Genomic DNA, 142,996 nt, shown 5'->3' with positions numbered 1-142,996 from the left:
CCTGCCACCCCTGCTAACCACCTGGTAGTTCTCCTGATCTTCTGAGACTCACCTCAGCTGCCTCATTCCGTGAAGGCTTTCCTGCCCCTCACCTGCAGACCTGACAATGCCTTCCTTTCTGCTTCCCATTCTGTTTGGACATCACTCCCATGTCGTGGTCCTTACATTGTTTGGCACCCCCCTGGGTTTCCCGTCTTTCTTGTCAACTGGGCTGCGAACCCCTCAATGGCACAGTCACCTGCAGATCCCATTTTAGGAGGTCACCTACTGTCACTTGTCCTTCCTTAACAATCAGGTGCATTTTGAGGCAAGGGGACAAAGGAAAGATGGGAGTGTAGAGCCCTGCTATTCCGTTCCCCGCTCCCCCACCCCGATACACTGTGCTGTTACCTGGCCGATCCATTGGAGTAAGAAATGTAATTCAGCTGAATTCATCACGGGGCCCCTTGCTGTTGGCTTTAGGGTTGCCGTGAAAAGAGAGATGTAGTTTTCTACGTCGATCTGTTTTTTAAGTCTTTGCAGTTATTAGGCTAGAAGCTCTTTCAGCCTTCCTTCATGCTGAGTTAGAGGCAAGAGACGAGAAACCCAGAGAATCAGCTCCTCCTAAGGCCTTCACCCTATTTATTCACACCCACAGAGCCCTAAGTCCAAACCTTTAAAGGCCCAGCCATAAACTCACACAAACGCACCCTTTCTCCTCTGTGCTCTTGTTACGTCACCGCTTAGGCGACCATTGCTGTGAATTTGCCCATGTTCCTTGTCTGAGGGTTTCCAATATTCCATCCGTATTTCCTTTTTTATTCTTATTGCCAGGTAGGAGCAAGTGCGGCTATCTCCATTCCGCACAAAACCACCAGCCTGAAGCAGGACAAAGACCGCACTCCAGGGGAACGCAGATGGAAATCTAACGGGTCCCAAGTCAGCCATAAAACCCGAGTTTGGTGTCATGAGGTAGGACGGTACCAGGAGATGATGCTAAGTACGGACCCGATACAACAAAGAGGTACACAGTGTGTGCTCGGTATCTCCCATACCTTGGCAGTGACCCCACGTGGCTTGACTTTCCAGGAATGCCGCTCCGGTGCCAGTTACTGGTGAGCATTCAGGCCAGGCACAGGGTTGAATGCAGCTCTGGGAAACATGGCCCTGCCGTCCAGCACGCCCATGGCCTCACGCTCAGGCATGGCCTGCCCTTGTTTGGTAAGATAAAAGAAATGTATAACACGTTCTCCCTGACTTTCAGGGATGCCCAGGGCATTTTTCTAATAACAGCAGCAGCTTCTATTACGCTTTTATTCTTGATTAATCATTTCTCAATGTAGCCTTGTGGGCTTAAGGGCCAGTGAGGGGAGAAATTGGGCTGGGGGTGGGGGCAGGGGTGAGGGAGATTACTCCAGACAAGAGGCATTGCTGTAAACCTTGCAGCAAAATTATCTTTGTGAACTGAAAGGCACCTGAATTTTATCCAAGTGAAAAGCTGGCCAGTGACTATGATTTCAAATGATTGCTGTCTATACTTCCAATGTACGGGCACAAGAGTCTTTGGCTTTTGTTTGTTTGTTTGTTTGTTGCAATAACCTAGGGAACATATGCAAATTGAAGCGATTCTGGGTAGTCTGAAGTGAAAGCTCACTGAATAATTGGTCTAGAAGTACACAATGTGGTTGTAAGACCGTTATTTACCAGTAAACAGTACACAACATTGAGACAGACTTCAGGGGTGCAGGAAATATGTAGGTTAAATAATAAAAGAGCAAAAACCCTAAAAACAGCTAATGCTTGCTAGAAATCAAGGATTTTTTTTTTTTTTTTTGAGATAGGGAGAAGATATTAGGAAAAGTGGATTAACACTTTCCTTGTGGTTGTACACGGATAGCGTAGGGTCTACACTACAGAGCAGAGTTTCTCAGAGTGTGGTCTTGGGAAACTTTCTGTTATTTGCTTCTTTTAAGATGTCGCGCTGCCCTGTCCCTGGCTGTGGAGTCTGACATACGTCCCTGATCTGCTCAAAAGGCTCGATATCTAATTTCCACGTCTGCACCTTGCAGAAGCCAGTGGAAATTACACAGTGATGGATTATCCCACCCAAATCACATCTCATCTAGGGAAGATGTATTGAGAACACACGCTTTTCTTCTTTTAACACCTTTTCTTCAGACAACCTGACTCCCTCCCTGTAAGGGGGGGGGGGGAATCACAATGGAGACATGCCCCGTAGTCAAACTGTAGCTGTGGGGGGTGCTGGGGTGGGGAGAGAAGCAGGACAGCTGCAGTGGTAGGGTTTACTGGGTTACCCCTCAGGAGTCATCTGCCTGCACACACTTCACTGAGGGGATTCTGGAAGTGAGGTTCTTGGGGCACTCTACTATGAGATGCAACAATTGTCTGCAGCACACCTTGGAAGGTTCTAGAAGTACCTGCTGACATGGCAAATGTGGGGGACCACCTCATTGGACCTCCTCTCAATAGACCAACATGAACTCATTCCCCACTGCCAACCACCAATCCCTACCCCCTTGGAATGGAGAAGCCTCTCTACTTCCAAACACCTTGGTGCCATTGTCCTTGCTTCAGTCCCTACTAACCTAGACACAGGCAAAAGACAGGCCCCAGAGTGACGCTGCAAGATGGCGATCCATCGCGAGGCACCTATGAAAATCCGTGTTGTCCTGATGACCCAGTTCATGCCCTCGATATGCCCCTGCAAGCGGTAGGAGCTTTCTGAAGGACATTTTGGCCTTTATTTTTGTACCTCTGTGTAAGCTGTTCTCCTTTCTGACAACCTAGTGGAGTCACTTAGAGAGCTTTTAAAGAACACTTATGGCTGGGCCACACCCCCCCCCCCCCCCCCCCCGCCCTCCTACCCCAACCGATAAAATCAGATTCTCTGTTGGGAGCAAGGCAGGGGGGAAGCTGGCAACGGTGAGCTCCCCAGATGAGTTTAACGTGCAGCCCGGGGATGAGAACTGCCAGGTCAATGGCCATGGCTCTGGGAGAAGAGATAGGAGCGTGCCAACGTTTAGGCAAGTTTTCACTACTTTAAGGAGCCCTACTCTGTGCAGGTTGTATGCCTGGGTTCTGGAAATACATCAATACATAGAGCACAGGTGGCCTTGTAATTTAAAGAGGGATTCAGACAGATAAAGGATCGTGTCTGTGTTAGCTGGTTGTGCTATGAGGCGTGCTCAGGGGGCACAGTCCAGGGACCCCGCTCTCCAGGGGAGCTGTGAAAGTTTCCTGCAAGGGTTGAAGCCTGAGTGGCTTATAGTATGAGTGGGACCTTGGCAAATGGAGAGGGGGACGCAGGATATTTCAGCAGGAGAGAAGGACAGTGCGCAGGGGTGAAGCAGCATGATTTGTTAGGAGACTAGAATGTCGTCTCCAGGACAGCAGGGTGTTCGGGTATTCTCTGCTCGTTCTTGAGCGCCATCAGGAACATTACAAATATTAGTGGAATGAATGAATGAAAGAATGAACGAATGAATGAACACATGAGTGAACGAACGAATGAATGAACGAATGAACACAGGAGCATTGCCTTCTCAAGGGCACAGGGGATGCCAGGAGAAAAGGCTGGGGAGCAAACGGGATCCCTGATATGGATGGAATTCTGGGGCATGTGAATCACCCATAAGCCAGTTGTTCTCAACTGGACAGAGAATAAGGATCCAGGGGCACCTGGGTGGCTCAGGTGGTTAAGAGTCGGACTTTTGGTTTCGGCTCAGGTCATGATCTCACGGTTCTTGAGTTCGAGCCTGCACTGAGCCTGCTTGGGTCTCTCTCTCTCTCTCTCTCTCTCTCTCTCTCTCCTTCTCTCTCTGCCCCTCCCCACCCTCTCTTGCTCTTAAAAAAAATAAAAATAAAAAAGAGGAAGAATCCATATTTTACGAGAAAAAAATTCTCTCAGACCCTCACACAGTGGCAATAGTACTTTTAGGCACATTGAGAAAATGCATCTAGACTAAAAAGTTCCTACAAATTTCATGATTTTTAAAATGAATTTTGATTTTGACCACAACAGTTACGTGCAAGTAATACATTTCTCCCCAACATTGAAGTTTAAGAAATTTTGCCTTTATTTTTTGAAAACAAATCATGACTGAGCTCCTTCTAATAAAGGTAGATTAGAAAGTCTATCTCAGTCAATCATTTGGCATAAAATTTAGGAAGAACTCAGGGTCTACTGTGGCCCAGCTGGTGCAGGTACCCCCATCCGGGGAGTGAGATCAGCAGAGATGTGCCTCATGGTCCTTGTCTCCCTTCTTTGCAAACCTTGCCACAGAACCCCAAGACCAGGGTTTTGGGGACCCAGCACCCCCCAAACCCCCATAGCTATCACCCATCCATCCTAGGTCCTGAATGTTCTAAGACTAGGGTCTCTGTTACCCTTTTTTAAGTAAACTCAACACCCAATGTGAGCCAACCTGGCACCACCCTCTTGCCTTTTGAGTTGCAAATCTCCAGCCCTTTTCTCAGTCTGTTTGCTCCCTCTCTGTCCCATGTCCCCTCCCCACAACCCCATCAAAAACCAACAAACAGCACAGACCAGTTTCTCTGCATTCTTCTTTCTCACGGAGCACTCAATGGCTCATTCGGAAGCTTGGGCAGTTCAGAGTCTAGGAATTTGTCTACCTTTTCTGGGGTTGGAAGGATTCGGTCTTTCAGTGCCCAGAAGTGGATACCGGGCTTTTCGTGAAAATATTTGCTAACATTCACCCAGCATGCTGTCCACATTCTGAAGGCATTTCATCCTTACCCGCACCCAGTGGAGGCCCTGTGATGTCCCCAGTCTTCCGGAGAGGGGTAGAGAGGTTAAGGGAAACTGTGGCAAAATCAGTAGAATTTGCTGGAAAACTGGATTAAGGGATGAAGGAAAATGAAGATAATCCAGGGTGACTCACAGATGCTGCTTCAGTCAAAGGAGATGCCATTAATGAGCTGGGGATCCAGGGGAAGACTCTTGATTAAACCAGACCCAGCCAAAGGAGCCCTGGTGTCATCCCCACCCCGCTGCCCTGCCCCTGTGGCCCTGGGAGGCTCTGGCAGGAAGTGCTAGTGTGTTCACACGAGGCCTTCCCCTGCAGCCCCCTGGTCCGGTGCTCTCTGGTAAGACCCTCCCCGGGTTCCTCAGACCCCCTCTTGTGGAGGGACCCCAGTGGCTGGAGCTTTGCTATGTTCTTGGTCAGACAATGGAGGCTGTTCCTCTTGCCAGCCCTGCAGGCCACGCTTGTCCCAGGAGCACCGGCCTCGTAGGAAAGCCGCGGCTTCCTCCCGCCCTCTGACCCCTGGGCACAGGCCTGCTCTGGAGTAGGCCCCACCGGCCCCCGCGCTTCCCCAGACCCCTGGAAGACCTCTTGGGGCAGACTTTTACCAAAGCACGAATCATCTGGTGCGAATAGGTGACTGGGAGGAGGGGTGGGGAGACAGGCCGAGGCCCTGGGGAGGCAGGGGCGGACCCCACAGCTGGGGGGAGGGAGGCCAGGGGTGGGTGGTGGTAACATCGACAACAAACACTCGCTGCCACTCCCACTGGGTTGATCTTTCGGAGGAGAGGCAGAGGCCCCAGGCGGGAGGAGGCTTTGATGGAAGGAAGCTGGAGGAAGGAACCCAGGCACCCCTTAACCCCTACTTGGACTGGAGGCCTCCCAGGAGCGGTGGAGGGAGCCCGGGACACTTCCCAGCTCGCGCGCAAAAGACGTTGGCTTCATCCTCTCTCATTTAGTCTCTGCTGCTGCCCGGGTGCCCTGGGCCTAGTGACACCGCCCGCAGCCACGTCGGCCCCCGCGGTGAGCTCAGAGGCCACGCAGGAACAGCTGGACGCGAGGTGACGCCCCCCGGGACCCGGCCCTGCTCCTCAGTTGGGTGGGGGGCCCAGCGCCTCCCCCCCCCAGGCCTCCGCCTACGTGCCCCCGTCTTCCCGCTAACCCTGTGCCCTTGCCATCTTCTTGGCTTGCCTCTCAGCAACCTTCTGGGCATCCATGAGACCAAGAGGGGCCATTCTCTGGGGGGGGGGGGGGCGGGGGAAGGGGAGGCGCTGACCGCCCATCCCCCCACCCCCCAACTTGGCTGCTGCTTCTCTGTTCCCCGCCGTTTACTCCACACACAGGATCCGAGCGATCATCTGAAGCCCATTTCAGGGTCTGCCACTACTTCCCTCCCCAGCGAGTTTAGACTGAAGGCCACACACCTTGGGGCCCCCAGCCTGCACCAGCTGGCGCACCGCTGACTCACCCTCCTCTTCCTTCCAGCACCATCGGCCCGCTGGCGTTCCCGGAACCACTTCAGGTCTGCCCTCTTGCCTCAGGTCCTTTGCACCGGCCATCCCCTCCCTTTCCCCGGAATCCTCACCATCCGTATGCCCTCTTGCCTCAGGTCCTTTGCACCGGCCATCCCCTCCCTTTCCCCGGAATCCTCACCATCCGTATTCCAGGTTTCGGCTTAAATGTCACCTCCTCAGAAAGGCCTTCCGTGTCTGTCTGTCTGTCTGTCTGTCTAAAAGAGGTTCTCAGAATTGTGCCATCATAGCACTCGGCATGAGTATTCATGGCTCTCTCTCCTTCATCTACCTAAGCTCTGCCCACCTCCTTGCTGGATTGTGGGCATGGTGAGGACAGGACAGCACAGACAGATTCACTCTGGGTCTTTGTGACTTCCATATATATGTTTTTTGGCCTGGGCCCAAATCCAAATATTTTCCAAATTGAAGGAAACTGGGCTTCCTGGTGGAATTAGCTGCAAGGAGGAAGGCTTTAATACTTGAGTACTTCTGAGAGAGCCTCTGGAGTAAGCCCAAAGCAAGCCCTAGGCCAAGACTCAAGGGCACCTCCTTGATGTTGCGAGTGACGTAAGGCCTGACCAGGGCCAGGCTGGAGAGAACAGACTGGGCCCAAGGGACGGCTCCTGCCTCTGTATTTCCTTCTGTCTCTGATTCTCCTCCTTCCTGGCAGCCTGGGCCACCTCGCGAGGCTGGCACAGGGCTTCCGGCCTTCTCCAGACCTGCGGCCTGGGCGCTGGTAAGGGCCTCCTGACCTCGTGGATTTCACTGCCCCTTCCTGCACTGTTTGTGGTGAATCTTTACCAGCAAAGGCAGGGTTGCTGGGAGTGAGAAGGGCACTCCACATAGGTTATTACAACAAACAAACAAAGAACCACACAAGATAGGAATGCTCCCTCCAAACCTCGAGACTGTGGCCTGGGGTTGGTTGGGGGGGGGGGGGTGGGCAGGGCTCACAGGCTTAGCTTAGTGCTCTCAAGAGACCTCAGGATTCTGGCAGCTTGGGTCCCAGGCCCCCCTTCACGTCGCCAGGCATAACAAGCCTTGGGTTTAAACTCTGCAAACCCTGGAGAACGGCCTTCGTGCATTTTCCTCACGATCTCCCCAGTTTGGAGAAAGTAACACCAGCACCTTGATCGTGAACAGCCAAAGCCCCAAAGCGAAGATCGCCCTGATCTCCCTGCTAACTGAAAAGCCTCCTCATGGCTCCTCACGCAGTCTCACAGGGCTTCCTCGTGGGGTTTGGAGCAGTTTAGTCTTGCTCCCCGGCCCAGGAGGACGCTGGGCGGGGGGCAGGCCGTGGAAACGTGCTGCCAGACGCCCATGGAAAAGAGTATTTGCTCAGTGACCCTGGGACCCAGGGGCCAGGGGGGTCAGTGATCACACCACACCATCTCAAAACGATTTCCCTGGGGTTTACTCAAGTCCATTGTTGGGAGGTACACAAGGGAAGGAGGAGAAAGAGGGGCTCCAGTTCTGCTGGGAGAGGGAGATGGACCCCGCCCCCTCCACACACACACCTCCATCCATCCCATTGGCCGGTGGCACCGGAAGCTCTTACACATCAGATACTCAGGGACCGGAGCCCCCTTCCCGGCTCCACCTCAGAAGGTCAGTACTTCCCGTCCTGTTCCAGCCCCGCTCGCGACCCTTCTCCTCAGCCGAGTCCATGAGCCCTAGACACAGGGGGGAAGGGGACAGCGTTGGGCCTCGGTCTATCCCTCACGCACCTTTTCTCTCCGTCACCACTCTACGAGTGCCGCCTCCCTCTGGCCCCCGTACTCTGGCTCTTCCTGGCCTCCCTGACACCCAGCTTCGTATCCAGATCCTCACCGGGCCAGCCCTTTTGCATTCTCTCACCAAAGCACAATGGCTCTCCTCTCTGCTTCTGCTTGCTGCTAGGAAAGAAGCTTGATCATCAGTTCCACCCCCTTCTTTCTCTCCAGGGCTTAGGGCAGACACGACCTAAAGCACTTTCTGCCAGGGTGTTTTGAGTGATGACAGAGAATTCCTAAAGGGACACTGCCCACACCTGTACCCGGGTGTTGATTTTGTTTGTCCTCTAGGGCCTGTCACGCAATTCAGATTTCAGTATAAGTAGCTTGCCATATTTGGGGACATTTTCCTAGGGTTATTACTGTCTCTCTGCCTAGATTTAAAAAACATTTTTTAAATGTTTATTTATTTATTTGGGGGGAGAGAGAGAGAGCACAAACACATTAGCTGGGGAGGGGCAGAGAGCAGGAGAGAGAGAATCCCAAGCAGGCTCCACGCTGTCAGCACAGAGCCTGATGCGAGGCTCAGACTCATGAACTGTGAGATCATGACCTGAGCTGAAATCGAGAGTCAGACACTTAACCGACTGAGCCACCCAGGCACACCTCTCTGTCTAGATTTTATTCTAAACCCACTTTGCCCTTAGCTAACACATTGGTTAACTGTCAGGAATGACTCTCTAATGTGCGTGAAGTCAGTAATGGAACACCCATGAATAAAGTCAGTAAGGCAACACCCGTAAAACACTTGGTGGTCTGAGTCGGGAAGACTGTAAAGAATCTAGTTCAGCTCCCACATCATATAGGGAAGAAAGCTGAGTTCAGAGGAGCGTGAACGTATAAAACAGGGATCCATTTATTCCTTCAGGAACACGTATTTATTCAATGTCTAATCCGGTGGCTGTGATAGAATTATAAACGATGAACCAGCTGTGGGTCTTGCTCTCCAGCAACTTAGGGTTTGATGTCTGAGGGAGAGAAGATTCTAATGAACATCGATTAGTAGACTGTGTGGTAGGAAGCTGCGAGCACCATGAAGATGCTAACAGGACTGTAATCAAGTCTAAAAATGAATAGGGAGAACTTCAAATGCCGTGAGTGGCCAAGAAGGGAAGAGCTGAGGGCAGATGGCGGTAGAAAGGGAATTTGTAGGTCTGCGTCAAACATCCACCCACAGCTAGAGGATGAAGCCAGTCCCATGCCCTGCCCTGTGCTTGGTTAGCGAAGGCTCACGAACTTGATTTAGCCCGTGTTTAGAAGGAGTGTACTGTGTGCCCTGTCATGACTAAGAGAGAGACCTGGAGGAGAGCTAAAAGGGTAAATGCACCGAATTGCCACCATGGGACTTTCCAGTTCAGCCTGACTCTAAAGAAGATAGCAACTTAAAAGACGGAAAAGGAAACTATCTTTGTTTCTTTTAATATCCTCTTGTTGTCCTTACGTCTTTATTACTATTTTCCAATTGTAAGTTGGGTTTTTCTACCAGCTTAATCATATTAATGCTTACAAAATGTGCCAGGTCAGTACACATCCTTTTTTAAAAAATGTTTATTTGTTTTTGAGAGAGAGAGAGGGAGAGAGAAAGAGGCAGAAAGAGAAAGAGACAGAGGATCCGAAGGGGGCTCTGTCCTGACAGCAGAGAGCCCCGGTGTGGGGCTCGAACTCCCGAACCATGAGATCATGACCTGAACCGAAGTCAGATGCTTAACCAACGGAGCCACCCAGGCACCCCAGTACATGTCACTTTTAAAGGCACAGCCCAGCTCTCAAAAGATGAAAATTGCATGGTACTTGGTGCTTCTCGGAGACTTGCTTGGATAATCTGGCAGAAAAAGGCCATCAGCAAGGAGCATTCACGACTCATTCCATTCTCGTCCCTGGCACTGCTGGGATGACAAAAGAAGTGGAAGCCACTTCTCTAAGGGACAGAAAATGTCCATGCTTGCAGCATGCAGAGGAAACTGACCCCTACGTACAAGAGAGCACGGTCTGCACCGTGCACGCACGTGCATGCACGCACACACACGCGAATCCTGAGAGCAGGGTTGTGTTCTGTTGCCTGACAGTTCTACACTTCACCCAGCTTCTCAGCCATCCTGGAAGCTTTTCCTCTGCCTCAGGCTGCCCAGCCACCTGACCCCACCTCCCATCCCTCCTCTGAGTCCTCCAGCTTTCTTTGATGACCTCTCTCTTCTGAACTTTCAATCTTCCTCATTAGCTCCTTTTCCACATCCTTTAAACATGCCAAAGACCCCCTACTCTGAGAAACCTTCTTCTCAAGTTACTGATCCGTCTCATGCCCTCTCTTTACAGCCAATGTCGTTTTTGAGAAGGCTACGTTCACTGTGCCCACTAGCCCCTCTGCTGCCTTGCCTCCACCCCTGCGTTTCACTTCTGCCGCGACCACCTCATTGAATGGCTCTCTCATACTCATGTTGCTCTTGGGATGTAGATGGCCTCCAAGTGTTGGTCTGGACATCCGCTATTCGCTTTCTTTTTTTTTTTTTTTTTTTTTTTTTTTTTTTAATTTTTTTTAACGTTTATTTATTCTTGAGACAGAGAGAGACAGAGCATGAACAGGGGAGGGGCAGAGAGAGAGGGAGACACAGAATCGGAAGCAGGCTCCAGGCTCTGAGCCATCAGCCCAGAGCCTGACGCGGGGCTCGAACCCACGGACCGCGAGATCGTGACCTGAGCTGAAGTTGGACGCTTAACCGACTGAGCCACCCAGGTGCCCCCGCTATTCGCTTTCTGTGGGTAATCCTCTGTACCTCTGGCTGACTCCCAGATGCAAGTTTCCAATCTTGACCCAAACCCTGGGGTACAGAGACTGTATTTCCAATGACTTCCCCCACAACAAGCCCCCCTGGCCATCCCTTGATAACCTTAAACTCAACATGCCCCAGATGGACTCATCCTCGTCCTCCTCAGGCCTCCCTCTTTCCCACTCTGTGTGACAATTTATGTCATCACCGTGCATCCATCTACCAGGCAGCCTTCGAGCTAGAAGCTCAGGATTCTTTCAGATGCCTTCTTCTCTGTCATGTTTCACATCTAACTGCTTCCTGATCATCTCTAAAATTGGTTCCCTCTTGTCATTCCATCCCAGATCCTCTAAGTCCAGCTCGCCCACCCACATACTTTGTCCTGGCTGGCCCCCAAATCTGTGAACGACAGAGATTTTAGGCAAGAGCCCAGCCCCCTCCTCATTGTTCTCAGTTCTCTGCTTCCTGATTCCTGCCCTGTGACCCCACTTGCTTTTCCATTTCCGGCCGCTTAGGCTTCATTGGTTTTAGATTTCCATGTAATTTCCCATTGTGATCCTCCACCTGGCTTATACTTCTGGTTTGAGTTTAAGGTCATACCCCTGTCTCTTGGAGGAACATCCTAGTCCATTCCTACTCTTGTGAACCCAACTGGCCAGGCCAGCCCCAAGGCTCCTACCTCTGCCTCCACAGTAATGTGATTATATATGTACCTGTTTCCCACACTGGACTTTAAGTTCCTTGAGGACAAGGACTTAATTTACCTGCCTTTGAATTCCATTTCAGGCACAGTGTAGGATTATTAAAATGGAAAGAGGGTAGCACACACGGGGAATGTTTAGAAAGGATTCATGGCAATACATGTCCTGTAGGAATACAGAGGGAGGGAGGGACTGTTGTGGACTGAATCAGTACAGGAAGCTGAACCCCAAACTGAACACAGATGTTGTAATTACATGCCCTAAAAACAGGAAAGTGTTGGTTACTCTGACGAAGCCTATCTTTTCATTCCTTCCAGTGCCCTGAATTCTTCACTTACTCTGTTACCTTTTCTTAACACAGCTGGGATGGCTACTGCCTAAAACACCAAGAAGAGCTGTCCAGGATGTCCTGAGAAGCATGGTGCAGCCAACATGAAGTCATGGGCCAACAACCTCTCTGTGTGTTAGGGCCAGGAGTTTGGGAGGCCCTCTTCTGTTTACTTGGACCAAGGGAACCTTGGAGCTCTCCTTGGCCCCAGAGTAGCTCCGGAATCAGAAGTGTTCATCATTCTTATGAGCACATATCCAGGGGGTGTTTGATCATGAGTTCTCCCTAGAGCCAACTCTCTAGCCAAGTGTGAACAGTCCTTGTATAATCCTGGCTGTTGCTCAAGGGCCCTGTTAGGTTTTTCCAAAGAAGTATCCTAGGGCTTCTCATTGGTTTCTCCATTTATTGCTTCCTGTCATGCTATCATGTGATTGGAATACCGCTGTCCTTAAGGCTGTGTCCCTTTGGTACCATGAGCTCAATTCTGTTCCCTGTCTTCCTGGCCTCAGCCCCAGCCAACCCTCTTGGCTGAGAGATCAGTGGAACTGTATTGCAGCATCTGCCTGAATTGTGGTTTCTCCTAAGATCTTCCTCTAGGCTGTTCATCACAAACACAAGATTTGTGTGTGCAGTTCACACTCCATTATTAGTTCTCTGGAGGGCACTATTTGGATCCACCTCATACTGAAGGAAAACCCAGCTCCTAAGAAGGATTTGGGCTGTGCTAGCAATATTTTCAGGATTAGTTTTGAGAGCCTGTCCCCTTTAATCTTTCCTCTCCTTTGGCCACTCACTCTTACCTCCTCGCCCTCCCAGATGTTCCAGAGTTACTGCCAGAGATGACTTACTATTCACTGTGAAGCTGTGCAAGCATGGAGAAACTTGGCCAATCTAACAAGGTGGTGCCCAAGAGAAAGCATGTCTTAACCCCTGACCCCCTCCAGCATAGGTGTCTCCCTTAGAAGATGCTTGTGTCCTCAGGATTTCACTGACTTCTTAAGCTTGCCACAGATATATTTTTAGCCCAGGCAACCCTATGGTTGCTCAATGGTCTTATTCATGGTCGGCTTGTAAGCTATCACAAAGACCTTCTTCTGGTTTCCTTGGTTCCTGGAAAGCCTTGGTGAACTCTGTGCAAAAGTAATTCGGTCATATCATAGCATATTAATATGCACGTTCAGACATACAGAACCAAAAATCCAAGTCATAATATGGTCACTCATCCTTTGGGATTTCCAAACCCAAATGAAGGCCCTGAGCCTCAGGGATACACAGAAAGAAACAATGGAATAAACAAATATACAAACAAATAAATAAAGGAAAATATTCTAAGATTCTAGAAAGCTGCTGTTTCTTTTACCTATGGAGGCACATCCATGTAAACGCCTTCTCTTCTTGCCTGATCCAACCTTGTCTCCAGCAACAGATAGATGGTAGATGGATAGACAGATCCAAGGGAAATAACTATCACTCTCCTTAAAGTAGTTCGTCACATTGTGAAGAAGAGACTTGTTTTACCACACATATAGAATGGCCTGGAATTTCTACCATCTATGTTGATAAAGTCACCAACTATCACCTCGTATAAATCATGGGATCCATCAGTCCCTTGGCAAATGTTTCCAAGTGTGATTTATATACAGTGTCATCAATGTGGCCTCAGGATTGCTGATATTTTTAAACCAATCCAGCCTTGGTCACCTTGAAGAATGCTTTTAATTTTTTTCCAGCTGTTGGGCTGTAGGGTCCATCCTGACCCTTCCTCTCCAGTCCCTGGGCTCTGAGCTGCCTGCTCGGTCTGGTTGGGACTGAGTACCATTGGGACAGGGTACCATTCATCATTCTGGTGTGGTGCAGGTCAGCTGACCCTTCACTCCCTCTTGCTTCCATGTTGTCTTCTAGTTTCAGAGAGGGGCTCCCCTGAGAATCAACCTTATGCCGTCTGCACATGGTGGGGCCTAGAAATCTTGACAAAGCACTTTCTATCAACCACCGCGAGGGAGGGCAAAAATAACAACAATAAATAGCACCTCTGAGTCAGCCATTAACCTCTGCTGATGCCACCTCCGTGTCCGCTGTCACATGTTAATGATGTCACCTGGAATCCCTGATGCTGCATTGCGTTGCTTAGCGTGCCTTCGGGTCAGACCTCAGTGCTCTGGATTTTTTGAATCTCTGGGTTGAGTTTGTCTTGGGAAACCTCCCCACCTCCTTGAGGCCCCAGGATGCAGCCCTGCAAGGGACTGTCTGCAAAGGTGAATGGGCTATTTCTCCAACCTGAGCCCCTCTCTTCCACCAGCCCTTGCGCTCGCTCTGCTAGAATTCTCAAGGCCTGTCGTGACGTTCTTCCCTGTCTGTGGCCTTGCCCTGGCCAGGGCCATGAGTGCGTGCCAGAGACTTGCCTGCAAGTGGTGGTGGCAAAGTCTTCCTCCCCACGTGGCCTGTCACTTTGGTGAGCTGAGGAGCACTGGCCAAACCAAACGGAGACCTCCTCTGCAGCTTCCGGTCAAAACCGCCACTCCATTCCAGAGTATAATTTCATTATTTAGCTTCTGGGCTTTCTCTGGCTCTAGAATCTATCTTGAAACATAAATGGAGAAAGGAACAGCCCCACGCCTCTCTGGAATGCCACGTACTTGTCAGCCTCCGGGTCGAGAGGTCCTCGAAACATTTCTCCACTCATTTTATTAATTATGTGTCATGCAGTATTTGGTCACCTAGTGTGAGCCTGGCCCCTGGGCACCCCCACTGGGGACGTACTACACTGGAAGATGCAGACACACCAGAGGGTGAGTGTCACTGTGGGAGCAGAGCATGGCGGTCCCCTGAGGAGGAGGGGGAGAACTTCTTCACAAAGGTGGTGACGTTCCATGGGGCTCTTCAAGCGGGACTCCGCGTTTAACAATGAGAGGTCGGTGGTTGTCCTGCCAGACGGAGGGTGGGTGGGCACAGGGCCCCGAGGGCTCTGACACACATCGGCAGGATGTGGAGGTCAGTGCGACCAACTCGCATCTGATGGGTTTGAGCAGCAGTGAGGGAATCTGAGGCCACCGTTAGGTCCTCATGTGCACACCAAGGAATTTAGACATTGTCCCAGGGATGACCGAGAGTCACTGAAGGTGTTGAAACAGAGCAGGGTATGAAGTGTGGTTCAGAGAGGCCAAGACAACGACAGGGAGACAAATCCTGATGGTCCTGGCCCGAGAGAGTGGGGAGACTGGCTTTGTGGGGACACAGAAGGGGACATTTCTGTGACAGGGTCAACCAAACCTAGACCCTTGCTGGGTATAGTGAGAGAAAATGACGAAAGTATTGGAATCACATGGAGGTTTTGAAGCTGAGAGACCGGAATCAGGAGGCAAGGCGGGACAAGGACGGGGGTGGGGCAAGGATGGGACGGAAGTCAGACCGGCGGCTTCTGGAACGTGAGGAAGGAGAGGCGGCGAGTATGGATGAGTCCTTCGTGAAGTTTAGTGGTGAGGAAAAGGGAGACTCTGAGCGCTAAAGGGTTTTTCTAAAATAGGGGAAAGAGCATTTTTGTGAGGAGAGGGGAAGATACGGTGGGGAAGGGGAGATTGTAGCGGGTAGCAGACCTGCCATTTATTGAGTGGGTCCTCGGAGTCGTCCTTGCAGTGTCATACTCTGAACACGCATATGGCATGTCAGCGTCACATCAACCTGGTGAGATCGTGCCCACTTTTCCAAACGAGGAAACCACCGACCGGGGGATTCCGGGGACTGGCTGAGCAGTGGAACAAGAGAGAATGGTGTGGTGGGGGGAGGTGCTTGAAGGCCGAGGAAGGTCTACCTTTTAGCTTTGGGACCTGGAGTTGTTCACCAGTTCTGGCTGGTGCCAAAGACCAGACACAAGGGATGGGGCTCGATGGTTCGTTCCCATGAGCCTTGTGGCTATCTAGAACGAGCCAGCTGCAGACGCCCTCCATGGGGGTGGCTGCAGGTGACGATAATGCAGAGCCTTCTCTCTCTGCTTTTCCTCTTCTCAGACCTCTCTGAACATCACAGTCTGAAGTCTGTGTTTCCCACAGAGCCTGGTGTGTGCCAGAAATACCCCGTGTGCCCGTTGCCTTTGCTTTTCGCCACCGTAGCTGGAAGAGTCCATTTTGCCTTCTGCCCGCCCGTCTTCGTGAAGCATTTATGAATTTCACAGGAGAGCTACAGCCCACATTTTGCCTCAAAGATTTCTTTGTTTTCTCCCAGTTACCAGGTTGAACCCTAAGCTGATGTTTAATTTATCTGTGGTAATGAGGGATGGGGAACAGCCTTGCGTAATTGAAGTCCGAAGATAAGCCAAGGCCCGTTTCACCCAGAATTCGTACATCCTTCCCCACCAAGTTTCTATGCCGGTGTTGCTAACAAATAGCAACCTGACTAATCTGAGTTTCACCAGTTCTTTATGTGGTGTGTCTTCCCTTGTGTCACTGGTTGTGATGAAGCCTTTCAGTCAGTCCCAGGCACCCGAGCTCACTTCCTGGGTCTTTCAAGATAAGGGTGTCTTGGGCTTGGGCGGCCATCTTACCAGAGGGCAGTAAATCAAAGCTCGTACCTCCTGCTCACATAGCTTTCTGCTGACGCCGGACAAATACACCTTCAGTCTACAAACAACTTCTAGTGGACTTACTGAATGAATAAATAAGTTTCTAAGCCATCTATAAATGAAATTTCTGGACAACTCATCCACTGTGAAAGACAATTACTATAAAGATTTCTGTGAAGATATGGGAGCCCACTACTCTCAATCTCCCTTCTATTTACGATTTGATAATCGAAGACCCGATAGTCCGATAGGTGAGATTTTTTTAGGGAAGATTAACCAAAACAAAGATGGAATTTATCTGGGATTACATATAAAATTGTATATATAAAAAATATAAAATTTTTAACACCTTCCCAAGTACAGAAGTACTATGATGTAGACTCACAGTGAATTTAAACTATCATATAGTCAATTCACATTATCCATAAGGAATATTAAGCCCAATCAGGATCAAAGACTTGCCTAAAGTCTTAGTTAAAGATTGTTCAGAACCAAGATCCATTCAGAGGATCTTAAATTTAAAAGAGGGCAAATTACAGGTGTACCTGGATGGCTCAGTAGGTAGGTTAAGCGTCTGACTCTTGGTTTGGCTCAGGTCATGATTTCAGGGTCGTGAAATAGAGCCCCATGTCAGGCTCTGTGCTGAGTGTGGGATTTTCTCTCTCCCTCTCTCCCTCCCCTCACTCTCGCATAAACTTAAAAAAAAAAAAATTTAAAGAGGGTTTATTACCGAAAAACCTAAAGGCAATTACTTGAAAGAGGTTTAGTGAGAACTTGTGGAAACTGACAAATCCTTGATTAATTTCCCTGAGTACCTCCATGGGGCCTTCTGGACTCCTCTCTCTGCTTCCAGGAGCCTCCTTTATGTCCTCTGAAGATTGGCTTTTCTGCTCTCCCCTGATCATCCCAAAAGACAGTTTCTTCCATGTCACCATGACCTTCCAGCTTGGATCCTCCAGCTGGGTAGGGATCTCCTTGACCCAGCTTGGATAGGATGCCCATCGCTGGCCCCTGACCCTGGTAAGGAGTGAGGTATCCCGCAAGGACCTGACAAAGGTTGATTCCCTAAGAGTGAGGTAGAGTTGGGAGAACACGAGTGGCCTCACTGGTGCCCCCAGGAAGGCTCACGCAGGTCAGAGCCTGACTGACCCCAGACCAACATTCAGTGGATGACCAGAAGGGTTGGGTGAACTCAGACACAACTGCCATTGAATGTAAGGGGTGTTCCAAAGGTGAGTGCGATCACAAGCAAGGAAGGGGGTGATAGCCTTGTTCGATCCCTCCCTGGCCGGGTGCCATCCAAAGGTGTACAGGTGACAGATTTTAAGAATAATCCAGGGACTCCTGGGTGGCTCAGTCGGTTAAGCATCCGACTTCGGCTCAGGTCATGATCTAGCGGTTCCTGAGTTCAAGCCCCACATTGGGGTCTGAGCTGACGGCTCAGAGCCTGGAGCCCGCTTCGGATTCTGTGTCTCCCTCTCTCTTTGCCCCTCCCCTCTTGCGCGCGCTCTCTCTCTCTCTCTCTCCCTCCCTCTCTTAAAAATAAATAAACATTAAAAAATAAAAAAAAAATAATCCTGAGTCAACTCAGAGCACAGCCAGGAAATGTGACAGTGTTGGTAAATGGCTCTAAAATTCTGTCACAGAAGAAATGACCGGAGGGACTTGGTACGTGTAGCCTGGAAGAAGGAAGATTTAAAAGTGATGCAATTCTTGGGGCGCCTGGATGGCGCAGTCGGTTAAGCGTCCGACTTCAGCCAGGTCACGATCTCGCGGTCCGTGAGTTCGAGCCCCGCGTCAGGCTCTGGGCTGATGGCTCGGAGCCTGGAGCCTGTTTCCGATTCTGTGTCTCCCTCTCTCTCTGCCCCTCCCCCGTTCATGGTCTGTCTCTCTCTGTCCCAAAAATAAATAAAAAACGTTGAAAAAAAAAATTAAAAAAAAAAAAAAAGTGATGCAATTCTTTTGTCCAAATATTTGAAGGGCTGGCTTCAGTTTTGAAAGTATTCTGTCTGTGTATGTTTGCAGAGGTCCAGAACTAGTACCGATGGGTAAAAATTAAAAGGAGGTGGACTTTGGCTTAAAATGAGGGTCAACATTCTTCCCAATAGAGTTTTCTAGAAATAGGCTGTCCTGTCATGCTCTAGAAGAGATGGGATGATCGCCTGTAAGAAAAACTGTAGAAGAGCTCCTAATGGGAATTAAGAGACGTGTAAAATTTATTCCAGTTCTGGAATTCTTTGACCCTGCTGCAGCCACATCCGGTTGGCTAGAATCATCGCTGTCACAGGAGCGAAGGCCACCGTGTGTGGTCAGTTGGATGGGAGGTATCAGCCGATGCCAAGTGGCCGCAACCCTGGGGAACGGCAGGTTGCCCTGCTCTCCCTTTGGATCCTTTCTATTCTGGGCCTTCTCAGATCTGTTTGCGACAAGCCTCCTCCTGCTGAGATGCTCTGAGGCATTCATGCCTCCCGACCACCCGCGGGGTCACCATCTGCAGAAGTGGCCAGGCGGGGATAGGGGGGTGTGCCGTTTGCCCCTGGAGTGCCCAAGATACGAAATCGACATCGAGGGGAGTGCTTCCGATGTGGCTCGTTTGCTTGTAGAGATCGGAAGCCCTTTCGGAGCAGCAGGTTTTAGAAAGAATAAGGGAAAAGTGTAAAGGGATGCATTTCAAGGATACAAATCGGTATGGCAGCCAACCAAGGAGAGCTGAGCACCAGGACTCAGGGAAGGCAGAGCTTCAAGACAGTGGGACCACCACAGCAAGAGGTGCCCCCGTCTACACTAGCACACGGCCGATGGTCCGACCGTGCCGCGGCTCTGCTCCTAGGGGCTTGAGGAAACGGACCCAGTCATCCAACACAGAGATAACCGGGGCCCCGAGCAACCCAGCACACTGTGCACTCAACCCGTCCCTCCTAAGGTGGAGTTCATACTTCTTTGGTTTGATCTCTCTCCTCCTCCTACGTGGTGCCTTTCTCTGCATATCTACGAAGTCATATTACTCCCCGTGGATTCCACCATCCCCAAATACTAGGTCAATGTGCCTGCTAGACCAGGTGCCCGTCCGTATACAATCCCAGAGAGTTGGGGCAAGGAGATTGACTATCTGGCCTCAATCACTCCTTCTAATTAACTCATTCGTTAGTACATTTAACACATAATTATCAAGGGCTTAATTATCAGAATAGCTCTCTGCGAGAAGCAAACAGGTATCATCTATGGTTTATATCCTCAGGCGGCTTGTACTCTATCTGGGAAAGCAAGACATACGCCCTTAAGCAAATAAATACAATTTCAGGTAATTCCTATGATCTCAGAACTGGGTGGGTTGAACCAGCCTTGTGCTGAAAGAAATGCTGTCCAACTAATTCAGCACGGCATGCCAGCTAAGTGAAACCCTGTGCCTTCATTCAGCACCGACAGAATCACTGTCTTTCTGCAGCACTTACCTGTAGAAACTCGGAAGTCTTCTGCAACTCATTACACTGAGTCCAAATCATCAACTTGCAGAATAAAGATCGAGCTCCAGAAGAGATAGTGTGCAATCTGGGTAACAGGTGCTGAGCAAGGACAGCCTCTTCTCAAGTTCTCCATGCTGCCTTCTGTTTCTAGGGAACGATCTTACCATCCTCGTCGGCTAGAACAGGACTCAATGTAAGATTGTCGAAGATCGTCATCGGCCACAGGACACGGAAGCTTCAAGACTGAACTTCGCCTAGACCCTCAGAACTATAGAAAAATGAAGCTCCTAGGTGGAATATTTTTTTTAAGTTTATTTATTTATTGAGAGAGAGAGTGCACGCACATGCATGAGTCAGGGAGAGGCAGAGAGAATCTCAAGCACTGTCAGCAAGGGGCCCGAGGAGGGGCTCGAACTCACAAACCGTGAGATCGTGTAGGTGGAATATTTTTAAATAAAAAAGTTACAGGTATATTTTTGTTGTTTCCATTGGTTTTTTTTATTTGTGTTTTTAGAAATGGGATTGCAAAAGGCACTTGTCTTGGCCCCTTGGAACAGAACTCTTGTGTCCCCACTCTTGCTTCCCATCCCCCTTTCCCCTGGTCTTGCTTGGCTGGCCAGCCAGCTCAACCACCATGCCTGGCCTCTGCCTTCTGCAAAGTGGCCACTTGCTAAGTGGCATCCTCCTCCCCCTACCCTCAGCTCGTAGTCAGCAAGCACTGGTTGAGGCTTGCTCTGAGCAGGGCTGAGGCTGAATGTCGTGGGGTATCCAAAAATAATAGCAACTCTACCCTCCAGGAGCTTGAGGGGGAGAAATATGACATACAGAACAGCTTTAACACAAGGCAAACTCATGCTGGAATTTGGATTGAAATTACACGAAACATATTGACTTGAGAATTGATCTCTTTCAAAGGAGAAAAAAGTAGGAGATCTAGATAAAAATGTGGCTGTTAGATATGAAGATACAATTCATACTAAAGGAAACCCAAATCCAAGGTAACAGTCACACGAGAAATAAAAGAAATAGCAATGAAGACAATGACGAGATCCCACATTTCATCCATCAGATTGGGAGAAAATACGAAATTGAATAATGCCAATTATTGTTGAAAGTTGAATAAATAGGAACTTTCTCTCTCTCTCTTTTTTTAAGATTTTATCTTTAAGCAATCTCTACACCCAACGTGGGGCTCGAACTCACAGCCCTGAGATCAAGCGTTGCATGCTTCACTGAATTAGCCAGCCAGACGTCTCAAGATAGAGAAACTTTCATGAAATGGGTGCAGACAATCCCGGGAAGAGTCTGGCAGCATTTATTGAGTCCCACAACTGGGCAAATAACCCAGATAAATTCTGATTATAATAGAATGTGTTCAAGGATATTTGTCCCAGTGTTATTTGTGGTAGTGATGAGTGCAGGCTATACAAGTTTCTAGCACAAGGAGGGTTGATGTGGGCATTTGACGTGGCAATCAGAATAATAAAATGGTGCACACTCAGCCTGGTTGGAGCTTAATAAGGTAGTACTGATTAACGACAGCAAGAAGCAAATTGGGATATATAGTGTAGTGTCATTTACATACATTCAAAACATGTTTACAAAATGACCACATCCCCAGCAGCCACAAAAGTGCCCAATACAAGGTAGGTTTTCCATAAGTTGTTATTTTGTTGTCATTATTAAATATATCTACTAGGTAGCACTATACATTTTTCAATGATACAAACAAAATGAGATCTATAATGACATTTATGTAAATTAAGGATACGTGAGCATAAACACAAAAAATCGCGTATTTTTAAGGGCATACACAAATCTAAAAACATATTTCAGGGCATGATTCTTGTGGATGTAGTCATTCAATATTAGAATGAAAGTCCCTGGAGTGAAACAAAATTAATTCATAAATCTCTGTTGTACCCAAGGTCAAATACCCTCAACAACAGCCACTATGTTCTCGTTTTATATTCACCAAGCAGCATTCTGAAGTCTGAGAGTTTCTCGGATACCTGGTTGACAGAAAAGGCAGAAGGAGGGCTTTCCCAAAAGCAACTATGTGAATATTCCATTTATTAGAAAGCGTCTGAGCAGCTCTGAGCAACATAAATTCATATATTGGCATCAGTCTCTTGTGGTCTGAGTTATGCAGATCAGTATCCCAAAGCTTAGATGTTTCCTGGTTCCTCTGTCTCCCTAAAGCAATGGTTAAATATAGATTTCGGTTCGATTTTGTGTGTTTATTTGGAAAGAATACTTCATAGGTAGTTCTGTGTACTTCTCAGTGCTCCACATCGGGGGCACATCATGTCTGCTGGAGGCATGGGGAGTGAAATGACATGATGTTTGGGATTCGGGGTAAAATATTTCAGCAAAGGAAATATAAATGTAGTGCTACAGAATCTTGATTGAATCTGTTGAGGCTTGTTGGTAGGCATGCGGGGGACTCATAGTATCCTATGTGTGTATGTGAAATTTTTAGAGACAGAGAGAGAGAGAGAGAGAGAGAGAGAGAGAGAGAGAGAGGAGTCCTCTTGCCTAATAAAATTGGCAATCTCCCACCTTCTGACTCCTCTTTTCTTATCCAGGCAGTTGCAATATTAGCTCATGCTTACCATTTTGGTGTTCACATTCCCTTCAATTCTTAACCCCAGAGATGGCTCTTACTTTCTTGGAAGTCAGATGATGACTAAAAGGATGTTCTAGGTTTTCAGCACTGCTAGGTATTTTGTAGCAGGAGACAGTTCAGATAATGTAATCTGCACCACCCCCCCCCCAATCTTTTTTGAAATGGAAGTTTTTATTTGTGCTTTCAAAATAGCTTTAATGGTTTTTCTAATATACAGGGAGACAGTCTATACAGTGGCTATCTTCTTATCAAATATCTTACAGATACATACTATAAATGAATGATAGTAACCCCTGTCCTAGAAAAAAAAAATCCAAGTACATTTCCTCCCTTAATAATCTTTATACAAACAGGCTAACACAGTGACTTTTTTTTTTTTTTTTTGGCATTACCTAGTATTTTGTTTTAATTTTACCTCAAGAGCAGTGAGTGTAAAGCACTTAGCTAAGGTCCTAAGACTGCATCATCTTCACCTGCATTGAGTCTAAAAGGTTACAAAGTATGATATCATTTTATCCTCAGCACAGCCATACAGCACAGCAGGTATTGCCATCATATATTTACAGATGGAAAGACCGAAGCCCACAGAGACAAGGGAAAGCAGCAAGACTCACCCACTAAATGCCAGGGCCAGGATTGGGGTCCTCAGTCTTCCACCACCCCACAGCATTTGTCCTCCAAAAAGCCAAGCTGTCTTCTCACAGTGATTATTAGTGTATTTATGTGCAGAGTCTAAAGCGGCTAAAAGAAAAAAAAATAAAAGGATACCAATAACTTCAAAACCCAAAAAGTGGAGTGGACCCTCCTGTTGTAGACCAAAACAATGAAAATAAAAGTCAGAGTAGGTGGTGAGAAGAATAAATCTGAAGGGAAAACATCACCTTCTCCAGGTTTAGGGTGACTGTGAGCTATCTATACCCTCTCTTATGTGTTTAGGAAAATATACTATAAATAACACACATCTTCAGACAAGGGCGCTCCTCTGCAGCTGACTGGCTGGTCTTTGCCTGCTCTGTCATTTTCAGCCAAACACATAAATCTGGGGTTGGGTAGATATTCATGGCTGGGTCAAAAAGACAGTTTTGGTATGAACTATTTATACTTAATTGGCCTCTGTGCTTGTCTGTGTAGTTTTGCCAAGCATTTTAATAGTTTCATTGAGTAATCTTTATTCTTTTCTGGGAAAAAAGCGATACAGGGTGGTGATGGGAGGAGCACAGGGCATGAAATGCCTCTGTCTTCCCTAAGACTTTGGACCCCCTTCCCATACTAGATGCAGAAAGAAGCCTTGACCTCTGACTTGCAAATAGTTGGGGCTATTTTCCTGGTAGTTCACCACTGTTATCCTTCACCTTTGGACTGTGATTTAAATTCCAGTTTGGTCCCTGCTTGGTAGATAATGAAAGCATTAGATTGGAGGGAAATTGTCAATTCCTGGTAGATAACAGGGTGAACATGGAGGTAACGTAGCTTCATTTGCAAACTGAGTTTTAAGTAGCTCATTTATTTGAATAATTCTTAGCCAGTACCTTCAAAGATCTTTATGTTTATCGTTAGAAAGTAAAATATAAGCTGTTCTCAAAGAAGTAAGTACAGGGGCACCTGGGTGGCTCAGTCGGATAAGCAGCTTACTCTTGATTTGGGCTCAGGTCATGATCTCACAGCTGGTGACTTTGAGGCCCGCGTCGGGCTCTGTGCTGTCGGCCTTGGGATTCTCTCTCTCTCCCCCTGTCTCTGCCCCTCCCACATCTCTCTCTGTCTCTCAAAATAAATAAGTAAATAAAACTTAAAGAAAAGAAAGTACAGGAAAATATGAAGAAAAAAATTAAAAGCCACCCACATGTCTACCTTTATTAAATATATTCCCTTGCTGCTTTTTCTATGGGTTTTTATTTCTCCTCAAAACTTGGGTTTTATTATATATAAATATAATAAAATTTATATGAAAATAAGTTTTACAGTTATAAAATAAATATAAAATTGTATGTAATTTTTAGGACTTGCTTTTTGTGTTATATAGCAGGCCTTTCCCCATTATTGCCATTCTCAGGGAACAGAAATCTTAAAAATCTTCACGCTATTCCAAAGTAAAGATGTGTCATAATTTACTGGACAAGACCCTTACTGTTCAACTTCTTTCATTTATTTTTGTATGTTAATAAAGTCACCATGTACATTTTACACTTGTGTCTTTGTCGACGGGTTGGATTACATCTTTACCACGATTTCCTAGAAGAGAAATCTAGAGCAGGAGAGGCACAATTTTGAGGTTCTCGGTATGTATTTGATTTTTTTTTTTTTTTCCAGAAACAGGTTACTGAGTTCCACTTCCACAGGTGGTGGACCAGAGGGCTTGGTTCTCTGGACCCTCCCATTCCCTGGTTCAATCCTTGCCTCTGCGGGAAGAGAAGAGGGGCCCCGAGCTCCATGGGCTCCAGGTCACGTGCCCGCCCACTCATAGCAGAGTAGAGGTGGGTCAACGCTCTGCCTGTTTCCACAGGAGCATTGGGGGTGGGGGGGATGGGGGGGCGCCTGGAGAACTCTAAGTGTTCTGGAAAGATCCTCCCCAGTCCCTTCCTCACCAGTCAGCCCTGCTGACCACAGGACCAACCACTCTTTTTTTTTTTTTTTTAAGTTTATTCATTTTTGAGAGTGTGCGTGCGAGCAGGGGCGGGGCAGAGAGGGAGAGAAAGAGAGAGTCCCAAGCAGGCTCCATGCTGCCAGCGCAGATCCTGACTCAGGGCTCGAACTCACAAACCGTGAGATCATGACCTGAGCTGAAGTCGGACACTCAACCTACGGAGCTCCCCAGGCGCCCCCCAGGGCCACTCTCATCCTAAACTCAGTTTCAGGAGGTGAAAGAGGGTATGCTCTTCTGATTTCTTCCAGCTCTCCCTCTCCTTCTAGGTGGAAATTCCTCTCCATTTCTGCCTGATCGTTTTGTGTGTCAAGATGAAGACAGCTACCAAAGCCCCCCAGATGAGTCCCCCTCCAGCAAAGCTTGGAAAGAGCAGAGGAAGGACAAGGAATTGCTGTCCAGGCGTCCCTCTTGCTTCTGTCCAGCATGTTTATCCACCCCCTTCACCAGGCTCTGGAAACTTCTCCAGGTAAGAGGTCCCGGTAAGAGGCCTCTCATTCTGCTGAGGAGGAAGAGGCTGAAAGACAGAAAACGAAACAAAACAAAACAAAACCCCACAAAGCTTCATCTCCTTCCACGACAGGAAGTTCAAGGTGAAGAAGGGAGAACAGACAGGGAGAGAACATGTAACGACATAATGAACGTGGGACAGAGTCGCCCTTACACATAACTCTTCCAAGGCTGCCGTCCAAACGGCAGGAAGTCAAGGGCAGCACTTCTGATCCCTAGATCTTTCTCTGGCACTCTCGTTCACAGCAAGTCGGTGTGTTATTCAAGGGCCTCGCTCCATACCAACCGCTTTAGGAATCAGATTTCTGGGATCCTTTAATTAAAGTATCGAGACACGGGGTTAAGATGCAAGACTTAGCAGAAATGTGGACTGCGCCCAGCACAGCCGGTGGTCTGTTTGGAACTAGTGAAGGCACAGGAGGGTCCTGTCCCGGCTTGCGGGCGTGGGGCTCCGGCTCTAACGTCTGGTTGGGGGCTTGGGGGACGGTGTCCGCTGGGCTGGAGAGCCTGAGTGGGAGCTCTGGGCCGAGCTCCTGGAGACTGAGCCCCACTGCCCTTGAGAAGTGTCTGTATGTGGATGCCTATGGAAATACCCCAGGCGCCCAGGGAGCAAGAGGGGGGCTGCCCGGCCTCAATCACGCAGTCCACCTGCCAGTTACTCGGCCCGTGTGTTCTCAGCCTCTGGATGGATGAGCTTTCCCAGGGCCCTCGCGGCTCCCAGGATTTACCCTGCGCACTTTTATTTCTCTGAATCCGCTAGGCCATCCTCAGGGCTCCTATGACTTGGATCGTATCGGTGACCCTGGAACTAAAAGCCCTAAGGTATCTTTTTAAAAGAGAACTATAGATTTGTATTTATATATTTTTATAACACACGCCGATATCTAAGCATGAATGTGAACCTACCTCCTATTGAAAGGCTTCCCGGCGGTAGAGAACCCACCACGCCCATATTCGGGGACCACCCTGCTCACATGCATATTAAGTCCAGGCTCCCGTGGTCTGTGGATAGTAATGAGTCGCCTCAACAGCAATGATCCAGATTTCACAGGCTCTGACCACCAACCCACCCCCCCGACACACACACCAACACACAGAAGACAGGATTTTCATCCCCTGTGCCACCCTCCAAGAATATCTGTGGGTCCCGAGAGGCGTCTCACGGGTGCTCGCCACAGCCCTGCCATTGTTCTGCTGACGCCCCACCAACCCCACTGATGATCCGGGTCTGTGCCCCCCACCCCCAAGAGAACATCCAAGTCGTCCCTGAGTGCCCTGACCCCCCACATTAGTGGAGGAAACAGCCCTCTCCTGCTGTGTGATTCCTCCTCCCTCAAAGCAGAACCCCTTCCCCCACCCCCCCGGACCCCATGCATCAACTCCTACAGCCCAGCCTGAAGACCTTCTCGCCTGGAGACTGAACACAGATTTTCAATGCGGAGCTACGGACAGTTCCGGAGACAAATACCGCCATGGCTTTCCCTTTCAGCTTCTCCCCCAGCTACCTGCCTTCCTCCCCCTTCGGCTGAAACTCCCTCCCAAATTCATGCCGCCCAAAGCCATGAGTCTGCCTGTCAGGTCTGGATCCTAGCTCATGTCCAGGTTAGGACCCAGGTGACATTCTTCCCTTCGGGCTAGTCAACAAGAAGTAGATGCAAAATTGAGTTGAGGAGCAGGAATACTCTCGGCAGCATCTCCCTTCCTTGAATTTTGGGACAGCTCCTTCTTCAGAGCTAAGTATTCAGGGACTATCACTGGGCTATCTCTTTAGTTCTGTTAAGTATGTGCGTGTCAACGAATCCAGAATATTGCATGGATACTCTGTGAAAATAAGCAGCAAAGAGGAGTCCATTCTGTTCTTCCAGTGATCAAGAGTCAGATGAGATCTTATTAAATTTAATCAGCCAGATGTGTCATGGAAAATGTTTTTAAATTAATGAAAGAGTTCTGTGGGCTCTCGGATTGGCCCATGCCCTTGGCAAGGGGAGGGGCCCCTCTCTAGACATGGCCCCAGGTTTCCTGGAGAGAGCCTGACCTCTGGCCTCTGATCTTGGCCCTCCCCTCATACCACCTGAGTGTTCCTGGGCAATTCGTGTCGCTTTTCTGAGCTTCTGTTTTCTCCCCCAGGAACCGAAAACCCTTGCTGGATTAGTGTAAGAATTGGAGATTTAATAGGCGCTCAGTAAATGGGAGCCCTTGGAGCTATTATTTAGTCTGGGAATATTTTGGGAAGAAGAACGAGACGAGCCATATGCTTATCAACAGCTCCACATCTGTCTTTGAAATATGACTCTCTCTGCTTCTCACACACATATGTCTGCACACACGTGCGTGGACACAGACACACACACGTGTGGAAAAGAGCATGGATTCTGGACCCGGGCTTCCAGGATTTGAGTCCTGGGACCTTATACCTTTTTCTCCTGTGACTTTGGTCACTTAATGGATGTGTTCGTCTCCTTCGTCTGTTACATGAAGGCTGTTGTAGTAGGCACGGGGATGAAATGAGCTAATATATTTAAACCATTAGAGCAATCGCCAGCACAGAGCAATGCCCAGCACATAAAAGAGCACACAGGCTATTATTATTATTACTGTTATTATTCATTATTCCCCTGGCAGGGGAGGGGGTCGAGGGGGGACTCTGACAGTGAGAAACCTGAATTTCAATTCTCATTTTCACCACTGACCTCTGTCCTGTAACCTCCTATACACTTCTTTTGTTTCATTTACACATCTGCTTTTCTTTCCAGAAGAGCTGGTTCAAGTGAGTCTGTTGGGCTCACCTCTTCTAGCCACAAAACAAACCATTTCCCAGAGAGATGATATGCAAACAGCACAGAAAGAGTCTCCTGGCTTCAGGTGGCCCTGGGGAAAGAGAGGACCCCCTCGGTCCCGGAGACCTGTCTATCAGCACAGTTAGCAAAGGAAGGGGGTCACTGCCTGGAGGGTGAATATCATCTCGGTCGACTCTGACGCCTTGGCAGAGTGTCCCCCATGAAGAGACCAAGGAAGGCTGCTTGACCAACGAAGACCAGCTGTCACCACAGGAAGGGTGGCTCTGACTGACCTTCTGTCCACCCAGTCTGTCAGCAATCCATTAGCAGTCCCGTAAGTGACCCTGGTCCTATTGAATCTCCACTTAACGGGGCTCTTGGGAGGATACGTGGATCAAGAATGACGGCTGCCCAGGCCAACTGGAAGGGCGAGAACTGTCATGGCAGCCAGGCAGCATGGTCGCTGAGTCACAAAATGGTGTGGAGGATGAGCCCCATGGGCACACAGGAGAAGATGCTGGGGCAAAGGAAGGGGCCATGTGGGGGCGAGAGGAAGAAAGACTGGTGGGCTAGGCCTCCCCTTACCTTTGGCTCGTCCTCGGAAGACCAGTCAAAGAAAGCAGGAAGAGAAGTCAGTTTCCTTTGACTTCCCTAAAGCAAGCGCTCCTCAGAAAAGAGAACAGTGAGCCTAGTTGGGGTGCGTAAACTATCTGATGTCCGTCCAGAGAGGTGTCTGTTAATGGGTGTAAAATGGAAAGATGAATCAATGGGACTGATTAATATTTATGAAGATCCAGCCTCGACGGAGTGAAAAAGACCCGTATATTGGACAAGAAGGGAAAGGGGGGATTTGTTCGGGTAAGGTTTCTGTTTTGATCACCGAGTAAGCTTATGGAGCAGGAATGTAGGATAGAAAAATAAAATCTGTATCTAGAAGTTATTAGCATTGTGCACAAAAGTTCTGTTGGTTCCTACTTTAAAAAAAAATTTTTTTTACATTTATTTATTTTTGAGAGACAGAGAGACAGAGCACAAGTGGGGAGGGGCAGAGAGAGAAGGAGACAGAATCCGAAGCAGGCTCCAGGCTCCGAGCTGTCAGTACAGAGCGCGACGCGGGGCTCAAACCCACAAATGGCGAGATCATAACCTTAGCCGAAGTTGGACGCTCAACCAACTGAGCCACCCAGGCGCCCCTGTTGGTTCCTACTTTTTGTGTGCCATTCCATCTGAAAAATCACTGTGATTTTGTAGAGGAAGTTGTGATGGAAAAGGCACTCTGAAGCAAGTTTCTTGTGAAAAGAAGCCAAGCTACTAAAACTATAGTTAAGAAATGTAAAAAGTTACCGATTTTACTCCTTCGGATGAAAAGAAATTTATAAGCAGGAGAGATATTATGGATAGAGGCAAGTTCTGACTACAGTAGTTCAGAGACAGGAACTCTAATTAGCCAGAGCAAGAGGCGACTGCTTCGGGAAATTTCTGAAAGGTTAAATAGGAAAGCTGAGGGTCAAAAGCATACCGTGATGAGAATAAATGCAGAAGACTGTTTGCAAGGAGCTACATTGCATAATCATCAAAGGAAGGACAAAGACAGAGAAGGAAACCTGAAGCCCCAAATAAATAACAGAACACAGACCATAAAAGACGCTGAATATAGGGGCGCCTGGGTGGCTCCGTCCGTTAAGCGCCCAACTCTTGATTTCGGCGCAGGTCATGATCTCAGGGTTTGTGAGTTTGAGCCCCACATCGGGTTCTGCCTGCTTGGGATTCTGTCTCCCTCTCTCTCTGCCCCTACCCTGCTTGTGCTCTCTCTCTCTCAAAATAAATGTTAAACAAACTTAAAAAAAAAAGACGCTGAATATAGCACACAGATACTCAGAAGGTACGGAAAGATAAGTCAGAAGCCAAAACTCAGTTACCATTATCATGCAAAGGAACAACATCACTCTTGGTAAAAACAAATGACTTAGCATGTGACCAATACTGCTTTTCTTAAGTACTGCAGAGAAAAGCCTGATAGTCACCCTCTATCAAGCCCTACAAGTAGGAGACCTAGAAATGGTTACTGACCACTGTTATCTCTCAAGGAGTTGAAGCAAACTGACCTTACACATTGGAGTTCGTTAGCACTCGCCAACACAGATTACAAAATATAGGGAGGAATTCTCCTCGGGACATTAAGCAATATTTGCAAATGTGTGCAGGTAAGTGTTGACTACCTGATCACTCTGACCAGGAAATGGTTCTCAGCAACGGTGTGATCTCTTTTTCAAAGTGGAAAACATGAATGTTATCGTCACCAGCTCATCGCGGGGAGGCACGGCGGAAGGGACCAGCGAAGACTGCAGCTCTTACGAGAAGAAATGGAAATCCAACTGACAACAAATATTCGTTGAGCACTACACTGTGCTAGGCACATGAGAACTAATACCTCCATGGCTGATAAAGCCTTTCGGAAGTAAGTCTTCAGTTAATCTGCCCGAGGTTAATTGAACTGGAGATCTCCTGATTTCTAGTTTTATGTCCTTCCTGTGTACTTTCTACATTTAGATGTTGGCATCATTCCTCCTTGGCTGAGTTACTCCAAGAACCTCTGCATTCTCGATCGTTAAAATGGAAATACGAATGCCTACCGCATACGGTTGTTGTAAGGATTCGGTGTGTAAAAAAAGCGAGACATGGTGCCGGGCACATAGCAGGTCCTCAGCCAATGTTGGTGTCTCTCCCTTTCCTTCACTGACGTCCAACTGTCCGCCACGGATAGCACCGCCAGGCGAGAATAACACGGAGCGATGTCCCAAGGTGAAACGAGGGGACCGGCCAGCCAGGGCTCTGGGGTCAGGCATGGGAGTCCTCTTGGGCTGGAGGGGTGTCGTGTGAGGCCTGGGAGACATAGGGACTTGGACAGAGCTTAGCGGAGGAATGAGATTTGCATGGGTGGAGAGATGGGCAAAAAATGAGCCAGTAGAGAGAACAAAGGCACCAAAGCAGGTGAACACAGCAGCTGTGTGCGAAGGACCCCGGTTGCTAACCAGTTTGCTAGGCAGCAGGCTAATAGTGAGGAGTGGAAGAAGGGCCAGGGGGTAGCTGAGGCTCTCCTGTGAGGAATTTCCATGCTCGAGGGTTTCAACTTGATCCTACAAGCGAAGGGGAGCCAGCGACGTTTTGTCAATTTGGAGCTCATCTATTAAGATAAATCTGGGGCCAGTGTGTAGAATGGACTGTCAGGGAAGAGGTCAAAAAACAGAGAAATTTTATATTTTATACACACACGCACACGCAGTCTTTTTCATTATAATATATATATATATATATATATATATATATATATATATATATATAAAATCTACTAATTCCATTTTGAATGGCTTGGACATTAATTTTGCTCTTGTAATCGATTATAGAGGCTTAAAATGGCTGTGTTTTTTGCTTTTGTGACATATTATGGTCATATCTAGAATTCATTTGCTGTTAAATCAAGAATAAAACTCTCAATTACATTGTTGTTCCTACGGTAAAGCATAATCTACTTTCAGGCTTTCCCTTTGCCATAAACTCTCCAGGAACGAAACTCGATAAAAAGCAGAGACTCATTGCCTACGATGGTAATTAAATCTCTGCTTGACAAGTAAAAGAGCGGGACGGTAGGGACAGGTCATTTGAGAGAAAGAGAAACAGACTTTAATATGTCAGCAAAGCATAGGGAAGTGGGACGCCCGTCATCTGTTTTGGGGATATGGGATTATGATATATATTTGAGACAAACCAAAATCCCATCAGTACCCAAATGATGGGATGAATTGTACTTTCAGAATGCAGGCTGGAAGGCCAAGATCAAGGTGTCAGCAACTTGATTTCTCCCAGGGCCTCACTCCTTAGCTTGTAGGGGACCATTCTCTCTCCATGTCCTCACATGGCCTTTCTTCCTTCAGGTCTCTTCCTCCTTCAATAGAGACACCAGTCCTATAGGATTAAGGTCCACCTTTATGACCTTTTTTAACTATAATTACCTCCTTAAGGACCCCCATCTACAAGTCACATGCTGGTTATGGTGGGGGGTGCGGGTCAGGACCGCAACATATGAATGGGGGGGGGGGCGTGGAGGAGGGGACACAATTCGGCCCATAACAGGCCTTCCAAGGAGTTAGGGCTGTGGCTAGGCTATCCACCCAGATGGAAATACAAAGGAGGCACGGCAGGGATCTGCTAGCTGTGGGGCCCAGTGCAGGTGGCGGGGGGGGGGGGGGGGGGGGACCCAGGAGCCCGACACCCAGCACTGGGCTCCCGCAGGTGTGACCGGCGTTCCTCCGAATCCCGGCTGCCGGCCTGGAGATGTTTTTAAGTGTCCCCAGTTTCTGGAAAGGGAACTGAGCGTTCCCTGCACCCCGGCTCCCTGTTGCCAAAAAGGCACGGGATGGAAAAACCCGCCTGGGCTGAGGACCGAGCGAGGGCGAGCGGGCTCTTGGGGCTCCGAGCCGATTTAGGTTGCGGTGGGTGGCTGTGGTGATTGGGCCTCTCCTTGTTGATCGGTATGACCTGGAGGTTGGCGTCGTTAAGGAGAGGTTTTTGTGATGACTTCAGAAAATTACTGTAAATAAGACGGTATTTCACTGTTTGTAATTTTATGCAGCTCATTAGATCACGGTCAGATGAAAACCTTGACATTTGGGGCAGGAAGCATGTGGCAAGTGGGGGCGGGTGGACTGCAGGCGGGGCTGCTGCCCCCCGAGAAAGTCATGCAAGGGTCTTACGGAAGGGAGACACGCAGAAGGATCTTTCGAAATCGATGCTGGTGACTTCCTCTTCCCGACAAAGTTCTCTCTACTCCTTAAACTCTGTCCTGCTGGTCGATGGAGGCAGGAACAGAGACATGGGGGGATGGGAGGGTGGACTCTTTAGGACACGTGGGAGACAGGCGTGCGGTGGCGGCAGTGTTCTGATTAGATCAGGCCAGGGGAACACGCTGTCCTTGCTCTGCTGTCCTTGCTCTGCGGCCCTTGGCCCTGGATGTCAGACGAACACAAAGCCTTGACACGTCTACAGCCAGGCTGCGCTGTTTGGGCAAAGCTCTGAGTGTTTTTCTGGATGGCTCAGGAAAAGGCAGAGAGTTTTTTATGGGTTGCTCTTACACTTGGCCCAAAAAAGCAGTCACCCAACACTGAACTGCAAAAAATGCAGACCTCTTGGTACCTCTTCTAAAAAAGAGCTTTGAAATGCATGCATATCTGTGCAACAAAATCCCACTGAAGATCTGTCCTGCATTGAAAAAGGGAGTATTGGAGCAGCAGCTAAGGGAATGGGCTTTCGGGTCAGGAGACCTAGGTTTAAATCCAGGCTCCGACGCATTCTCGCTGAGTGACCTTGAACAATGAGATACCCTCCCTGGGCATTAGGATAGCACCTACCACCTGGTAGTGTCGTGAGAAACACTCAAGCCACGGCTGGGGACAGTGACAGGCACGTGGGACAAAGAGAGCTCGTGGTCGTAATTACTGAACAGAGGCTCCTTTGGACGTTTCACCAGGGGTTAAGGGAGAGAGGAGACAGGGAGGGGGAAGGAGAGAGAGCGCGGCTCCGTATACCTACCTACTCGGCTGCATATACCTACCTAATCATGGTACCCAGCAGGGGAAGGGCTAAGTCGCTCTTAGGAAACATCACTGTAAACGCTATATGATATTAAACCTCTCTTCCGAGGGCTTAGTTGACAGGCCACACATTTATTTCCTCTCCGAGTAGAATATGTTACATTTCCCTTTCTCTGACACTCTAGGGTCTTGAAAAAGCCAGGAAACACCTTTACATGCCTTGGCCCAGATTCGCCTTCCTGTCCTCTTCATCTTGACAACTGTCCCCGGCCAGGAGTAACTGACCTGCCGGCCCCAGCCCCTCCGGGTGAGAACTGCCATCACCCGAAATCTTCCCTCTGCCCAGCAGGTGCCTCAAAGCTTCTGGGAGTTTAGACCTTAGAGCGAGGCAGTGAGGGGAAGCCTCTTTCTCCCAAGAGAAAACCAGTGAAGGGAGCCTTTGCATGTAAATATATATATAAATACAAACCTTCGCAGCAACCAGGATAAATTTAACGTGCAGAAAAATACACACACCAGGATGTTAAGTGCAGCGGGATGCAGGATTGTAAACATGGTTATGATTACAGTAATGTGAAAACCAAATAAAAACCGACAATGCATCGGCAGAAAAATTTCCAGAGTGTTAGCCGTGGTGGTGGTCTTTGGGAGGTCGGGGGGCGAGGTGGGGGGCAGGGGTAGTTTTCTCCTTCTTCTTCTCCTTCTCCTCCTCCTCCTCCTCCTTCTCCTTCTATAACAAAAAGAATTAATACGTCTATTCTAATGCCCCTTTCACCTGAGGCTCCATGCAGCACCCATGGCCAGGCGACCCACCATCCGGAGAGCTGTGGAGGGGCCTGTCCCTCTCTGTCATATTTCACTCTCCCCTTTTCAGTTCCGGCCTCTGTCTCCTCTCCAGCCACGTTCAGTCACATTCTGGCGGATGTTCTTTCCTCTTCGGATCTTCCTGCATTTCCCATTCTCCTCCTCCTTTGCCCTGTTTGGCTACCTCCTACGTTCTCACGCATCCTCCCTGCCACTCCCTTCGTTCTGGGTCCTTCCTCCAGTCCAGCGTCTCTCCCCTGCCCTCAGGATAAAGTTCCAGCTCCTTCTGGTGCCAAGAGGTTCCTTGCTTGCCCTTCCCCACCTTCCACCGGACCAGGCTTCAAGCCTCGTCCTTAGGCTCCAGAGCAACCTGTGAATATGTCTGCCACAGCACTTAGCACATTTTACCGAAATTATCTGTTTCTTATCCATCATATCGCCCAAACGGGAAAGGTCTCTAAGGGAAAAGACCATGTCTTAGTCATGGTTGAGCCACCAGTTCCAACCACAGTCCATGGCACATGATAGGTTCTCAATAAATACTGCCTCTCTTCCCAAAGCTTTTCCATGGCAGACCTCTGAATGCAGTCCAAACCTTTAGCCTGAGGAACATCCGTAGGCTGATTGGAACCTACCTTTGCTGTTTTATTTCCCACAGCCCCCCACCCCCACCCCCGCTCCTGCCCAGCCCCAAGACCCCCAGCACTGCCATGCTGAATATCCATTTCCTCCCAAGCCTACCTTGGCCATAGTCTATCCACTCTTTTTCTCATATAAGTGCCTCTCACTTCCCTAATTAGACTTACGTAAACCCCAAGCCACGGTCTGCAGGAAATTGGATCCCCCATGGTGTCATGTACATAAGAGCCTCTTGATGAGAGCTGTTGACTGGCTGCTGTTGGTCACTAGCTGGTGGGGAGGTCACTGGGCTGGGTGTGTCTGTTTTGGTTCCTGAGCTGTGGGTCCCTTTCTCACACAGTGTGCGCCTTGAGGGAGGGCCCTCGGACCTAAAAGGGAAAGGTTAGGTCACTCCAACCCTCCCCCGACTGCCCTGCCTCTGCTTCCTTATTTCCTGCCACAGGACAGCAGAGAGGCCCTGTCAACAACTGGCTGAACCACCAGGACCGGTAGGCGAAGGACCCCACACCCCGCAGCTAGCATCCTGGCTGGTCCCCAGAACCACCCAGCACTCCAGAGTTTGCTGAGTCTGTAGGTAAACTCTTATTGTGCAGGGGCGAAGCATTAAGAAAAAGAAAAGCAGGTTTGTTTTCTTTTTACTTATCAACTTCCAATAGCTCCCCTCTGAATGCTGTCCGGGGCAGTAGACTGGCATTCGAGAACTTACAGGTTTTGTATCCGTATCTGTCTTTCATCAATCAGACACGATCCAAAGCCACCCAGCCTGCACCTTTCACTCACTTAGCAAGAACCGGGAGGATTTTCACACACTGAATAAGTAGGTGAATTAATTAACTCAGTTGGGATTGTTGTGTATGTGACCTCACGTGTTCTTTAACAAAAGATGTCGGCATCCGGGAGTGGCTCTACCTCGTCCTGGTTTGCATCACAGGGGCTTTGGCTTGAGCCAACACGGAAGAATGTAGAGCACAGACCTCCTCAGCCCGGCGAGAACACAGGGCGACGTCACCGCCTCACCCCTTCTTGGTGTTTCTTCTCCCTCCATGGGTGTGACGTCAACAGGGGACCTCTGGCCTTGAAGAAGGGACTTGCCCTGTGGAAGAGGGGTTGGCTGAGGACTACTCAAAAAGGCATCCCCCTTTCCCCCCACCCCCAGTGAATTGAGGGGACCCAGGCTTGCATGGCTCGGGGGACCAGGAAGCACTGTAGCGAATAAGAGGATAAGACCCCTAGGGGAAGCACGGAGGGCAGTGGGTTCTCAGTGTTGGTTCTCCAACCTGGACCTTCAATTGTCCCCCATTGTATGCAGATCAGGGCGGGCTCCTCACCCACCACCGCAGGGCCTTCAGGTGTTCAAAACTGGGGCATGGCCTCTACTTAACTAGAAAGAGGCCTGGGCCGGTGACTCACGGGAACTCACCTGAGAATGTGCAGCTCTTTGGTCCCGGCCCAGATGGCCTGTCTCCCACGTACTGAGCCTTCTCCTCGTGTCTATTGAGACAGCCTCAAAGTCAAGGGACCGAAGAGAGCAAACTTGATTTTTTTTTTTAAGTTTATTTATTTATTTTGAGAGAGACAGAGACCACTCGAGTGGGGGGGGAGCAGAGAGAGAGGGAGACAGAGAATCCCAAGCAGGCTCCGCCCTGTCAAGGCTGTGGGCACAGAGCCCCTTGCGGGGCTCGAACCCACGAAACTGTGAGATCACGACTTGAGCTGAAACCAAGAGTCCGACGTGGAACCGACTGAGCCCCCCAGGCACCCCAGGGCAAACTAGAGTTTTAAAACCTGGACAGTGGTGAGCATGAGCCTCCTTGGGACGCGGTCTTCCTCCCTCGCTGGCTTCTCTCACCTCCAACCACCAATTTTTACCTTCTTGAACTGTTGAGGCTGTTTGTGACCTCCTGGGAGCAGCTTGTCCTCTGAACTTGTGCATTTGTGGTCTCCTTCCAGACTGCTGCAGCCTGTCCGTTCTTAATGGGAAAGAAGTCCTGGTGAGTGTCAGAAGCCCTCTGTGCCGTCCAGATGCTCACGTAAAGACGGCCGCCATGATGGGGGCGTTTCACCCATTGGTCAAGTGCCAACAGTATACAGGGCAGGACAGAGATTACATGGATTGCCCAGCGAACAGGCTGACCATCGACGTGCCCTCCGTGTCCCCGTGGGCACCCCCCACTCAAGTTGATATTTTAAAAGAAAATAAACACACCCAGACAACCATCTCCCATGCCTCTCCCCCTTCCCTTCCCTTCCCTCTGATAATGGAAGAAACCCTTTACCAAGTTGTTGGCTGTTGGCCAAAGGCCACAGATCCTAGCCCTACACCCAGGGGCTGGGCTCACCCTTGAGACTGGGTCAACTGGAGATCCCAGTTGTCGCCGGACCTCTCTTCACTTCTCAGCAACGCCTGTCACTGGATCCAGCTACATCCTGGCTCCCAAGTGGTTCTAGCTAGATTAGACCCAGTCTGAAGACAATTTGAGACTCTTGCCCAACAGCCTTTGGGAATCCTGAGCTTTTCCACTGGGAAAAGGGAGCTGCAGAAACCTGCCTCCCCCTGGGGCTCTGCCCAGCACCCGGCATCCTGCAGGGTTGCCTGGGCCCCTCCCAGCCCCGGTCTAACCCCAAGTGAGCTGGCATTGGCTGGTCGGTCTGGTCTCACCCGGAATCCTTGTTTGCCTTGGCCTCTGTCAAGGAGGCAGGGAGCCCGAGGAACCAGAGGGTTAAGCAACAGCTTCCCAAGGGCGAATTCCTGCCTGGCGTATCTGATTCCCGAGCCAAGCCTGGGTAGTTCTGTTTCTGCTGATTCCCCATCATGCTGCACACTGCGTGCTGGTTCTCTCCTCTTGCCCGGCTGCCCCCTCCCAGGAGAAGGAGCTCAGTCTGACTGCCACGGCCCAGATGTACATCTTGCATGGGTACGCTCCTGCCAACTGAATTCTCAGAATATAGTAGGGGCTACCCTTGGGGCCGTTCTGGAGTTCTGTTAGCCCTTCCTCCAAGCCCAGCTTAATCGACATGGACACGTGTTATTTACGATACCCCAAATAGGCAAGTGCTTGATATCAGGGTAGTTTAAATGTCAGAGGGGCAGGGCCTGGCATAACTCGTGAGGCTGGGACCTCCAAGGAGCAGATAAGAGCCTTCGTTGTCACTATGATGGCTTTGCCCAGTGTCACCCATCATTCTTCAGACCCTACACCCCCCCCCGCCGAGTGTTACAGGGTTGTATCTGATTATTTTTTTCACATGCTTAGAAATGTATGAAAGACAGAGTTTCTCGGCCCTTCTCTAGAGCAAAGCTAATGGCACAGGCTGCAGCAAGCAGCCGTTCTACCCCCATGAGCCAGGAGGTGGTAAGCTAAGGAAAGCCTGCTCCTATCCCCATTTTCACATGAGATTCTAGAACGTTCCGGGGACCACCCCTCTTAGTAAACCTGTCTCAGCATAATTGTTAACACCCCGTCCTGCTCTCAAAAGTGCCAGCTGGACGGTGGGTTCTATAGTCATCCCACGTTCCGAGGACGTCGCGTTCCTTCTAGCCCTGGTAAGGCTGGCAGAGCTGAGGGTGAGAAAGGGAAGTGACTCGTCCAGGCTCACGCAGTGAGTCAGTAGCTGAACAATTTCAGAGAATCCAGGAGCTTTGACTAAGGTGCCACTCACCCCTGACCCCGCCCTGCGAAGGGAGTTGAAGGGACAGAAATTGGTTGAAACCGCACACCAGGGCCAAGAGGTGAGTAAAAACGGTGAGGAGACCAGCAGCAGAAAACATCCAGAAGACAAAAGGAATCCCTCAAGATATGTTGGTTGCGAAGAGAATGCCCACATGCCCATGCAGCTAACCAGCTTTAGAAGACACCCAGGCGGTGGGTGCAAAATAATACCGTGCAATGAGCCGACCCAGCATAGTGGGGGCCCAGTAGCTGCCGGATGATGGGTGAACGGATGAGTTACAAGCCGCCCCAGGGAGAAGGGAAGCACGAAGGAGTCATTGCAGACAATCTGGGGAGACGGCAGGGAGGAAGCAGGACGCTCCCTGCTGCTGGCAGGTGGCACAGGGCCGTCCTGGCCAGTGTGTGCTCCGAAGGACCCCGGGGTTACCTGCAGCCCCACCGCGGGGGGCTGCTTAGCGAGGTGAGCGTTAAGCCGGCTTCTGGAAGAGGAAGTGTGACCAGGAGAAAGAGGCAGGACGGTGCTTGGCTGGAACCCAGCGTGAATGAGGGATGTGTGGGGACAGTGGGCAGACGGGCCTGCCTGGGGCAGAAGCGCTGGTGGGGAGTGGTGGGGGGAGTGCGGGGGGGCGGGGGAGGGAATTCAACAGAGATGGAAGAAAAGAAACAAAGAATGTCTGCCCAGCATCCTCATTTTTTTGGTTTTCTGGGAAAATGGTGAAACTCTTTCTTGCAAGCAGCGATTATAGAGGGTAGGAGTAGGAGCGAAACCACAGGGATTTTTTTTTTTTTTTTTTCAGGACCGAAAAAATGTTTTCCCCAAACTAAACAAAGTTAGATTGAGAAATTCAACATGGTACCTTAGGGACCGGGTAGCTCATTGCTACCCCGAGGCCCGCCTTCCCACAGGCGCCTGCTTCAGGCTCTAATGGCTGTCTGGGGAGGAGAAGGGGACACTTAAACTTTTCAAGATCCAGAGACACTTAGGGTTGTCTTTCGGCAGAGTCGTTTTTGTCCCCTCCTGGAATGGCACTGGAGCCCTCCTTGGTAGTACCCTTTGCAGGCCCTCAGCGGCACAGGTGAGTGTGCGTCCCGCCCCCCCCCCCCCCTTACCTGCCCTGTGACCAGCCTTTTCCTCAAAGGCAGCTGGGAGCCTGTGACTTCAGTGTGGTCCTCCCCATTCAGTGCCCTCAGGGCTGGTGGCTGCCTCGTTACCTAAAAGGTGATTTCCCTCTAGATGGGGATTAGCGTCATTAAAGAAAAAAAGGCATCCCCTAATTACAAGACTAAACTCTGCCTTCAAAGGGGGCTGGGGGGAGAGTGGTGCTGGGCCCTGGGTGGCCTTGCCCATACCAGTGTTTCCGTGATTTGATTCACTGAAACCATTCATTTGTACAACTGCCTATTTTTTATGTTTTTATTTTTTTAAGCGCTGATTTCTTCCTCAGTTTTCTTTTCTTTGCTTTTCTTTTTAATGTTTATCTATTTTTGAGGCAGAGAGAGAGCATGAGCAGGGGAGGGGCAGAGAGAGGGAGACACAGAAGCCGAAGCAGGCTCCAGGCTCTGAGCTGTCAGCACAGAGCCCGACGCGGGGCTCGAACTCATGAACCGCGAGATCATGACCTGAGCCGAAGGGGGACGCTCAACCGACTGAGCCACCCAGGCGCCCCTGTTTATTTATTTTTAACAAAAACGTAGGACCATTCAACCTTCTTTAGCAAATTGCAGTGATTTTTTTTTTTTTAAGTTTATTTATTTTGAAAGAGAGAGCAGCATGGACAAGAGAGGGGCAGAGAGAGAGAGAGAATCCCGAGCAGGCTCAGTGCTGTCAGCACATGGACCCCCCCACCCCACGCAGGCCTCGATCTCATGAACCAAGAGAGTGTGACCTGACCAGAAATCAAGAGTCGGACGCAGAGCCAACGGAGCCACCCAGGCGCCCCCAAGTTATAGTGAGTTTTGAGTGAATAAAAAAGTCAGTGGCCGCCCATCTCCCCCTGCCCCCCCATCAGAAACAATGTATTTGGTGATGGGAAACAGCACCCCCTCCCTCCGACTTAGGGGGAAAAAAAAACCCTGCAACTGCTCCGTAAATTCTTGCTCTCAGCCATCTGATTTTTGTTAACTGCTAGATCTAAATCTAGTCAGGTCTTGTGCCTGCAAACCCCTTTAATTAGCATGATATCTTAAATTGTTTTTCAATTGAGGTAGCAGCCCTTCTGGTTCTTATCTGGGAAGCTGGAGGCCCTGAGGCCACCTGCGGGGACCCACAGGGGTGAGATTTTCTCTGCGGGCTCTCCCCTCTCCCTTCTCGCCCAGGCCCCTGCTGTGGCCTGAGCAGCGAAGAAGCCTCAGATGGAAATCTGGGCCTTGTGCTGGGGAGGCCTCAGTGGGCCCAGCCTCCGCTGGAGAGAGGAGAGGGACAGGGATGTTTTGAGGGGCTTCCGCTCCTGCTCTGGGGCCTCTGAGTTGCCTTAGGGTGTGGGAAAACCCAGATCTTGCTTCTTCTGAAGTGCAGAGTGGGGACTGTCCCATCCTCAATGGGGGGGCGGGGGAGGCGGGGCTTCTCTGTCTCACACAAGGACCAGGGGCCGACCTGCAGTGTGGGAAGGAGGTGCCTGTCCCGAGCTCCCCAGGCAGCTGGCTTGGATCCCGGACCTTGGCAGTCACTGGTGCCAGTGTCTATGTCAGTGACCCAGCAGCTGTCTCTGTCTAGGTAGGTGAGGGCCCCATCCCAGCGCCAACCTCACTTTTTTCCAAGTAGCCCAAGATCAGCCAATTGGAAAGACATCTTCAGCTCAATCCCAGGCTCTGAAATATCAATGGAGGGCCAAAGTGAAGATCTCACCAGAGGCTTCCCCCTACCCTGCCCCACCAAGTCAAATGGGTTAATGCCACAGGGGCGGAGGGCCTCGCACCTTCTTAAAGTCGGGGCCGTGTCCACATAAAGTCCTACAGTTGTTCACCTGCACGGAGACAAATGATTTATTTCACATTCCATTTTGCGCGTTGCTAGCTTTTCCCGAACGGGGTCCATCCAGAACGCTCCGTGAAAGCAACTCACCGTGGCTCGGCCTAGCGCGCTGACCCAAAACAGGGTCAACGATGTTCTCCGCAAGGCCCGGGGTGGGGGGCCGGGGGAACAGGGTGGGGTGGCTCAGCTCCGTCCCCAAGGTGGGGCACGCATCTCCCTCCAGTGAGAAGGCCGACAGGAGGACCACTGCCAGGCTTCTCAATTTTCTCTCCCAACGCCACAAGTCACATCTGCTTTAATTCTTGGTCACTGTCACCATCTGCGCAGAGGGGTCGGTGGGGGTGGGTGGGTTAGGTAAAAGGTAGCAAGAGCCCCTGGAAAGGGGTGTGAAGAGAAATTCTTCCGCAAATGGTGTAGGAACCGTTCGGAAATGGCTGGCCATTTGGAAAAAGAAGTTAAGCTTACCTTACTCTTTGGTCCCAATACATTTCTTGTAGGTAAAACTCAAAGATAACATTTGAAATCCTAAGATTTGTTGATCTTTGTTGATCATTTGTTGATCATGTCTGCACAGCAAGTCCCTTCTGGCGAGGAAGTCACAGATGTAAAAACCATAAATTCCATACTACCAGAGCATATCTACTTTTGTATGACAAAGCCACCTTTAAAAACAGGGAAAAGATTTGCAACATATACTAGAAACACGGGGCTAATTTCCTTAAATCACAAAGATCTAGTACAGGGGCTCCAGGGTGACTCAGTCAGTTGAGTGTCAGACTTTGGCTCAGTGAGTTGAGTGTCAGACTTTGGCTCAGTCAGTTGAGTGTCAGACTTTGGCTCAGGTCATGATCCCACGGTTCGTGGGCTGGAGCCCCGCGTCAGGCTCTGTGCTGACAGCTCAGATTCCCATTCTGTGTCTTCCTCTCTCTCTGCCCTTCTCCCACCCGTGCTCTCTCTCTCTCTCTCTCTCTCTCTCCGAAATAAATAAATGTTAAAAATTAAAAACAAAACCAAAAGGCAAAACAAAGCACTCGTACAAATCAATAGACAAAACGCAGAATAACCCAATACAAACATTGGGCAAAGAATATAAATTGAGCAGTTTATAAGAGACGTAATACGAATGTCCAACAAGCACTTTCACTTGAAATTGAAGACACACATCCAGGTGGTAACTGGATGTCGCTTGTCGTCCGACTGGCAAAGAAGGTAAAGTCTGTAATAATTACTGCCTGTGAAGATACGTGGAGAAACAGGTATTTGCAAACATTGCAATGAGGACCGTCAACTCGAGGTCATTTGCCAATATTAAGAGTCTTCTAAGAGCAGTTTAGCAACATCAATCATAATTTTCAATGTACACAACTCTTGATCCAGGAATTCCGTTGCCTGAATTTAGCCCACAACTACAGCGGCAAAATCGTACCATGACACGTCGTGTTGTTCAGAATGTCAAAAACGCTGGGATCCACTGAGACTGGTTAGCAAATAGAACTCTCTAGGGCACCTGAGTGGTTCAGTTGGTTGAGCGTTCAATTCTTGACTTCAGCTCGGGTCATGATCTCCTGTTCGTGGAATCGTGAAACCTGCTTGGGATTCTCTCTCCTTCTGCCCCTCCCCTGCTCGTGCTCTCACAAATAAAATAAAATAAAATAGAATAAGAAAATAGAACCCTGTGAAGCAGTTTCTAGAAAAAGGTTCAAAGTTTATTGGTGGATCTTGATTCAGGGGATCATTGATTTGTTGTTGTTGTTGTTGTTGTTGTTGTTGTTGTTTTTAATAAGCAGAGAATGAAAGCCAGGCTCTGGACAAGATATTAGCAATATCTGGCAAAGTTCCCCCCCCCTTTTATTTACTGTTTATTTATTTATTTTTTTTTGTATTTTACTTTTGAGAGAGAGAGAGATAGAAGACGAGTGGGGGAGGGGGGAGAGAGAGGGAAACAGAATTCCAAACAAGCTCCGCACTCAATTATCTGACAGTTTTTAAATGGTGTGCCTCATTAGCAAAACCTTTGGAGCACATTCCCCAACGTATTTGTTGATGTATTTATAAATATTTATGAGTACACATAAACAGTTTCAAAAGTAGCATAAAATGAGTAGATTAAAACACAGAAATCTAAGCTCTAATATTTTTTCTGCCTTCCCCTCTCCCGCATTGTTTTCGAGATGCTGTTAGCTGTGTGTACTTGTTCCACAGTAGAGAGAAGAGGAGTGTATCCCTGTGGCGATTTAAAAACGTGTATACAGGGGCGCCTGGGTGGCTCAGTTGGTTAATCGTCCAACTTCGGTTCAGGTCATGATCTCGTGGTTCATGGGTTCGAGGCCCGCATCGGGCTGTGTGCTGACCGCTCGGAGCCTGGACCCTGCTTCCGATTCTGTGTCTCCCTCTCTCTCTGCCCCTCCCCTGCTCATGCTCTGTCCCTCTCTCCCTCTCTCTCAAAAAGAAATAGGCATTAACAATTTTTTTTTTACAAATGTGTATACACGTTCTTTGACACAATTTCCGCCCAAAGGTGAGGTCTATATGCCTCGTCCCCTTGGAACCAGGCAGATGTTTGCGATTGTTCTGACCAACATGCTTTGGCAGAAATGACATGTGATTCCAACTCCACGTTATGAAATGTGACACTTGTTCCTGAAGCCTTCGGCCGCTAAGTGAGCAGTCAGGCTGCCCTGAGATCACCGTGCTATGAGGACGCCCAAGCCAGCATGGGAGGGAGGGAGTTGCCGTCCTGTCCCCGGTGGCCCTGGCCTCTGTCCGGCTGCGACTGCAAAGCCTTACGAAGCCGACCACACAGCCGAGCCCTTCCCACCTTCCTGACCCTCAGAAATCTCTGCATTTTGGAGTAATTGCCACACAGCCATAAGTAACCGGAAGAATCGTGACCCTAACTTTTCACACGTGGCTGTACGTATGTGCGTGCTGTGCGTGCACGCACTCTCTATAAAATTGTGGAAATTCCATCATGCATGCACACTTGCTGTATTCTGCATAATTGTGAAGGGGTAGAGCAGAAACCGCTGGGAGTGATCATTTTGGGGGTGGTGGGATGGGAGGCAGGGAGGTCATCTCTGCCAGAGGGTCACCGGCCATGTTCTACCATTGTTTGCATGCTGTATCATTTTTTCCCCCTGAAATCTTTCAAAAACGTTACCTGGCTTTGGAGGAGACATATTCACCTGTCCAAAGTCTGTGCACGTGAGGATTCTGCACGATACCAACTCTGACTGGACAACAGCAGCTACATGCTTAACATGATCCGAGGCTGACCCTAGTCATTGATTGTGAAGACTCTGAGGTCGGTCCACATCCTGGCTCCACCGTTTCCTGTCCTCTCTGAACCTCGGTTTCCTCGTCTGTAAAGTGCAAATCATCCCAGCACCTGCCCATATTCACCACCCACTGCTGCATAACAAATTACCCCGGAACGTGGCCGCTTACGACGATAATCGTTTATTATCTTATAATTCCCGGAGGTTATGAATCCAGGCACGACTTAGCTGGGGACTTCTGGCTCCAGGTAACTCATGAGGTCCCATCTGAAGGTCTGAGGAGGGGAGGCCCCTCTTCCATGTCAGTGCATGTGGTTGTTGGCCCCATACTATTTCTCGCAGGCTGTTGGGTCTCAGCCCCTCCCTGGCTACCGGCTGGGGGGCAGGGGCGGGGGTCTCCCTCAGTTCTCGGCCACATAGGCCTCCCTGCAGGGCAGCTCCCGGCATGGCAGCCGGAGAGCCCGAGATAGAAGCCAATCTTTTTATAGCCTAATCTTGCAAGTGACATCCCATTACTGCTACCGTGCTGTCCTTTAGAATGGAGTCTATAAATCCAGCCCACCCTCAAGGGGAGGGGGTTACCTAAGGAAGCGAATGTCAGGCGGTGGGGATCATCAGGGGACATCACAGCACCCATGGGGTGGTCGGGAGGATTAGACGAATTAAGGTCTGAAACACATAGCCCGGTGTTTGAGACAGCATTTGCTCAGCAAATGGGAGTTCTAACTCATGTTAGAGATTCCCGTCTCGGTCTAACATTAAATGCCCGAGCGCCCTTTCTGCCACAAATTTATGGTGAGAGTTCAGCGAAGCCCTTTTGCCAACCACATATGAACTCATCCCTGCTGACGTTTTCCTGGAACTCCAAGAGCAGGAGTCCCTTAGAAGCTGGATCTGACCCTTTCATGACTCTGGGCCCCTCACTGAAGCTCATCATGTAGTCAACCTTTACATAGGTATTTAGCACCTACAAGGAGACAGAGACTCAGGGAGGAACGAGGCCAACCCAGCAGACATAGTTACTGCCTTCACACAGCATACAGGTTACGGAGGGGGTCTGGACAGAGAAACGGCAGCTTTGGCCGTTCTTGGGGACTCTTCGCCCTGCTAATGGGAGAGGTGTGCACCTAAATGATTGCTGAGGGTAAATGGGAGGGCTTTTAATTACTTTTTATCTTTGATTTCTGGAGCATTTAAATTTCTTTTTTATTAAAACACATTTACTCTTTTTATTTTTATGAAATTCACTGATGCTGGGCGTGCCCTCACTCGGGGCCGAGACAGGGTAGTAAACTTCCTGCCAAACTCATGGGATTGGCTTCACCATGTAGAGGACACCGTGGTTCCCTGGGAAACTCAGCCCCGGTTGAAGGGGGACAGAGCTAGGATTTCCACGAGTATGGTCATCCTACAGGGCATTTAACTATTCTTTGTAAGAGTATCTATATCGTCTCAAAAGTACATATTGATGTAGTCAGCCGCTACTTCATGAAAAAATAAGCAATTGCTACCCTTTTTTTTAAGGTGTATTTGTTTATTTTGAGAGGGCGGGGGAGGGGCAAAGAGAGGAAGAGAGGGAATCCCCAGCAGGGCTCGAACTCACGAACCGCGAGATCATGACCTGAGCCGAAATCAATGGAGCCACCCGGGTGCCCCAGCAATCACTACGCTTGAGGACTCACTGTGGCCTATGAGCTACAGAGAAAGCAAAGGAACAGGAACCCACGAGCGATTTATTATGTCTTCATAGAGACCAGAGGCGCCCGCAGAGGAGAGCCCAACATGAGCCGGGGCTGGTCTTCGGCCAAAATCCAGATGTGTCGGGGCACAACAGTCAATCTGTGAAAAGAGTGAAAGGCCAAGGTGTCATTCTGGATGACTCTGGCTGTAATTAACAGAACACCTGACGGAGTGGCCAAAACCAAACGATGCCTATCATCCCGCATAACAAGAAGTTTGGGGGCCAAGTGGATCAAGGATTAGTTAATTTAGAGGTTGGTATCGAGGACCCGGGTTCTCCCCGTCTTTCTGCTTCTCCATCCTCAGCATTGTCGGCTTTTGTCTTCAGTCTTGCCTCATGCTTGTAAGACGGCTGCCCCAGCTACTGACTTCATGAGCCTTTCGCAACTGTGTGGGGAGGTGAACACACTAGCCACTGGCACCTGTTAGAAGCCATGTGGTGGCTCTCGGGAGCTGCGTGACAGGCTACATTGGATACGCCCGATCTTCGTAGAAGAGAGAATCCGTAGGTGAAAGAATGGGAATGAAGCAATGAATTATCTTATCTACCTTGCATTACATAAATTAAGTTCATGTGCTCACTTTAAGTAAAAATGGGTCTTTGGGTACTTTGGGGATCCTCCTATTGCTAAATTTCAAAGAGTGTGTTCTCTCAGTTCATGGTTCTCCACCAAATGTCCTGTCAAGAACATGCATCGGGCTCTAAGAAGACCATCATCGTGGGCTTGAATCAATCACGGGGGTAACAGCAAGAATCCAAAAACATTCAACAAGCAGAGAAAAGGGGCAAAAGAATGTAACTACAAAGTGCAAAAGGTCTCAAAACATTTTAGACCTTTGCTTTGGACTCATGAATCCCCTTTCTGTGTGGGCCAACAAAAAAGAAAAAAAAAAAAAGAAAGAAAAGAAAAGAAAATTACTTACATGAGGCATGTCTTCTAGAGTGAGCTGATCCAGAGTCTTTATGAGACGAGATGAGAGCTAATTCATAATGACATATACAGGGAACAAACCTTGCTATGAAGGCAACGTGTTATCTTACCTAAACCGTATGGTATTAAAATTTATTCATTCGATCAGCAAGTATTTTTTTTAGCACCTACTCTATGACAAGCATTGTTTTAGGCTCAGGTTTTGTCATGGTGGCCCAAGTTTCCCCTTCTGATATTTACACTCAATAAACACTTATCAAAAACACTGCTGGACCTCAGAGCTATAACCTGAAATCAGCCATACCTTCCTGGAAAATATTGCCAAAACTTCAGTTGGCAAGATCAAGAACTCAGAAAATGGGGAGTTTAGAGCACAAAAAAATGAAAATGGTATTGTGTGTGAGTATTCGCACACCCATAAATGTGCACCCATAAGACAAAAATTCTGGAAGACGACAATGTTGAAAGAGGCTCTGTCTATATTAAAGATCTTCTCGCCTTAATCTGCATCAGGCGTTTGGTACCGATCTGTGGTGTCATGATTTCCTGAGGCATATTCTTCGGCAAATGTTATGTTACATAAACTCTGTGTTCGTTTTTGTTTGTAAAGCAGTCCTTACTGGCTTAAAAGGCAGTATCTTCTTGCGCTCACATCCTCCCTTGTTTTATTTGTGCTAATCTCAGCAAAATCTTGTGTAACTGTAGTAGTCAGCTCAACTATGTAACAAGCAATCCCCAAACCACAGGAGTTTATAGCCATAATATATTTCCACTTCATGACACATGTAGATTATGGGTCGGCTGTGGCTCTGCCCGTGTTTTTTCTGATTCCAGGATGCAGGGGGAAGGAGCAGTGCTTCTCTGGAGCATGCTCTTCTCCTAGAAGGGGGCATAAGAGTGAGAGACCAAGCTGAACCACAGAATCACATTTAAAGTTTCTGCTCCTACTGGTATGTATCGTGTCTACTCACGTGTCATTCAAAGTAACGCACGTAATCGAGCCGGACAACGAGGTGGGGAAGCATTCTTGATCTATAAGGTCGAGACGTGGGTAGGGATGTATAATCCTTTTAAAGGAGAAGGAATAGGGGTACCCGGCTGGCTCAGTTGGTGGAGCACGTGCCTCGTGATTTTGAGGTTGTGAGTTCGAGCCCCACACTGGGTGTAGAGCTTCCTTAAAAATATAAAAATTCTTTGAGAAAAAAAAAAAAAAAAACGAAAGGAGCAGGAGCAAATAATTGTGAACAAGGCTCTAATCCACCACAGTAATCACCTGGCTATGCCCCAAAATACTGAGGAACTCAAAAGCGCATTTTTTCTTGGCCTTCCTTTCCGTCCATTCACGGAAGGAGAGAACAGAGACACCTCTCCAAACCTGGCACACCTAACCCAGGAGAAAGGAAAGTCATCCTATTAAGGGGACTGTACTAAGCCCAGCATTTGATAAAGGGTCATGTACTTTTGGGTTTCAATTAACTGATACAAAACCACATTGTCACAACACCAGGTTTGCCAAAGGGATTGCTGCGGTTTATTCAGCATTACGCTGGCAACGTCACCGGTTTGCTTTCAGTCTCTTGGGATTCAAAACCAAAAGAAAGGAAAAGAAATGGCTGGTGCTGACGCTAACGCTTGCGTAATGCTTCCGAATTTGCTTAGGCTGCGCCTTCCACTGCTGTGATGGCAGGTGCAGCAATGATGAACTCGGCTAAGACAGACATGCTCCACTTGGAGACTCTGAATTAGAATCAGGAGGGGCAGGATAATGTTTGCCCTTATGTGCAGAGTAAAATTATAGGGCTACGTGTGATTAATCACTACAGGGACCTAAGTCATTGCTGGTGTCAATTTATGCCATTTGGACAACAGGAGAAGCTGGGACCTCATGCCTGCCAGCCTGCCTTTTACTATTTTTCACCACCTGCTCCATGCCCGACACCATGAGATATTTCACATTTCCATATATACACACCTATTATGTCTATGTATCACTGATTTTTTCACCGTAACCAGGATTTACTTGTAGTCATAAAAGATGGCTTACCTTAGATTTCTTGCCATAAAGCTCTTTCCCTTTATATGACTTCATACTTTCTACACTTGGCTTAGAGGACACATTTTATGATGAGAAAGCTAAAACGAAGTCTTTCTAAACACCTGCCAAAAATGCAATTAACTAACAAGATGACTACTTCACTCCTCAATCTGTGACCTATTGAGATGATGGATGAATGGATGGGTGATAGATAGATTGGTCAATCAATAGAGAGAGGATAGATAGATGAATAGTTTGCCACACCCTCACTCTTGGTGTAAGAAGAGGAAGGGAGGAAACCAAGGTAAAATAGTCGTTTCTCATTGTCTTACTACCCACTTCAAATTGGAGAGACTTGTCAAAGAGCCTAGAAAAAACAAGAGCTTCTCAACGTTGCCATTCCAATGACCACTTTGAATATTATCTCTTCTTAAAGAGCTTGTTTTGACATTTTGTGACAATGACTAGCATATTATGAAGACGACGAGTCTTTAGTACTTTGTTATGGCGGCCCTTGCAAGCCAATACAGTAGATATTTTTAAAACTCAACTTTGGTTCAGTTTGTCAGGAAACAACAACAACAACAACAACAACATTACCGATACTTATCATCATAGGGGGAGGCACCCTAGTATAGTGGTTCTCTGCTTGCCCTGGTGCGGGCCTGGGTTCAACTTCTCACTCCATCACTTAACTAGAGATGTGGCCTTGGACAAATCACTTAATCTCTTTGGGCCTCGGATTACATAAATATACACAGGGGTAATGGTACATTACCCTTCTCTCACAAAGGCATTATGGGTATTAAGTGAATTAGTGCTTTAAAGCCCTTCGCAGAGCACTTCACACCTTGTGACCGATACGTAAATATTAAATAACGAGATGGGAAAGTATGATGAAATCCAGTTTACGGAATCTTTCTAAGTGCTAACACATTAACAAAATTCTAACTCTGGAGTACTCTTGTTTCACAGAGGGAATACCTGTTCGCGGCATTCAGAGTTTTAACGTGTGTCGAGTCTGGGTTTATGTTAGGACAAGTGTCTATGACCAATGAACGTGGGTCCGACAATGACATTGGTAACCTCCATGCACCTCGACAGCAGTGACTGTGAGCCACGTCTGATGAGGATTGTAACATTTGCCAGAGATTCGACGATTGCTGGCTTTCCTCCCAACATTTGGGGTGATGATAACATGAAGGAGAAAGTCCAACACATGTGCCGAAAATGTTCGCAGGTGCTGTTTGCATATGACTTGCGGCAGAACTGGGGTAAACACTCCTTGATTTCTACTGGTAAAACTTTAACCCAAGATAAACTTGCTGACTGCAAAGTGTCCCACATGACTGTTCGGTGCACGATAACTAATATAAACAGTGCGTGGGGAGCAGAGGCCTCCCAGGGTCCAGGGACCACTGTGTGGACCTTTCTGGAAGGCCAGCCCCGCCCACAGTCTGCTCCGCATTCCTCAGCCTCCTGAGTTGCTTCTGGAAGACCACGTGTGGGAGACACTGGAAGACATGGCACAGAGTTGTAAATCAGGAACATCACACAGTGAATGTTGACCGTGTGTGGTGACTCACTACCCCCAACCCACTGACTTCCAATACCCAGGATGGTTTCTGCCAGGAAATCCCGAGGGCCTGCTGATTGCCTGTGGTACATTTTCTTTCTTTTTTTACTTTTTAAATTTTTTGTAATGTTTTTATTTATTTTTGAAAGAGCGTGAGACAGAGCATGAGCAGGGGAGGAGCAGAGGGAGAGGGAGACATAGAATCCGAAGCAGGCTCCAGGCTCTGAGCTGTCAGCACAGAGCCCGATGCGGGGCTTGAACTCGCACACCGTGAGATCATGACCCGAGCCGAAGTCGGACGCTTAACCGGCTGAGCCACCCGGGCGCCCCTACATTTTCGACTAATAGAATCTTAAACAGAAATGGCCAGTCATAGAAAATGCATCTTATAAAGCATTTGGGGAAAGAGGGAAATGGCTTCAAAAGGACACAGCCCCTTAGATAGATTTCTGAGGATATTATTTCTCTGCGATCAAACAGTGCCTCTGATACATCGAGAGTATTTTTACGAGTGTAAAAATCACTAAAGGAGACTTGAACTAGTTTCCTCTCGTGTCAATTCAATCCACAGAGCCATTAAAATTTTCAAAACTTCAAGGCACTGAATAAATAGATTATCTGAACGGAAGCTTCTGAATAACCCATAACCAATCTCATATAACTGGGAGTGGGTAGGCCCACAATACTTTATATATTTTTTATTTACACAGAACTGAACATTGTATAACCTTCCTTATCCAGAAAATAGCTTAGGATCAAGGGATTTTTTTTTAATGTTTATTTATTTTGCGGGGGGAGGGGCACAGACAGAGGCAGACACAGAATCTGAAACAGGCTCCAGGCTTTGAGCTGTCAGCACAGAGCGGGACACAGAGCCCGAACCCACGAACCATGAGATCATGACCGGAGCTGAAGTCGGATGCTCAACCAACAGAGCCACCCAGGTGCCCCTAGGATCAAGGAAGTTTTAAAAATTAAAACAAAATGGGGCACCTGGGTGGCTCCGTTGATTTAGCATCTGACTTCAGCTCAGGTCATGATCTCGCGGTTTGTGAGTTCGAGCCCCGCGTCGGGCTCTGTGCTGATGGCTCAGAGCCTGAAGCCTGCTTCTGATTCTGTGTCTACCTTTCTCTCTCTGTGCCCCTCCCCCACTCGCACTTTGTCTCCCTCTCAAAAATAAATAAACATTAAAAAAATTTTTTTTTAAATTAAAACAAAACCTGAGAAATACTTTTCTTATACACTTACTTCTCTCATAGAGAAATAGCCCTTAGGCCCCGACTCAGGAAACGGTTAATGTTTAGTGTACTGCCTTCACCAGTGTGATTTTCTCACTTTCATCCGTACGGCACTTAAAAATACGAAATTAGGAGTAGAGAGACATTGCTATAGACATACATGCTGACGAGAAGTAACTACTGACATCCGGCAGAAGGGGAAAATAGAAGAACATGGAAAGCAGACATGACAATTCTAAAAGGCACAGTGATCTCGGTCCTCTTGGTGCGCAGGCCAATGTCCTATCTATCCCGATTGCCTCAGCACATACTTTTGTCATACAATAACATTAGAATAGGTTCTCACTGGGATGACGTTGAGACCAAGAAAAGAAAAAAAAAGGTGTTAAATATAAGCTTCCCACATTCTCGGAAAGCAGTAGAGATTGAATTACATTTTTAGAAAGCTTTCCACCCAAAAACATCGTTTCCTCTCTCTTTCCTTTTAAAAATATTTTATTTTATTTTATTTTATTTTATTTTATTTTATTTTATTTTATTTTATGTATCTTATCTTATTTACCTTATTTTAGTTCGTTACTTTCTGGTTCTTTGAAACACAAGCCCTCCATTGCCTAGAACGGCTACTCCCCCAAAGAGGGCTGGGATTTTACGGTGGTTGTGTACCATGTGCCATATATCCAGCTATGATTATTACAGATCATGTGATCGGTGTTAGTTCATATCCTTTATGGGTCATCTCGCAGTTTTCCCGTGTTTTACTGAACCACCGTGAAAGGTCTTGTTTCTTGCAAGAAGAAATGAGGGGTGGTGGGGAGCGGGGAATGCATGGAGGGGCTTGTAAGGAGAGGGTGTGTCGGAAAAGAACATCACACTGTCAGGGCAGGTGGGAGGCAAAAAGAGGTTTCCTGAAGAGGAGGAACAGAATTCCGCTGTCCCGTTTATTTTTACTTTAGCCCAGCTCACAGTCAGACCTCTGAAACAGCTCACGGTCACCAGAGGCCCTTTCAAATGATGAAGAGCTGAAAGAAAAATCCAGGTGACCCCCCCTCCCCCATGATAGGCGTATCTTCCCAAGGAAAGAAAGTGCAAACGCAGCCGTTTGGAAGGCGAGCCTTGTCAGTTACAGCCTTCCTTTCCTCCCACGCACCATGCCTGCGCGCGTGCGCATCTTGTGTCGGGAACACTGCCACGTGGGGAAGGTGTAATAACTCTAATAGCTACCTGTACCGAGGACTTCCTATCAGCCAGGCACTGGGTCAAAGGGCAACACTAATTATCACCTGACCCTGTTAGGAAACTTAAGCAAGTTTCTTGAAAGACACAGAGCTTGCGCACAAATGACGTGGGATTTGAAACGAGGGTGCTTATTAACCCCTGGGCTATCGTGTCTCCTATTGAGATCTAAAAGTGTAACCCTGTAAAGAACCCTCATTTTTCCCAAGGGACAGGGAAGGGTTGAGGAAAAACAGCCCCTTTGACTATAAAGACCCGGAACAGCGGTAGACCCTTCTCTACACCGAATGATATTGTGGGGTGCGCTGGTGCTGACACACGGCCTCTCTGGGTGACTCACATGGATCCCCAACGTCAGGGGTTGGGAAAGGCTGTGGCCCCTGTGAGAGGAAGGCATATCTGGGGGTCGGGCAGAGGGGTTTTTGCAGCAGAAAACTGCCTGCTTACATGCTTCGGTGTTCACCGGGAGGCTCTCTGGGAACTGTCATTTTAAGGGAATGTACATGAATATCCCATAACTTTAAAAATTAATAGTTCTGGTATTAAAAGCCATACGGGCTCGTTGTAGAAAAATCTTAAAATACTTTTTAAAATTACTTAAAATACTTTAAAGAGCCAAAACCATCACCTGCAATCACAAATCCTGCCACTTAGAGATAATTAGTTAAAATGTTGGTGTTTTTCCCAATGCTTTTCTTTTTACATGGACATATATACATATTTAAAATTATGATTATATGGAATTTATGATTGCATATCTGCCTTTTTTGAGTGCTACAGATTGGGCATTTTCCTTTATGAACAAGTATCTTTGAAAATAGGATTTTAATTTACACAGCATCCCATCACATGGATGGGCTATAATTTATTTAACTATTTTTGTACATCGAGCTTGTCTTTAACTTTTCTTATGTTACAAATAATGCTCCAATAAATATATGTATTCAAAATCATTCTACACACTTCTGATATTTTCTTAGGACAAATATACAGAGGCAGAATCAACAGGGCAAGGGATATAAACACATTTAACAGCTCTTGTTAAATATTTCTTAAAATATTTTTCAATATTTTTCTTAAAACACATTAAAAACTAAGATCTAAAGAAAGTTATGGAGAGAAATGACAGGTTTGGGTGGTTTTTTTCCTCTTCATTTCATTTTTTTTTCCTATTGCCTTGTTTCCTTTGGCCCAGGCCAGTCTAAGTATTTGTCATCTTTAGAGTTCAGAATTCATACCGTTTTTCATGTTTTTCCCTTGTGTCTTGGGAGCGCCCATCCTAGAGATTCCTCTATTATCGATGGTCTGTGTTGCCTTGCCCACATCTGGGGGCCCCTGACCTATGGTTCAAGGGCACTCTGATGGACCCTGTGTAGAACCAGGATTTCTCCTTAGGGAGTTGATATCAAGGCTAGAACACACACTAAAAGGCTTATTGTCTTTCAAAAGACAAATAAAATATACAAGAAATGTTTATTCCATTGAAGTCAAAATCCTCTGTTAATAGCTTCTTGACTCTGTATTTCTACATGCTATTTCCAGCATTTTAGCCGATTTCAGGAATATCAAGGAACATTGTTGGCTGCAGAAGACGTTGCTGACTCCTCAAAACTCAACAATGGTCATTTTTGAATATGGTGTGCGGTTTATGCAATGAAGTTAGGGGTAGTGCAACTTTTTCTTTTACATAATAAAAAAATTAACTTTGCTGTTTATGTTTATTTTTTTAATTTTTATTTATTTTTTTAATTTTTTTTAACGTTTTATTTATTTTTGAGACAGAGAGAGACAGAGCATGAACGGGGGAGGGGCAGAGAGAGAGGGAGACACAGAATCGGAAGCAGGCTCCAGGCTCTGAGCCATCAGCCCAGAGCCCGACGTGGGGCTCGAACTCACGGACCATGAGATCGTGACCTGAGCTGAAGTCGGACGCTTAACCGACTGAGCCACCCAGGCGCCCCTGTTTATTTTTTTAAAGTAGTAGTTTTTCATTGTTGTTTTTTAACCTGTATTTATTTTTGAGAGAGAGACAGACAGAGTACAAGTAGGAAAGGAACAGAGAGAGAGGGAGACACAGAATCTGAAGCAGACTCCACTCTCCGAGCTGTCAGCACAGAGCCTGATGTGGGGCTCAAACTCAGAAGCTGCAAGTTCATGACCATAATTTTTCTTTTTTAAAAATGTTTTATTTATTTTTGAGTGAGCACAAGCAGGAGAGGGGCAGAGAGAGATGGACAGAGGATCCACTGACAGCAGAGAGCCCGATGTGGGGCTTGAACTCACAAACCATGAGATCATGACCCGAGCTAAAGTCGGATGCTCAACCAACTGGGCCACCCAGGCACCCCAATAAATATATTTTCTTAAGAGCTCCTCATGATACTTCTCATGCCCTACTTTTCCCCACTTTACTCTTCTTAAACTTTGTCTTCTATATCATACCAAACATGTCTTGAAAAACTTAAGCCAAATAATTGAATATTATGTACCAATAGAGTCACCAAATATATTCTCATATTTCAGGAACTTAGGATATATACACATCCCTGCTGATAGAATAATAGATTCCAAGAAAAAAAAAAATGGACTTAGCTGGGATCTCAGGATATTAGCCATAACTTACTCATTTGAGTAAAGAAATCACAGCCTGGGAAACTGAAAAGGCTGGATACTGAATCTTTGGGTTTGTCATTTAATCAAGGATATGGAATGGGAAAAATAATAGTCAGAGTAGCTGACTTCTTTATAGCCTTTTACCGTTTATGAAATACACTCACATTCAACCTTAAAAGGTACCTCAATTCCGGGCTTTCAGCAAATGAAACCCCCACATTCCCCTCCATTCCCCTCCAGGAGACCCGTGTGGCTGATTTTTTGTCTGGTATTTATTTCATTTATTGGTCATTGCTGGTGATAGTATCCTCCACTTAGAGCTTCAAAAGGCATTTAAGATGAATTCATGCACAAAACACAGGCTATCATTTTAGGTAGACTGATCTTAAATGGAGAGTAGCCCACCTTGCCCTAAAAGTTGAGGAACTGTGGCCACATCTGGGAGGCAGAATCAGGGGATCAGTGGGATTTTTCAGATTTTTTAACAAAAGGGTTACTGGTAACATCTGCCACTTAGAGCACCAGGGACCAAATTGGATCTCCAAGAAACCCAAGGTTGTGTCTTTCAAGGACTGAGAGAGTGGGCTTCACCAATGAAGGCATCAGATCTGATTTAAAATATAAATCAGATTATATATATTATATATCAAATTATATATAAAAATATAAAATATGAATTTAAAATAAAATATAAAAAACCGATTTCTCTGCCAGTTATATTTTACAGAAGACGATGACAAATACTTCTGTGATGTCATAAAGGAATGCTAATCACTCATCTGGAAAACACCGTCTCATGAATTCATTCAGATTTTCTACATGCATTGAGCACTTCTGGTTTTCAGGCACAGAGGAGGGATGCAGAGGAGAACAAGGCGTGCCTCCTGCCCTCACAGTGCTCCCAGTCTGATGGCGGGGACATCTGCACGGCCACATCTAGAGAAGCAATCTCAAGCCCTGGGAAAGCTGTGCCTCTCCTGTAAGAAGGTGGCATAGTTCATGGTGACCATCTGGGACAGCTGGGACACCTTTTCTTCCATGAAGTGGGTTTTACAGTATCATGCGTTTACTCTCCCACAGGGTGTATGCGTGTCCTACGGCTGCTGTAACAAATTACCACACCCCGGGGGGCTTAGCGCAACAGACATTTTTTCTCATGGTTCTGGAGGCCAGAAGTTCAAAATCAAAGTGTCAGCAAAGCTATGCTCTCTCTGAAGGCTCTGGGGCGTATCTGTCCCGTGACCTTCTCTTAGCTCCAGGTGTTGCGGGCGCTCCTGGGCATTTCCTTGGCTCGTAGACACATTCTCCAATCTCCATCTCTGCTGTCACCTGGTGTCCTTTCCCGCGTCTCTTCTCCTCTTCTGGTCGGGCCCACAGTCACGTTGGATTAGACCCACCCTAACCCTGCATCATCTTATCTTCACTTGATTGCATCTGCAGAGACCCCATTTCCAAATAAGGCCACATTCCCAGTGACCCCGACCCTAGTGACCCTCAAGGTCACCTCCCAGGGTTTTAGGACTTTAACAAATCTCTTGGAGGGACGAAATGCAGCCCCTCACACAGGGATCTGAGACGTCTGTGCCCTTTTCTCAGCAGGGACAGTAAAATGCACCAGCTCTCCCCCCTTTGGATGGCAGGCTGCAGCCCCATGTGGCTGTGCTCAATGACAAACCTGAAAACCCCGGGTTCCTCAAGCTCCAGAGTGGGTCACAGATGGTTAAAATAATGCGGGATGTGTTCTCGGGGGCAAGAGGACAGAACAGGCTAAATAAAGTAGACCTTCAAATAAGTGACATTTCGTGGATCCCTGTCTCTTTCATCTGTCTGTGTCTTAGAACATTATCCTTCATCCTTCCGTCTTTTTCTCCTTGTTCCAGTGAAGCAGCAGCGAGAGTCAAAGTGCCGAGCTCCCGCGGTAAATTAGGTGCCCCTCGGCACCCCCGTTCTTCCGGACAGTTCGCCGTTCATCCTCTGCCCTGATAGATCCTGTTTGGCTCTTTTCGATGGCGTCTGAACGCGCTACCTGTGCAAACTTTTATTTAGGCAGCAGACGGCACATCCGCTTTCTCTTTCAACCCCTTGCGTTGGTAGTGTTTTCCCCCAGGGAATACACAGTCGTAAAGCATCCAGTTCGGCCTGGAGCACTGTTCCCACTGGCATCAGTGGGAGGGCTGGCAAATAATCATCCCGACTGGCGGAACCCAAGAGGGGAGATCTTCTGTTGACCTGGACGATGCTCTGCTTGCCTGGAGATCATAAATGGAAAATTGTGATGGACCCAGCCCCTTCACAGAGGACGTGATAAGAAAAACACCGCATTCTGGGGCGCCTGGGTGACTCAGTCGTTTAAGGGTCCCACTTTGGCTCAGGTCCTGATCTTGCCATTTGTGGGTCCGACCCCTGCGTTGGGCTCTGTGCTGACAGCACGGAGCCTGCTGTGGATCCTCTGTCTCCCTCTTTCTCTCTGCACCCCCCCCCCCCAACTCATGCTTTCTCTCTCTCTCTCTCACAAAAATAAACATTAAAAGCAGTAACAACAACAAAACAACACTGCATTCTGCAGGGAGGGGGGCAAAAGGCAGTGGTCTGAAGAAGAGGTTCCTGTGGAGAGACAGGAAGATTCCTGCTGCGGAGTATAGGAAAAATGATTGTCTTTTCTTGCCATCAGAAATTGTCACTAAGCTTCCACAGCAAGTGGCACTTTGTTGGGTGTCATGAGAACACATTCATCTTAGTCCCTCCTACCTAATGTGAATTGCAAGGAAAGACAAGTGTATTAAGAGCATTCAGGCAAACCAGCAAGTATATTTGAAAATCTTCAGGTGGTGTGCAAGCAAAAGGAAAATGCACATAAAAGGAGTGTATGCATTCTCTGGTAAATGAATACAAGTTCTAAGAGGTCCTTCTGCAGAGGAAGGACTCCATCTTGTAACTGGAGACAGTTTCATGAAGGAATTTTATTTTATTTTATTTTTTTTAACTTTTTTTTTTAATGTTTATTTTTGAGAGAAAGAGAGAGACAGAGTGCAAGCAGGGGAGGGGCAGAGAGCGGGGGAGACACGGGATCCAAAGCAGGCTCCAGGCTCCGAGCTGTCAGCACAGAGCCCGACGTGGGGCTGGAACCCACAGACTGTCAGATCATGACCTGAGCCGAAGTCGGACGCCCAACCAACCGAGCCACCCGGGCGCCCCTCGTGAAGGAATTTTTAAAAATCTTTATATATCCTAATTAATTAGTAACAAATCAAGGGTCGAGACTCGCAGTTGGAAGTGACAGAAATACAACCCAAATAAAAGGCGATGTAGTTGTTCATGCACACAGAAAAAATCAGGAGTAGACTTTCAGGGAGAGCTTGTTCCAGCCCGTCAAACATTATCTTCAGGAACATGTTCCCAGGCTTCAGCTTTGCCTTCTCTCTCTTGACTTCGTCCTCAAGCAGGTGTTCCCTACTTGTTGACAGGATGTTCCACAGAAGCTCTGGGCGAACTTCCCATCAGTTTAACCCCTCAAGAAGAAGGTTCTTTCCCAGGACTTCCGGGATACCTCCCGGGGCTGACATCCTTGGCTCTGATAGGCTCAGCTTATAGCACGTGCTCATTCCTAAACCAATCAGCATGGTTCAAATTCTCATTGGCCAGACTTGGACCGCACACCCACTCGTGGGGCTGAGGGTGACCGTGAGCCCTGCCACGTCTACGGGGACTGGGGGTCAGGGAGAAGTAATAGCTCCCTAAAGAAAACTGGGGTCCTAGTATCGCAGGAAGTTGAGCAGGAAAAAGCAGCAGATACCCATGACGCTACAGAAAAAAACGTCAATTGTTGTGAGATTCTGACCAAGAACTACAAAATCAACCCCAGCTTTTTAAAGTGAGTCTAAAAGAGGTCAAACTTCCAGCTTCCTTCAACAGAATTTCTGATTGCCGCCAGTAACCAAGTCAGCAATAAATTCGTTGTTTCTCTTACAAATCAAGCTCGTCTAGGAACATTTCCTGTTAATCCCTATTTTAGAGTATTGCAGAAAGTCCTGAATTCTTTTGTCAGGAATAAAGGTGACAGACAGACGTAGATAAAAACAAAATAAAGCAAAAGGTTATAGTGACTTTTTCTGTTTTCACATGATAGCTTCAGCAGGAAAGTCTATTTGGCCGAGTTATTTTTGAACAGAGAGCCAATAGGCAACTTAAAAAAACAAAAAAAAAGAAGGCTTTAAAAAAATGAAGAAGAAAAAAGCCATCACTATTTATAATAAGGATGATGTTACCAAGAAAGAGAAGAAGATGAACGCTGGGAGACAGGGAACAGTTTCTGTTGGGGTGTTATAGGAGACAAGTGACAGTTTCTGTCACATAGAAACCAGTTGCACTGGAGGTCTAGGAAGCACATATATATCATCTTCCAGTAATGAGACGGCATGATCTAGAGCCCAGAGATGACATGGTTGTACCACAGATTTTGTTTTGCAATAACGCTTCGCCAAGAGTCTCTCCGGGAGTGTTCAGCCCCCCAAAACGTTCTTGGAACAAACTTACTGCATTATAGCTAAGCAATTTCACTTTATTATTTTATTTTCTTAATGTTGCAGAGGGCTTTTGAATGGTCTAGATGTACTCCATAATCTGATGCTAAGGCTTGAGAGAAACTCAACCAGATTAGGGTACACAGAGAACAACAGAGAAATGGGAATAATGACTTAACATTATTGCAGGAATCCTTGCACGTGGGATTACCCAACTCTAGAATTTCTGGTTGTGAACTTTTATGTGCAATGTGTTCATTTGGAGATGCCACTTTTGTGTTCCCAATTTCTGTTTCCGTTGTACGTCTATTAATTTGTTGTTGTTGTTTTTCATCTTGAGTTTTGTTTAATTGACCAAATATACTACTTTGCAAGAGAGCAAGGTACTGGTTGGGTGGGTCCACATGTGAGCTTGGTGCTTACAATTATTTATGTAAATATCCCCCCAAATAACCAGTATGTGGTAGATGTTTACAATAAGATTCTAGAAAGATTGAGTGGGTCTTATATGAGTGCAGAGCCCTTGAAAGATAGAATAGCGGGCCATAAAAAATATGAAGGGAGAGGGGCGCCTGGCTGGCTCAGTTTGTAAAGCGTGCAACTCTTGATTTCAGGGCTGCGAGTTTGAGCCCTACGTTGGGTCTGGAGATTACTTTAAAAAAAAAGAATATATATATATATATATATACCTATATATAGGTATATATATATAGGTATATATATAGGTATATATATATATATATATACCTATATATAGGTATATATATATATATATATATATATATATATATATATACACCTATATATAGGTATATATATATATACATATGTATATACATATATACAGGTATATATATATATACCTATATATATATATATATATATACCTATATATAGGTATAGTACTATATAGGTATAGTATATATAGTAAACATTTGAAATACAGGGGTTATTGCCAAAAATCAATGGGCCAGCACCACTAGCTCGGCCCTGGGCTTGATGTCAGGTGTAGCTGGGTGATAGAAAGTAGATTGTCTATCAAGATTATTGCTTTCACAAAGCTCAAAGAGCACACATGACATTGTCAAGGCATTCCACACCACACGCATAACTAAGCACTAAATTCTGGGACACTACACAAGTACCCTGGGGGTTCAGAGGAAAGAGACCAATGATCATGGGTGGACCCAGGACCACCCAAATGGGGAGCTGACCTGATCTTTGAAAGCTGTATAGGATTGGAATAGGTAGTAGGGGAACATTTAAGGACAGAGTAGTCCCCCAAAACTACCGAATGAATGAATGGATGAATGGTAGAACATGAACAAAAAACAAAGACCGCAAATCCGGTTCACGGAAGAGTGAAGGGAGTCCTTCACTGTCACCTTTGGTGGGTGTTAATGTGCAGAGGTATGTTGGTCAGCACAGAGAGGGGTCCGTATAAGCAAGGCCTTAAAAACTGGTAATGAGTTTGGGTTGAAGTAGTGGAATTGTGGAGCAGAGGGGAAAGATGATAAAAACAGTGCTAAGGTCAAGTCAGGGATGGTCAGGAATCGTGTTGTAGGAGGAAGCAGGAGCCCACAGAAGTCTGCCAGAGTCTGATGCTTGGCAAGTCAGGCAGGGCTGGGGGATGGGTAGCGAGACTCAGGTAGGGACGGCAGGGAGCACGGGACCTACCCTATGGCCCAGCCAGATCTTCAGATAAGGAAGTGAGAGAGGAGTTGAGCTGAAGGTTGACTCATAATGACTACAAAATTAGTAGTAATTCAAAGAGAGCAAAGAGAGAGCCGAAGAGGCAGGGGAAGGTGAGCTGAATTATGTGTTTGTTGGTTTTGAGCCAGCGATGAGATACACAAGTGGAAATACCCCATGGGCAGTTAGAAGTTCAAAGTTAGAATCCGACACAAGGGTAGAGGGGGACAGAGATTTGGAAGTCATTATTAGGGAGACAATGAACAAAACAATACGATAGATGAGGCCTCTGAGGGATCAAAACAAATAGAAAGACACTAGAATACCGACGACCGAGTCTAAGGCAACGTATAAATTAAAAATATGAAAATATTCCAGGAATGCTTAGTATGAACACGTGAACCTAAAAAAGGTCAGTTGTCCTTACTAGGGCTGCATTAGGACTTTTGCGGTCCCTGGAAATGCTGCGGGCCCCTTCCTCCATTAAAAACGATGTCCTACAACTGCACTGCTATAAAGACAAATATAATGTAGACTGAATTAATGTATATTCGCTATTGTTATCCTATTTTCTCCCTTCTGATTTTAAAAGAAATTAAAATGAAAACATTTTCATGGGTCCCTAAAAGTATCATGGGTCCTGCTATGCCTAATGGTGTGAATAATCCAAAATCATGGGTAATTAAAAAAACAACAACAACAACTCATCTACAGTTGACTTCAGAGAGAGAGAGAGAGAGACCGAGTGTGTGTGTGTAAGGGGACGTCTGCCTCTTTTTTTTTTTTTTTTTTTAATATTATAAGTTAATATTTTAAGTAACTTTGATCCTCACAGGTATAACCTTCGCTCAGTTGAAGTGGCCCTGAATTGAGATGTGTGGCAGAAGGGATTCGGGGTGAGACTGAACCAACCGTTATTATTCTTTACTGTGTAGAAGACAGGAATTTTACTTTTATTTATTTATTTATTTTTATTTCTAAGATTTTATTGTTACATAATCACTACACCTAACACAGGGTTTGAACCCACAACCCTGAGATCAAGAATCACATATTCCCCCAACTGAGCCAGCCAGGTGCCTCAGGAAGTTTTAAATTTAAAAAAAGTTTTTTTTTTTTTAAATGCATATTCTTGGGTCTACCTCTCAGAGAATAGCATTCCCTTGTTAAAATGCATCCTATGGGGCGCCTGGGTCTACCTCTCAGAGAATAGCATTCCCTTGTTAAAATGCATCTTATGGGGCACCTGGGTGGCTCAGTCGGTTAAGCGGCCGACTTCGGCTCAGGTCATGATCTCGCGTCCGTGAGTTCGAGCCCCACGTCGGGCTCTGTGCTGACGGCTCAGAGCCTGGAGCCTGTTTCGGATTCTGTGTCTCCCTCTCTCTCTGATCCTTCCCCATTCATGCTCTGTCTCTCTCTGTCTCAAAAATAAATAAATGTTAAAAAAAATTAAAAAAATAAAATAAAATAAATAAAATGCATCTTATACAGCCCAAGAAGGGGTTGTTTTCAGAATAACTGTGCGTGGTTTTGATGTTTTAGGGGCTTAATTCCTACATCTGTTTCCTGAATAAAGGGGAATTAACAATGGACCCCCACAAAAATTGGAAACCTGGAACAGATGATATTTAGCTAGGAAGAATTTCGGGTCTCAAATGAAGAACAGGATGGACGTTGAGTCAGACGACCTTACAGGGTTTAGGTTTACTTCATTGAGCAGAGATTCTAGGAAGGGCAGGAAGGGCCCAAATACCCAGAAAACAACAGTAGGGGACGGAGACTGAAGACGGACCTTCAGCACTGCAGTTCAGGGCAGCGCCACAGACATTCACTGAGCACCTACTGTGTGCCGAGTCCCAAAACCTTTTAGCCTGGAGTAAAGCAGGGGGAGGTAGAACACATACATAGGAACTTCCGGAGTTCTTACCTTCTTTGCGTTCAGGAGGCACGGGATATTACTTTAAGAGCCAAAGTGAGGAAAAGAATTCAAGAAGTGATCGCAGAAGTGGTAGATGACTCAGAAGGGATTAGAGAGATAAGAGTCTCTTAGAGATGGTCAAAATGAGGTCATTGGCAGCTTTGGTGATAATCCTTCTATCAACCTCTGCGGTAAGTACGTTTTTGATCCCCATTTCACAGATAAGGAGATTGAGGTACAGAAAGTTTAAGGGCCTTGCCTAGGCTCACACAGCTGGTAACAGGTGGAAAAACTGGAATAGAAACCCTAGCTCTCTGCCTCCAGGCCCCGAGTTCTTAACTGCTGGGTCACTTACCCATACTGACCCACTCTGGACGTAGTAAATCTCACATTTACAGCTGACCTTTGAACAATGTGGGTTTGAACTTCGAGTGTCTGCTTACATGCAGATTGTTTTTCAGTAAACACAGGGCAGTGCTGTAAGTGTATTTTCTCTTATGATTTTCTTAGTAACGTTTTCTTTTCTCTGGTTTGCTCTATTGTAAGAAGATAGCATAGAACACCCCAAACATACAAAATGCATGTGAATGGACACATGCATGTCAACGGTAAGACTTCTGGCCAACAGCGGGCTATCAGTAGTTACGTTTTCAGGGAGTCAAAAGTTGTGTGTGGATTTTAGACTTCGGGGGGGGGGGGTCGGCACCCCTCACCCCTGCATTGTTTAAGGGTCAGGTGTATCTCAACCTGCAGAGGAAGTGAAGCACAGAAAAAGGGATTTGCCTGTGTTTACACAGCAATGCGACAGCAGAGACAGGAGTGGTACCCTGTCCTGAAGCCTGAGTTACCCTCCCAGGATGGAAACCTCAGAGTGTATGCCGACAGGGATTTGGAGCTTCAAGGGGAAGCTGGGCCTCTGTTAAACAGAACAAACATTTAGCTAGCCCCCAGTCCATAATCTATCTCTGCATTTCTGGTGCCCTCCAGAGAGAAAAGCTTTACTTGAGAAGAAGGGACTTTGTTTTCTCTCTCTGAACATCTAGAAAATTCTAGGGCTTCAACACCATTTCCCCATTAGGCCCACATAGTCTTAGGTACACATTCTCCATCCCCCTTGACCAGATGGATGGAAAGCTTACCCTGAACCTGACATTATTAAAGTATTTTAGTAGTATATAATGATTACATAGCAATATAGTAACATATATGCGCCTACGTGCGCCCAGACACACATCTTGGTTTTTGCTCTGAGTTCTTAAGAGGGTAAATACAATCTAAGCATAAAGGGCTGTAATTTGCTTCTTCTTCTATCAAAAGTTAATGACATTGCTTTATCAGTAGAGAGCGTGTGTAACGGACCCACTGGCCTTTCTCTTTCCAGTAGTGGAAGAACATGCCTTGGAAATGTGTCTACACGGACGATGGGGAAACTGGAAGGACAATTGTCATAATGATTGGGTAATGAAGTTAGGCCCCGATTTTTGTGACTACAGTAATTGCTGCCTCTACTGTTGCCACGCTTAAGGAAAATGGCGGCAGAATGGCCATTAGAGAAGTTGAAAGGGAGACAGTATCATCTGTTGAGGAAAAGTAGTGTCAGCTATGACTATATTACAGATGCCATAGCTGAGGATAGAAAGAAGTGTGCCTGCCTGCCTGTTCCAGTACATTCTGCGTGTATCTTTAAAAAGTATATGGTGGTTATGTTTTTAAAAACCTAATACTACTCAAGTATTCTAGAGGAACTTACTTTTTTTTTATAGCCCTGTGGTAAATTATGAACTTTATAAAGTGTTTTTTTTTTATAATTCTGAATAATCAACTCCATTTTATGTGTTTTCTAAGGGATACGGCATCCCATGTAGAGTATTGCTAAAGCTCAGTAACAGATACAAATGGGTATTAGTACTAAGAGAGGATTAGTATGGAGAATTAACGTGGAAAAATGAAAAATTCCTTTCCAGTATCTTGGAAATGACATTGGGCAGGGAGGGACTGATATAAAACCTCAAGGCCGTGCCGTTGTCTGGAGAAGCCATCTTGGCATGGCGTCCTGTTCTGAGACTCCGACTGCCCAGTTTTGCTCCTTGAGCAGTCTATGCTCTGAGTTCATGTGGGGTTAAGAAGGGAATTTACCATAGTCATTTTCCCTCCCGACCTATTATAAAACCAATGGACTGCAGTGATTTGCAAACTTTGTTTTCTTTCAGGACAACGCAGCGAGGGGCCATCTCAAGTGCTCCATTGGGGTGGGGGCTGGCGGAGCAGGCCCAGGGTCCTGGCCTTGGAGGTAGGAGGGGGTGTGACGCTGCTCTTGTGCGGGCACCATCCCAAGGGGCGCCTGAGGATGCAGCACTGGCTGTGAGCCAGGTAAATTGGAGGCAGTCCTAGAAGTAAGAACATCCATCATGCTTAGTAAGATCTTAGGTTGTAACGGCTGCCTTGAGCCTCCAGACATTTTTTATAAAGCTCTCGGTCATGAAGCACTCTTTCCGTCTCTGCTGCCATATGTTTTTCCAGCTGGACCTCCACCAGTCTTCCGCTCTCCAGAAAGTTCTCATTCATTCAGCCCAAGGGTATCTCATCGGCTTTTCTGAGGACCTGCTGGAAATTTCAGCAGTAGTCTTGGCCACATGGAAAATCCAGCTCCCTGAGCCTGGAGATGAAGGTCTCAGACTGGGATGCTGCGCTTTTCTTACTCAGTTTAAAAGTGGAGAAATGTAAATATACATGTTTAAATATGTGAAACTGCATAAGAAAAAAAAAACTTATTACATGCATTTGCTGTGATTCAGACTTCCTCACCAAATCCAGCAGCAGGGAAATTCAAGAACGGGTTTTTGTCCACAGACTGGGATCCGCCCACTTACTTAACTCTGAGGAGCCAGTGGCCTCGAAACTTGTTTCTTATCGTTCACCTTCTATTCACCTGGGGCACCCGGGATGTTTTAGCTTTTCCAGATGCTGTTTTTCAGATTAGTTGACACAGTGGTTGGAGTCATCTCTGTGACACACTTTGGAGTCCTTGCTTAGGGGCCAAGACTTACGCTTTCAAATTCTAGCCAACTCTTTGTGATTCAGACGTGGTTCCTGCCCTGTTGGTCATTTTTCCTTTGGGTGAATTTAGAAACCAGTTCTTCATCCTCAAAAGCCTAGCTGAGAAGGAAATTGTTCACGCCTTCTCTGTGGCAAATTCTCCTTGGAAAATCCTCATGAGGAATTGGGCTGTCCCTGTAAAGCTTTGGCTTTTTTTGACATATTTGTATTTGATTTACAATCAAAGCCGGGTCCACCGCCAGATTTTAATCGTGCCCCTATTACTTACCTGGGAAGTCATTGACTACACCCTTCCCCCTTCCTCCCACTCATTGCCCCCCTCCACACTGCTGGTTTTCCCGTGGTCCTCCCACCCCCACCCCGTTTGCTGCTGTGTATGGCCAAATCTGTTCTCGTCACCTTCACACTATGAAATCCGAGGGGGCAAAAATAATGCCTATGATGATCTAAACTATCCTTGGAGCAATTCAAATTAGCAGTATGAAATCCAAAATTTTGACAGGTATTAGTTTGGGTGGACCAATTAGATTCAAGGATAGCTGTATTTTTAAAAGTAGGCAACAGAAAGCAAGATTGTGGGCAAGTCACACCAATTTTCACTTTCTTTCTAGTTTGTTGGCTTCACTAAACGCTTAAGCGAGAACATAATTTCAGTATTTCTAAACTGATGGTGTAACTGCTCTGAACGTTGGCGGTATACCTCCCAACAGTCACGATAATACAAGCGGCATATATGTGGTAGGTTACCCATTAAACGAGTGTGACAGATCGTATTTCTGGTTAATTGTTAGTTCCTTATGACCTTGGACTTTGCCTGTGTGTTTAATAACACCATCTGCTGTGTAGGGTAGCAATACGACCTTTTTTACATGAGGATTACTGTTCTTACTTCGTAAACAGCGCTCAATAGGAGGTGATGACACTCTACCATAGAATTATTTAAATTATACTACCTATGGAAAGCCTGAAGAAAGAAAGTGATTTTCTTCCCTATGCCGGCTTTATTGGTTCCACCTAAGATATCGTAATTTATATACCATAATAAAAGCATAAAAATGATTTACAGGTTGTATTCTTGGGTCTGTAAGACGAAATGTTTTGAGAGACCTCTGACTGTTGGGCCTGTCCTGTTTGGCTTTTTCCAGACTAGTTTCTCATCGTGTATAAATCTCTGGGAAATTTCCCAATAAAGCAGACAATTAAAAAATAATTCCCACAAAGTGAAATGAGATGAGACTTTTTTTTTTTTTTTTTTTTTTTTAATCACCACTCAAGATTGCACCTCTACGTCTCTCTTTTGGGGCACGTTGAGAATCCTGCTGGTGTTCGAGAAATATGAAAACATCTACTGACATGTCTCGTATAATAAGGCGAATGTTGACGGGGTTTTAAGTGGGCTACGTTTGTTTGAGACCCACAGATAGATGCACCTGTGAAATGAATCCATGGGGGCTGGTGAGGCAGGGAGGAGGATTTCCTTTTAATTTCACCAGGTTGGTGCTGTATAGTGTGCTAAGGCAGTGCAATTCTCCGACCGGCGAATCATAACTTCCTAAAAACAGGGGCTCTATGGAGTGGGAGAACCGGTTTGCACCTAACTGATACCTCCTACATGGGGGAAAGCGGCACCTTTCTGAGTCAGGAGAAAGAAACTCCATTCACCAGCTCATTCATTTATTTGTCCCCCTAACCCATTCCCAGCCTTGATGCCAAAAGGAGCCGAGGTGAATGGAAATTGCTACTTAATCTTACTAGCGAAATGACAGCTCCTTAAAGGTGGAAACTTTTTGGCCGCAACTGTGATTTTTCATTCTGTAACATGGTGACACTATTAAGTAGGAAGGAGCACTGGAAAATAAAGCATTCTAGGTCAGGGGTACACAATTTCGAACTAACTTTTGTTGTGGACTGTGACAAGGCTCGTAGAATTGACCATTGTACGTCCAGCGCTCACACACCCATAACTTCGTGCTAAAATGCGGACACTTCACAGAATATGGGTTATCGTTTGTTTTGTTTTAATTACTGGGAACCGGAAAGGTTGGCCTGAACACCCACCGCACGAAAATAATCAAGAGGTCGTCTACCAACAGAAAACAACTTCAAAAGTCTGGAATGTTGAATTCTGAGCCTAAACCACTTGTCAGCATCCCAAAAAGGCATGTCCTGACATGTTTTCAGTAAAAGAGGGCTTCAACATTCCAGGCTTTTAAAAGAATGTCTCCTGTTACAGCTAAAAGGGACCGTTTATCTTCTTCCACACTCTGAATTCATGGAATCTGGAGGTCTCGTTTGGGACGCTCATTTTAAAATACGTCGAGTAATTTCTACATGAGAAATAAAGAATATGGCTCCTTTTTATTTTTTTTTTTGTTTGTTTGTTTTGAGAGAGAGAGCAAGCAAGCCAGGGAGGGGCAGAGAGAGAGAGAGAGAGAGAGAGAGAGGGAGAGAGAAATTCCAAGCAGGGTCCGCACTGTCAGTGCACAGCCCGATGTGGGTCTCAAACTCACGAACCATGAGATCATGGCCTGAGCCGAAACTAAGAGTTGGACACTCAACCAACGGAGCCACCCAGGCACCCCAAGAATATGGCTCCTTTTTGGTTGTAGAAAAGTAGTTGACACAAAACCTTTACATATAAGTGCTTCCCACCAACACCATCTTTGAAATACATAGAATTTAAGAAACTTCATTAGGTTTTTTTCATGATCAGACCCAAATAGGTGAAAACCATATGGAAAGTTACGAGTAGTTAACGATAGTTTGACGTTAGTTAACAAATTTCAAAATATCAGGATTCCTAGAACTTAAGTCTTCTAACGTCCTTTATAAATTCAGTATATAGCCAGCAAAGAAGCCACAGAGCTATTAAGCAGTGGAATCATGGGTGAGAATACAAAAAAACCTCAAAACAAGTTTCCACATCCTGCTGATCTATTCAGCCAAATGCCCGTCAGTGTATGGAACGGTTTTTTTGTTTTTCTCAGCTGAGGTCCTCTCGAGTAATCTAAAGGGTCCGTCAAGAGTATATTGAATCTTTGCCCATTTTATTTGAAGTATATACACACTCTTTGCCCGAATATGTGTATAACCTTTGCTGTTTTATAAATTTATATACACAATAAGGTGGTCTCTTGTGGAGAGAAATATTTTCCGTAAGTCTCGAGAGACTTTAATTGGGCACATTAATGCTGATACAGATGCTTTTGCCCTGGCTAACTTAAACTAAGCACAGACCATGGCTTAGCCACTCCTGGCCTGGGATCTGAGCCCAAACCAAGCAGACATAATGTTCTCAGATGATGTGATGATCTGGGAGCCACTTAACCTAGCGACTTTATTTGGATGGCACAATGCCCCAAAATAATGGGCAGACACTCACTGGTCATTTTTCTGCGTTGTTTTGTGATGGCACGCGTGTCAGAAGATGTCGGGCTTGGGTTTGTCCAAATCTCCCGTATTCCCATTAAATCATCCACCATACGAAGGGTCGGAGTAGAAATGGTGTCAAGGTCAGCGTCTCCTCTCCCACTAGAGAAAAACCCGGGCCCGGGGGTATCCAAGTGGCCTGCATCGGGTGACCTGCCAGGTGGATGAGGGGAACCGCATGGTTCCTCAGCTATTTCCCGTGCAGGCGTTTACATGTATGTAAAAAAAGAACCTGGGAAGAAAACAGAAATAGGAGGTAGCCCACCAGTGGGCTAAAGAAAGAACTGCAGTTTGGGAAACCTGAATGCTGGCCGTTGAAAACAGCGGCACCTTTTCCTCGAAGGCCAAGGCTTCATGGTCTTGGTCCCCCCACTTTACCAAATTTGTAAAGTGAACCGACACGGATGTGTCAGTCATGGTGACGGATAACGAATTGATCTGTTAATGCAAACGTAGGTGGGTGGGTAGGTAGGTAGGTAGGTAGGTAGGTAGGATGTAGCATAACAGCAGTCTGAAAAATGTTGAAAATCTCGCTGTCTCTGAAATGCTGAGAGATAACAGCCCCTAGGAAGTTCACGTGTGTGTCGTTCCCAGGCATGTTTCGGACCAGTTTCCTCACTCAGGAATTTGCTTGAAGGGCTGAGAAGGCTTGCCAATGAGTCCATCAGAGTTCATCTGTTTTTGCATTTTAGCCGTCTGTGACAAGCTTTTTAGTAAACACACTATATTTAGGCCGTCACATAGGAACTCTCTGTCTCTATTTCTGTCTACTAGTGGTCTTTTGTGAGGGCACACACTCAGGCGGTCTGGTCCCCTGTACTTCTTCCCTGTATCCGCTCAGTTCTGAGTGTGAATCTTAATGGTCTCAGGTTTTGCACTCCCCTTGGCAAAGAGGTATCGCCATGTGGGCGCAGGGGCGGAAGTGTTAATGCATACACACGTTTACTCTAATTAATAAATTACAGTCCTCGACGAGTCTTTTTTCTTCCTCTCTTCCTTCTGCAGGGAGCTCTCTGTGTCTCCTTTGTACATAAAACTGATCACACACACACACACACACACACACACACACACACAAATTGGAGAAATAGTTTTGCTGTTATTTAGCTCTTTGGGTACCAATGGAATATCACCTATACACATAAAATAATTGTTTTAAATAACACTACTTTTTGTGTGTTTTGTTTTCTGTTCTATCTGTTGTGGAGAAGCTGTTGGGTTGGCCCTTAGTTCTTCTTCCAGAGGAATTGTTCTATACATAGGTGTAATGCAGTGTGTTCTGTGGAGGGGGTACGTTCGAGATCTTTCTACATGGCCACCTTGGACTGGAACGCCTTCTTTTTATTTGTTTGTTTGTTTCTAAACACATTAGGCTACAGCCAGTGAACCACTAGGACAGATTATTGCAACCCCATTGGTAAAGGCCAAATTTTCCTGCTGATTGGCATTCTTTTATAAAATACATTTTCACCTTATCAAGAGAAAGTCAGTCTGGTTCATAATGGCTGACTTCTTTTTTTCTAAGGGTTTTTTTAAAAATGATTATTTATTTATTTATTTATTTGTTGTTTAATTTTGAGAGAGAGAGAAAGATAACATAAGCAGTGGAAGGGGCAGAGAAAGAAAGAGAGGGAGAGAGAATCCCAAACAGGCTCCACACTGACAGTGTGGGGCTCGATCCCACGAACTTCGAGATCATGACCGAGCTGAAATCAAGAGTTGGATGCTCAACTGACTGAGCCACCCAGGTGCCCCTGGCTAACCTCGTTTTCATAAGAAATACAAACAATGACACTGAGGGCTTATTTAAATAAGTTATGATCATTTTGCTTCCTCTAGCTCCTTCATAATCATGAAATTCTATGAAATATCTGACTTCATGTTTTTTCTTTTCAGTGCCCCGCAGCCCATTGTATTTGTCTGAGTGCAAAGTAGTCGGGATTGGAATCCTACAATAGGAATTACATGATTTCATGAGATTTTCCTTTGCTTTGTAAGGAAACAGGTCATAAAGAATTGGAAGTACAGTATTCCAGTTTGGTGACTGCCCAAATCATATCCTCACCCAACTAAATCCCAAAATGGAAGTTTTTATTTTTTTAATATTTATTTAAAAAATTTTTTTTAATGTTTACTCTTGAGAGAGAGAGAAGGATAACACGCGTGGGGGAGGAGCAGAGAGAGGGAGACACAGAATCCGAAGCAGGCTCCAGGCTCGGAGCCATCAGCACAGAGCCTGATGCGGGGCTCGAACCCATGAACCCGCAAACTGCAAGATCAAGACCTGAGCCGAAGTCGGACGCTTAACCAACTGAGCCTCCCGGGTGCCCCTTTTTAACGTTTGTTTATTTATTTTGAGAGAGAGGGCAGGGTGGAGAGAGAGAGAGAGCACACACAAGTGGGGAAGGCACAGAGAGAGAGGGAGAATGAGAATCCCAAGCAGGTTGCACACTGTCACTGCAGAGCCCTGCTGGGCACCATCTCATGAACCGTGAGATCACGACTTGAGTGGAAATCAAGAATAAGGCACTTAACCGACTGAGCCAGCAGGCACCCCTGGGATGGAAGTCTTTTATCCTACTGCCAACATCAATTTTTATCTGAAGTTTGTAAAGACCAGCACAAAATAGTTTGCCATTTAAGGAGTCCCCTACCGGGCACAGTGTGGTGGCAACTGTCTCTCACCCCCATCATCTCCCTCTATCTGTTGTGACTGTTTGCTTTTCTTCGGATGGCATGTCTTGTGAACTATACTACAAGTACTTTTTTCCTATAAACATAGAGATTGGCAAATCTTAACATTCTTTTTGTCAACACTCACAAACGTTAACACTCTTTTGCTAGCTTTCTACCCTGTGCTTGCATGATTTTTTAACATTCAAAATGCAAACAGAATCTTCTAGACTATACCATTAGACAATAGGACTCATATCTGGATTTCAGTTCTGATGCTTAACTTTAAAGTTACTGCAGGCAAATCACTTAATCTTTCAATACCTTAGGTTTTCGTTTCTGAAGAAGGATGACAAGATCATAGAATTTAGGCTTGAAACAATCCTTTTTGAACGTCCATATGAAAGGCATAATAAATACTAGGCGATCATATTATTCTTAACCTTTTAGAATTGTAACATCTTCCATTTTTGCCGTCCCCTTACTACCGAAAAGTGTACTCAGAAGAGTTACATTTTAAGGAAGTAAGCTAATGAAAGAAAATTTACCACCTGAGTATTTTCAAACGTTACCCTCGAAGTATATTCACTATTTTGTCAGCATCTTCCTAGTGCTGTCTTTTAAAGGATTTTGGTGAGTGTCTCGAATATCCGCTAAGCCCGCATTCAGACATTTTTCCAGAAAAGTACATTTCATCCTGCTCTTTCCAAAAAGTCAATAGGAGGGTTCTGGCATCCAATGGCTGTTGAATTCCCTCCAGTTCTCCTACAAATTTCCTTGCAGACTGAGAGAGTGTGTGACCTCAATCTCTCCTTTGTCTGTATTTTTCACTCAGCTCTTTAAATTCTGACACAGGAAGTACTTAGCCTCCATCCAAGACCCCAATTTTTACTCTAAATGGGGACCCGTACCTGTGTTTACACACAGGCTGGTGACTAACAGCTGCTGATTCTTAGACCCTCCACAGACAGTTTATCTCCTCCACGTGCAAAAGTCTCTTTAATATCTGGATGCTTTCTGTGCACAGGGGAGGTAGGCTACGGGGAGAGGTCAAACAGAGGGAAAGTATTTCTAAAAAAGTATATTTGCAATTGAAAAACCAGCAGAACTGTCTCCTAAAACGCTATTACTTAGAAAAAAGGCTCCCCGATTACAGAAGTTTCCTGTATGTCATGACTCTCTGTAGTAGGCACAGACGTATTCCCATAAAGAAGTATGTTCAAATGCCTATGTATAATTTTTTTAAAGTAGATCAGCCCTGAATAGCACATGCGCCCTTTCAGTCTTAACGGTGGTTTTGCATAAGGAGCTGAGGATGTTATCCACAAAAAATCCACATGACATGCGGCTGCATTTTTTTTTTCTCCTTCAAATATGCCAGGGTCAGAGTTTAAGAAGCTCTAGTAGGGTTGCAACATCATGCTATTAATAGAAACTGCACTCTAAAGAATGAAGGCTGTGATTCCACATGTGGATATAGGGTGAAGTGCATGAACTCAGCAGTCTCTAGGAATATCACCTCTTGGGCAGTGCTCCCCGTGCAACCCTCCCCCAGCTGTGTGTCCTCAGGCCAGAGTGCCCTCGGGGTCTTCTGGAAGGAACCTTTTTTTTTTTTTTTTTAACACTGCCCTGTGGGGTGTCAGTACAGGGCCCTGCTGTGTTAACAAGAGCATCATCTCAACTGGGGTAAGCTCCGGGGACCAGATTCAGACTTTAGATGTTTAATGCTCACATGGCGGAAGCCCATGGAAATGTCCGTGCGGGGAGGTCAGATTTGTTCTACCCACTGAGCCATTGCTTAGAACTGCTCCCTCTGGCTTACCTTCCGATCGCTTCCCTTATCCCTGCTCTTTTTGGATGGTATCCTACAGAACGGCTCTCCTTTTGCTCCTAGACTGTGATTTTTATTTAAAAAAGAAAAAAAAAAAAGGCCTTAGAAATTAGAGCTGGAAAGGACCGTTGCCTCATCTAATCTCGGCAGAAGTGTTCCCCGTGGAATATTTCCTTTAGTTCTTAAGACAAATGGCAGCATTTCGGCGATCTGGTGAAAAGCCAGCCTCAACCCACGGCCCCACCAACACCTGGTGCGGCGTCCACCTGCCTGCCTGTCCACCTATGAACGCGTAGGAGGGCCCTGCAGCCAACCTGGTAACCTTGACTCTGAAAGGCAAAGATTATCATAATGCTCTTCTGAGAGGACCAGCAGCCTTAAGCAAGAGGGCAGAGTCTACGTGACTAAAACATACCAACTTCCTCTTTCATAAGTCATCACATGATGAACTACAATTACAATTCCTGCCTTGTCTCTGCGAATTGCAGACGCATTGCCTCACCCTAGAAACCCTGCTTCTGTGTGTGGAGGAGGCGGCCGTAGCTGCTGCGGCAGCCGATTTGGATGGGATCCAACTCCAGTCTGGGCCGGCAGGGAGGGCGGTGGGTGGAGGACAAAAACAAAGCTATGTTTACTTAGCATAGATCGATAAAGCTGCTTCAGAGCTACATGAAAGGCCAGGCAGCATGAAAGACTTTTGATACAATATAAGGAATTGCTGCTCTGGATCCAGGGCCAGCCTTAACCCCCTTGATCCCGGCTCCTTTTATGGCAAAGAGAGACCAGAAGTAAACCAGCCTCCCCATGCTCCGGCAGGCATTTCGTTAGGGAAGTTACAACAACTCTGTTTCAACATTCAACTCACAGTGTAATATAAAAAGGAAATGCCCTTCGTTTGGAGAACACAAGCGCTGCTCTACAAAAATCCTTACTTTGTACCTCTCAAGGCAGCATTTGTATTTCAGGATTTCTATTTTGGGATGGAACGGCAGGCTTTCCCTTGAGGTTATTACAGTACCAGCTTGCAGGTAAATGAGTATAATTAGGCCATGGCTCTAACACAGAGTTGTTTTCTTTTAATGTTTCAGTCGCTGCCTAGTGGGGCCATCTCTTGGGGGTGTTCAGATGGCCAGTCTCGCTGCAGCACAAAGACTGGAAGTGTTGCACATCAAAGTCACGCGCTACAATCAGCGGCACAGGGACTGCGTGGAGAGTGACCAGAGGGACACGTCCTCAAAGAGGTTCGAGACAGCAGGTACTAGGGGTGACGAAGCCCACTGGCACCAGCTGCTCCAGGGAAGGATCTGGGCAGGCCCTATTCTCCCGGCTAGAAGAGGGTGAGGCAGGATTGCAATTGCAAGCAAGATCCGGGAACAGATGGGGAGACCTTTCTGGCAAGCACACCTTCTCTGGAAATCCCCAAGAGAAGACAGGCAGGGTTGGCCTGTAAAAACACTTAGATCTGGCATTACGCTTTCTGTGCCACTTTCGAACAGGTTTTTTCATGTGCTTTAAGCAGCTCCCTCCACCGTTTCTCTAAGGGTGTTTTTCCTCTTCCTTGTGGTTAATCCTTTGAAGCAACCTGGCATTTTCAATAGCAACAACTAGAGAGAAACGTCAGCAGGATTTTTTTCTCTCTCCACCTACCAATCCAGTTGTAGGAAAGATAATATAATTAGTACCCTGTTCTTCCCACACTTAACCAGCCCATTCCAGTCTCACGCAGAGATGTGGGCCTGTTTTCCAACAAAAGAAGCTCCAAGGGCCGCCCTTCCAGAGTTGAAGTGTCTAGGTCCCAACTGAGGGTGACTAAGCCCGCGTCTATTAGTCGGTAAGACTAACGACCAGCCAAAAGTGATTTACCCGTAACACACACCAGCTCCTCCTCCCGATACAAGTGTGAAACTCAAGTGCTCACTTCAGTCTGGGCAGAGGCTGTGGCCGCCAACAGTGGCGGGGCGGGCAGGCTCTGGGGCCGCACCCGGCTTTCGCGCGAAGCGGGTATGCACCCGGCCAGGGACTGCCCTGGCCTGGGCCGCGCCGTGGGTCCCGCCACACTACGGCGCCGGGGACTTCCGCCCACGGCCCGGACCCGCGCGACAGCCGCCTGCGGGACCCGCGAGCCGGCAGGCTGGCCAGCCACCCCCACGGCCGGCGTGGACCCCGGCGCCCGCGCCCCGCGCCACCTCCAGTCCAAGTTTGGGCCCGGGGGCGGGGCCTAGAGGCCCACAGTCGCCGGAGGGGGCGGAGCCTGCGCGGTGACGCGGCCGCGCTGGCCGTAGACCCCCGGATCCCTGGAATGTGCATTCGTTCAATGAGGCCGCCAGTGCCAGCGGCGCCGAGTCACGTCCGCCCGGAGCGTGCGCACTCGGCGGCAGCGGCGCACGCGGGCCCGCGGCTCTGCGCCCACGTCACGCGCCCGCCGCGCGGTCCTACATAAGGCGGCCGGGTCCGCCAGCGCCGCCGCGAGGTCCCTTGCTCGGCAGGTTGAGCCCGGGCTAGGAAGGAGGGGAGCACGGGGGAGAGAGGAAGCCTCGATATTTGCGAGGGGTTCGGCGCTCCCGCTTCCCTCCGGAAGGGCTCCGCCGAACGGCGAGTGGACGCGGTCCCAGGCTTAGGAACAGACTCTTAGTAAAACTTAAGGGGACTGGCGGCGCCTGTGTCCTTCAGAGACAAATGCGCGTGTGAAAGCACTTGGTGGAGTTCAAATGGGACTCCTTAACAACAACAACAAAAACCTGTGAACCACGTTAGATTTAAAGTCCCCATCCTCAAGAGAGTGACAGCACCAAGTCACAAAGTGGCCTTGCTTTTAAAAACACGAGTCTTGGCATGATTTGGCCTCAAGCTTCTGGAGGGGAGGAATCCTGGCTGAGTAGTGGAGGCAGCCGAGCGGGCGGAGGGGAGCAAACCGCGCCAGCGTCGCCTTCACTTCGGGGACACCGGTCGCGGCGCGGGCGGGCGGCGCTGCCCCGCGGGCGGGCGCCGAGGAGCCGGCTCTCCCGGCAGCGCTCGTTCTCTCACCGCGCGGGGGGAGGGGGAGGGCGCGAGCGCGGGGGAGGGCGGGTGCGCGCGCGAGGGGAGGGGGGCCCGCGCAGGCGCCGTGCGAGGCTGTCGAAGAATCAAGTCTGTAGAAGTGGAGCGGTCGCGGCGGCAGCAGCAGCAGCGACGGCGGCGGCGGAGCTGAGGCGGGCAGGGCGCTGACGCGGGCGCTGGAAAGCGGCGACGCCAGGAGCTGTGAGAGAGCAGCGGAGCGACCCGGGGCCCGCGCCGTGCCCGTGCTCCACGCCGCCCGGCTGCCGCCGCCGCCCCGGCGCGGCATGCCCCGCCGCTCGGGCTGAGCCTGCCCCGGCGGCCGCCCCCCGCCCCCCGCCCCCCCGGCCTCCCCGCCCCCCCGCCCCGCACTCCGCGCCGGCCGCCGCCGCGACCTGCTGCGCTCCCCCGCGCCCGCGCGGCCCGTCTTCGCTCCGGTCTGGAGGCCGGCCGCGGCCCCCGGCCGAGCTCCCCGCCGCCGCCGCCGCCGCCTCCGCCGCGCCCGCCGCGCCGCCCCGCCGCCCCGCCGCCGCCCGCCCGCGCCGGCCGGGGGGACGTGCTGCCGCGGCTGCAGCCCCTCGCCCCGCGCCCGCCGCCCCTCGTGCCCCGGGGGCGCTGCGCGGGCGCCGAGCCTTCGCGGGCTTTGCCGCCGCCGCCGCCGCCTCTGCGGCCGCCGCCGCCGCTGGTGGGGGAGACGCGGGGTTGGGGGGGGAGGAGGGCGCGCGTGGTGCCGGCGGGGAGCGGCGGCGCCCCCTCCTCCTCCTCCTCCTCCTCCTCCTCCAGCGCCGCGGGTCCTCGGACATGGCCGCGGCGGTGGCGGTGGCGGCCGCGTCCCGGCGGCAGTCGTGCTACCTGTGTGACCTGCCTCGCATGCCCTGGGCCATGATCTGGGACTTCACCGAGCCCGTGTGCCGCGGCTGCGTCAACTACGAGGGCGCCGACCGCGTCGAGTTCGTCATCGAGACGGCGCGGCAGCTCAAGCGGGCGCACGGCTGCTTCCCGGAGGGCCGCTCCCCGCCCGGCGCCGCGGCCCCCCTCCGCCGCCAAGCCGCCGCCGCTCTCGGCCAAGGACATCCTCCTGCAGCAGCAGCAGCAGCAGCAGCAGCTGGGCCACGGCGGCCCCGAGGCCACCCCGCGCGGCCCGCAGGCCCTGGAGCGCTACCCCCTGGCGGCCGCCGCCGAGCGGTCCCCGCGCCCTCGGCTCCGACTTTGGCGGCAGCCGCCCGGCCGCGGGCCTGGCCCAGCCGCCGACGACCGCAGGCCGCCGGCCCGTGAACGGCATCCTGGTGCCCAACGGCTTCTCCAAGCTGGAGGAGCCCCCGGAGCTGAACCGCCAGAGCCCGAACCCGCGGCGCGGCCACGCCGTGCCGCCCACCCTGGTGCCGCTCATGAACGGCTCGGCCACGCCGCTGCCCGCCGCGCTCGGCCTCAGCGGCCGCGCCCGCCGCCTCGCTGGCCGCCGTGTCCGGGGCCGCGGCCGCCGGCCTGGGCTCGGCGCAGCCTGCCGAACTGAGCTCCCACAAGCGGGCCGGCGTCCGTATCGAGCAGCGCGGCCGCGGAGCACGAGCAGCGCGAGGCGGCCGCCAAGGAGAAGCAGCCGCCGCCGCCCTCGCATCGCGGCGCGGCCGACAGCCTGGCCGCGGCGGGCCGGGCCACCGAGCTGGGCGCCGAGGGCGCGGGCAAAGGCCGCGGGCCCGGAGAGCAGGACTGGGTCAACAGGCCCAAGACCGTGCGAGACACGCTGCTGGCGCTGCACCAGCACGGCCACTCGGGGCCCTTCGAGAGCAAGTTTAAGAAGGAGCCGGCCCTGACTGCAGGCAGGTTGTTGGGTTTCGAGGCCAACGGGGCCAACGGGTCTAAAGCAGGTAGGGGCGGCTGTGGAGTGAGGGGCTCTAGGGGAGAGAGGGGCACGCAGAGCAGAGGAGGGGGTGCTGTTTTCCATTCGCCCGTTTTACCCCGGCCCAGAAACAACAAACACCCTACTTCCTGATCTGCCTGAGGCGGAACCAGTGCTTAGTGGCAACGTGTTCATGAGCTGAAGTCAGCATAACAGAGATGAGTCAGACTGGGCTGATAGGCACTGACACAGGGTTTTCCTTTCCCAGCACATTCTTGATGGGAGCATGAGGGCACCAGTCACCTTTTAACCTGTTGGGGGGACGTTGGCGATCGAATGCGCGGTTTAACCTGGGGACGTGCGTGCACGTGTAGAAACAGGCTCCTGGGTGCATGCTGTGTTCTGTGCTTTTACAATACCGCCTCGGAGCCCCACGGGGTCTAAGTGTCCTAACTTGCACATGCACTTGAACTCCTGTGAGATTTTATAGACCAGCTCTGAGAGAATGGAGGTTCTTTAGGGGGTCTTGTTTCGTGTTAGGAGGACGAGATCCTTTCAGCACACATCCACTTACTTCCTTTTTTTTCCTTTCTTTTTTTCTCTCCCCAGTGGCAAGAACAGCGAGGAAAAGAAAGCCTTCTCCAGAACCAGAAGGTGAAGTCGGGCCCCCTAAGATCAATGGAGAGGCACAACCCTGGCTGTCCACACCCACAGAAGGGCTCAAGATCCCCATTACTCCTACATCCTCTTTTGTGTCTCCACCGCCCACCCACTGCCTCACCTCATTCCAACCGGACCACACCGCCTGAAGCGGGCTCAGAACGGCCAGTCCCCCCATGGCAGCCCTGATCTAGTGGCAGACAATGCAGGCGGCAGTCACGCCTCGAAAGACGCCAACCAGGTTCACTCCACTACCAGAAGGAATAGCAGCAGTCCACCCTCTTCCGTCGTCTATGAACCAAAGAAGGCTAGGCCCCAGAGAGGTGGGGGGCCAGGGGCAGGCAGCACTGAGGACTGGAGCCAGTGCACCCTGCCAGCCTCCCAGACTCTTCTCTGGCAAGCCAGTGCCCCCCTGTGCTGCCACCCTCTGCCACGAGCGGCTGGAGGACACCCACTTTGTGCAGTGCCCGTCTGTCCCTTCGCACAAGTTCTGCTTCCCTTGCTCCAGACAAAGCATCAAACAGCAGGGAGCTAGCGGAGAGGTCTATTGTCCCAGCGGGGAAAAATGCCCTCTGGTGGGCTCCAATGTCCCCTGGGCCTTTATGCAAGGGGAAATTGCGACCATCCTGGCTGGAGATGTGAAAGTGAAAAAAGAGAGAGACTCGTGACTTTCCGGTTTCAGAAAAACCCAATGATTACCCTTAACTAAAACTGCTTGAATTGTATATATATATATCTCCATATATATATATATATATATATATATATACACACACACATATATGTATATATATACACACACATATATATATACATATGTATATATATATGTATATATATATATCCAAGACAAGGGAAATGTAGACTTCATAAACATGGCTGTATAATTTTGATTTTTTTTTGAATACGTTGTGTTTCTATTTTTTTTTTTTTTTTTTGACGACAAAAGGTATGTACTTCTAAAGGCATTTTCTTCTTTTGTTAATGTTATTAGCATATCTTTGTGCTTTATTATCCTGGTGACAGTTACCGTTCAATGTAGGCTGTGACTTGCGCTGCTTTTTTAGAGCACTTGGCCAATCCGAACTGCTTCTAGCTGTATTTGTATGCACTTATTTTAAAAAGAAAAAAAAAAAAAAGCCAAATACATTTTCTGACATTGTAAGATTGCCTTACTGTCTGTTATTCCTTACTGCTGGCTCCTCTCTCAGGCTGGAGGCCAGTTGGTGGAGAAGGAAAGGAAATGAGTGAAGTGGGCGGCATGCCAGTGGGAAATATCACCAAGTTTCCCCCAAAACGTTGTCCTCTCGGAGTAGTAGGAAAATAGATGGCGAATCTTTCTCTGTTTCGTTCTTAAAAGTTCAGTTGTTGGGATATTAATGACTGCCTGGGAGTTGCTGCTGAGAGATTTTCAGGACTCGTGTGGTTTTGGGGGGGGAGGGGGATTTTTTTTTTTTTTTTAAAGGCAAAGTTGACCACTGTTCACTGCCCACGTGATCAGTTGTAAGCTTCCAATGCTGCCTGCTAGCCGGTTACATAATACACGATTCAGTGACTGAGGGCGGTGACCGCGGATGGCGCGGCGCACAAGGTGGCACTGCCATCTTTGAACAGAGCCTGGCTCTGCAGCGCCACTCATGTTTTGAAACCCCCCCCCCCCCCCCCCCCCCCCCAGAGCTCTGTTTGTTGTTGGTGTCGTCGTTCCTTTGAAAAGAGTCTCGAGGGAAGTTACGGTTCAGGTGGACTTGGAGATTGCGGGATTGGTTTCGTTTCTGTTTTGTGTTTGGTTTTTGTTTTGTTTTTGGTTTTGGGTTTTTGTTGTTTTATCATTTACCTGTAGTGCTATTGCTGTTGGTACTCTCACCTACACCCTGTTTCTAGCGAGTGCTAAATACAGTATGGTACAATGACAGGAACAGCACATAGTGCTGCCAGGACTGCCCGTGGGCATATCAGTGACAGCCCAAATGGGGGTGGAGGAAACCTGTAATTTCCTTCTTACGTGTGTTTGACATACCAAGTGAATAATACTGTTCTTCTGGAAAAAAAAAAATTTTTTTTTTGATAAACTAGTGACAATTAAAGTAAGGGTTTTAATAATAGACAGGCCCCACCTCTCAAACTATTCTTAGAAACCTTTTGTAAACTAGTTTCTTTGGATCACTATTTTGCATCAGTAAACTGATTTTTTTTTTTAAACCAATAAATCATCTGTTATTAGAAATAGTTGGCTCACAGTGATACTGGTTTTTCTTTTGTGCTGTTACGATTTAACATTGACAGGAACACTATTCGAAATCCTTTTATGTTCAGGTGTTTGTAACTTGGCCCTATAATTAGGCTGAATCATGGCTTCAAGGTCTACTACAACTTCTGTGTATCGTTTACGACCTAGCTTCTATTTTAATTTGAAGATAGAGATTGTTACCCTCTTTAGATTCTTTTTTAGTTATGTTTTTGTCTTTCTTTTTTAAATTGCTCAAATATTTTTTAACGGTCGAGTTATATTAACACTTGAAAATCAGATACTGCACCAAATACAGTATTTTTTTTTTTTTTTGGTAGTGTTTTTAACGAGTGCACCTATAATTAATGCTGTGCAAATTCATGTTACCGGTCATTGTTATATTACAAACAGACTTGCATGATTAACCAGTTTGTTGTTACACTTTTTTTTTTTTTTAATTGGAGCATCAATGACTCAGATCAGACTGGTTTCTCTTATGTAAATGCATACATGCAGAAACAGAGTCCATTTTACATGCCCATAAAGACATTTGTAAAGAATTCAACTATTATGGTTTGTTGTATAAATGTGTATCTAAGCACTTTATTATAAACTGGAATTTGACCTCATAGATTTTTACAAGTTGATCAGTCATTTGACCTGATTCGTGGTAGCTATCTGTATGTTTTGCAATCTTAATACAGATGAGCTTTCCAAAAAGATTATTAATAAAGAACCATCCTGCTGTTTTGAGTAAGTCTTTCCAGCTGTGGAGAAGACAGCCTATGGATTCTCTGTGCTGGTGTTTAAGGAGGGGGAGAGTACGGACAGCTTGAAAGGGCTGTGTTTGAGATTACTCCTATTAAAAACTAAGACCTGGAGGAGTCTGGCCCTTGGGTGGCCTTCGTGGAAGGCTTGCAGCTGTAAAATGTTGATTGGGGTTCTTCTTCTGGCGTTCTCTTAAGTTAAAAAGTTTAACATTGGGACATGGGTTTGATCTTTTGTTGTACCTGATGACAGTGCAGAGTCTCCACAGCTGGATAAAAATGTCAGAAAGCTACTTACTGTACACGGGCAGTATCCGATTTCAAATCCTAAATATTTCAGCTGTGCTTTTAATACTCAAAATATTAGGGGATGGGGTGTTGAAGCTTTCCCTTTTTTGCTTTACCAATTTATAGAATATAACAGATGTACTGTCTTTCATGTGGCCTCACATTAAAAGTTATGAGAACGTACACATGGTTTACAACTTTTACTATATACCTTCCCTTGGCCACCAAGTATTTTTAAAGTGTGCCACCTTTTAACCTTTACTTTTTTTTAAGTTGAAGGTGATACCTTTTTCTATATATGATGAAACTCATGTCAACTGAAGTGAGTGTAATCTCATATCAACATTATTATATTTTAAAATCACGCTATGGAAATATCACCTGCATTCTGTCATTTGTCAGATTTACAGTACCTTTTTTTTTCTTTAACTTTTAGCATTAAATAAAAATAAAATTGGGAGCACTGAAAATTTTCTGAGGCCTTTTTTAATGTTTTAAAGTTAGCTTAGAATGGCTATTATTGTAATCACTAATGGCAATGCGACCAAAGGATGTGTGGGCTTGGGGTTGGGGTTTGACTGGAAGAACAGGAGGTAAAAGACACAGAACAAAAAGGCAACTGATGGTAGGGGGGAAAAAAAAGTGCTAGGGACCGGGGAAAGGGCAACTGGATAGGGGAAACCGATTAAGAGAAGAGCGGAACAAAGTACAGCCAGAAAGTACTTGTTTATTTTCAACTTGTAGTAGAGCCAGCCCCTGTACAACAGGAGACTGGCAGGAGATCCTGTCCACACCTCAAAGGCTATCGAGACCAGGAGCTACTCTCTGGAAAGCATCAGAAGAAAACAGCCATGTTGGGCCACGTGAAATGCACCGAAGACAAAAGGGGGAAAATAGTAGCCTGCCTTTTGGAAAGCATTGGAATAAAATGAGAGCGAAAAGCCAGGGGGATTCCTGATGTCTTGAAACCTGAATTTATAAATAGAGATAAAAGGTGGGAAGCACCGGGAACCATTTGCAGACTACTGTCTACTCGCACATAGTAAGAGATGTTTGCAGCTTTTACTCGTTTTATTGATCAATGGCTTGGCAGACTTCTGTGAAAGGAAGTTGTGAAGCTTACGTAGAGTTTGGGGATAGCGTACACATAGACTGATTTACTACGTGTTTTAAATTAAACAGCCACAGTTAATGTGTAACTGAATATTTTTCGGTTGGGGTGGTCCCGTAACTCGGACCCATGGCTGTATGTGTTACAATAATTTCTTTTTATTAGTAGGCTGTTTAAGGCAGTTTTCAAGAAACCGTATTCTTAATAAGTTAATTACAGCTCATGATACGCAACACGATGTTTCATTTAGGGATCAGGTTAAAAGAAATGTTAAACCGTTGACTTTAACGTAAGAATGTTAAATTTTATTTTTAGTAAAATTTAAGAGACTGCAGCTTGCAGAAGTCATTTTTAAAATTTCAAAAGCTCCTCTCAAAGTAAACTTTAATGATTGCATTCAGTTTCCAGTTAAGAAGACCAAATGAGCCAGACTCTTGATGTGGCAGATGTCTTTGTTTATTTCCCAAAGGAGGGAAAAAGTTAAAGGGAAAATACAGAGAACTCCCTTGAATTCCTAGACTTAAGTCCCTTGTTACTCAAAGTTGTTTTGCATATGATTTATAGATGGTTTTATTTGGTTTAGTGAAGAGTAAAATGTTTCTCTTCCTGATTCCAAAGGGTATGCGTGGAATCATTCAGAAAAATGTTCAGTTGTGTGTAGGCCACTAGAAGTCCTGAGTCACCCTCATTTGCTTGCCTTTTCTTCAGAGGGAACAGTGTGAGAAGACACGCCTTTCCTCTGTCACAGACCAAGGTCAGAGGCACCAATGAATGGAATACATATTTACCTACTTCATCATCTGGGGCTCTAGAAATGAGAGGCGGGGTGGGGATGCTATTTAACTCCTTCTGTGCCACTGGTTAGGCCTCTGGCAGCAACAGTATTGATTACAATCAAATAAAAATTATGGTGTGACTTCGCAGATTATTAATTAGATCCTTTGTTGCTGTTTCTCTTGACAGCCTGCATTTTCCTCCAGTTATGAACCCCTGACAGGAATTTAAAAGGCACAAAACTATACAAAAAGCCAATTTGTAAATTACTTAGGAGGTCGGAGGATGGAAAGTGACGGATTTATGGATTATCTGTGGATTTCTCTATTAATCCCCAGATAAATCCATTATTAGGGATATCCACACTATCCCTATTTACCATTAACTAATTTGTACCTAATTTAACAGTGAACTTTGTTTTAACCCATCCGTCTGTTAACCTGCTGTTGCCCCGTGTTCATACAACTTCACATGCTTGATTTAAAACAGCTTTCCTTTTTTAACTTGAGGTATAATTTTTTTAATTCTAGAATACGAAATCAACATCAGCATGGATCTTTATCACAGCATATTGTGTGCTTCTGTGTGGCACTAAGCCACGTAAAACAACCCATACAAGCTACAGACGAGGTCTTTTAGGGCAAAAAAGTACGCCCTAGGCAAAATCATTTTTAGAATCATTTAGACATTGGGTCGTAAAGCCGTTCTTTTATTTTGAATCTGAGAAACAATCGAGCAAAATCTCCTTAATAGAACAGCCCTATCAGAACGGTATAAACAGTCTTAAATATTGCTTTGAAAACAATGTAGCCCTTTAAAACTGAAAGTCTTAGTAGAACGAGTCTTCAGTGCACAAAAAATTTATCACAAAGTCAGCCATGAAAATCCTCTAGGAGGTGATTTACTTTTAGGTCAGACAAGGTCTGGATAAGAGACCACAGGATTCCTAGTTTAAATTGGAAGCATCAATACACTGGTTGATCTCATCTTTTGAATGGACTTTAGAAGTTGGATTGCATAATCTAAAGAGCCTCCTCTGGCAGTTCAGTTAGACGCCCTTGATGCTGAGATAAGACATCCTATATAGAGTAGTAATGTCCCATTTGAATATTTCTCAGTTTATATTTTGGGGAAATCAAATGTGGTCTATAATCTGTAGAACCCATCACTTAACCACTTTTGCTTAGCAATTACTATTTCATTCTTAATGTCCCTACTATCCATTAATATTCAGATGCTTACAAGGAGACAGGCATCACGCACAACAAAGGAGTCACGTTTTGTTGTGTAGGTTATTCAGGCAGCAAGTTTAGCAGACCAGTCCTTGGGTCACTGCATACTTCTCTGCCTTTTAGAAAATCTCTTTCCCCTGGCAGTTCAAATCGAATCTTTTGAACTGTAAATATGGCTATTTACATCGCCAGGAAAAAATAAGTCCAGAAACATGTCCTCAGAATTAAGGGCCAAAGTTTATTTTAATGTACGGTGAGAGTTTACTAAAAGTAAACCTTTATTGTACGATTTTAAAATATTAACCACACTCATATAAGAGTTCTGCAGAGAACTGAAACGTAGGAGTAGGGATGGTCTGGGGCCGAAGACATCAACATTTTGTTACACACAGCCTTGGCTTTGGGCCTTCCGTGTTCTCCAAAGCCTGAGAGACGACGCGGGAGCTGCAAGACAGAAAAAGGCTGTTGCATGCCTTAACCCAGGCTAAAAGGCCTCTTACCTCCGTTTTGTTATTTCTGCCTCCAAACAGCATTCCAATTAGCTCTTTTTGGTGATAAAAGATAAAGATTTATTGTACCCCACCTACAACTGGAATCAGAATTTCACAGGAGGGTCACAGTCATTAGAGAAGTTTTTTGGAATACTATTCTCTAAATAAGCACCATGTGGGGGTGTTGCTATTATTTAACACCTATTAAGTAGGCACATCATTCTAGGCTTTGAACAGCTGAAGAGTCCGGGCCCCAGCTTTCTTGGAGCTTACAGACAATCCCGCAGACAGGCAGGGGAAGGTCGGTGCGCTCGATTAAGGGCACATACTGAGCAAAGTTTAACTACTTGCTGGTTTCCTTCCGCGAGTTTGGAAAATACATGGTCTAGGGCTAAATTCTTAACCTGGAGGATTGAGTCTCGTTCTAGAACTTCTAACCGGAACCTCGGTAGGGCTGTGACACAGGAACGCAGTCCGAAGTCCAAAGTGCTGTCACACAAGAAATTCATTATGCCCAGCATGCAACCGTCATGCATGAAAGGGGCCGCTGGACCTCGGTTATCTTCCTACAAATCAAGAAGCCATTTGGAAACATCGGGGCCAGGTCAAAATCGTCAAACTGTAGCCTTGTCTTTCTCCACTTTTTTTTTTTTTTTTTTTTTTTTTAATTGTTGCTCACAGTGGCGTTTTTGAAAAGGAAGAAAACAGCCGCCAGCACTGCCAAGCCCTGTTTACTGGAGGGGAAGGAAAGGGGAGGCGGCTCCCTGACTCTCCGGCAGCCTGCGTAAGGGCCTGCGCCCACGAGGGGACCTTGCTGCGGTTTCCAGCGCGGCACCCTGACTCACGCCGCGCCCGTGTTTATTTATTCTAGAACTTCTGCCGGGGCCGCACGGCCGCCGGCGCAGCGCCTTCGCCCCGCGCCCCGCTCTGCGCACGTGGAGCCGGGCGGCGGGACCCCACGCGGGCGGCGGCGCCCGGACCCGCCCCGCCGGCGCGCCAGCTGCGCGGCTATAATTAGAGAGGAGCCGCGGCCGCGCGCCCCCGCCCGCGTGCCCGCGAGGGCCGTGCGCGCGCGCGCGCGCGGCCGCCCGCGTGCGTTCCCCGGCCTCGCGCTCTGGACCGGTTACCGAGTCGTGCACCAAATAAAGTAAAGGTCTGGCTCCTGCCGGGCGAGGCGGGCGGGCGAGCGGCGTGCCAGCCGGCTCCGGGGTGTGGCGAGCCCTCGGTTGCCCAGAAAAGATGCAACGCGCGTCAGCAAGAGCCTTGGCTGCTGCCGCGAGGGTCCCTGACGCGCTGCCGGCTGTCCCGGGTGGATTTTCTAAGTTGGGGAGGGCGCATGACAAGAGCTGCCCCAGATGTCACTCCCTTTTTGGAAATCATGAGGCTGCCTTTTTTTTTTTTTTTTTTTTTAAACGACTGTGGCTATAATAAGGCAAACGGTCCACGCTGGTGGAGTAAACTCTCATACTTAAGGGGCATCCGTCTTCGGGGAAAGCACACCGAGGCACGGGTGCGTGTCCATAAAAATGTTATTTATTAAGCGAACCTCAGGACATGCCCATATGGGTACTACAGAGTCAAATAAAGTACTGCAACCACCGACTGCCTAAAAGGGAGTTGCCTTTTTACAGAGAGACCTTTATTAAAATTACAGCAACGGCCAAAAAGTTTTTTCTTGCGTCATAGCTCCGTTGGGCGCTGGAGGTGCCCCGCAATCCATGGACTTCTCATTTCCGTTCATTGTTAGATTCAATACTCTGCAGTAACGTCTCAAAAAAAATCCAAGAGGCATGACCCCGTCCTTGCACAAGATGACGCCGAAATGGCATGTAGTACCAGCCTTGGAGTGCGGGCCGAGGAACTTCACTGTGGACTGAGGGTTGTGTAATAGTTTCAGGCACGAAATCATTTTAGAAGCGTGGGATGAATTCCTACAGAACCGTCCCCTCCTTCTGTATTTTATCGAAGAACTCGCAAGGTTTCTCAGGTTGCAGCTCGATTCCTACGAAGCTATTTTTGCTCTTTGCCCGAGCCCATTGGTCTTGACACAGCATCGCTAGAGTCACCCGCTCCGCTCCTGGACAAAAGACCTTTGAGAGCGAATTCTGCAGAGAGAGTCTCTCTGAAAACACACCTCAGAATTGTCCAATTCTGTCCCGGACACACGACAACACTGGAACAGAGGTCAGGACGTCTCTAGGTGTTCCTGGGCTTTGGGTGATCATTTCAGGTAATTCCATTCATTTTTGTGTTTCTATGTGCCATTATTATTATTATTATTATTGACCATGTGCTTAACTTAGTGGGGCAAAGGAATCAAACTGGACTGTCTCAATGACAGCTTTTTGGTTTTTCATCCATCGGCCAGACATAAGAAAGCACTGGGTGTGATACCCATTAGGTACTTGGGCGCCATGAATGTGTACCACTAAAAATATAGATGCTTGGTTATTATATTAAAGAGGAAATAGCAAATGGTCTTGAAACACTGGAGAGAAGGGGCTCCCCCTGCTGTCATCATAGAAGCTGCATCGTCTCTCTGGCTAGAGTAGCAAGGACATCGCAGGGTAAAGCATAGTAGCTGACCATTCATGAAGTTCTCATCACCTTGGGGGACGTATAGTTCTATTGGAAATAAAAAAAAAAAAAACACAGACCACGAATGAAGGCAATGAATACTTTTCTTAAAAGTTTCCTATGCTCACATTCATTTGCTGAAGGGTCAGCGTCCCTATAAACCACTGAAATGGCCAACCCAAGTCCACGGATGGCTTTAAAGGCAAGGGTGGTAATTGCCACCTGGTGGCAGGGGGGATTGGGGTGAGCCTGTGTTTGAGCATAGTGTGCCTTTTTTTTAAAAAAATAATCGATAAAAGTGACGTATGACGAAAAATAAAAGAACACCACTAAATTTCGACCTTGGTAAAAATGTTGGATTTGTAAAAAAAACTCGTTTCCTTTTCCTATAAATCACACTCCTCTGCACATGGGTCTTTACATCTGTAAGTAAGCCTTCAGAGCTCATGAACACCATGGATTTGTAGCCCTGGGAAGAACTCGATGGCAAACATTCCCTGAGTGAAGTGTCAGCTGTGACCAGACTGAGCCGGAGGTCATTCATCTGTTTGCTGAGAGGTTGAGGACTTGGATGGAATTAGTCGGGTCGAAGGTCTTCACGGATGAGGTCAATCGCAAGCAGTTAGGAAGGAGAGGAGAGGGGCGCCTGGGTGGCTCAGTTGGTTAAGCCGTGGACTTCGGCTCAGGTCACGATCTCACGGTTTGTGAGTTCCAGCCCCGCCTCAGGCTCGCTGCTTTCAGCACAGAGCCTGCTTTGGATCCTCTGTCCCCCTCTCTCTCTGTCCCTCGCCCACTCGTGTTCTCTCTCTCTCTCTCAAAAATAAACATTTTTTTTTTTTTTAAAAGAAGGAAAGGAGATGGCCTGTGCAAGCTCTGAGGGATTGGAGAGGAAAAATCACCAGATGAGAACCCACATCTACGTGGGTGTGGTCATGTATTGATTCATTTATTGGTTTGCTTATCCCTTCCCTCCACTCATGGTAAGGAAGGCAGGCTCTTGAGCTTTGGCCACAGCTCCACCTCTCTAACCATAGCACTTAACCCTCTGACCTCAGCTTAATTATCTGTGAAATGGGTTAAGGCTATACCTATGTCGTGGCATTGTTGTTGAGGGGGTTGAATGACAGGGTTATATAACACGCATAGTCAGCGCATATTAAGTCCTTGTTAAATTTGGGTACATCACCCTGCGGTGCTGGGCTCTGGGTCGGAGTTAGATAGTTGTTAAAAAACAAAAAACAAAAAAAACACCAGTGTCTTCAGGGTCACCTGAGTGGCTCAGTCCGTTAAGCATCCAACTTTGGTTCAGGTCATGATCTCACGGTTGGTGAGTTCGAGCCCCGCGTCGGGCTCTGTGCTGACTGCTCGGAGCCTGGGGCCTGTGTCTCCCTCTCTCTCTGCCCCTCCCCTGTTCATGCTGTGTCTGCCTGTCTGTCTGTCTTTCTCTCTGTCAAAAATAAACATTAAAAAAATGTAATCATGAATCTGGTCACCTCTCTCCACCTGATGGACACCATCATCATCTCTTGTCTGAAGCACTGCAGAAGCTTCTTACCTGTTCTTCCAGCTCCCGCCTGTCTTCTCTCCAGTTTGTTCTCAGTTCAGCAGCCAGAATAAACCTCAAAGATACCGGCCTGATCTTGTTTCTTCTTCATCCAAAGCCCTACGATAGTTTTCTATCTCCTTTAGAGTCAGATGTGAAGTCTTCCGCTGGCCTGCGAGGCCGTGCTACCTCTCAGACCTGGCTCGGACCCTTGCTGGCTCCGTTTTAGCCACACTGACATCCGAGCTCTTTCCTGACCTTGCCGAAGAGGCTCCTGCCTCAGGACCTTTGCATTTGCTCTCCTCTGTTTGGAATGGTCTTCTGAGATGTACGCATAGCTCGCTCCTTCACTCCCTTCAGGTCTCAGCCCCAGTGTTCCTGTTGCTGTTGTAAACATTCCCACAAATTTAGTGCCTTAAAACAACACAAAATAACTGTCTTAGGGTTCTGGATGTCAGGAGGGTAAATTTAAGATGTTCACGGGGCTGGTTCCTTCTGGAGGCTTCTGGGCAGAACCCATTTCCTTGCCCCTTCCAGCTCCTAGAGGCCGCCCACATTCCTCGGCTTGTGACCCCTTCCTGCCACCACTCTGAACCCTCGCTTCTGTCCTCACGTTGCCTCCTGCCTCCCTCTTCTAAAGACTCTTATAATTGGGGCGCCTGGGTGGCTCAGTCGGTTAAGCAGCCGGCTCTCGGTTTCACCTCGGGTCATGATCTCATGGTTGCTGGGTTTGAACCCCACGTTGGACTCTGCACTGACAGTGTGGAGCCTGCTTAGGATTCTCTCTCTGCCGCTTCCCCACTTGCACGCACGTGTACTCTTTCTCTCTCTCCCTCAAAATAAATAAACTTAAAAAAAAAAAACCCGTATAATTACCCTGGGCTCAGCTGAGTAGTTCAGGATACTCGGCTTATCTCAAAATGCTTAACTTAATCAAATCTGCAAAGTCTCTTTACCAAGCAACATCCCGTATACACAGGCTCAGGGTGTTAGGATGTGGACATCTTGGGGAGGGGTCATTACTTAGCCTACTGCATGCATACTGTCTATAAAATAACCGTCCCAACTTACCCCCCATTCTAGAATCCTGTCCCTGTTTCATTCTTCCCCTTAACACTGTTCCCCATCAGACATTGTTTGTGTCTCTTGGTTTATAACTTTCTGTCTCCCCCGCGCCCCGACCCCTGCATGCCTTGGAGTGTAAAGCCTACGAGACAGGGCAAAGCACCCCCCTGTGGCACAATAGTGGGGGGCGTGGGCATGTTCTCAGTAAATATTTGTTAAAGGGCTGAATTTAGTCTCTGATCTTAATGAGGGGAGTGTGGTGCAAAATAGTGAATGGTAAGAAAAGAGTCATGGGGCACCTGGGGTGCATGGGGCTCAGTGAAGCGTCTGACTTTTGCTCAGGTCATGATCTCGCAGTTCACGGGTTTGAGCCCCGCATCAGGCTCTATGCCGACAGCTCAGAGCCTGGAGTCTGCTTCGGATTCTGTGTCTCCCTCTCTCTCTGCCCCTCGACAGCTCATGCTCTCTCTCTCTCTCTCTCTCAAAAATAAACACTAAAAAAAAATTTTTTTTAAAAGAAAAAAGTCATAAAAATGTATTTGGAAGATTTCGTGGAAACACGATCATTGGGCTGCAGAGAGAGAACATCGGGAGGGCTGCACGGAGGAGGAAACTGAAGGGGGCCAGTGGCAGGGCAGGGCTTGGGAGAAGGAAAAGAGCTCAGCCAGGTGGGATGGATCTGGGTATGGTAAGCAAGCACGGGGATCCTACAGGAACTGTTTAGCCAGGCAGGAGGAGGGTCCAGGCGGACAGATGCAGATTCGAAAAAGCAGGAAGAAAAGGTCTGGGGCATATGCTAAGGAACCACATCAGAGTCCGAAGGGTGATGTAACCTGAGATGCTTTCTGCAGGGGTAGGAGGTAGGGGGCGGGGTTTCAGGTAAAGCAGGAGGTAGCAGGCAGGAAGCGCATTCTCCTTGGGGGTGGGCGGTAACAGCCTCTCCCAGGGGGCCCCCCAGAATGGTGAGAATGCGTTCTGATGGCTGACCCCAAAGAGTTCAGCCTGCTCTGAACTTCCACCTTCTCCTGGCACAGAAGGAGAGATGAGGGCGGCAGGGGTGGGGTGGGGGGATGTGCAGCAGCTTGGCTCACCTAACAGCTCCCCGGGGGTGGGGGTGGGGGGCCTTCCAGGCTGGTTGCAGCTGTTCTTTTATCGAAAGATTTGGCCAAGAACAGTGTGAAACGGTCACAGTCACGACTGCCTTGACTCCACCAGCCTGTCTGTGCCCTTGGATAAGTTCTTGGGTGTCTCTAAACCTCAGCCTCCTCATCTGTAGAATGGGGATAAGAATAGTGCCTACTTCTTCAGTTTATTGTGAGGGCTAAGTGAAGTGGTACATTAAGTCTCCTCCGGGCAGTTATACCATAAACCCAGAGTCTAGTTCTTTATCCCCGAACAGGAAGCACCCGAGGCCCCGGGGGGCGGGGGGGGGGGGGTGACCAACTATCTTCTCTCCCCTCACCCAACCCCTAGAGATCTCACCACTCAGGTCTGCCCCCCCAACCCCCCACCCCCGGGGCCCTCTGTGGACAGATCTCTCTGATAGGCCTTCTGGGAATGCATATTTAAATTGCAGCCCTCCACCTCCAGAGTCCTCTGGCAGGGAATCTCCCCCACCACTTCCAGTGGGAGTGGATTTCCAGCCCTTCGTCCCTTCTCTAGCCTGAAAACTCCCCCCTTCACACTTGGGTTGTGAGTCTGCATGGCTCTCCCCTGCCCAGCCTCATCTCGGGGATCTCTGGCCCATCCTTGGCCCTGGTGGAGAGGACAGAGGAAGGCCACCAGATTCTGGGAGCCGGAGAGAGGCTGGGATGGAGAAGCCTGAGGCTGTTTCAGTCCTGGTTCTGTCTCTCTCTAGCAGCAAGGGCCAAGGTCAGTTTTTTCATTTTTTATTTTATTTTTTTAAGGTTTATTTATTTTTGAGAGAGAGAAAAGACAGAGTGCGAGTGGGGGAAGGCCAGAGAGAGCGAGAGGGAGACACAGAATCCGAAGCAGGCTCCAGGCTCTGGGCTGTCAGCACAGAGCCCGATGCGAAGTTCGAACTCAGAAACCTCGAGATCGTGACCTGAACCGAAGTCAGACGCTTAACCGACTGAGCCACCCAGGCACCTCGTGTTCTAGATTAACCAAATGTACATATCACACACCCTACCACAGGTAAGGAGGGAATGTTTAATACCTATAGTATTAGGTATAGAACCAAGAACTTGAAAAGGCACTGTAAGCTCTAAGGTAACGTAAAAATACTGACTTTTACTACTTAACCTGGGATTTCTCTACCGATAGAAACTTTACCCTACCTGAAGTTAGGGACTTACTTCCCCTCACACATAATTTACAAAAATATCAAGACAACTTTGCTCTGATCACCTGTAAAGTATTGATCCAATAGTGTTCCCCCAAATCCCCAGCTCATCCTAAGGACACAGCTCTTTCTGGGAGGCGGTTCTCATGGTTATGGTGCAGTTACAAACCCCTGGGTCACATGTCTACGTGGCCTTGCAGAAATGTTACGCTCAGGTTGGCCATGGGCTCCACGGTGGGGGGCGGGGGGTCAAAGTCACCAGGAGAAACTGCAGACTTCGTCCCCACAATGCTGGGAGAACTCGGGGTTAGGCTGCCCTGGGCACCAGTCCCCATAGGAAGGCCACAAGAGACAAAGAAGTCTGAAAACAGATAGCTAAAGAGGCTTAGTCTTTGGGCAGACCTGAAAAGAGACTGGAGGTACCCTCGCTACCAAAATACGTAACGTGTGCTAAAGGGGGTGTGTAAAACTAAGTGTGTCTTACTTCAGTGTGTGCTAAAGATTTCACGTGGGATTGCTAATGTGGGAGCTACTGCCTGTCTGTTCCGTTTTTGCTGAGTCACAATAAATGTATTTCTAAGCGACCACGGAGGCTTTGGGAAGACATGGTCACTCTACGGGGCAGGAAGGGGCAAAGGGAGCTGCACAGAGGAGGAGACACTGAAACTCCTCGGCCCCGGGCTCCTTCGTCATCCCACCATGAAGGCACACGTCTACCCCAGTCCTCAGGCCAATCCAGGCATGACGAAGGACTTCTGAGTGCCTCTGGGTCCCAGGATCACCTTGTACCACTCGCCGAGTTCCCATGTGACCGCCTGAGTGTCCTTCCTCGCCCTATCCTAGAACCACTGCCCCTGGGGAAGGCTTCTAGAAGTTTCCGTGGCTCCTCAGTCACAGCTCTCAGCTACCCCCTCAAGCTATAGTCTCGAACTGTAAAGGGAACTCATTGGCTCTTGGACCTGAAGAATCCACAGGCAGGTCAGCTTCGAGTTTGACTCACTTCAGGTTTGAGCCCGTGTCTAAGGGCACGTGAAGTACTGTAGCCCATGGGACTGGTGACCCCTGGGGCTGAGCGGTCTCCACCTGCAGGGTCACAGGCAGCAGCCCTAATCCCTGGAGAGGACAGCTGCCTGGAAGGAGGGGTGCTCCCGCCCTGATGTCAGAGTTAGCCCCGCATGGAGGGGCAGGGTGGTGGCCGGTAGGCAGGTAGATGTGTGCGCCTCAAGACTTCTTTGTTCCTGATCGGTCTTCCTCTTTGCCACCGAGGGAGTGATCCCCAGCACTGAACTCATGGTGGCCAGCTCTACACCTGTTAGGACACGGGCCGAGCTTTGGGGTGCCACGGGGAGCCACTGGAAGCCAAGGAGAGTGACTCACCCTCTGTTGACAGAGGTGGCGTGGCCGGGACAGAGAATGCAGGAGGAAGGTGACTGGAAGACATGTTGGGACAGCCCAAGCGAGGGGGCTGTCTCTGAGATTTTGATCTGTAATTTGTTTTTATATGTTAAAAAAAAATAACTGAAGTGGCGGGACTCGTATCTTCACAAGCTATAAAATGCCTCTCTCGTGCTCCCCCTGTCCGTACCACTTCCCTCCCCACCAGGCTGCCATTGTCGTTACCGGCAAGGGCGTGTCACCTAGCATGCGAGGGGAGGCCACCGATGCACCCTTGCTGAGAAGTACACGGATCCTCCCCGCACCGTGCTGTCCTCGCACGGGTGCTCCAGGAGCGCGCCAGCTTGGCCGCGTGCACTTGGCACTCCCATCCGTCACCGGGCGACGAGAATCTTCCACGTGCCGATGGCGGGCTGCAGGAACCAGCAGACCACTAGCCGGACCTGAGCCTTCAGGAGAAAAACTCAGCAGAGTTGTGCCTGGGGATCCTTCTGAGCTAGGGAGAGACACGCTAGGGGCAAAATGTTGCTGGAATTAAACAAGGGTGCTGCTAGATAACCTGGCACAGAATTCTAAGTTGTGCAGGAAAAAAAAGAAAAATTCCGCTGAACGCTAACCCAGGGCTGTGTGATTTACAAAGCCTTTTGCTTCTGTCAGGCCTTTGAAACAAAAGCATCAGAGAAATCGCGCCTTGCTGAAAGTTATTCGGTGAAGCCTCCATTTAAATCCAGACCTTCTAACCCTAAATCCTATCTTCTTTTTATCACTGGTTTACAGCATTTACGGGTAACGCTTTTGGGGACCCTGGCAGCATGGGCAATATTAGTTAAGCTGTGCCACAGAATGGATTCTACAAATCCCACCAAACCCTTTGCTTACCCACTGGTTTATTCTCATTCTTCATGCTTAGTTTGCTAATGTAGGAGTCACATGTCCCTGTTGTCTTTATTCTCCTGGTTTAATCAGGAAAACGAGCCAGAGGAGCCGAAATGATTAGCTTGGAATCATTAGAAGAGGAAAGAATTTATATTCACAGTGACTGTATTTCTAGTCCATTGATTAGGCAATTTTGCTTTTATGAATCAATCGGGGTGATTGCTATGCTGAATAAAATACGGAATTGCTATCACAAAGAAAACATAAATTATCAGCTTTAAAATGCATACCGTCTATGCAGGGAGCTACACAGTGTATGGAATGCTTCTCATTTCCTCTTCCAGATTTCTACCTGGGTTTTCTCAAGGGGTACTCCAATAGGCTCTTTGGCTCTGTTGTGGCACGTGACGGGATGATCCAACAATGCAGTGTCCTGGCGTGTGACATGACTGTTTAGCTTCCACTAACAGCCCCTTGTAGGTGCAGGGTGGTGTTCTAAGTCAACACAGGGCGCTTTAATATCAATATCAATAACCACGCATATCTTGACTCTGCGGCTTGCAATCCAGAAGGCAAGGTGATTTTTAGAAATCCATACAGTCACCTTTGGAGACTCTAAGAACTAATGCCCGAACCATCTCATCTCCTATTAACCGGTTAATTTTTTTTTTCCTAGGATATACAGAGGTCATTTCCTAAATTGCACATTTCCCACTGATTAATCTCAGTGGATTGCCTCTTACTATAGCAAATATGATAATGTCCAACAATTATCATTCATAATTATGGAACTTTATTTCATGAGAGGGTGTTTTAAAAGCCAGATAATCACTTTTAAGAAGACACTAGAAAATTGAATAGGGCAGAATAGAGGTGGAAGGAGGAGGAGAAAACAGAATAAAAATAGCAGTGGATGAAGCGCTTTAAGACTAAAACCTCGCAAGGCTGGTGTTCCATGCGTTAAGAACAAAGAAGGAGGCATTTGGCTTTAGTACCGTGGGATTTTATGGATTCTAGATGCCAGAAGTTTCTTTCTTTCTTTCTTTCTTTCTTTCTTTCTTTCTTTCTTTCTTTCTTTCTTTCTTTCTTTCTTTCTTTCTTTTTTTAAGTTTATTTTGAGAGAGGGAGGAAGAGAGAGTGTGTGTGAGCGAGCAGGGGGTGGGCAGAGAGAGGGAGAGAGAGAGAATCCCGAACCCCAAGCAGGCTCTGTGCTGTCAATGCAGAGCCCGATTCAGGGCTTGATCTCACAAACTGTGAGATCGTGACCTGAGCTGAGATGGAGAGTCGGATGCTCAACCGACTGAGCCACCCAGGCGCCTCTAGATGCCAGAAGTTTCTTGATTTAATTCATTTGACACACATTTATTGTATGCATCCTATACATTGAGGCACTAAGGAGTTTAGATTGTTATAATTTTTTTAAGATCTGGCCATCTCGCAGCCTACAGAAAATGGACTGGCCCACGAGATAGACAGTTGATGAGCATGGAGGAAAAGGGAAAAGAGAAGGAGAAAGAAAAAGCAGAAATGAAAGTTTAAGGAGCAGCAGCAGCCAGTGCAAACAAAATCCCGCTGCAAGACCTTTTTCCCCCAAATAAAGCTGTCAACTGTTTCTTAATTAACACTTTCCTAATTTTTCTCAGCGAGCACTAGGTTCTGTAAGTTATAAGTACCTCCCAAGGCACAGTGAGGAACACAAGATAAACAAGATTCAGACCCTATTCTCAAAGAACTTAGACTCTATTTGGAAATTTCAAGCAGTGCACATTGAGTCATGGATCCGCTCTAAGACAGCATTCAAACAGGTACAGGAGACCTGATCCACACTCTGGGGGTGCAGTTCAAAGAAGGCGGTAGGCCCGGCAGGGGTGGCAGGGACAAGGAAGGGTTCCCACAGAAGATGGACACCAGAGAGGCCTGAGAGGCGGCGCAGCAGAGGGGAGGCAAGAAGACACAGGCAGAGCAGAAATTAGCATCGTGTGTCTTGGGATCAAGAAGAAAAATCTGTGCCTTCTGTAACCGCAGGATAATTACGAGGGGGTCACGGGGAATGCTGTTTGAGTAAGCGGGGGAAGCTGGGACCTCCAAGCTTTCGGAAACTCAAGCACAGGGAGGTCGGGAGGCTGGCCGCGGGTGAGGAAGCCGGCCACGGCCCAGATACTGGTGGAGAATGGAAAAACCACTTTGCTGACAGGCCTTTACGCCACTCCCTTCCACGGAACTGGTCCCGGATGGCCGCAGAGGAGCTCACAGAAGAGAATTTCAAAGAGGTTGTTGATAAGGCTTGGAGACGGAGCTGATTTCGGGCAGGGGTGAGAAGAGGGTGTGGAGGATGACTCCAAACCTGCGAATATGCCTCATTTCCGCCAACTGGAGCAGGACTCGGGCTTGGGAGAAGATGACAAATGCCTAGATCAGAAGACTAAGAAGGACTCCAAGCGCAGCTGGGGTAGCCTCAGGGCGAGGATCAGAACTGCCCGGTCCTCCCCAGCCCCCAGGGTTAGGCAAGGATGGCAGGAGGTGTGCGAAAGCTGCGGGGGTGCCCGGTAGGGCTGAGCATGGGAGGGGGCGGGGGAGGGGGGAGAAGGGGGGCGGGGCACGGAGTTCTGGGCGCTGGGGAGACTCACTCCGTCACTTCCCCCCCCCACCCCCCCACGGGGAGCAGTGTATGCATCTGTGCTGCCCGGGCACTGCTCCTTGGCTCTCGTGGCCTCCGTGGCCTCATTCAGGGGGCCCGACCCGCTCACACGTGCACGCCAGGCACCGTGCGGGGTCCAGGAGCTCATGGGGGATGGGGGGGGGGCTCTCAGTCTCCCGGGGAAGGCAGAGATAAGCAGATGTGGGGATCCGAAAATACGAGCCGTCACTCCGAGGAAAGCATCCGAAGCAGCCTCCTCGGGTATTTCCTGGGGGTGCTGTGTTGAATTGGCATCGAAGGGGGCAAAGACTTCAGAGCACTGACCATCCTTCAGCAATTCTTGGCAGGAGCAGAGGGTGGCATGATTTAGGGTGAGAAGTTTGTGTCTCAAAGTTCAGCATATAAGAGTCTGGGGCTGTCGTCACAGCAGCTCGAGGAAGTTAACCAGGGTAGCCCCTGGGAGGCTAAGACAGACGAGGGTAGTCCCCAGCTTAGGCGCTGGGATGCGTTCCCACATCCCCAGTGGATGCCCGAACCCCACGGATGGTACCCAGCCCCATCTATGCTATGTTTTTTCCTACCCCATACATCCCTATGATAAATACCTACTTCCTTTATAAATTAGGCACAGTAAGAGCTGAACAGCAATAACTAATAATAAAATCGAATAACTATAAGCCTATACTGTAATAAAAGTTACGTGAATGTGATCTCATTCTCAAAATATCTTATTGTACTTCCTGCGAGGATGTGAGATGATAGAATGCCTAGGAGGTGAGATGAAGTGAGGTGAGTGAGGTGGGCTTGTGACCTGGGATGTGTCAGGGGCTCATTTTCTTCCCAACTGATTGACGGCAGGTAATGAGCCGGGAAAAGTGAAAACACAGGACTGTATAGCACATGCTCTTTGACCCGGGAACTGAGTCTTCAGGTTCCATGGTGTAGCGGTTAGCACATCTGCCTTACACGCAGAAAATCCTGGGTTCGATTCCCAGTGGAACCACAAGCTTGTCTTAGTTTCCATTTAAAGCTGGAGGATGAAAACGGGCGCGTTTTCATCTGTGCCAATCAGGATCTTCTTAAATACGATTTCATGGGTATGTGCAAAAGTCCTGAAGTGCAGATTTTCTTTTCATCAACTTACGGCACAGAGACCCGGCTGAAATCTCAGCTCGAAGGTCCCCAGCTCCGGGCCCAGATGTTCCTGATCTCTGTCCAGCAAGGATGACAGGCACTCACAGCATGGAGGGGAGCCAGGAGCCCCCCGTCCAGGGCCAGCCCTGGGGGCCGTATGGCACTATGACCTCTTCTCCCTGAGGTTCCTCTGACTTCACCCCTGAGATATCCTGAGTCCTAGACGCACTGCTGTGCCTAGAATGTGAGGTACGGAGAGAGGAAGACGTTCGGCCGAGTCAGGAATAGCCTGGGTTTTGACATCAAAGAGTCTGGATTCCAATTCTGCCTCCACAGTGCCGTTAGCCATGTGGTCTTGGACACGCTCTTTGCCGTGGTTCTGTCCCCGTGTGTCGACTAGGCGTAAGCAAAGCACCGGCATCACGAGGAGTTTGTGCACGCTGGACGAGATGATTATGGAAAGCGCTTAGCACTGGCTCCTGCCTACTGCTAAGTAGGCACTCAACGGGCAGCCCTCGGTCTCAGAGTGTGGCTCCCCTCCCCGTGTTCTGTGTGAGCTAGGACCCAACAGCTCTGCCTGTACCTTTCTTCCCTTCTCTCCGGCGACACAGCTCCAATACCGGCTACCAGAATACGAACCCTCGTTAACAGGTGGCATCACCTCTGAGGTACCTCCGCAGTGCGGCCTGAACCCCACTCTGCCCCCCACCGTGTTGTTCTCCCGCTAATGTTCTGGTTAATCCAACCGCTTGAGCAGAAGTGTCACCTCCCACGCTGTCCCACATACTACCCACCGGAAGATGGGGAGGCGGGATCACAGCAGCCCAGAGGTCTATCTTGCCCAACAAGTCCTGTAGGAGAGCCCACAAAAGAAAGAGGCTCTTTGCCACAGGAGATTTATTATTACTATTACTTTGCCGACAGGCTCAGAATTTAAATATAGGACCCTGAATGGCCAGAACCTCGGCCCAGCCCTGAGCGCCTCCGGGCATGTTCCTGAACCAAGAATTCGAGTTTCTGCCCAGTGGGCTCGCCGTCTGAACTTTCTATTTCTAAAATCGCAGTTCTTGGTAGCCAGCACACATTCTGAGCCACAAAATTCTGAGAATTGTTGCACTCGTCAGCTGCTAAGTCACCTGTCCCTCAGCCTGGTCCCTTCTCCTATCATAACAGGACTTGTGTTAGCGTCTATGAATTTCCCTGTCACATGAAAATTGGCATCCCTTATAATACCATAATCGCCCAGAAATCCACCGTCAGGCCTGTCGTAATTAATCCATTTTCAGGATCCCTCAGGGTCTCCAAATACAATGACTGGTGGCAAATTAATAGATCCTATGGATCGTCTCCTTCCGCTTCATCAAAGAACTGACCCCGTGATGGAAATTTAGTTTAATTAGGACAATCGCTCATATTTAAAGAGTGCCTCACAGCAAAGAAGCCCCCAGATTCCATCTCTTAAGCTTCGAAGCCGCACCTCACGTGACTTCGAGCCAACTTTCAGGGAACAGGTATGTTCGTCCCCATTTGCTGCCCGTGGACAAGCAAGAAGATATTCACAAAGCTTGGGACTCCCGCTTCGGTGTTGACTTTTGTTGCTTCAGCTTATGTGTATGAACTATCGGCGGCACAAAAATATATATGGGATGGTTTCTTTTTTTTTTTTTCTGAGTACCTACTTCATGAATAGGGTATCCTGTGTACACGGTGAGGCTGTAAATAGACTTCAGTAGTGGAGCGCTGGAGTGGACAAATATAGAATGTAGCCTGTGGTCAGCAATGCCACACACACTCCCCCAGAGAGCCCCATGCTGGTATGTTAGCTGGTCTGTCTGGAAGCTTTTTTTTTTTTTTTTTTTTTTTAGGTTTAGTTGCATGATAGTACAAAGAGCCTTGTGTTATGGTCTCAACACTACTATTTATACCCCATGACCCATTAAGCACTGATTCCTTGGTTGGGGTTCTCCCAACAGCTCGAGAAAAGAAACAGGGAAAAAAATAGCCTGACTGGAAAAAAAAAAAAAAAAAAAAAAGGAGTTCTCATTTACAATCCTTGAGTCAAGAATTTGGTAACATGACCCCGGCCAAAGCCTTCGGAGGCCTCGTATCAGATGTTGTTATTTTTGGGTGGCTTGAAAATACGCCTGGTTGAGGCGTGGGCACCCGAGTGGCTGTCGCAGGAAGCAGGAGCCAGAGTGGGCCCGGGGCTCTGTCCCGAGAAAGTCCCCCCGGGCAGGGCCCGGGGGCAGCCAGCTGCCGGGCTGGCCCCGGGCCCCACAAGAGGAATCCGCAGCTTGGCCGGAGGAGAACTTCACCTTCCCTCAGTCAACCTCCCTCCCCTGCAGAGGGGTGTCAGACCTCAACATTCCTCTCTTGGTCTCCCAAAGGCAACTGGACACTCTGTGCCCCCCCCAAACACCCTAGGCACTGAACCTCCCTGGAGTCCGACGCATCCCTCCCCCCCCCCGCCTTCTCCCAGGGGACTTCATTTTCTTTCAACAGGGCATTTCCCCTGAAAAGTGAATTGCCTCCCCTGTTTGGGAAGAATGCCCGCTGGAGATATTTTTACGCTCTGTCTGCAGCGGGTGAAAGGGAAGCCGGCTGAAGTGATTCCCCGGTAATGCGCTCCCCGAGCCCCACCGTGCTGTGCCAGCGTCCGAACGGACACGCTGCCCACGTTCGGGAACGCGGCTCGCTTGGCCTGTCCCGCCGCACCTCCCTTCCAGCCCGTCGTGACCAGCACACGCGCGTGCTTGCACACACCCGTGTGCACCCGTGCACGTGCACATGCGTGCACACACACACGCGCGCGCGCACACACACACACACACACACACACACACACACACACCTGGCTCAGAGGCCAGATAGATGGTTAGGTGCTGTGTTGTGGCCTTCTAGTACATATTTGGAAACTATTCCAGAGGAGCATGAAGGGGACGTGTGGGCCCCTCTTCCGTGAAAATAACTAAGAAAGATCTCAAATAAACTGTCCCGAGCGCACTCTGCAGTCGGAGACAGGAAGCCGAAACTCTGCTTGCATAATTCACGTGCCCTCAGAGTTACCTTAGTTGAAAAGGTCTTTAAAATATTTAGACCCGATCCCTCTTCCTACGAAAATCGATGCTTGGCGGCCTATGAATCCTGTAAAGTAGGAGACTGTCCATTCTTTTCTTTTAATTTTTTTAAATGTTTATTTATTTTTGAGAGACATAGAGACAGAGTGCAAGTGGGAGAGAGGCAGAGAGAGAGGGAGACGCAGAATCTGAAGCAGGTTCTAGGCTCTGAGCTGTCAGCACAGAGCCTGATGAGGGGCTCGAACTCACTAACTGTGAGATCACGACCTGAGCCAAAGTCGGAAGCTTAGCGGACTGAGCCACCCAGGCGCCCCAGGGTCCATTCTTGGCACAAGTGTTAGTGCCTCCAAGATGGCTTCTGACTGATCTGGCCCCACAGGCCTGTGTGCACCCACCGGCCCTCCTTGTGGAAATTCAACTTGTCCTTTCTTGTAGCTCAAATCCCGCCTTCTCCGAACAACTTTCCACCGGGCCCCACGGTAAAGATGGGTGTCGTCCCATCTCCGAACGTTCCATGTTTGAGCTGGGCCTGGCTGGTCGAGGAGGGGTTAGCGGGTCAATGAGATGGCTAGAGGATGCAATCGTGACGAGCCAAGGGCGGTGTCGCACAATCCAGAGAGGCAGAAAGATGCGTTAGGTTGTGGGAAAGAAAACGTGGGGAGAGCCGGGTTGGAGAAATAACAAACCTGAATTTCAGGTGTTGTCAGCCACGTGAAGGGGGTTGGCTTTAATTGAAAGACAACAGGAAGCCGTGGTTTTAAGTCGAAGCGTGAGTGGATGTTGCTTGCGTCCAAGGGGTGTAACTAACGTGGCAGCCCAGAAGTGTTTGTGGGTGCATAAATGAATATTGGAAAACTGTTGTGGAGGGCTCAGAGAACCTCTGTGACAGTGTTAGTTCACGTTACATCCTCCCATTGGGAAGTTGTTGTGGTCTGAATGTCTGTGTCCTCCCTACATTCACATGTTGAGGCCCTAACCCTGAACGTGATGGTGTTTGGAGGTGGGGCCCTTGGAAGGAATTAGGTTCAGATGAGGCCATGAGGGTGAGGCCCCAAGGGTGGGATTAGTGTCCTCATAAGAAGAGCAAGTGAGTGAGACCAGAGCTCGCTCGAGTTCTCTCTCGCTCCCCATGCCAATAGGAAGACACACTGAGAAGGCGGCCATCTGCAAGCCAGGAATTGGGCCCCTCCCCAAAACCGAATCTGCCGGCACCTTGACCTTTGACTCTTGGCCTCCGGAACTATGAGAAGTAAGTGTCTGTTGTTTAGGCACACTGCAGTATTTTGTTATAGCAGCCTGAGACAACTAATACATAAGCCATCCGAAATGCATTAATATAAATAAAAGTTATTTTGGGGGGCACTTGGGTGACTTAGTTGGTTAAGTCTCCCCACTCTTGATCTCAGCTCAGGTCTTGATCTCCGTGTCCTAAGTTCGAGCCCCGAGTTGAGCTCTGCGCCGGGCGTGAAGCCTACTTAAAAAAAAAAAAGTTATTTTTCTATCAAGAACTCAGTTCCTCATCAAAATAAGCATAGTATGCGTGGACGCAGACCTGAAGACCTGTGCGTTGCTTATTCTCAAAAAGACCAATCTCATCTCATCTCTCTAATAGATGGATTGGGCTCGTCAGCAGCCTCCCAAAACTCAGCAGAGGCATGAATCTACTGTCTCTGGTGCGGAACGGTCAAACATTTTTCAGTCCGTCCCAGACAAGATATTATGGGGCTTAAGATGAATTAATGTGAATTTAATCCACGGCAATTTTCGGCCAGTAATGTGCTTTTCAGCCTTCATGCTGCCAAGTGTAGGCTTTGTGGGGTTTTGGCTTAGCATTGCTTGGGCTCACGAGTGTAGTGCGGGATGACGAATTGCCATATTCCTCTGGAGAACGGTGTAGTTTGTCTTTATAGTGGTGCTAGGTGTATGGCAATGGTATGTCAACACAATTTTATTTCTCAGCCCCAGATATTTTCTCTCCCCTACCAGGTTGTCCAGTTTTCTTAGGAACTTTTTCTTAGACTCGGCTCCTGCAGCGGATTCTTGATGGTCTGGTTATACTTTGAAGAGTACAGCTCTCAGATCCAAGAGATTGGTACCTTATAAATTGTTTCTTCAAAGACTTTAGGAAGAAGAAACTCACTGTTTTCATTCCCTAGAACCAATGTACTTGAATTCTTTCTGCACCTGCCACAAAAATATGGAGTATGTTGTATGAAATACGTTGTCGGTATATGTAATTTCCTAAGAAGGAAGACTTATAAATCTGTGCCTCTCTCGCCTAATAACTTGCAATGCCAAGAGTTGGTTTCCACCCAGTGCAATCGAAAGTCAGAGCGCAGGAAGGAAGGAAAGATCACAGGCATTCATTATGATGCCTGTCTGATGAGGAATGCCTAGGACAGTGTCTGGGGATTCTGGAAACTCGGGTGAGACTACATGCCTTAGCCTCTAACTCTGAATTTGGATACTTCTGCTGTGGCCAGTAAGGTCTGGAGCCACCCAAGGTGTGTGCGTAGCCTTGCACAAAACTCCAGAAGCTTTTTTATTCCTGAGGCACCCTTTCTGAAACCTGTGTATTGTCTCACGTTTAATTTTTTTTAGGTAGAGAGAAGGTTGACCTGAGCAAAAATAAAACTTCCCTCTTTAAAACCAAACCAAACAAACAAACAAAAAAAATACATGCAAACAAACAAACACAAACAACCTAAAGGAAAAATGCAAGTCTCTGCTATCCCTAAGAACTCTTCTTTTCAGCAGCATTAGAGAGGAGAGGTGGAGGTCACTGGATTCCCTGCCCCTCGTGTCCCTGGCTTGGTCCAGTGCTGTTGAAGTCCTTTCTCTTCTGAGTGGCTGTCTGCAAGTTCGGGGGGGCAAAGCACAGGAAGGGATTCGGTTTTCTAAGCCTGAAAGAAAGGCACATCTGGGTCAGATGCAGCTCTGAGGAAGACATCCCTTTGAATGTGTTTGCTCAGGCCCACCTTCCAGCTCTCTCGATCCCCAACCCCTCCTCTACAGAAGCTCATGTCCATTTCCTCCCCTCCACTCCCTGTCTGCCTGTCCCCTCCGCAAAGCCTCCCAGAGTGCTCTCCACCCCCACAGGCAATCACCATCCTCATGACTGAGCCCGTGCGTCCCGCGACAGTCACATGTACTTCGGGGTGATGTTTGTCAAATCAGCTAAAATGGTTCTTGAAAGCTAAAGACCACCGTCAACTCTTCACCTTATTCATAAAATCCTGGGCTGGCCTTCATAGAGCTCTGCTGGTTGGTGCTTCTCAACCCTCTGTGTGCCTGTCAGTCACCCGGGGCACCCGTTATATTCCGGGTTCTGAGTCAGTAGGTCGGTGGCACTGGGTGAGAGTTCTTGATGTTAAAACCCAAGTCAGGCACAGGTGAAGCAGATGTGTAACGGAGACTCATGGTGGCTCCACTTAAAGAGAGTTTCGAGGCTCCTGGGTGGCTCAGTTGGTTAAGTGTCCCACTTCAGCTCAGGTCACGATCCCATGGCTCCTGAGTTCGAGCCCTGCGTCCGGCTCTGTGCTGACAGTGCGCGTCCTTCTTCGGCTCCTCTGTCTCCCTCTCTCTCTGCCCCTCCCCTGCGTGCTCTCTCTCAAAGATAAATAAACGCGAAAGAAAGAAATAGAGTTTCACCCCAGCTTCTTCTGAGGGCTTCTTCCCAGCTATTCATTGACATTTTTATGTCCCTCGAGGCTCGCTTCCAATCTGGCACACCCCTACGAGAATGCCAGAATCCTCTCAAAGGCCGGAGAGCGATGACGTACCCAGCGGCACTGGCCACTGCAGAGAGGAGGCGTTCTGATCATGAGCTGCTTTTATCTGGAGCTCACTGACCAAGCGGTTCCACGTCCCTGGGGAGCATTTGATGGACAGCGCTGCCTCTAGAAAGTGATAGAACTTTTCTGTTGGCAGAATTTGTATTAAAACCTCAAGACGCTCGGTTCTTTTCATCTCCACTCCTCCTAATTTATAAGACAAAGCCTAAAGTGCTTGATCTGTAACATGCATCTTGCCAACGGGCAGGCAGACTTAGGGAGAGCCTCCTCGGCCAGGTAGCTTTCATCTTCAGGGATGTACAGAGCCAGGGAGCCAGGCCTGACATGCAAATGATTAGGTAGTAGCATAAATCATATGAAATTGGGCCCAAATCCATCATTCTTACTTTCAGAAAAAAAAAAACCTTCTAAATAAATAACATGTTTTCAGTCTGAAACTAACATGATCCCAAACCATTTTAAAAAAAGAATAAAAGAAAAGGAAAAAGAAAAAACTCGCTCCAGTACATTAATAACCACTGTTAAATGCAACAATTATCAGCATTTCGTTGTAATATTCTTTTGCTTTTCCTGTGTGTCTGTTTTCATGTGTAGACTAATTTTTCCATAATTCTGACATACGATATGTGTCATTTTATATGCTTCTTTTTTTCACTCACTGTTTTATCTGTCATAAGTATTCATGTGGTTATAGCCTTTATCACCATCATTTCCATGTGCTGCAAATTACTTCATTGAATGGTTATACCAACGTTTGTTAATTCAGTTATTAACGCGGCTAAATGTATTAGGCATTTAAGCTGTTTCGAAAGCTTTACAAATACAGTTGGGGCACAAATGTAATTTATCAAGTGTCTGCATACAGAATACAGTGTGTTTCAATATTTTAATGAGCTTGAAGTCCATAACAGATGTATTGATCCAGATTATATATATACATATATATATATATATATATATATATACATATATGTATATATATATATATGTATATATATATATATATATAAATGCTTACTTATTTTTGAGAGAGACAGAGACAGAGTGTGAGCTGGGGAAGGGGCAGAGAGAGGGAGACACAGAATCTGAAGCAGGCTCCAGGCTCTGAGCTGTCAACACAGAGCCTGACACTGGGCTCGAACTCACGAGCCCTGAGATCGTGACCTGAGCCGAAGTTGGATGCTTAACCAACTGAGCCACCCAGGTGCCCCGATCCAGATAATGTTTTTAAAAATGTATTTATGAGAGAGAGAGAGAGAGAGAGAGAGAGAGAGGATCCCAAGCAAGCAGGCTAGGCACTGTCATCACAGAGCCTGACACGGGGCTTGAACTCACAAAGCGGGGGATCGTGCCCTGAGTGGAAATCAGGAGTTGGACGCTTAACCAGCTGAACCACCCAGGTGCCCCAGATACAGATAATTTTAAAGAGGTATATAACAGGTGACACAATTAAAGCATTTATCAAGGATCTCTAGGAAGCCAACAGGGAACAGACATGGCCTGTCACCCTCTGCCACGGAGAGGGCGTGGGAAGGGGGGAAGAGGCAGGGATGGTTGCAGAGAGATATGGAGTCCCAGGGGCCAGGGTGAGCGACCACCACTCACCTGGACGTCACCCCATGCCCATGGGTCAGTGACTTCCCTCCCTGCGTCCCAGCCTCCCCATCTTTTTTTTTTTTGAGAGAGAGAGAGCAAGAGAGCGAGTGAGCATGAGCAGAAGAGGAGCAGAGAGACAGGAAGACGCAGAATCCGAAGAAGGCTCCAGGCTCTGAGCTGTCAGCACAGGGCCCGACGCCGGGCTCGAACTCAGGAACCGTGAGATCATGACCTGAGCCGAAGTCGGACGCTTAACTGACTGAGCCACCCAGGTGCCACCCCAGCACCCCCCCCATGTAAATCAGATCGGTGCCTACCTCAAAGGACTGTGGCAAGGATGAAGGGAATCCACAAAGTGCTTAGTAGGATACGTGTCCTGGTGCGCATACTCAACGAGGTCAGAAAACACCATTGGGGCAGCGATCACAGGCATCGGGAGCTGCCTCCTCCTGCTGTTCACCAGGTCTCCTGCTCTGGTGCCACATGTCTAGTTATTTAAAAGCAGTAAATGAGGCCAATAAGCCATTTAAAAAATGTTTTATCCTCCCACCTTGATATGCCTTCATGACACAAAAGAGAAGACTCTTTATAGAGAGGCACCTGGGTGTCTCATTGGGTTCAGCGTCCGACTCTTGATTTCGACTCAGGTCATGATCTCACGGCTCGTGAGATCGAGCCGTGCGTTCAGCTTTGCGCTGACAGCACGGAGCCTGCTTGGGATTCTCTCTCTCCCTCTCTTTCTGCCCCTCTCCCTCTCTCTCTCTCTCTCTCTCTCTCTCAAAATAAATAAATAAACTTAAAAAAAGGGAACATATTTATAGAGCTATGGTTTTTCTATGACTAAAAAGTAGCAAAATATGGAAGGAGGAGGAATATGATCCTTTGTAAGCCTGTCTGGGATGTTGTTTGGCAAGTGTTGGTTGGATGACTAAAGAATAAAGACATAAATTTATAATTTTTTAAATGTTTATTTATTTTTGAGAGAGTTAGAGACAGAGTGTGAGCAGGGGAGGGGCAGAGAGAGAGGGAGACACAGAATCCAAAGCAGGTTCCAGGCTCCGAGCTGTCAGCACAGAGCTTGACGCGGGGCTCGAACTCACAGACTGTGAGATTATGACCTGAGCCAAAGTTGGATGCTTAACCGACTGAGCCACCCAGATGCCCCAAGACATAAATTTATAAATTATTATATATTTTTTTTTTTTCAACTTTTTTTTTTTTTTTTTTTTTAATTTTTGGGACAGAGAGAGACAGAGCATGAATGGGGGAGGGGCAGAGAGAGAGGGAGACACAGAATCGGAAACAGGCTCCAGGCTCCGAGCCATCAGCCCAGAGCCTGACGCGGGGCTCGAACTCACGGACCGCGAGATCGTGACCTGGCTGAAGTCGGACGCTTAACCGACTGCGCCACCCAGGCGCCCCTATTATATATTTATTTAATAAAATTCATCTTCTTACCTTCATTTCAGTAAAATCATTAATTATATTCTTATAATCAAGAGTTTCACAATCTGTGTTCCAGTGATAGCAGCAATCTAACAGATTAAAAATAAATGTAATTATATTAAAATATACAAAATTGTAATATATTTTAATCAACATGTAGATTAGCATCAATGTGAGAAGCTAAAAATTTAATTATTTTAGATATGTTTTCACAAAACTAATTTTTATTCCAAAATATTCAAAATTATCCATTGTAACTGAAATGCAAATACAAATTACTTAGTGAATATGAAAAGTTAAAATAAAATTATTTAAGTAGATCTGAAGGTTTTTAGAAGATTTTTTTTTAGTATATAATTACATCTCAGTGTGTATTTTTATAAAAATAAAACTATTTGCAATTCTAGTAAAATTTGTTTGGCTGCTAATGTCAAGAACTGCTTTTACACAGGTGCACCCGGGTGGCTCAGTCGGTTAAGCGTCTGACTCTTGGTTTCGGCTCAGGCCACGATCTCAAGGTTCGCGTGTTCGAGCCCAACGTTGGGCTCTTTGCTGACAGGGGAGCCTGCTTGGGATCCTCTCTCCCTCTGTCTCTACTCCTCCCCCGCTTGCACTCTTTCGTGCTTTCTCAAAATAAATAAATAAACTTAAAAAAAAAAAAAAAAGAACTGCTTTTATACATCACGTATATCTATCTAGGACTATATTTGTGTATATAAGTAATGAAATATGAGTTATGTGGTATTGCAAAATGTATGTGCAATTGTCGGGTATCCTGTGTGTAATTTTTTAGCACCCCAGGGACCCTGGGTTGGAATGTGAAGAGAAGAAAATGGGACTTTCAGCTCTACTGGGAAATAGTTACTGATCACGCAAGAATTTATTACATCTTTGCTATAGGAGGGGAGAATTAACAAGGAAAAGATTTTGTGTTTCCTCTTCTCCCGGCATTTCTGCTGCTTGAATTCTCTCTACGCCTCGGAGTCATGAGTCGTGGTCATTTCCAACGTCAGTAGTAGTGCGAACACACCTCCTTGGCACTCGGTACTTGGATGCAGGGCCTTTTACTTCAAGGCCAGAGATGCAGGAGGTGTCCCTGGGGCCTGAGCGGTATTGGTCACAAGAGTGGATCTTTAGGATTATCGGTTGTCATGCCTGCATTGAAGCAAAAATGGACCTCGAGTCATGCTTGCACGCACGTGTGTGTGTGTGTGTGTGTGTGTGTGTGTGTGTATGTCCAGGATCAGAGACTCTCTTGTAAAGGCAACTCTCCAATAAAGAAACACAGGACATCGTGCACAGATATTTCTTGGGATAGATTTTCCACAGTGTGCAAATCCTTCTTATAAATACCATTAACCACAGTTGTTCCCTCACTGACTTTGAATCTCTTCTAGAGTCCCGTGCCCACCCTGCATGGCTTGACGTTTAAAACACCGTGTCCTGTGTCCGTTTTGACAATTTATTAGAAAAGGTAGAGGAGAGAAGCTCCCTCCTTTCTCACCACCAGGACCCATTCCAGAATTCGACAGCCCCCGGAATCAGAGCAGCCCGTTGGCGGGAAGGCCCCAAGACCTAGAGCTGCCGAGCAAACGTCCGGAGGAGGAAGGATAGTCAGCAGGTCCAGATGCGGCTCTGAGCCACCACTGTGTTCATTAAGAAGCTCTTCGAAGCTTGCCCCTTTTTTTCATTATCTCTGAAGCTCAGTTGGACTTTCCTTCCTCTCAGAAGCTTCCAGGCGTTTGTCAGGGGAACAAGACTCCTAGGAATTTAGGGGAAGTATGTTTGGATGTGAGGCCACTGTTCTGACAGCCTGGGCTGGGAGAAACTGTTAGGGCCGTCTGCGGAGCTGGGGCTCGGAGCCCGGGAGCAGCATCGGACATCAACCTGAACTGGCCCACAGAGGGGACCGGAGCCCACACATCCAGGCCCCGAGTCCCACGCCACAAGCCAGGAGGAGCGGCCCGGTGTCTAGTCGTCTAGAAAAAGGCAAAAGGTAGCGCACGAGGCTTTGAATTCAATCAATTCTTCCGTCAAATAAGTCACATTTCTCCTAAAAATCGTTTATACCTTTACCCCTGGCTTATCTTAGATCTCTAGCCTACACTGTTTGAATACCATCATTTCAAAATGGCAGGTTTTTCTTCTCATTCGGTTAAAGCAGTGACCTCATTTCCCTCCGTGCTACCTTAGCTTTCAAATCATCCTTCTCCCGAGGTATGTTTAAGGGCAGCGTCTCAATACACTGCGTGTTGCTTTATGTGTGATATAACTAAATAATTATATCCTATAACGTTGATACAGATGGCTTTCAGGAATATAAAGACTGACGGAAAGGCAGGGAGAAGGGGAAGAGAATCAATCTACGTTTCCCCTGGGAGATGATAAGTCATTTCGGTGAATCTCTCTTGAGAGCCCACTGTGTGTCTGCCACTGTCCTAACGCTCGGTTCGGTTGTATATCTTCTCCCGAGCTGCTCGTAATCTTGGAGGGAAGAGAAACCACGTATACCAACGACTGTGAATTAAGGGAGACCGAGCTGAAGTTATGAGAGAAAGATAGTTCAAACCGTCGGCAGCTCTCTGTATGGATCGGGAAGTTTCGTGATGGGTGTCTGAACAAAGGCGTATGAGCAACGTCACAGGGGCCAGGAAATGTCGGCTGCCTCGGGAACTCAGCCGTGTCGGATAGGGTTCGAGATGCCGGGCTGACATGCGTGGCTTCCTTTGGTGGGCAGTGGGGAGCACAAAGGTGGTTAAGCAGGGAGGAGTCTGATGAGAGCTTCCTTTAGGAAGCTAAATCTGGCAGCAAAGTAGACAACAGATTCAAGTAAGAAGAAGCAGGAGATTGAGAGGCCTGTCGGAATGTGTGATGGGGTCTTGACATGGAAGAAATGAGGGTCTGAGCTAAGAGGGAAGACAGGACACTGGCCAAAGACTTCTGGATCTACCGGTAGGGATACACTCCCATCTTCAAGGCCGAATGATACTCCTACCCCCGCCCACGTCTGTTTCTGTTATGCTTTATGCACATCAGTTGCAGGTGTGGACTATGTCGAGAACCTGACCAGTGTGACTTACGTCCCAGGTTGGGACACTCCAGGCACTGTCAGGGTTAAAAGAAGTGTCGCAGGAAGAACACAGCTCTGTTGTTGGCTGTGGGTGTAGGTGAATCCCACAAACACAGTAACGAACACCAGAAAATTCTAGCGAGCCGAAAGGAAAAGAGAAATGAGCCAATAGGCACACAGCGGTGCCAAAGGCCAGGTGGGCAGGAAAACTGAAACGCTGGGATGGGTTTGAGACCACAGCCTGCATGAGACCTCCCTTTGTCATCAGGACATGAAGCCTTGCTCAGCGACGTTTGATTAACTTCTGCATTAGGCGGGATTCCTGGGAATCTGGGTCTGAGGCTGCAAGGTGCACACAGGACATTTATCAGGGAATGCTCTTGGGACTAACGGCCGCTGGGGGGGTGGAGGAAGCCGAAGGGGGGACAGGGAGGGGTGTGGAATTGTGAAGTAGTTGCAATAGCTCTGGAGTCAGGATGGTCCTTAGGGCTTGACCCCAGCTGAGGCCAGAAGACTGGGCCTGTATCCCCCATCCGTTACTCGGTGGCTGCCACCGTTCCCCAGAAGGGTGGAGGGGGACCTTGGTGACTCCCGTCAGGCAGGGGTGGTTTCTGGAGGGAGTCTCAGCTGTGAGCCCTAGGCAGCCAACGCTTCCAGCAGCGGGGGGAATAAGAGCCTCCATCCTGGAGGAGCGATCTCAGAGGCAGGCCACGGCATCTCCAGCATCATCCACTTTCTGGGGATTTGCCGCGTCTGTTGGGAGACTCTTGGGGTGCAGGCCGGCCGAGGGAACGCTGTCACGTAGAGCTCTGGGCTCGTCCAAGCCGACACGTGGTGCAAAGCCAGCAGCTGAGGGACACAGAATGGCAAGGCCAGAGCCTCCGAGAGGGCCCAGCCGCGTGACCTTGGGCACACGACTTCATCTCTTTGTCCCTCAGTTTCTCCATTTGTCCAATAGGGACAAAATTAGTACTTACCTCATGAGTTCTTGCAAGACTAACTGAGACAGTGCATGCGAAGCGCGTCGCACTGGCCCATCATATGCAAGGATCTGTGGACAGTGGCTGCCAGAACGTTCATTGCTGCTAATCATTTCGCAAACTTGGAGAAAGGCCTGAGACGAATGTTGAGAGCCCAAGTCCTCATCCAAGAGGTCTAAGAGTTAGGGAAGTCGGATCCATCCCAGAAGCGAGAGGTAGGTTTGCGCAAGGCAGGGAGTCCCGACAGATACCCAGCCCGGGACTATTGGCCCTTGACCTTTACATGTTTGTTTTCAACTGGGTTCGACTTGGCGGAGACAGCCCTACCGACAAGACAAGAGCGAAACCACATATTTCTGGTGAAAAAGTTGCTGCCTTCTTCCTTCTGCCCTATTCCTTTAGTTAGGTTTAATGGCAAGCTTAGCCTTCCCACTGAGTTTTCTTCTCCCTTGAACTTGAAATCCTGGCTTTGCCACCTGTCACCTGTACAGCCTTGTGAAAGTCACAGAACCTCTCTGAACTTCAGTGTCCTTGTCCTTAAAATGAGACGGATAGTACTCGATCTCCCTTGGTGGTTGTGAGATTCGAATGAGATATTTGGAAGCAGTTCGCAAATTGTAAAACACAATGTAGATGTCACGGTTATTGGGGGTGTTCTGCTGACTGCTTTTTCTTCTCTTTTTTCTCTCTCTCTCTCTCTGGATACGGTGTTCATGACCAATAGAGAGGCTGGGGAGGACAGCCACAGGTTAATGAACGCGAAAGGGTGAAAAGCCCCTGGTGAAACTGATCTGACAAGAGCTTTCTTCTCTGAGCAAGGACGATGCTATCTTTTGTCCCTTCATATACGAAGGGCCTTTTTTGTGCCAGAGCCTGTCCGAGGCCCTTAAGGTCTAGAGAGAGAAGACCTCCATTATCTGAAGGTATTCATGTCATCTGTTTTGTCATGTGTGCTAGATTATTTTTCCATTGGTAGCAAAGGATTTGCACACGTTCACCCGCGCTCTATCTCCTCGCCCCTAAACCATCTAGCTAAAGCCCTCATGGGAACAGTAAGACCCTCCCAGGCCTATGACATCCTTAATTCTTGCCACACTCAATGTGGCAGCAACCTTTGACGGAACACCTCACTTCACGTGCGGTGATACCCACACCAACGCATGTTTAACTTAACTCAATTGGAGTGGAGAATGGGGTCTTCTGACGACCAGAAATTTCAAGGCTTAATGAATTTTAATTCATCGATCTTTCTTTTAGGAGTGGTGCTTGTTGTTATTGTTGTTGTTGTTGATCTAGTTTTCAAAAACCTCTCCCTACTCCATGGTCTTGGAGGTTTGGTTTTGTTTTTGTTTTGTTTTGACATTTGGACCTGAAATGTGACTTGAGTTAGCTTCTATGGCTGTGTGCAGGAGGGGATCTAATGTCTTTTTTTCTCCAAAGGTGTATTTTTTTTTTTTTTTTTTTTTTAAGTAGAGGACACTTCCATGATGGTAGGAAATGGGAATGTGTTGTAAGAAAGAAACAAACAGAACTGGGTAGAGATTCCAGGCAGTTCAGAAGAATAGGCCAGTCTCCAGGGTTTATTAAGATAAAGCTCTGCAGGCCAAGGGGTAATCATGGGGGCTAATCCCTATCCTCAAGGAGCTCACTGTCTCAGTGTGAACACGTGATTATGACAGATTTTCATCTATGGCCGGGAACCCCTCACCTTCATTAAAACTTTCACAGTTGGGGCGCCTGGGTGGCTCAGTCGGTTAAGCGTCCGACTTCAGCTCAGGTCACGATCTCGCGGTCCGTGAGTTCGAGCCCCGCGTCGGGCTCTGGGCTGATGGCTCAGAGCCTGGAGCCTGCTTCCGATTCTGTGTCTCCCTCTCTCTCTGCCCCTCCCCCGTTCATGCTCTGTCTCTCTCTGTGTCAAAAATAAATAAACGTTAAAAAAAAAATAAAAAAAACAAACAAACTTTCACAGTTAACAAAGGATTCCTATATGTGCTTCTTCACAATGTATTCCCGACCACGTCTATACCTGTAACTGGGATTCACAGAAGCTCAGGGACTCGCCCAAGGTAACACAGCTAGTGAGCACAGGGCCGGACATACAATCTGGAATGTTTTCTCAGCCTGGTGTTTTTTCAGCCACGCTGTCTCTCAGCTTGATCTCCACTTTCCAGTGGCTTTTATTATACAATGAAATCTGCTAAATCTGTTTCTGTCTCTCCATCTATCGGCCCTATTTGTCCTATTTGTCCAGCCACCAGTTTATCTGTCCGTGTATCTACCCATTGTCTATGCATTCATCTGGAATGCAGTCATCTGCCTATCCGCCTACCTATCTGGGAAGGTCGGGCCAGTGATGGCAGAGTACTGGGAGGGTGGGGGGAGGGGGCACCTGAATTCAGCCAGATCCCAAGCTCACCCCCAGCCAGTTGCCTAACATCATGCCGGTCACCTCGTGCGTTTGCAAATCAGTTTCCACGTGTATAAAATGAGGTGTTTGGACTCAACGCTTTTTAAAATGTGGCCCCTTTCTAACTTGATTTTTCCGACTATTGTCTCTAATACTATTTTCTTTACTAATAAATAATTTACTTCACCTCCATGCACCTTTTGTCTACAGCTTACCCTCATGCCCCTTCCCTGCTTCTTTGATTGCAAGCAATAAATACACAGCTCATAGTCACGCAGGCATGAGGCTGTTGGTTTACACAGTTCAAGTACCGGGTTGATCACAGAGTTGAAAGGAGTAACGGGTAGAAGCAGGGTCTCTGAACTGGAACTGGGGGTTCTAAGTAGCCATCCGTATTTTATTCTGATTATCTGTTCCTGTTTATCTGTAGGTCCTACTCTTTTAAAGGAGGGCCTTTATCCACACTCTGGGAAATATGGCCCCTGCCAGCCCCCGATAAGCAGATCCAGCAGAAAAATTCTCATGCTGTGTATACCATAATTGAAGGGGGAGGGTCTGACTGTCCTCTACCGGGTTTTATGGTTGGGGGACAGGATGATTATAGCCAAGGGCCCTTTAACCCATAACTCTAATGGAACTTTGTGGAATAGAAGAACATCTCTTTTCCCCAAAAAATATATTGAACAGGCCCCCAAAATGTCCTTTACACGCACTGATCCAATAATAAGGTATGGGTGGGCCAAAAACCAACTTGGAAAAGTTAAGGCCGAATAATGGTTAGGATCATGGGCCCTGGAAACAGTTCTCCTGGATGAATTCGAGGAAATTCACGTTGACAAGCCAACGTGGCCAAATTATATATCCTCTTTAGGAGAATAACTTTACCTATGGCAACAAGTTATTGTGAGGGCCAAGGACAAAAATGAGGTTGTCTGTTACTACTGCCACAACTACCTGTTTGAAGAGTGTCATAAATAATAGATTCTGAACTAAAATGATGCCTGCTGATGCCTGACCTAGAACTCCTCCCACCGTCCCGTGATTTGGAAAGTAGCAGATGAAGCAAGACGGAAATGGAATGAGCAACATTGTGACGCTGGCATTTCTGGATCCTTGTCACAGGCCGGTGGCCAGCATCCCCTCTTTATTTGGCCTCTTATTGCCCCGTGTCACAGAAGAGGGAACTGAGGCATAGAGTGATGAACGTCCAGCTGGGTCACACAGCCAGCTGGTGGTGGAGGCTCCGTTAGGGGCGTTGCTGATGGACGGACAGAAGCGTAAGCGGGGTTTCCTAGAGTCTCTGGCCAGACGGGACGAGCTTCGATGTCGTCTCTCTTCATTGTGCTTTGCCTCGTGTGCTGTTGGGCTCGCTGTGGGCGCCCTGTCTTTTCAGAGAACACGCGGACGGATGTCGACCGCGGCAGCTGATGGAGAAGAAAACAGCAAAAAGGTACAACTCAGACGCCAACACTTGTGGGTGAATTTACAGTTGTAGGGAAGAGAAACTTCCCAGGTAAATAACATTGTTACTGTGAATTAAGTGCCTGGCTTTTATGCAACCTTGGGATTGATTTCTGCTACGAAGGAACAGCGAACGTAAACCTACTTCAGACTCCGTCATCCTTAGTTTTTACCATCCAGGGATTTCAAAATCAGAAAGGCGTGTCAGGTCATCCATAGACCTGTTGCTCTTTGTTATTCAACCCTGCAGTCTGGCGGTCCGCTCCGAATTTCTGCAGGATGCCTCATCCTGTACCTGCCGCAGAGCCGTGACTCAGCCCTATTGAATAACTCCCTTTTCCCCCGTATGACATGTCAACTTCGTTTCATTGCTATGGCATGTTTCTTGCCCTGTGGCTGATAAACAAGGCAACCCAGGCAGGAAACCAAAGCAAATTCCCTACTTCTGATTCCAAGCGGGAGGTCTGCCAGCATAGACCTGGAAGACACGCTCCCTTACCTTGCCCAGTCCCCTGAGGAAGCTGGTTTTCTCTCCCTTAGCCTCCATCCCTCCTCTCGTTCCTGGCCCCCCCGCCTCCCCAGGAGAGGACCACAAAACCCTGGAGCTCTTTTTACCTGAAAAATAAATCCAGGAGCAAGACCTTTTACATTACGTTTATCAAAAGGGAGGATGTTCGTCTCATGACTCCTTTAAAATGAAGCATTTGTGTCTGAGAGGTTTCAAGTGACTGGTGTCTGTAGGACCGGGATCCACGCTAGGATTCTCTGACTACATCACAGCCGGGTGGCCATGCGGAAGTCTGGGCTCAGAGAGATAGCACGGTGTCATGCGTGCAAAAAGAAAGGCTTTGGGGTTTCCGAGCTTCGCTTTTGTTATCTAAAAATGGGGATTAAAAAACTTTCTTTTTGGGGCGCCTGGGTGGCTCAGTCGGTTGGGCTTCTGACGGCTCAGGTCATGATCTCACAGTTCGTGGGTTCGAGCCCCGCGTCGGGCTCTGTGCTGACAGCTCGGAGCCTAGAGCCTGCTTCGGATTCTGTTTCTCCCTCTCTCTGTCTGCCCCTCCCCTGCTCACGCTCTGTCTTCTGTCTCTCTCTCTCTCTCTCAAAATAAATAAACATTAAAAAAAAAAAAAACTTTCTTTGGGGGATTGTTGTAAGAATGAAATGAGAGTACACATCAACCACATGTGAAGATATATCCCAGATCGGCGTGATGGTAACTTTTCTCATGGACATGTTGTGTCGCGTTCACCGTCATACTGGTTTCTGCCTTAATTGTTTCAAATGACAAAACAGAGCTAATTATAGTTGCCACTAAATCATGTTTTAAAAAGATTGAACTAGTGAAAGTACAAATTCGTAGAACTTTTCTGGAGGCAATTTAGTATTATCTATCAAATAAATATATATGTGTGTATATATATATTTTAATAGAATTTTACTCTAGGAATTTGTTAGGAGAGTAGGCAGATGTCATTCATAAGTATGGTAATCGTGACATGGTTGACAATATGAAAATTTATGAACAACCTATAAATTCGGCATAGGAGACTGGTTAGGTAAATTATTATACATCTATACAGAGGAATACCGTCTAGGTAGCCATTAAAAATCATTTATTCTTATGGGAAATATTCATTTGTGTATCATTAAGTGAAAATTGCAAAGAGTAAACTGGGGTACACTGTTATGTTAATAAATAAGAAAAGCACGTATATACAACGGAAAGAAAAAAAGAAAAAAGGAGGGTTCATACCGAAACATTAATCATAGTTTTCTTTGGCTGGAATCCAAGTGATTTTTGTTGTCCTTTGTGTTTTCTGTATTTTACTAATTTCTTGTACCCCATATACTTTATTTCTTTAATTAGAAAAAAACCATGAGTTTAAAATATGGCCACTTAACTCATCATGTTTTCAAATGAGCATTAAGTTTAAGTTTAAAATGCTTCAGAGAGGGGGCACCTGGGTGGCTTAGTTGGTTGGGCTTCTGACCTCGGCTCAGGTCACGATCTCACAGTTTATGGGTTCGAGCCCCGCATCGGGCTCTGTGCTGACAGCTCAGAGCCTGGAGCCTGCTTCCGATTCTGTGTCTCCTCCTCTCTATCCTTCCCATGCTCTGTCTCTCTCTGTCTCTCAATAGTAAGTAAATGTTAACACAATTTTTTTTAAGGCTTCAGAGAGACTTTGATAGAACTTATAAATGTGTACATAGAAACAAAGCTGAGAAGAAACACCTCAAAATGTGCATAACATGATTTCTGTGTGGTGGTTTAGGCAGTCATTTTATTATTGATCTTTTATTTTGCTGAATTTTCAAAATTTCTACAGTCTACATGTATTACTTTTATGAACAGAGAAAATGCTATCAGAGTATCTGAAAAATTGGATGATTATTATTTACTAAGAGTAATATTTTCTCAGTGCCTTCTGTGATTTCTGGTTGATTTGAGCTTTTTTTTTTTTTTTTTTTTTTTTCCTCCTTTACTGAATTTAGTTTATCTTGCAAGTAAAGAAACCGACTCAGAGGCAGCCCGTTTGTCAGTTTCAAGATGTCTAATTTGAAAAAAATCTAATTTCTTTTCTTCTTAAAATCTCTCATTCATATATCAGGGAGACTTTAATTTGTAGCATCAAGTTATTCAAAGCCCAAGTCCTAAGCTGCTGGAGGGAAGACAGTTCCCAAGCACGGCCAGCTGAATCTGAGGAAAGCCTGAAAATCTTCCGGGCGAGTCTGGCCTCACAGGATTGTCAGCCTGATTTTAGATCAAAGGGGCTCAGATAAACGCATTAACTTTCGACTACTTCTCCTCCAAGCCTCAGATCCCCTGGACGCTTGCCCATTTGGGCTGAGACCTGTAGGCGGCTGTTTTTGGAGCAAGGGTGCCTTGAGGTCACAGCTAACGCACAGATTTCCATGTCTGGTAAAACAACCAGCATGTGTTTACCAACATGAATGGTATTTTTCAAGGTCAACGCTGGGTTCCTAGCAAATGGAAAAAATAATTGGTATGCAGGATAGAAAAAAAGCCAAGAAAGTTGTAGGCCTATTGTTAAAGCCCTCTGGACAGCACACAATTTTAGGGAGGCCTCTCGCGGGCCAGTCTGCCATGTGCACTCCACCCTCTCGCCCACAGATTGGATCTCACCCTGGACATGTACAGGGGAATGAAGTTGGGACATGATTACATTTTTCCCCATCTTTTGTCCTCTTCTTACAGGGTCACAGTTATTTTGGTATTGGATAAGAGCTCTTATTGACAAATACGAACAAGGCCGACATGTGCTTAAATACCATCGCAGGTAAGAAAATGAAAAACGAGAAAACTAGCAACGTATTTCTTTCCTGCATCCGTGCGCAGGCCCAACTTAACCCCGCTTTCAGAGACGCCCTTATGGGATGCAAACCTAACTACTGTTCCCCCTTCAAACCTGCTTCTCTCTGGGACAGGACCTGAGCTCCTTGGTGTAGCATTTGGGGGTCTTAGCCACCGCATTATCTCTTTAGCCACCTCTACCCCTCCCACTTCACACCCAAACTTCCTGTCATGTCCTGGACCCCAGGAGGGTAGGTCCATAAATAGCAGGACCCAGAACACGGTGAAACAGCAGGCCCTTGTTCAAAACAAAAATTCAAGGATAAGATTAAAAATTTCAAGGGGCTCCTGGGTGGCTCAGTCGGTTAAGCGTCCAACTTCAGCTCAGGTCATGATCTCGCCGTTTGTGAGTTTGAGCCCCAAGTCGGGCTCTGTGCTGACAGCTCAGAGCCTGGAGCCTGCTTCGGATTCTGTGTCTCCCTCTCTCTCTCTCCCCTTCCCCTGCTCGTGCTCTCTCTGTCTCTGTCTCTTTCAAAAATAAATAAACATTAAAAAAAAAAAGAAGAAGAATTTCAAAATGGCGGCCACAGAGCATTAAGCCCCAAGTACAAGGCCCGTGTGACTTTTTGGGTCAAATGCCCATGAAGTCACCCTAACCTGCGGCACGTTTTCACCTCCGTTTCCTCGCTCCTATGGTGTGTGGCCTGGAGTGTCCTATCTATTGTCTGCTTCCCTCATCTTCCCTCCTCCTTATTCTTTAAGATTCACTTGGCTTGGGTATCTGTGCCAAAGAGTCTCCCAAACTTCCCTCCCACAACCCCGCACCCACAAGTTGGGGTGGGTATTCCTCTTCTGAGCACCTTTTAGACCAGTGATTCCCAAAGGCTGAGCCGGCCACCACCTACTGTATATGTACCTGGGGCGGTTGTGAAAATGGATTTGAATCTCAGGGAGAGGAGCTTAGGCATCTGCCCTTGGAGAGTTCCAGAATGGATATGCATGCACACTGAAGCTTGAGAACGAATGCCCCTTGCCCAGTGTCCTTGCCAAGCCTGTGTTCAGTTCCCTTGTTTCCTTAACATCTGGCCCTACCTACACGTGGTTCCTTGTCTGCTGGACGGAGCTAACTGTTCCCATTTCAGGTCTGCCTTCTTTCCGCTCGTGCTTCTCACTGGCTCCCAGGTCCTCAGAGCCTCTCCTCCTTTCCCTCCAGAGTTAATGCAGCTCCACGTGGTCTCTCTGGCTGGCCCCGGGCCCCAGGAGTGACCCGTGGGATTGGCACTTTCTGGACGGAGCTGCCAGGTGGTAACTTGGTAAGTGTCCGGCCTCCATGATTGCGAACCCCAAAGGGAGACCCTAAGTGTTTGCTTCTTGAGGACCTCCAGCTGGAGGAGAGAGAGAGAGAGAGAGGGATGACCCTCTCTCCACAGAGGTGCGCGTGAGAGAGCATCTCATTTTCTCTGTGGTCAGGGGCCCTCGTGTGAGACCTCAGGCAGTCTGCAGGCCGAGGAGACTACAGATGGCACCACCAGGCCCCAAACGGCCGGCATGTTGAGAGGCAGCGGTGAGCTTGTCTGTGGATGGGTTTTCTCGGGTCCCAGCCCACATGTTGGGAGCGCTGATCACAGAGGAGCTGTGCACAAGGCCTGGCAGAGCTCCTGTCCCTGTGCCTCAAGCCCGAGCTTGCAGAGGAGGGCCCAGACACTGGAGAGATGTGGATGACAGACCACCCCAGCCCTGAGACTTAACACAGGGCACTGGATGTTTCTTTTGCAGGAAGGGGGAAGAAGTGCCTGGGGGTGGTGCGTGAGCAAAGGAAACAACGGCCTGAGGTGGCCTCCCCGGTGGACTGGGGGCATGAGCTGTCCGCGTGGCCCCCATGCTGGGCTCACCTCAGCTCGGCCCCGAGGTCTCGGCCGGCCACACTCTCAAGACCACCCCAGGGCCTCCGAGACCCGTGAGCCCCACAATGAGCAAGCCAGCTCCAGGTCTTGGGGCTCCCCATCGCCCTCCCTCGAGGCATCTGGGGCACGACGACACCAGCTTCCCTCGGCCCTGTTTCGAGGCCTGTCTACCAGGAGCTGGAAGACCGCCTCCGGAAAACTTGGCCCTCTCTCTCCTGTTTTGATTAGTGTTTTTGCTTTGTTTAACAAATATCTCACGGCTGTTGTTTCAAAAATTAGTTTTTTCTCATTCGGGGCATCGTCAAATCTGGATCCCGTGCCAGCCAAACTAGGCAAAAATTTCTAGGCCTCCAGGAAGCTGTTACAGAGAGGGGAGCCCTGTGGTTCCCACAGCGTGAAGGAGGACAGGTCACCCCACGGACCATTAAGCAATTGTCTGGGAGCCAGTTGTCTGCTGGTCTGTGAATAGTTGCCTGAGTAAGCAGATGTCTCGCGGATCATGAGGTAATTGGGGCCACGATACCCAGTGCTTCAGCCACACGATTTCTCCTTCTCCCCTTGAAATTTTCCTTAATCGTCATCATCATCCTCACTCACTGTACGAGCTTAAAGCTACTGAGTGCTTAATATGTGCAAGGCACGGTCTTAAGCTTCTCCTTTATTAAAATTTTTTTTTAACGTTTTATTTATTTTTTTATTTATTTTTTTTTTTTTTTAACATTTTTTATTTATTTTTGGGACAGAGAGAGACAGAGCATGAACGGGGGACGGGCAGAGAGAGAGGGAGACACAGAATCGGAAGCAGGCTCCAGGCTCCGAGCCATCAGCCCAGAGCCCGACGCGGGGCTCGAACTCACAGACCGCGAGATCGTGACCTGGCTGAAGTCGGACGCTTAACCGACTGCGCCACCCAGGCGCCCCAACGTTTTATTTATTTTTGAGACAGAGAGAGACAGAGCATGAACGGGGGACGGGCAGAGAGAGAGGGAGACACAGAATCGGAAGCAGGCTCCAGGCTCTGAGCCATCAGCCCAGAGCCCGACGTGGGGCTCGAACTCACGGACCGCGAGATCGTGACCTGAGCTGAAGTCCGACGCTTAACCGACTGAGCCACCCAGGCGCCCCATCTTAAGCTTCTCCTTAACGAGTCTCATTGTTTCCCATCATACCCCTGAAGTGTTGCAGTTATAACCCCTTTTACGGATGGAGTGATTGAGCCTCCGAGGTGCAAGTGTCCTGTCCGAGGTCAGACGGATATCAGGATTCAAACATCCCACGTGTCCTAGCCATAGTGAGCCTCTGCAGATACGATTCTCTCCAAGTGCAACCTGGTCCGAGGACCGCTTCCGCTTTGTAGCCTCCCGTTAGCAGGCGGGGCTCGCAGTTCTCTGCAGCACCTGCCACATGCATTTATATTTCTGTCTACCTGTGGTATAGTAAAAAAAAAATATATATATATATATATATTTTGTCTTTGTCCCTCGTTCCTGGCGCAGAGCTCTTAAAACCCTTGGGATTTCCTGAGTGATAGGAATGTTACTTATTTATTTTATTATTTTTTTTATGTTTATTTATATTTTTGAGAGAGAGAGAGGCAGAGAATAAGTGGGGGAGGAGCAGAGAGAGAGGGAGACACAGGATCCAAAACAGGCTCCAGGCTCTGAGCTGTCGGCGCAGAGCCCGATGCGGGGCTCAAACTCACAAGCTGTGAGAGCATGACCTGAGCCAAAGGTGGACACTTAACTGACTGAGCCACCCAGGCGCCCCAGGAATGTTATTTATAAAGGTCCCTTTAACCATACCTGAGTTTATGCTAATGAGGTGACTCCTGAGGGCTCCCAGAGGAACCAAACACGTGATTACAGGGTAGGAACTTTCAGTCCCACCCCACCTCATCCTCGACCTCCAGAGAGGGGGGGAGGGACTGGGGATTGAGTTCAATCACCAATGGCCAATGCCATTAATCATTAATCAGCGATGCCTACTTATTGAAGCCTCCATTATAAAATCTAAAGGACAAGGACAGAGGAGCCTCTGAGTCGGCAAACACACTCATGTGCCAGGAGGGTGGTGCGCCCCAACTCCATGGAGAAAGAGGCTCCTGCGCTGGGGACCTTTCCAGATCTTGCCCTCTGTACTGCTTCATCTGGCTGTTCATTTCTACCCTGTGTGATAAACTGTATTCTAAATATAGTGCTTTTCTTTTTTGTTTTTTGGTAATGTTTGTTTATATATGACAGAGAGCACGAGTGGGGAAGGGACAGAGAGAGGGAGAGAGAGAGAGAATCCCAAGCAGGCTCTGTGCTGTCAATTCGGAGCCCAAAGCTGGGCTTGAACTCACGGACCGTGAGATTGTGATCTGAGCCAAAGTTGGATGCTTAACGACTGAGCCACCCAGGCACCCCAGTGCTTTTCTGGTTCTGTGAGTCCTTCCAATGAATTGCTGAGCCTGAGGGCAGGTGGCAGGAAGCACTGACCTTGTAGTCAGCCGGTGGAGGTACAGGTAGCCCCGGGACCCCGCGAACAGCCAGTGTCCGATATGGGGGCAGGATCGTGGGGTCAGTTGGTGTTGGAATTGGTTTGAGTTGTGGGTCACCCAGCTTGTGCCAGAAGACTGGAGAGTGGCTGGTGTGGAAGAGCTACCCCAAACCCCACCGGCCAGTGAGACTTGTAGGTCTGGGGAGGGGCTCGTGTTGCTGGTTAAACAACACGGCGGGGGCGGGGGGGGGGGGGCTGCAATGCGTTGCATGCTCAGCATGGCTCACTCCTCCACCTGCAACTTCAGACTCTCAACCCCCAGCGGGAGCTTCTGGAACCTCTCTTCACCTTCAGGGGTTGAGACAGATATTCACTGGGTTGGTTACCGTGAGCCCAACCTTCAAGTGACGGGGAGTAGTAAGTTTCAGCGCCAGGGTCACACTGATACTTGGTGACAGAGCAAGGACCGGGCTTCCCAGTCTCATGACTGACACACCTCTACCTCACCATCTTTCAGCTTTCCAAAGTATCCTTCCTGATCCGATGCCACAATTCTCTGGGGCCAAAATGCAAAATGAAGTCACCGTGAAGCTGCCGTTGACTCACTGCGGGACACTGGTTTCCAGGTCGGTGTCACTTCCACTCCACACTCCAAACTGGACTATTTTCCATCAGGGGGTATAAATGGCCCTTAGGTCTCAGCTTCCTCCCCTTGCCCACCAGATGTTGTGAATCATAGGCCTATGAATCTCAAGGCCTCCGTCCAATAAAGACGCAGGAGCTAAAGGCAGGTGGGGAGGGGGAAGATCTCGGAAAGTCCCCACTACTGTCAGCAGCTTCCATGGCAGGGAGGATTCACCGGGCTGGCTGGGTCCGGAGCTTAGAGGCCAACTGAGAATCTGTCATCAGCTCCCTCTTGTTCCAGAAACAGCTTCTTCAAAGGGGTCTGCAGCAGCGGTGGGGAGGCCTGCTCAGAGTCTCTGGGATTGTTGGAAGGTGGAAGGAGGAGAGGAAGGTGGGGAGGATGCCTGGAGCCCTGCCACCCGAGTGAGGCCGGTGACAGGAAGAATCTATCAATCTTGTGTGCAGAGCCAAATATGGTGCTGGGGCTCAATAGGTAATAAACAATGGTCACATTGCGGGCTCGACAAGGAGAGACATTACAGATGAGAGCCAGGGGCAGCCTGACGTCACTGTGTGCGGCCGAGCCGGCTGGCTCACCCTGGGCTGCAGAAATTCCATATTTGTCCTTTTTGAGCCCACATGTGCTTTCTTCTCCATGTGCTCAGAGCAGGAAGGGGAAACTGAGGCCCGTGTGTCGCTTGGGAGATGTATCCCCGGGGGTGTGGTAGGAATTGAGCCTGTCTTATATCGTGACTTGCTTTTGGCAGTCTTGTCCACATGCAGCCAGGCTTTTAGCGGCAACAGAAAGAGATCCGTGAGTGGAAATCACCAGAACTGGCACTTCAAAAAATTTATCATTATTATTTTTAATGTTTGTCTATTTTTGAGAGACAGAGAGAGAGAGAGCACGCGTGGGGAAGGAACAAAGAGAGAGGGAGACGCAGAATCCCAAGCAGGCCCCAAGCTCCGAGCTGTCAGCACGGAGCCCGACATGGGGCTCGAACCCACGGACCGTGAGATCATGACCTGAGCCGAAGTCAGACGCTTAACCGACCGAGCCACCCGGGCATCCTGAACTGGTACGTTTGTTAATGAAAATGGTTTAAGCAGACATTAAAGTGTGAGTTTTAGATACTCCAGGACCGGTTTGTTGGGGGGTGGGGCGGGGACACGGGGACACCTAAGGCTGGCCGCTTCTCAGAGCGCTGAAGACAGTCTAGCTGGAGACCCGCTCTCACACGTACAGATCTGAGAGCAGGGCACGGTGTCTTCCCATCCAGGCCAAACGGTTGGCGCGCATAAGGGCAGTGGGGCCAGGAAACACCCATGCTGTCTTCCTGCACATCACGAATAAGGTGGCACATATTCCTTTCCCTGTGCCTGTCTGTATTCAGGTTTTCTTAACAATGAGATTTCTCTGGAGCGCGTGTCCTATATAACTGCAGAGACGAGTAGCTGATGAGGGAGGTAGTGTCGACTCGCACAGGATTCTGAGCCAGAGAGTCCTGGCTTTGTGTCTTAGAACCCCAGCTGTGCCCATCACCAGCTGTGAGACCTTAGGGTGTTCACCTCACTCCCCATAAAAATGGGGCAATCTCGGGGCGCCTGGGTGGCTCAGTCGGTTAAGCGTCCGACTTCGGCTCAGGTCATGATCTCGCGGTCCGTGAGTTCGAGCCCCGCGTCGGGCTCTGTGCTGACAGCTCAGAGCCTGGAGCCTGTTTCAGATTCTGTGTCTCCCTCTCTCTGACCCTCCCCCGTTCATGCTCTGTCTCTCTCTGTCTCAAAAAAAAATAAATAAACGTTAAAAAAAATTTTTTTTTTAAATAAAAAATAAAAAAAATTTTTAAAAAATGGGGCAATCTCTTCCTCTCTGCAGGGCTTTCGGGAGAGGCAGAAAGAGCCTCCAAAAGGGCCGAGCGTGGTAGGTTCTCAGGAAATGGAATGAATTCGGGTTCTCCTAAACTGAAATCATAAACTACCTGTAGGTTGTCATTGGCTAGAAACCCTCCTCACTCCCGCTTAGAGCTCTCGAGAACAGGCTGTGGCTTTAAAAATGCAGATGCCTTCTGCAGAAGAGGAAAGGCTGTGCGAGGAAAGCCAAAGGGCACCGTGTCCTAACTGGCACGACTCTGTCTGCACCCTGATGCCTGCCTTGCTGGTCCCAGAATGCTGAGCAGGGACCCGGACCGGGGCTTCTGTGGTTGCGGGCCCAATCATGAGGCCAGAATACATCACCATTCTTTCCCCGATGGTCATCCCCAGGGAAAATTCACGGTAAGCCTCAGAAAGCCTTCAAGGGGGTCAGCAGCACAAGGTGTGGGAACCGGAGGTGGGGGTGGGGAAGATGCAGTTCCCGGGCTGCCCGGAAGCGACTGGCGCTCTGGAGTGTGTTGCTGATGGCAATATGGCCGCCACACTTGGCGCCGGAAGCGATGGTCGCCATATGCATTTTATGCCGTCATGTTGATTAGACCCGCTCCTGTTTGCTCTCTGCAAATACTGCCTGAATGGAAAATTAGGAGAGCCACGTGCATTTGCTTTATATTGTCCAGGATGGAAAACCCCAGCCCTTTGTGCCAGAAGGAAAATATCTGAGAGGCTATTGGTCTAAGTTTGTTTTTTTTAATGTTTATATATTTACTTTTGAGAGAGAGAGAGAGAGAGAGCGCACAAGTGGGGGAGGGACAGAGAGAGAGGGAAACACAAAATCCAAAGCACGCTCCAGGCTCTGAGCTGTCAGCACAGAGCCCAACACGGGGCTCGAGCTCACAAACCGTGAGATCACAACCTGAGTGGAAGTCAGACATTTAACCGACTGAGCCCCCTGGGCGCCCCAATGGGGGTCTGAGCTTTCAATGTCACGGAGAGAGAATGCGCCAGAGCGGGATCAACGCTGATGGACCAAAATGGTGAGGAAAATAGGGTAAAAATGGGAAATAAATTAGGACGTCTGAGAGGAGGTCACTAACACCAGAGAAGGATTAAACCCCAAACACTACTTATGAGTTTTATGTGTAAGTTTGCAATTCATATTAGTCCCACAGAGAAGCTACATTAAGAATAGTGGATTAAATAAATAAAGAAAGAAAGAATAATGGCAGACTGTGGCGATTGTCGTTTGTCACCCATAGTGCTCCACGTTTCCACTCGGTGGCAACAAAACCAGTGATCTAAATGTTAGCAAGTGGAACACACGATAAACATTTAGTTATATATTATTATCCCTGTAAAGTCATTACAACAGAAATAAAAACTGTTTTTTATTTTAACTATTAATATTCATCAAATGTTAATGAAAATACCTAACAAATAATTATGAAAAACACATGGCTTAAGTAGTAAAGATGAAAGAGATGATAATCGTGAATATTTAATCTGCAAAATAAAGAACATACCATTAATAAGACTTAATTGTGTCATTAAATATTTAACTTCACTTTCACTACTAAATTTTGTTTGCACTTGGCATATTTCAAATGCAAAAAGCTTTTCAATAAGATGTGTGGTTTCAGCAACATCAAATGCCAGCGCATCTAAGTTTGACTTACTGTCTTCATCAAATTGGTCAAACATCATTTTATTTATCATTAAGTGAAATGAACGACGCTCTTGGCGTTTACTGCAAGTTATGCTTTATACAAAAGAGGGGTTTAATAATTGATTCTAGGTTAGAGCCACAAAAACAGTGTTTTCTAGTGGTGAGGAAAAATAATTGCTTCTCTTTCAGTTTTTTTGCTTGTTTTGTTTTGTTTTTGTTTTTTGGAGTATCACACTACTTTGTGTATTGCCTACCGTTTGCATAGAAAAATGCAGATCTGATTCTGCCTTGGCTTGCCAGAGAATGGATCCTACAGCAGTCACCAATAGACCCACCCATTTCCTCGGAATCGGTCCCTTATAACTCCTGTTTCCCGAAACAGGCTTACAAGTAACAGACGGTAAGATAGGTTCCTGGTGCCGCTGAAGGCACTGGGAACTCCCGCCCTCCCCCTGGCATGAAGTGACAGCCTCCTCTCCGTCGCCCAGTGCAGGGCTTGGCCGTATCGCTCAGTGGGCACAGCCAGACCACGCGCACAGCATAGGGACACAGCTGGCCCTGCTCGTCACAGCCAACTACGCGCATCTCTTCACATTCTGCGTTCAGCGGCATCACACTGGTGGCTGGAAATCAGCCATGAAACGTTTACACCAAAGAAATGGGCAAATACTACTCTGGGCTCCACCGCGCCCCCCACCCTAGAGGGCCCGTTAAACGTTTACTAGCCCGTCCCTGCACGCACATGCAGGGATCTGGACGTGCTGCCCGGCCGTCTCCTCCTGTGCCCTTTCCCTATCCGGGCCTCTGATGACCCGAAGCTCAAACACTCTGTGGTCGCCAGCAGGGCAGGGCACCAGGCACCCACCTCAGGCAGCTCTCACTGCGCGGTGTGGCCGCTCGGTCTTTCTCCCCTGGCCTCTTGAGTCTCCTGACCAACTTTTCTTCCTGGTCAGGCAGCTGAGGCAGGGGCGTAAACGGCCTTGGCAGGCTTTTCCTTCGCTGACTAGAACATAAAGAGCTCTTTGTTGGGAGAGGAAGGCCAATCCTTTCATGGAAGTCTCTAGCTATGTTTGCTGCTCAGTCAGTACCTCAAGTTGGGCCCTGAGGGCCAAGCAGGAAGCTGGACGAGAGGCAAGGGACCCACTGTCCCAGTTGGCCCAGGACTGAGGGCCTTACTGGTACTAAAACCAAGGGTAGTTCCAGACGACCCTAGCTGGTTTGTCACCCTCAGGGCGTCTCCCATCATTTCTCTCTCTCTGAGGCTGGACGCTGGGTGACATCAGGAGGCCCAGATCTTTGGAAAGGCCTCTTCCTCCTCTGATGGCTGCCGGCAAGAACAGGAGAAAGCAGGGAAGAAACCAGAATTCCTGAGGGGAGATGCAGTGTTTCCATCCTGGGGCATAAATGAAGGTCGTGGGCTCAATCCGTCACCCATTAAGGACCCCAGTTACCTAATCTCCAGGGCGTGAGCCCCAGGTGCTGGGAGAGGCCTGCAGGGAGGCTGGTCTGGCCTCCCGCCTCCTGACTGTCAGGCCTGTGCAGGCCCATTGATATTCCAGGGCGGTCGGCAGCCTCAGAGTTTCCCAGCCCCCACAGACATGCTCTTCTGACTTTCCTTTCCAACTTGGCTGTCGGTACCTGACTGGCACACTGGTCCGGCCCTTGGGGGCAGCAGCCTGGCACGTCAGCCTGTCGATACTAGACAAACAGGCCCATCCTGACCCCTGCGGCAGCCTTCAGGGATGTGCTGGCTCTTTTCAGAGGAAACATTGGTGTCTGTGCAAAACTTCCAACTTTGAAAGAATGAACGGTGACCAGAATAATAATGGGGCGAGTCGCCCGGACTCCTCGTGCTCAAACTTGTCTTAGAGTCGAGCCGTTTTTGATCGTCTCCCCGTTTTCCCATCTCTGCGGTGAGGTGGGCAGTCAGGCGGGCCCCAGGGCTGCTGGGCTGGGGGTGGTGTTGGGTGGTTCCACTTACTCCTGAGGGGCTCTGTCCACATAGGGGGTGCTCGTGCACAGGCTGGAGTCTGTCTTGTTAGCCAGCAAGAGACTGATTAACTGTCCCTAGAGATTCAGAGGCTGGGACGGGTGACTTTAGTCACCGCGTAAGGCCCGGCCACTCATCGGTTTTGCCTCCCTCCACCTGCCTGCCATTTGCCAGCCCTCTAAGGGTCTACTCAGGGACCACCCCTCCGAAGTCTCAGCAGCTCAGTCAGAGGCTCCCTCTCCAGGCTCACCTGGCACTCAGTGCTTAAGTCTTTCATGGCCCTTGCTCATATCAACACTATTTTTTGTCCTCCTCGAGGACTTCTGGGCGGAAGGGAGCTTTTCGTATCACCTCTGTATCGATAACAGCGCCTTCTACTCAGTAAATGCTCAATAAATGCCCACCGAGGGTTTTGAATGCTTGCAGGACTCCCTTTGAATCACAGCTCAAGGGATTACCTCTCCCGGGAAGCTTTTTTGGGTTAATCAAGGGTACCTTCACCTTTAAGTATGATCCCGACCCTCCCTTATGTTGGGAAGTAGTGAATATGGTGTAATTAGTCCCGATAGCTAACGTGAGTTGAGCACTCACAACATGCCAGGCGCCGTGGGAAGCACTTCACGTGCCTTTCTGTCCTTAAGTGACAACACCCCACTGAATTAAGTTCCGCTAACATGGTCCCCATTATCCAGATGATAAAGCGGAGGCACCGAGAGGTTAAGAAACTTACGTAAGTTGACTTGTCTGGGAAGTGCTGAGGTCAGGATCGAACCCATCTCGTCTGGCTTTCGACTGGCTCGCTCACGATGTCCTACTCTCTCTGAGTTTTATATTTGGTTGCATACTGAGTGAATGGTTGAAGTCCCCAGGGTGGCATTTCTGTGATGAAATGTGCCTGCACAGTCCAACCGGCAGCCCCTTTTCCCGTGGGGCTGCTGAGCCCCTGAAATGTGGCGAGAGTGTGCCCAAGAAAATAAAACGTTTACGTTTTAACTAACGTCAGTTTCAATAGCCTCATGTGACTGGTCGCTACTGTATTGGACAGCACAGCACAGAAGCTGAAGGACGTATTTTGACTATCTTTTCTAAGTCTCTTACCACGTAGTCCACGGCCATCCAAGAAGAACTTGGAATGGCTAGTCTTCGTGTCTTTCAGTGCTGGGAAAACACCCAGCTATTACTTGCCCTGAATTCGTGGACTAAGTCGATGTCCATCCTTACAGTGTTTTTTTTCTACCTCCAGTGGTTTCCCGCACGCGAAGACATGCAGAGCTCTAGTTTCTTCATTCACAGAGCCCTGGAGAAGAACAGACGGTCCAGGGCGGACTGGTAAACTAGCGCTGAGACCAGGGACAGGAAGTGAGCTACCCTAACAACACCTACTACGTGCTGGGCCTTGCGTTGGGCATTATCTTATTCACTCCGAAAAGCGATTGAGCGGCCTCACTAATTCCCATTGTATGGTTGGGGAAAACTCAGAAAGTCACACTCAGGAAGTGACAGAGACGTGGCTTGAGCTGAGCCCGTGTGATTTCACTGGCCCGTCAACTTTCATCTTAATCACAGAATGTTCACCGTTCCACGGCAAAGGGGAATATTCGAGACTGACCACCTGTTCGAAGTGTGTGTGTGTGTTTATTGTTCCAATAGTGATACAAGGCAAGTGGTTAGAATTTAGCGTCCTAGCAAAATGGACCTCTTTTGTATTCTTACCTCTCTGTATGCCTCATAGGGTAGAAAATTCTAGAGCTGCAATGTCCAATACAGTAGGCAGTAGCTACTGTGGCTGTGGGCCCTCGAAACGTGGCTCATCGAGATGTGTTACAAGTATAAAACACATACCAGATTTCAAAGATTTGGTATGGAAAAAAAAAAGAATATAAAATACCTCACTGATGATTTCTGTATGGAATATACTGAAATGATTGCATTTTAGATATATTGAGGGTATAAAGCAATTGATGTTCTTTCTTTTTACTTTTTTAAATATGGCTCCTAGGAAAATCTAAGCGGCCTCTGCGGTTCACATTATATTTACATCGGAGAGCGCCAGTGTCTAGGGGAGTGTATTTGCAAATTCTGGATAAAAGGTAAGCGGCTTGTTAAAATTCTCCTCAGCCTCAGAAAACGCTTTCGTGCCACTAACACCGGCCCCGAAAGGAAGCAAAGTTGGGAGGCTCAGTCGCTGCGTGGGCCCGTGCAGTCCTCCTGGCCCCCCGCGGGCCGCGCTGGGGGCTCCGTCATGCTCGTGCCCTTAAACTGCGCCATCATTTCTTTTCTTGAGCAAAGTGCTTCGTCATTCCTCTCTGGGAGGCAGGTAGGTGATGAAACCACAGCACAGAGAAATGACCTGATCTCTCCAAGGTCGTTATGGAAGGCCATGGCCAAACCCCGCGGAGCAGTCTACTGCAGAGTTTACCGCCCGAAATGCTTTTCCGGTGGGTGATCTTAACTGCAGGAGAGCAGGTTCAATGCCCGGGCTTACGGGGGTGGGGGAAGGGATCACAGTGTCTGCGAGTGCCTGACCCCACCCGTCCCGAGTAGTATTCACCGCTCCCTGGGCTCAATAACTTCCATTCTCCTAACGGAAATGGAAAGTGCCGTCGTATCCCTCTTTGATGATTTAAAAGTGTTGTGTGCCTTTTCCTCTTTCCTCTTTCTATCCAGCCCTCTCCCTTCCCCTCGCCGCTTTTCACGTTTCCATAGCAACCACCTCTATTGTATCCGTGACTGTGAAGAGAAATCTTGCAGATGTTAGTAGAGATCCAACACCTTCCAGCAGCTATTTTGATTCACAGTCTCCTTATCTCTCGGCGCTGATTTTCTTGTCCTTTCTTCTCCCTACAGCTGCTCGCTTCCCCCCCAAGTACCTGCAAGCCCTTTAGCGTGGCTCCCTCTGTCCTCCACGAGCCTGGGTGAGCTCGGGGCAGGCCGGCATCTCTGGGGCTCATCAGAAACCTTAGTTCTTCAGGTGGCTCTGACACAACATGCTAGACGCGGAAGCTCCAGGGGGCTGGCATCAAAGGCCGGAGGGCAGTGGGGTAGGATCTCCAGACGCCCTTAGGCGAGCCCCCTTACCTGAAGGCCCGCAGAGCACAGGGAGGGCCTTCCTCGGCCCTCCTTCCCGCCTACCACATCCGGCTCTTTTTCCAGCTCCCGCTCGCCTCCACCCCAGCCTCGTGGAAAGCTCGGGACCACACCCGTGCCTTTGAATGTCTTCATTCTGTGCATTTCCCGCGGAGGGATCAGCCACCTTTCCTTGCTGGTTCAGAGGACAGGGCAGACATGGGAACACGCACACGCACACGCTCTCGTCAGGGCTTTGAAGACCCACGACACCTGAATCCCCCACCTCCCCTCTCAGGGCCAGGCTCAGCTGGCCATCTGGAAAGGCCATCAGAATGGGGCTTTATCGTTCCCCTCCCGAAACTGTTTGAAGAGTTCATAGCCTACAATCCCTCCTTGGAACCGGGCATTATTCTCTTGATTACACAAGCCTGACAGCCTGATCATAATAAACATGTAACTGAAGAGAACCTATTCCTTTCCAGCGGCATTATTTATTCACCTAAAGCAAAGGCTGAGCTATATTTAGCATATGATGTCAGTGGGTTGTTTGGATTCTTGGAAATTGGCAGGAAGCCACCTCTCACATGATATATGAAATCACTGATAAATGCTTCTTTTCACCAAAAGAAAAACAGCTTAATAAATGCGGTCCTTTTCTGCTTTCATCTTCTCCCTCCCTCCCTCCCTCTCCTCCACCGTCCTCCCTCCCCGCCGGCCCCTCCCCCTCCACCTCCTCCCGCCCCTTCCACGTCTGGGATTTGTCTTTCTGTGGCACAGCTCAGCAGAGCCTGTGAAGTGGAAATGAGTTGCTCAGTATCACAGATCAAAATGAGGCTGTTGGGATGCTCGGGATGGTTTTTTCCTCTCCTAGAGCCTGGAAGGCGGCCAAAGCGCGAGTGAATCAGACACACACGCACAAAAAGGCAAATCTATACAGCAGTGGCTTTATGGGGCCCAGTATTTATGGTGCAGCACTCGCTCTGGGTTGCTATTTTGCAGGCGAAGATGGGAAATAGATAGTGATTCAGGATTGCCATTAAGTGTGGAAACAGCCCCTGTACAGATTGTGTGTAATAAACCAAGTACGGAGAGAAGCCGTAAGAAGCCCAGGATTTGCCACACTGGATCAGCCTTGAGGCCCATCAAGTTCAAGCTCCTGATTTGTGTGCTGGCTAATACCTGGTGCTTGGAACAAATCTTGCTGCCTTCCCTCTGTCTTCCCCGCCATGCGCTTGGTCCATTATACAAGGCTGTCGGAGGGCTTGGGCGGGCCTGTGTGTTTGGAGTTAAATTAATTCTTGCCCTCCTGTGGAGATCAGTTTATATGGCCCGAAGCGGAAGATTTAATTGCCCTTCTCTTAGCTCCTGTAAAAAGCAGCGTCATTACTGATCTCGTGGATTCACCCAGGCCCTTTCATAATCAGCTGTCGCGTTTAACTCAGTGACCCCCTGCAGGGGCCTGGTGGGTAGTTTTCCTGGCCATGGGGAATGGGGAAGGCACGGCCCCCAATGGCGGTGGTTCATTTACGTTTGTCCTCAGTGCCGTCCCGCGGCCCCCCCGGTCCTGGCATCGGAAGACATCCTGAAGACCAGAGATGCACTTGTTTTCAGCCCCTTATTATTTGGGGTGTCTTCATCAGGTGCCTTCCAACATCCGCTCTGTCAAACAGTCCTGCCTGTAACCGCGGGCGTGAGAGTTTCAAAGATGCCACCGTGACACTGGCTGCTGCTGGCCTTTCTTCCGCACCCGCCCCTGGGCTGAGCCGGCTCCCACAACTCTTCAATCTTCAGCCTCAGTCGGAGAGGAGAACCGAAAGGGAGGAGGAGGAGGAAGTGAGAGCAAACCAAAGCTGTGTTCCTCCTGTACCTGCCTCGGTTCTTAGTGGGGTGCGGGATAGATGGACGGGGACAATAGACAGATTAACCGGGACAGAGGGGGGATGCACCCTGGCATCAATTACTCATCGAGAAATCCCACCAAATGAACTCTGGTTGCAGGTCAAAGCTGTTCTCCGATTCCACGGTCAAATTAGCCCTCGCTTGGGACTCCATAATAGGGACTGCAGGTGAGTGGGGAGTCTTTGTTTCAGCTGGGATTATTTGTTTCCTTCTCAAAATGAGGGGTGTTGGGCCCTGATGACCCGTTAGCTCCCTTCCAGGCTCTGAAATTCTCAGGTTCTGTAATTGTATGATTCTGTGACTTTATGAGTCACCCAGGGGGATTTAACTCTTTCCTGGGAGGTCACCGCCCTCCTCTCCCTGCAGGTGAGGTGAATGAGCTCTCAGACACAGATTATTCAGGAACACGCCCTGAGGAACAGAGACAGAGACAGGAACAGGAACAGGGCGCCGAGGCTGCTGTGGGTCCTGAGCGAGCAGGTCAATACGCTTCCTCTGGACGCACATTTGCTCTCACTTGGGGACATGGCTCACTCAGGCTCTCTGGAGGGCCAGATCATGTTTATATGAGGATGATGATTGCTGTTTTCTGCAAGGAACGATTCTTTTGGCCCAGGCTGCTTGAGAAGCAGACTGCCTCTCTGTCAGCCCTCGATCTCACGTAGTGTGGTACCGTGGCATCTAGCAGGGCATCACGTGACGGGGCCAAATAACCTACTTGCCCATCCCTGGAGGCTGGCCCACGGTTCCCCTAGGGCTGGGCTGCAGTCACTGTCTGTTTTATCACATGACCTTGGGTGAGGTGTGGAAAGACCAGATGCAGGTGAAGACAGAGAGAGACTGAGAAATTTTAAAGATTTTATTATAGTCACGGTTCCCTTGAGAGAGCACGGGACACCATGCAGGGTCTCCTGGGTAAGCACCGGGGGCGGTCAGGGAGCAGAAGGAGGGGGCATGTGTGGTTTCCATGGGAGGGAACAGGCGAGGCAGGACAAAGTCACGCTTAGGATCGGCTAGTGTTTGAAACTGGCCTCCCTGTGAAATCTGTGTTCACTGGGACTGTTAGAGTTTATAGTTTAAAGCTATCTGAGGACTCCAAATGTTTATGGGTATATTAGGGTTCTTCAAAGAAACAGAACCAACCATGTGTGTGTGTGTGTGTGTGTATGTGAGAGAGAGAGAGAGAGAGAGAGAGAGAGGGAGGGAGAGAGAGAGAGATTTTAGGTAATTAGCACAATTATGGTGATTATGGAGGCTGGCAAGTCCAAAGTCTGCTGAGTAGGCTGGCCAGCTAGAGACCCAGGGAAGAGTCAATGCCACAGTTCAAGTCCAGAGACAGTCTGCTGGCAAAATTACCTCTTGCATGGGGATGGGTGTGTGTGGGGGGTGGGGGTGGGGTCAGTCTTTTGTTCAATTCTGGCCTTCAACTGATTAGATGAGGCCCACCCACATTATAGAGGACATTGGATCAGAGTCCAATGATTTAAATGTTAATTTCATCCAGATACACCCTCACAGACACGTCCAGAATAATGTTTGACTACATGTCTGGGAACCGTGGCTCAGCCAAGTGGACCCTCAGACTCGAACTTCACATTGGGAGAGTCACAGTTTTGCTTATGGGTCGCTAATAGACCTCCCCCTCCCCCCGCCCCCCAACCCCAGGTGGCTGTCAAAGCATGCGCTTTACAGAAATTACAAGTTTGGTTACTAGACGGTCATTGTCTCCATTAAGGGGTAGCTCTCACGTGGCAGGATCTCCAAGGTCTCCTCACCTCTCAGTGCCTTCGCACAGGCAACTCACAGCTACCCCAGGAAAACGCATGGCTTGCAAAGCACATTCCCTCCCATTATCTCCTTGCGTCTCAAGACAGCCAGTGAGGGCAGCAGTCCCGCCCTCCTCTCAGGAACCAGAGAACGTGAGCGGAGAGGTAAGACCCCTTGGCCCACTCAGGTCACACAACTTGCAAGTGGAGAGAGCCAGATTTGACACTCATCTTCCAATTCCAAGTGACGGGGGCTGGCTTTTCGGGAGCCATCGTCACGTGCCGGGCATCCCCCTCGATGCTCACGCGCGTCCGTCGGCCCGACTTTCTGAACGACCCCGGGGGGGTTGCTTCACCCTTTATGCGCGGGGAAGCTGAGGCCTTCCCACCGCGTCGCACGGCGGGGCAGGGGTGGGGGCTGGGTGTGAGGCCAGGCTGGAGTCCATGATCCCCCGCGTCCAGGGCTAACGCCACCCTCTCCGCCCGACACACTGCTGCTGCCCGGTCACACCCCACACCCATCGCTGGAGACCAGGAATAATCGCCCGGTCCGGCCGTGTCGCTAAAGGCCACGAGAAGGTTGCATGACGTTTTCGAAACCCCACAAGGTGGAGTGAGGTCCCGAGATGAGGCCGGGGCTCCGGAAAGCAAGTGTCACTTCCCCCAACCTCACAGCTGGGGGTTGGTCCCAGGTGCCCCAGCTTATCGGGAGGGCCCCAGGGCCTTGCTTCCCTCCGAAGCGTTCGTTTGGTCTCACGTCTTTTGCCGTGTCCCCACGTGACCTGCTGGGCCCTGACTGCCGTCGCCATGAGAGGCCAAATGTGGGAGACACGTTCATACGATAAACCTTTACCAAGTGCCAGGCGCTGCGCCGAGAGCCAAAGCTGAGAGATGACGAAGGGGGCAGATCGGTCAAGCAGACAGCATCAACCGGATGGCAGGGCCACCAGGCCACCTGTCCTGTCAGGCCTCCGGAAAGTACTCCGGACCCACAGGCGGAGGCCTCACCAGCTCTGCCCAAGGGATGCTGGCCGCCCTGCGGGAAGGGGGCGGGTTGACCTGGAGCCGAAACGCCAAGTCCACGGATGGAAGAATGAGGGAAGGGCAGCCAGGCCGAGGGATCAGCCTGTGCAAAGGCACAGAGGCGCCGAGAGCATTCGGTTGCACACAGCTGGAGTCTACAGCGTGTGAGGCGTGGCCAAGAAGGCCCAAAAGTCCGGCTGGATAGACCGTCAATAGCCTGATGTCCCGCCGAGAACAAGCTTGGATTCGTTCGCTGAGAAATACGCTGGCTGATCCTGGAGCAAACCCTCCAGTACCGCTGAATCTTTGTCAGCGGTGTGTGAAGGTCTCCGATAGACTCCGGGCGGTTATTGAGTCTTGGTTTGTGCTCAGCCCTAGGAAGGAGCTTCGGGGCACGCAGAGAGGGTTAGGTATGGGTTCCTGACCTCAGAGAGCTTACAATCCAGTTGAGGAGCAAGATTAAGGACGTGAACCATTTCGAAGCCATCCCAGGAAAAATCAGCAGGTATCAGGCAGTGTGGCCTCTTGAGTAAGTGTGGCCAGAGGTGGCGAAGGACGGGACGGTTTATGACGCGGGAGAAGTCACCGCTTCCTGCTGCTGACCCGGGAACGACCATGTCCCCTGACCTCCCCACGAGCCCCTGTCCTTGTCCCCGGCGGATGCTTCACGCACAGCCTCGCCGGCTGTCATTGGCCTGGACGCCACTTTCCCCTTCCCTCCCGTACCTCCCAGCTCACGCCTGTCGGAGCTGAGCATGCTTGTCTCGGACCCTCCTACGTTTGCGGTTTGCCTGCAGCCACCCAACTCCTCCGCGGAACGTGGGCCTGGGGGAGAAAGACGTTCTAATGGATTCTTGAATGATGGAGGTGTCCGATATGAGGCTCCGCGTCCTAGGCGGCTCTCTCTTTCTGCCAGAACCCATTTCTTATGGGCTCCTCCGAAGGCACTCGTTTGTGGCTGGCGGAGAGCTCCTTGGCGCGCCCGCCCGTGTGTCTCAGGGCTGTTGCTTCAGAGCCAGGCAGTCGTCTCGGTGCGGGCCCGCGGCAAACGCGTCACCTGCACGCGTGGCCCGTCTTCTCCCCTGCAGCGCGAAGCGGGGATGATTGAAACGCGACGTTTTCAACCCCAAAGCAAATTACGGCGAGGAATCAGTGTGAAATTACTCTCTTCTGCCCAGAGTTCCTTTTTCAAAGTCAGGCAGCAGCACCCGGGATGAAAGTTGGCCTGTCAGACAAGCCCATTCAAGCTTGCAATTCCTCTGTCATTTGCCCGACAGGCTTGTGATAAAGAGCAAGGATTAAAAAAAAAAAAAAAAAAATCTGCCAAAAATAGTGCCACCGAGAACCCTACACCAGGGCAGGCTCAGGAGCCAAGGCCGCCCCGGCGCGGGCCTCTCGGATAGGACGGCGGCGGCGTGGACTTGTTCTGACAGCGATGTCGTGTGACCTCGGATTTCGGCACCGGAGCCGTGGAGAGGAAGCGGGGCACAAAGCCGCATCTGTGAATCAATCCCTGAAGAAAGGAAAGGGAGAACAAAGTTTACACTGAAAATCTTGACTTTCCAAACAGCGTGTCGAGACAGCCCCGCAGCGGACAGGTTTGCTGCAGGCCTGGGATGCGCCCTGGGCTGCTGCAGGCCCAGAGATTCATCTAGAAAGAATACAAGGAGGCTCGTTCTCCCTGGTGCCGAGGGCACTCCCCTTTGCGCTCTTTCGGGGGACTTCGATTCCACTGGTTGGGGGGGGGG

General features: G+C 48.4%; 1 protein-coding gene, 4 long non-coding RNA genes and 1 other non-coding gene across 9 annotated transcripts in view; 4 read left to right on the top strand and 2 right to left on the bottom strand.

The window, feature by feature from the left end:
- LOC109248982 (uncharacterized) overlaps positions 1-1,288 on the top strand; it is a 7,677-nt gene extending 6,389 nt beyond the window's left edge. Inside the window, exon 2 of the long non-coding RNA XR_002072392.2 lies at positions 814-1,288. This is a non-coding gene — a long non-coding RNA (uncharacterized LOC109248982). The remainder of the gene's footprint in view (positions 1-813) is intronic.
- A 32,828-nt stretch (positions 1,289-34,116) lies between these two features.
- LOC128779094 (uncharacterized) lies at positions 34,117-35,456 on the bottom strand. Its single transcript, XR_008425033.1, has 2 exons — positions 34,818-35,456; positions 34,117-34,734 (listed from the first exon to the last, which is right to left on the bottom strand). It is a non-coding gene; the product is annotated as an uncharacterized LOC128779094 (long non-coding RNA).
- A 270-nt stretch (positions 35,457-35,726) lies between these two features.
- LOC109248896 (uncharacterized) lies at positions 35,727-37,377 on the bottom strand. Its single transcript, XR_002072315.2, has 3 exons — positions 36,868-37,377; positions 36,357-36,540; positions 35,727-35,815 (listed from the first exon to the last, which is right to left on the bottom strand). It is a non-coding gene; the product is annotated as an uncharacterized LOC109248896 (long non-coding RNA).
- Positions 37,378-79,503: 42,126 nt separating this feature from the next.
- IRF2BP2 (interferon regulatory factor 2 binding protein 2) lies at positions 79,504-85,139 on the top strand. The gene is given in 12 exon segments (XM_019418971.2): positions 79,504-79,922; positions 79,924-80,085; positions 80,087-80,332; positions 80,334-80,417; positions 80,419-80,755; positions 81,337-81,491; positions 81,493-81,540; positions 81,542-81,670; positions 81,672-81,736; positions 81,738-81,789; positions 81,791-81,808; positions 81,810-85,139. Coding segments are annotated over 12 exon segments (1,773 nt in total). The 5' UTR covers positions 79,504-79,691; the 3' UTR covers positions 82,056-85,139.
- Positions 85,140-88,982: 3,843 nt separating this feature from the next.
- Positions 88,983-137,027, top strand: LOC109248899 (uncharacterized). Of its 4 annotated transcripts, XR_008425031.1 has the most exons (8): positions 88,983-90,507; positions 127,857-127,965; positions 128,265-128,456; positions 128,858-129,042; positions 134,735-135,112; positions 135,491-135,581; positions 136,159-136,406; positions 136,645-137,027. It is a non-coding gene; the product is annotated as an uncharacterized LOC109248899 (long non-coding RNA). The 4 variants fall into 4 exon arrangements; XR_008425032.1 differs by lacking the exon at positions 128,265-128,456 and having other exon boundaries at positions 88,986-90,507; positions 134,735-134,820; XR_008425029.1 differs by lacking the exon at positions 128,265-128,456 and having other exon boundaries at positions 88,987-90,507.
- TRNAV-UAC (transfer RNA valine (anticodon UAC)) lies at positions 101,607-101,679 on the top strand. Its single transcript has one exon. It is a non-coding gene; the product is annotated as a tRNA-Val (tRNA).
- Positions 137,028-142,996: the final 5,969 nt, after the last annotated feature.

This window comes from Panthera pardus, unplaced genomic scaffold (assembly GCF_024362965.1).
Source record: "Panthera pardus isolate Hobbes unplaced genomic scaffold, ASM2436296v1 HiC_scaffold_22, whole genome shotgun sequence".
In the NCBI taxonomy this organism is placed as follows: domain Eukaryota; kingdom Metazoa; phylum Chordata; class Mammalia; order Carnivora; family Felidae; genus Panthera; species Panthera pardus.
Note: the sequence above shows the minus strand (reverse complement) of the source record. Positions and strands in the feature narration are given on the sequence as shown.